At 39.3% G+C, this 144,179-nt stretch overlaps 1 protein-coding gene across 1 annotated transcript; it reads right to left on the bottom strand.

The window, feature by feature from the left end:
- Positions 1–68,958: 68,958 nt before the first annotated feature.
- LOC148035909 (protein CROWDED NUCLEI 4-like) lies at positions 68,959–69,396 on the bottom strand. Its single transcript, XM_087678865.1, has one exon. The coding sequence runs from the start codon at positions 69,394–69,396 to the stop codon at positions 68,959–68,961; it is 438 nt and encodes a 145-aa protein (XP_087534991.1).
- Positions 69,397–144,179: the final 74,783 nt, after the last annotated feature.

Genomic DNA, 144,179 nt, shown 5'->3' with positions numbered 1-144,179 from the left:
TAAGATGGTGTTACTTTATGGCCGGTTGCCAACTCTATCCATTTAATTTAAACTATGCTCAAATTAATCTATGTAATAAGCAAATTTTTTTAAGAAAATTAATTTTTATTAAATATTTGATGATCCAAGTTGTCAATCTACTCGCGCAAATATAGGTGAAATCAACCCTCAAGCAACTCTCTGTGGTGGTGCACAGATCAAGGTTAATATCTGGTTGACAATGCCCCGAGCTCTTGCCAGCTATGTGATGTCACTACAATACTTTTTGCCAAAGAAAATTGGCCTTCTTTCCCTCCATTGACACAAATTCATTCATTTATCCATAGCCATAAAGAAACATGACATTATCCATATTGCAAAAATGGCATTTGTAGGTATTGCAAAATGACCATTATCTTGCAAAAAATCCATGCTACCTATTGCAATGCCAAGACTATTGCTTGAATTGGTGTCACAATATTGGCTATACTAACCAAAATTGCTATTAAATTAATTAAAAGAGAAAGTGATAAAATTAAAAGAAACCATCTTTTAAGAGCCGAGTCATATGCACCTAGGATCATGATTCAAATTGCTAGATATTCAAAACCACAACCAAATGGAAAAGTGGAGGGTAGAGAGGGGACCATCATTAGAGGAGATTTGGAAAAAGAGATATGAAAGTATGGATAAAAAAGTCATTGCTTGAATTTATATCCTACATGGCATTGTTGCGAGAACACCTCATTTATATCTCTACACAATGAGCATGCCAAGGATGTCAAAAAAATTGATCAAGTATGAATCAAGTCCATATGCATTTTCATTTGAGCTATTGGGGCTATGGTTTATTATCCATCAAGGCTTCAATCAAGTTGGATGTTGAATGTGATGTATACTTGTGACAACTGTGTATTGTGAATGTCATAGAAACTCTAGAAATATATAGCTTTGACTTGTTGTTTTGGAGGATTGAATGTGATGAATATAGAACTCAAGTCTAACAAAATATAAATTCTTCAATTTATGAAGTTAATCTAGAGAAGTTGTGTTGTCTCTTTATCACACAGATATGTTGTCTCTCATCAAAACCTTACATTTCCTCCTCCTCGTCACTTTTCCAATGTAGTACTACTAAAACTAATGTCATATTGCTAATGGTGATACAACTTCCACTTGTTGAGTTCTTGTTTTGCAACAAAGGGAACCATCCAAAGCTTGATTTCCTTTCACTTATGTAAAGGCAAAAGTTCCAGATACTGACATACATACAAGAAATGAATCACATCAACACATATTGCTAGCATGGGATCAAGTGATTGCTTATTTTAAGGTCTCCCATTATAAGACATTGTGTCCACTTTACACACCTAGGAAATTCATACATATATACCTAGAATTTCCTACTCAGATATGTTGGGAATAGAATTCCCTAGATGTATGTGTTAGGGGTAAAGGCGCCTCTGCCTAACTGCCCGTGTATTACTACACTAACAGTCATCACCACTATACACTGTAGGTGGCGGGCGCTTGTCACCGACACTTTATTCTTTATTCTTTTAGTGATAGTTTGAATAAAGGAAGGCCCAGTCACACATTGTGACTATTGGAGTTCCCATTTCCAGTCTCTCCCTTTCTTGCTCTTGCTCTCCTGCCATAACTCTCGAGTCCAACCTTCGATCCATCACTCCCTTTCAACTAGTATCAGAGCTTCGCTTTCCAACTCTTGAGCTTGGTTTGCGGCATTCTCAGCATCCTATCGACTCCCTACTTGCATTGGGTCTCCTTCCCGGTAGCCATATCCGACACTTCGAGCTCCCGTTACTCCTCGGCTTCCCGAGCACCTTCCCGACATTGTTGGGCACCTTTAGGGCATTACATCAGAGGTATTTGATCGTTTTCTTTAGGGTTTTACTTCAGTTCTCAAGTCTCACAGGCTATAAACAAGTTGTGGGTAGCCATAGCTCACACCTCTTGGAGCTTCCTTCACCTGGATGTTGCTTCCAGCCTATCAAGGCTTGCTGAGGCTTGGTGTAGGCCTTCTTTGGCCCTCATTTGTGCCCACTTTTGGCCCCATTGTTGACACGTGGGACAGAAGACCCCCCCCAGCTAGGTCACGTTTTTTTTGCGCCTGTGTCAAAATCTGGCCCAAAAATCACTCTTTTTGTCATATCTTGGGCATTCGGAACCCGATTCAGGCAAGGTAAGAATCTAACTTGGGATTTTGGCATGCTCTGGATGCGATGGTGATGTCATATTTGCTAAATTTTGATGAAATAATCTTTTGCAATAGATTTCAGCTCTGAGACAGCATGTATTTGTATTCCTGTGCTTGTTTGGGCATGACTACATAACTGGTTTGATGCCTATTGCATCCCGATTGATTGGGGGATTGAAGCTACATGTAATGCTATGATTTTGGCTTGATTTTGGGGACTGGAAATACATAGTTTATAATAGTAAATTCATGTTGAATACTCTTGGGCTGAAGCTATCTTTCATGCTTTGACATATGCCTATTGGTTCTGGATGTATGTCTTGGGTTATGCTATGATATATTGATCATTGAGGGGAAACTTTGAGCTTGTCATTGAATCGGATGCTTTTGGAAGCTTGAGCTTATTTCATCTTGCACTTATTGACATTGGTATATGCTTTGACAGTGATGCTTCTTGGGTTTATGCATACCCATTGCCTACGGCTTGATGCTCATGTCACGATTGATTACCCTATGCATACGTTGAGCTTGAGTGCTCATTGAAGCTTCACCTTGGATGCATTTTGGATTATCTGGAGTATTCTTGGATGTTAATTCGCTTGTTAGAGTTTGGATTGGAAGGTATTTGATGTACTACATGCTTATGTATGCTACATACAGATGCTCTACCGCCTACATGTTCGGGATGTACTATTGATGTATTGTCTTGGACTTATGTCATTGGCACTGTGTCTTGCCTTGGCTTGAGCTCCTGAGCTCATACATATGACTTTTGTGCCAGTGGGACCATTCTTGAATGCTTATCAGACATTGAGCAGGCGGTACTTTTATGCATTGAGTCGTTACATGCCATTGAGCAGTTACAGACACTTGAGACTTTGGGACTTCTTACCTTTTGGGATGATACATCATATGTCTTGGTTCAATGTATGCTTATGAGATAAGTCTCAGTTTTGGATCTGTATCTTTGTGAACTGGCACCTACTTGTGTCAAGTTTTGGTAGTGGCAGGAACACTTTGCCCCGTTGACTGGGGGGTGTGTCTACTCATGGGCAGATGTTTGTATAGCATACTTGGGTGTTGGATTCATGCTAAGTCAACCATCATATGCTTATGCTATGCTCGCATGATGCCAGATTTGGTCTTGGCAATATCTAATTGCCTTGGGATCCGATTTTGGCACCGTTAGCTCTCTTTTACTGAAATTTGAAATTTATTACAGCAAGCATATATGTATGGAATGACATGGATTTTTCATGCTGAAACACTCTAAAATGATGTACTTTCACTAGTACTTGGTGGGTACTAGCTTTGGTTTCACTTTTCTTACCATTTTTCCTCGATTTTGGTGATTTTTTGGTCATTTTCTATAGTAAATAGCAAGCAGTTTTGAATTGTCTACAGTCTTCGAGCCTGCATTATGACGAGTTCGTGCACTGATCATGCTATTTTCAACATCACTAAGCTTGATGGTACGAATTACTCTTATTGGAAGAGCCAAATTTGGCAGGTGTTGGTGCAAAAATCACAGATCAAACCTTTGAGGTTAAGCGAGCATCCGCCTGCATTTATGCCAGATGAGGAATGGCTTGAGCTTGATGAGTTATGTAAGTCCACCATTGTATTGTCTCTCACAGAACAGGTTCAACTACAATGTATTTGAGGAAAAACAGAGTGCATGGCAATTGTGGGATAAAATCAAGAATCTCTATGACAAGAAAAGTCCAGCAAGTCAAATGTATTGGGTTGAAGCAGCTTATGGATCTGTGCATGAAGGAGAATGTGACTATGTTTGCTCACTTGAGCCAGTTCTATGCTATACTCATGAACTTGACTTTGTTGGACATCACTTTTGTAGAGGATGTCACTCCTCTTTTCTTGCTTGGTACTCTTAATGAGTCATGGGATGTATTCCGCATTGCATTATGTACCTCTACTACTACCTTGAAATTATTTGATGTTGAGAGTACTCTTTTGCAAGAAGAGGTTAACCGTAAGAATTTGGATGCCTCTCATGTGTCGCATGCTATGACAGTTAGAGGCAGGAATGATGGATATGGAAAGCATGGCAGTGGCAGTGGGGCCATGGATGGGATTCTCAAAAATCTCCATCCAAGTCTCGTGGGAAGTCAGGTAGCAAATCCCGTGGCAGGAATGTAGATATTACTTGTCACCATTGTGGGAAAAAGGGCCATATTAGGCCACAATGCCATGAATTGTGCAATGAAAGGCGCAAAGATAAGGGGAAAGACAAAGTGCAGGATAAGTCTTTTGATCGTAGCATAGTGCCTACAAAGTCCAGTGTTAAAATTGAAGAGATCAATGTTATGCAACTTGAGGATGTTGATGATGATGATTATATCCTTGCAGCTTCTTCTAGTGCTTCGCAGATGACAGAGATACACTCTATGTATGCACAGTATTAGCTCTTGGACTCAAGTGCATCCTTTCATGTGACACCTTGCCGAGAGTGGTTTCATTCATATCGTACTGTTTTGGGTACTGTGCGCTTGGGTGATGAGACCTCTCTTGATATTGTGGGCATTGGTGATGTTAGGATGCAATTTCCTTCTGGCATCAGTTTTGTTATGCAAGATGTACGTCATGTACCTGCTTTGACATGCAGTCTCATGTCAGCTCTGGATAGCTTGATGATGCAAGATATCATGTATATTTTGGAGACTCTGCATGGAAGATCACTCGTAGCAGACTTGTGATTGCGAGACATGCCAAGGCTGGCAGTCTCTACCCCTTGATTGTATCAGCTTCTTCCCTTCATCATGTTTTGTCTGTGGATTCTATTCCACATGTATCTCTTTAGCATGCGTGTTTGGGCCATATGTCTTTGAAGGGAATGAAAATGCTTTCTAGTTTAAAGTACTTATCACCCCTTGATTATGCATGTTTTGATTCATGTGAGCATTGTCTTTATGGCAGGTAGACTAGGTCTACGCATAAGAAGTTTGGTAGGCCACGTATGAGTGAGCCCTTTGCACTGGTACATTTGGATGTCTATGGGACCATGCCTTGTCAGTCTATGGGTGGTGCAAAGTATTTTGTTACATTCATAGATGATTTTTCACGAAAAGTTTGGGCTTATCCCATTAAGCTGAAATCCGATGTCTTGGCTATGTTTCAGAGATGGCTTGCATTGGTTGAGAACCAATCTGGGTATAGGCTAAAATGCCTAAGGACAGATAATGGGGGTGAGTATGTCTCACGTGCTTTTGAGCAGTTATATGATGAGGGGGGTATTAAGCGTCAGTTGATCGCCCCCTTCACCCCCCCTAGAATGGTTTGGTTGAGCAGATGAATAGAGCCATCCAGGAGCATGTACGTAGTATTCTTAGTCATGCAGGCCTACCACAGAGCTTTTGGGCTGAGGCAGTTAGTACAGTTGTGCATATGGCAGCCAGGATAGAGGAGTCGTGGGGTACACTAACTCTGATTATGCAAGATATGCAGATAGTAGGAAGTCCACTTCCGGCTACGTATTCACCTATGCTGGAGGTGCTGTTGCTTGGATGTCCAGGGTGCAGAAATGCACGGCCCTTTCTACTACAGAGGCCGAGTATGTTGCAGCCATTGAGGCTTGCAAGGAGGCCATTTGGTTGGGTCGTTTAGTTACTCACCTTGGTATTGATGTTATCCCTACACTACATTCGGATTCTATGAGTGCTATTCAGTTAGCCCAGAATCCGGTCTTCCATGTGAAGACAAAACACATTGAGGTGAGTTATCACTTCATATGTGGGGTTGTTAAGGACAAGTCTATTGATCTTGTCAAGATCTCAACTTATCAGAATCTTGCAAATTTTCTCAGAAAGCCTCTCTACAGAGTGCTTTGCCTTGCTCAAGAGGTTGATGGGCGTGGGATGAGATGACGTCTTTTCTCATCCTGTTGTACATGTGTACATGTTGTACTGTCTTTTTTTCTTTTTCTTTTCACTCCTCATTGGGGCAGATTCGCCTTTACGTGGGAGGTTGTTGGGGGTAAAGGCGCCTCTACCTAGCCGCCCATGTATTACTACACTAACAGTCACCGCCACTGCACACTGCTAGGACAAAACACATTGAGGTACACTACCACTTCATCAGAGAGATGGTTCTTGTAGGGAGAGTTGATCTTATGCATGTGAAGATTGATGAACAGGTTGCGGATATCTTTACTAAGTCACTGGGTAAAGATAAGTTCGGTGTTTTTAGACAGCTACTTGGTGTACATATGTTGTCATGAGCTTGAGGGGGAGTGTTAGACTTTAACGTCTACTTAGCTGCCTTTGGTAAGAGTGGTCCTTGTGTGACCTTAGGTTGTACTATTTTGAATGATGATTGAGAATAATGATAGTGTGTGTCTGTGTGAGCTCTCTGCTCTACACTGTTAAAGCTCCAACCCTTCTTTGACTTCAAGCACATCTTTGGCACACCTTGATGAGATTTGGTTGCATGCTTTGCTGTATCAAGAAGTAAGAAAGAGCATAATGAAAGCCCTTCATGATCTTCCAGCTAAGAAGTACAAATTTATGAAAGGTGAGTTAGTGTTGTATTCTGATGCTTGTTGGGAAATCTTTCTAGGAAAATTAGAACCCAAATGGGATGGACCATACAAGATTGTACATTTAGGAAGGAATGGCTTTACGGCCCTTTTAGGAGATTTGCAGAGGGTAGAGTTTAAGACCAAAGTCAACTTTAATAAGTTGAAGACTTAATATATGTAAGGGCTGACGTTAGGCTTGGTGCCTGTGTAGATCCTTTGGGATGAAGCTTTAACGTGCAATAGGTGCCAAGAAGAGTGGGTGGGATGCATCATTTCCTCTTTGGAGCATCCATACCTTGAGAGCAATGTTACCACCAAGGTTGAGTGATCGGGTGCAGCAAAGGGTATTAGGTTACTGAGTGGTAAAAATTGATCCTTTATGTGGGAAATTAAGGTCTACTACCACCATTGCCAACAAATTCTAACTAGCATTCCTATCAAGTTCAACAAGAAAGGAGGGATTGTGCCTATTATACATCCTCTCTCTCGGCTTGATTTTGATTATCATAAGTATGAGTACGTTGATTACTATGGCATGGCCTATCAATTTAGCCTGGGTTTATACTTTGTATTTTGATGGAGCTTCTAGAGGGCTCGCTAAACATACGATCATTCATGTGGTTATTAAGGTTCCCCGATGTAGGGTTATCATGAAGATGGGAGTCTATTTAGGACCCTCTTTTACTAATAATATGGTAGAATACAAGGCCTTGATCATGGGGTGAATGTAGCCCAATGTGGTGGTATCCACCGATTAAGGTTTCGGAATATCCATCAAGCAAAGTTTGGATGCCTTCTCTGCCTTTCAGCATTGGCTTATTCTTATTGAGAACTAGCTTGGGTTATGCTAAAATGCCTAAGGTCTAACAATGAAAATGAGTAAGATCCTAAAGCATTTGAGTAGTTTTGTGATGAAAGGGATATTAAGCATCAATGGACTACCCCATACCCCCTTATCCTAGAATGGTGTTGTAGAACACATGAATAAGAACATTCAAGAAAGAGTTCACAATATACTTAGTTAGGTAGGCTTACCATAGCATTTTTGGGCTGAGGTAGTTACTACTATTGTACATTTAGTAAATAGATCCCCATGCACTGCTTGGTTGTGAGATTGAAAAGGAGGTATGGTTTAGAAAACCTCCCTCATATTCTCATCTTAGAGTCTTTGGATGTGAGGCTTTCTACCATGTACTAAAGGGCAAACGTAATAAGATGGATCTTAAGTCAGTAAAATGCATCTTTCTTGGTTTTGGGGATGCAATTGAGATAGGTTATCACCTATGGGATCCATAGTCTCAAAAGGTTACTAACTTGCAATTAGAAATCAATAAGCTAAATTAAACTTATAGTGAACTTACAGTCTGTGGGATCCCATCTTATGGATGTACCATCATGCAGCCTTCGATATGTTGCATATCTTTGAGATGGTGATTAGTCAGTTAGCTCCTTGACAATGGAATTGCTTTGTCGATTCCTTGGCTAACTATGCTTTCATGGAGGATGTCTTTTTCAATTGTGGTGCAGGGGAGCCCTTACAATTACCTCCCAACCTTAGCCCTAGACTACTTTGGGGTCTTCTTGCTGACAATGCATATTTTGGCCACGGATGGCTAGTTTGGGTTATGAGTCACATAGCAAGTGAACACCTTTCTACTCTGTCATGGAAGCATAGGATTGTGTATTGTCATATTCATTGGACACCCCTTGCCATTTATGCATGTGCTTTAGTTGAGTAATGTTAGGACCAAGGGATTGTTCTAGTAGTATGTTGTGATGAATGGTAGTAAAATGTTTGATTTCATAAGGCCAAGAGGGTTGTCGTTGTCAAGTTCTCACATTTTATTTCATTAGGCCGGGCCAGTTCTATTGGCTGCAAAATGTTATATCTCTTTAGGCCAAGAGGGCCATACCTATGTTTGGTGCAGGTACGCTTAAGAGTTTTTTGTTATAGTGATTGCATCACACAAGTTGGATGAAGTGCCTAGAGGAAGCCTTTGTTGTGGAGGAGCTTCTTGTGGCCATTCCAGGTGGTATCGTCACACCTTTCCAAGCTTTCCCTTAAGCTAATAATGTTATAATTGATTGTGGGGTTATTTTCTTTTTGGTTGTGGGCATTGGCAACTAATGTATGAAGTCCTAGGGTTTGGTTAGGTATATCTAGGGGAGATTTGAGTATTTGTCTACCTCGTGTTAGAACATTGTCAGGCATTAAAGACCTGTGATAGAGGGTAGTCCTTTTGACCTTGTCCTTCGTGCTTGCCAAGCAGCTATCCTAGGAGTACCTACTAGTGTGAGGCAGTTAGATAAGCCTATGAAAGTGTAAAGAAAAGGACATTTTGAATATATCTAAAGGAAAAATTACAAAGGTGTGTAAAAAGGGATTCTAACCCCTCAATTGAAAAGAAAAAGGAAGAAAATTCCTACAAGCAGTTGATTATTGCCTTGCAGAGGCCTAGCAGATTCTTGGGATTGAGAGTCTGGGGCCGATGCCTTGTCTTCCTATGAGTAGCTTCTAGCTAAAATAAAGAAAATAAAAAGTGAGAAAATGATTAAGTGGCGCCTTGCGAGAGTTTGGTAGGTTCTTGGGTATGAGTCATGATGACCTGAGACGGATGCCCTATTCTCCTTGGGTCACTCTATGCTCAACTCCCTCCTTTTTACATATCCAAGTATGAAACCTTGAAAGGAAATGTATTACAAGAAAAATACGATGGCCAGGCTATAGGAGTCCTAGCCTAGTAGGAGGTCTTGGTCCAATTATCCTAAGTTAGGTAGGTAGTTCAGACCACTACTAGGATGACCACTTTGATAGGCTTTTTAGCTATTCCGAGTAGGTAGTTAGTGACTCGCTCTGGATTTCTGTCAAATTATGATGGGCCTATCCCTTATGGATTTTCATGCCTTGATTCTATCAGGGGGTAGGGTGAGAGTTGTTCTTGAGCTTTGTTGAGCATTTTTTTGTGGCAGCTTGATACTTTCTTAGGTTGTTTGTGTAGATCAGTTCATGGGACTCGATGAGCTGAGTCACCCTATCCCATGGTTGCTAATGAGAGCACTTTTTTGAGACCTGTCAAGCGCAGAAAAGAAGTAGATTAGTACAAATTTTAGGCAGGAATTTAAAGTCGACAGAGGTGGAACTTGAAGATCTGACAATATTAGAGACTAAGGAAGATGGAAATGTAAAACTTCAGTCCATTAGGAAAAAAATGAACTCACAAATGGGCCCTTAAAAATAATATAGTTTAAGATGTGGGCCTTTTGGATTGTCCAAAAGGAAGGCTAGATGTTGACAGCCATGGAGGGTGAATCTTCTCTGTCAAAATCTTGGGTTTTTTTTTAAAAAAAAGGGGTAGTGGGAGATTAGAAAAAAGGGAGAATGAATAGTACACAAAATTTGAGTTTCTCTCACCTCTTATTTCTCTCCCTTTTTTGGAGAATTTTCAATTTCGGTTTTTTTTCCTCTCACGAAATCAGTTTGATCCAAAAGTTGAGCAACATACCACTTTCCCTCTCTTCTCTATACTCGTAAATTTTCATCTCCATTGAAGCTCTCTGTTGAGAGTAATTAGGGACAATTGCTCCTTTTAGTAAAGTATTGATTACTATTTGGATAGGTAAAACTCCTGTTTCATTTTTTTGAACCTTTGGATGTATTGCTTATATTCATATACCCAAAGAGACTTGCATAAAGCTTGATCCACCTAGTTTGAAAGTTATTTTCATTGCAACTTATGGGCAACACATGCTCTTAGGAGGATGCTAGGAGGATGTGGTCAGTATAAGACATTGATGATACAAAGTCATTACTCAGTGCTTTTCCTTTTCTATATGATGATGAAACTCCTTCACAGGATAATATTGACTTTTCAAATTAAGATTCACAACATGCACCTATTATTGATGATGATGACCTTGGTGTAGATTTTATATTGATCTTCCATTTGATAATGAGCATGGTACCTACCATGTTTATGATGCTGATATTCTTGAGAATGCTCTCAATATTTGTGAAGACCTCATCTCTTATAGCAATGCCATTTCATCCCCACAAAAGAAACAATGGCAAGAGGCTATGTAAGTTGAGTATGAATCTCTTCTCTCTAAAGGTACATGGGTTCAAATTGAGTTACCACCTAGGCGTACTGCTATTAAGTTCAAGCTGATTTATAAGACTAAAACAAAAGCAAATGGAATATTTGACAAATTCAAAGCAATGCTAGTTGCCTAAGATTTCTCACAAACTTTAAGAATTGATTATCAAGAAACTTTCTCACATGTTGTTTGTAGTACTAGTATTTGTGTCTTGTTAGTTTTTGCTGCTATTGAGATTGGTTTGGAGGTTCACCAAATGGATGTGAGAACTACTTTTCTTAATGGTGATTTAAAGGAAGAGGTATACATGGATAAACCATAGAGAGTTCATTAAGCACTCTATGGTCTCAAACAATCTTCATGATCTTGGTATCAAAAGATTGATCTCTTCCTTACAAAATAAGGTGTTATCTCTTGTTCTACAGATCCTAACTTATATGTCAAGCACTGCAATGGTAGTTTTGTTATTCTTGCTCTATATGTGGATGATACCATACTTATTTCTAAAAATCTTAACTTCCTTCAACAAGTAAAGAAGATTTTTTCTTTTGCATTTGACATGGTGGATCTTGGAGAGGTACACTCATGTCTTGGTATTCAGACTCAATGCTATTGAGAAATAGGTGTTTTATTATTGCGTTAAAAAAAGTTAATTGAAGATATTATTCAAAAGCTTGGTTTGGGTTTTGCACATCCTACTACTAATCCCCGTCTTGTGCAGATTCTGTAAGCTCTCACTTATCTATGTTTTCTACAAGTGGAAATTGATTCTTTATAAATGGTTGTCTTATTTCATGGACTCGCAAGAAACAACCTTGTGTTGCTATTCCACTATAGAGGCTCAATATGTAGCTGTATATTTAACAACTCAAGAGCTAATATGGCTTCGGCAGGTTTTATCAAATATTGGCCATCCTCCTCTCTCTAGCACACCACTTCGATGTGATAACCAAAGTGCTATTAGTCGTGCTAAAGACTATGTTCAACATAACAAGTCTAAATATATTGCAATGCCTTATCATTATGTTTAATATGAAATAAAGAAATGCATGATCATGATTGAAAATTGTCCAAGTGATTAGATGACTACATATATATTCACCAAAGGACTCAATGAGGCATGGTTCACTTTGCTACACTAGGAACTTGGAGTTGTCTCAATTTCAATCTTTGGGGATTAATCTACTATAAGATTGTAGTGCCATTGTACATACTCCTTGTAAGCACCATACACTTCACACATGCATATACATGTTAGTCCTCTTGGTCATCTTTGTACATGCATATTTAGTTTTACTTGACATGCACGGATTCACTTTACATGAATACAATAATCCTTCTTGATCATGCTTTTACATTTGTATATAGGAGCTCAGGTATTTCCCTTGTGCTCCTCAATCTTTTTTTCATCCACAGTTAGAGACCTTTGCTTGAGTAGGGGTGTTGGAGCTTTATATAACTCACCCTATCTAGACCAGGTCTAACCTATATATATGTAGATTGTGATCAATATGAAATAGTCTTTGGGAGTGTACATGATAATGTGTCTATTCTCTCTTTCTCACATCTCTAAACATCTTCTCTCTCTATATCTAAACGCTCCTAAGATGTAACCATGACCTTCTCAATGTTTGCTTTGACATTTGCACCTACCTCTTGATCCTTATTTGGCAATTCAAGAATACATGGAAGTCACATCTTAATAAATGTCACTTGAAGGTCATTCTTCCCCATAGCAATACGATGTCTTCCTTTTTTAATAATGTACATAATTATTATTCACATTGATAATGTAATTTAAAAATATTATATATTTATCATGGAATATATATATATATATATATATATATATATATTAGATTATTTAAATTTTGTTTCTTAGCTAAAAAATTATATACACATATGTATCTAAAAATAAATCAAGTAACCCAATCATATTCTATTGAAAATTAGTCAAAACAATTTATTAATCAATCTTTGTGGATTTTGATAAGAGTTCACCATAGAATTGTTGCTATCCATGTGATTTACTTTTCTTATGATAGTTAGATACTTGAAGATATTCCATGTATTTGTTCTTGTTGCATATGCTTTGACTCTTCTCTACTTCATCCTAGTATCCTATAATGATTCTCTCAAAGCAACTCTTGAATCAGAACTAAGATGTGTGATTAATATTATTATTCTATGTGCATAAAAAGATACGTATCTTTAGTGTATAAAAAACCATCAACACATACAAGACTATCAAGTATATCAAATAGAGAGCAAAGCAAGTATACTAAATGAAAGATTCTCCTCCATGTAGTTCATTTTTAAAGACAAGTATCATGCTATTAGCTTGGTATATGCTATGGAAGATAACAAATCCATAATTATTGGTTAATTTTTCAAATTATTATTTATCTATTTTTAAATTGATAAATAATTATTTTATATTAAACAAATAATTTAAAAAGTATCTCGCACACATATCCAAATATACTTGAAAAAGAGATCAATGTAATGACAAAGTTAATTGAACTACAATGAGCTTAACCATGATTATACTCTCTATATGTCTACATTTATATAATTTTCATATGTTTAAATATTTTTTAAAATTTTCTAATATTTTTATATTCTTCTCTCTTTAAATATTCTCTCTCTCGTATTTTGATCCTGTATTTTCTCCCTTAACCATGATGCTATGAAAATTGCTATAAGAATAAGATTATTTATTCGTTTATTATTTATTTATTTATTTATGTTTTTGTTAAATCTATTTGTTGCATAATCTTGACTTGTTACACATAAGCATTGTTTGATTCTAGTTGCATTGTGCTTGGTAGATAGATGGTTGGAAACCAATCTCTTCCATAAATTATTTCTTATTTTTAGAGCACATTTGAGATCATTAAAAAATCTTAAAGTTTTAATTAATGTATAATAGTTGAATTGTTAATGAGTTTGAAAATATATTTTTATCCCAAGATGTTCTAACTCAAATTTGACTTTAGTAAGATATAGCTATTATTTAGTTGAGTACTTTAAATTTTACCTTAGCTTCATTAAAAAGTAAATCCTCTTGATATTCTTACCTAATAACAACATAGATTTGCTATATGAGACAGTATTTTGTGAAAACTTATGGATGTCTTATTTTCATGGGATATGTATAGATTTTTTATATGACATAGTACAAATATATTTTAATTTTTCTCATTGATATAGTATAAAGTTGTTGCATAAGATAGCCTTAGCACCATGTGGATAATTAGATGTATAGTTTTGTTATCAACTAACAATAGTTGCTTTTCAATCCCTTAATAATATTATGAAATTTTCTATAAAAACAAGATGATCCAGTATTCATTTGTGGATTTTCATTGTTTGTTTGTCGCATAATTGTGCCTTGTTATAGGTAATCATTATATGTGACCCCAGTTGCATTGCACTTGGTAGATAGATGGCAGGAAACTCATATATTTTGTGTTGTAGTAAGTAGATTATTAGGAAATGGTGAATTGATGTTTTTTTTAATTATTGAGTATAAATAACCTAAGATTGAATTATTTATTTTATTTAATATCTTTAATATAATTAATACTAAAATATTAGATATTTAATTAAAATAAGATTTCTTTATGGAAGGCTTCATCAACAAGATTGCTCATAAAGAAGGAGAATAGAGTAAGAACTTAGTTTTATTGTTTCTCCCTCATCCCAAAGTTGGAATTCAGAGCTCTCGAAGTTGTTTTAGAGATTTTGACACATTCCAAATGCAATGATAATGTCAAAATGTCATGGTTTGATACATAGAATTTTATGTAGTATATATAGCAAGCTATAAGAACCCTCTTGATGTACAAAACTTTTAATTGATATTTATATTTTTAAAAAATTGATATATGGTATGTGTGTAAATCAATATTTCATAATAGTCACTAATTTTTCTATTATTCTTTGTGAACTTGTCAACTTATTAAAATTACTTTATATTTAATAAAGTTTTTGTATCTATGAATTTAGATGCTAGATTTGCTACATGATTGGTTTTGCAATACATGATCTCTTTTCTCTTCCTCTTTACTATCTCTTTGATCTCTCTAAATGTTTATCTTCTCCCTATCTCTCCTCTCTCCCATATTCTCTCTCTCTCTCTCTCTCTCTCTCTCAGCAAAGAGGACAAACTACCTATTTAGGATGAAAATTTTATAAACAATGTTCAACGTAGAGAGGAAGAAATTAAGAATACATAGTCAAATGATACGCCAGGGTGACCATTGTGCATTTATGTCACCGACTTGTTAGCTGCAGATGCGGTTGGTACACCGCCCATGAATCTAATGTAGCAAGCACACACATTTCTCCACCACACGTTTGGTCAAACAAGTAAAGAAGCTTTGACCGCTTGATTTACACCACCTTCTCCAAGCTAGATGTCACAATTATCGCTCCAAAAGGTCCAAAATTGGTCAAAGCTCGAATTTTCATGATTATTTCTTGCCCTTGTGGTGAGCAGTTCTTATGGAAGACCACCAAGTCTGCAACAAGGTTGCCAATTTACTCCTTCAGAACTGAATCCTTCCATCAATTCGCATGCTGAGCTCCTCCTTGCCTTGATGCAAACTCATCTATATACCGTATGTCCTAAATGACAAAGTAAAATCAAACAATACATTTAGCAACTAACCTAGAGTTATTAGAAAGTGATGACACTTGATGGTAGGGTGCGTCGAGTCTCCCAAAAGTCCACTGGTGAAATCTTGGCAAACAATGATGCCTGCAGCTGCCTTGTCCAAAGTGCAAGCATCATTTTTTACCAAGATTCTAGAAAGTGATCCCATACGTCAGACTTCAGATAGGGCAGCTGCATGCATCATTTTTTGCCAAGATCTCATTGGTGGACCGCCGAGACCCGACACACCCTACCGTCAAGTTTCATCGCATAAAAATATATGGTAGTTAGAAATCTCTTCTCCATATCATCTTGTATCTTCATTTTCTCATATGTTAGTGATGCACCTCTTTGGGCAAAGGGATCTACAAACTCCTTAGTAGGAAGCTAGGGCCTTGGTCCGAGAAGATCATGTTATAGTGCTTCAAATTCAACATCCAACACAAGGTAATATTCTTCAACTGAGGTAATATGCTCTTGTGGTGCTATGATGGCACTCAGTGTATTTAAGCTTGTGTCATCATATCTTCCAATCTCTGCCATCGTTGATGCACATCCATGTAATCATAATCGATCAAGTCTTCTATCGAATCCCCTGACTAGGAAGGAAAACAACTCTTCTTCCTTCATTTCCAAGTATTGTAGCATATCTGATAGAAGCAAGTATTGTATACTATCTACTTTAATGGGCGTCAAGGAGGCAAGGTTGGGTTTGTCGACTTGTGGCTGTTCTGAAGAAGATGGCACTATGAGAGCCGACCCTTGCTCTACCACCACCCGATATTCCTCTTCAACATTTATGAGCTCTTCAATCAGTTCTTCTTCCGTGTATATTCTAGCAACAACCTATGGAGTTGTATCTTCATCGCTTTCCTCCTCTAGGATTGTATCCAATGCAAGGAGGTAAATTTCCAATGCACAATCACACTCCACGAGATCCAAAGGTGTTGTACATGGTGCACTGCCCATGGGAATAGCCCATACTCTGTGCGAAGGAGCCACGTGGGCCAGACACCTATTCACCACTTTTTGGTGATTCTTCCTTGCTTGAAATACCATGAGTTGTTCCAGAGGCACCCAAGTCATGTCAAATCTCTCATGGTATATGTGTAGATAGAAATGGTGCTCACAAAGTCTTCCAAAACCTAAAAGAGGGGATCTAGCGATGAGAGCATGCTTTCAAGATTGAAGTTCTTAGAGAAAACCTTAAATATCTCATCACCCTGGCTTGCAAAGATAGTCTCGTGGATCCACTCATCAAAGTGTGTGTGAGCATCCATCATAGCAAGTAGGAGGGATATGGTGAATATAAAGAGATGAAGAGAGAAAGTGTGAAATGAAACAATGAAACAAGAGCTAAAATAGTTCTAACTTAAAAATCTTAATTTTTAAACCATTAAGGGCTGTTTGCATATGATATTTAGTTATGGCCTTACTTACGTCTTTGTAAAGTTTACATACATATGTAAATGTGTTGATGTGAAAAGTGTATAACAAATGTATAATGTTGTATAAATACCATCATTTTTAAATCTTTCAAGTTTACAAGTGACAATATTCTATTGGAAAAAAAAATCCGAAAATTTATAGGTGTTGGATATTACAACTTGTGATGTTGGGGTTTTTAGGGAGACTCTACAATTTCTAAAATATGTGGAGCCACACACTTTCCACTAGTAATAGTATCCTAAGCTCAGCTTCGAATTTTCCTATCGTCTAGTTTAAAATAGAAGCTAATAGGTGGATTCTTCATTAATATTGTAATTTCTTGGCGCATTATACTCAAGGGCCAATCATCCTCCATTTGCAACACTTGGGGCTCGCGGCCCTCACAAATGATAGTAACATCCATAGTTGCACTTTCACGCATGCCTTGATCAAGGCACAACCATACCCTTGAGCATCATCCATCTACGATACTTGAACACTAGGCATAAAGTATGCGTGTGACAAAGTACTTGTAATTGGAAAGGAAAGTTAGCCGATTCATCCCAAAGTAAGATAATAGTCAACTAAGAGAGAAATTTTTTACCTGAAAGCCATGTCCCTTGTTATGACTCGACACTCTACTTTGTCAAGACTTTGACTTATTTTTTATGTCCAAGTTTTTCCTAGAATCCTTATTACGTAATCCTCTGATGCACTTTTTATGACAAACATGCTTTTGGTATGTCTCAAACCCTCACATTCCTCGAACATGTGTGCAGAAATTGCAATCGGTATGGACTAGCTTAGATGTACACTCTTTGAGCCGGTTCTTGGCTTCATAGAATTCAATATATCTATTGGCTTCATAGAATTCAATATATCTATTGAAATTTTTGTGCTACACATGTGCAAAATGTCGCTACTACACAATGGCCATTCTATGCTATTGAGATTCGATATGTGCACAGACTCAAGGATTTCATATTCTTAATCCCCCTTCGGCAATATGTACTTGGAGTCATAGAAAAAAACAAGGTCCTCTACGAGCTGCTTAGCTATACGTCCCTTAAAGAGTAATCTACCAATTTCGATGTAGTAACACTTAAAACAACCTGTGAAACTCTTAACATTTTTCCACTCATAACAATCTGAAGGATATACTTTTGAAAATACGAGACAAGTAGTTACATAGATATCATGAAATTTCTCATTCTCAATGAGTTGCAAATACTTAATGTTTGTAATATTTTGTTGAAAGGGCATAGTGGGCACAATGTGTATTTACTTTTGCATGAATACATGTTGTACAAATGCCTTTGTTACAAGGTGAGAATCAACATTCCTTTGTCTGAGAGCTAAAATTTTACCCTTCCAGTACTTTGATACATCTGTAATTGCAGATGCCTTCACCCTGAAAGCTCCCTTTATACTTGGATGCATACGTACCCAAGATGAGCAATGATACGTATCAGTGATCCAATTCCCTTCTTCATCTTTTCTGTTATGTAGTTCTATCTAGAGAATTCTTGTTCTTCTCTCAAGAGTTATAACTTATGCATTAGATGTAAAGAAGTATGTATTAACCCCTAAATACATTTTAAGTCTATCTAGTAATCACCAATATGCCATACAAATCAAAATGGCATTAAGAGATGTTTACACTTTTGTAAACAAACACAAAAACATCGATATTGAAATGCATGTGGATATGTACATCGACACAAAGTATAGATTCAATTTCAAGGCATCACTTTAATCATACATGAAATATAATGAAAAGAATAGCACAAGAATACTCAGAGAATTCTATCAAAATAAATTTTATTATAATGAATAGAAGTCTGATTTGACTCAATAAATTGTATGAAACGTGGTATTATAGAGTAATTGTTACAAGGATATCAACCACATGGCATGCAAATCCTGATAGGCACATTAGATTGACACTTGACATATTCTAAGACTCAACACATTGTGCGTTATATGGATGATATGATACAAGAGTTTCATGGATCATTACCAATTGGCATGGAGATTAGAATGGACACACAAGACCAATAAAGTAGAGGATTTTTGAACCATCGACTTGGAGTAGATCCATAACATTCAGCACAAAGGAATCACTCATCGAATCAAAATAGTCGATCGAGAACTATGTGCTTCACCTAAACCTTCTACAGTACCTGCATGTACAAAAAATAACCTACATGAATCCCTTTTTAAAAAAATACTTGCATGAATCCCTTTTAACAAAAAATACCTAGATAACTACATGAATAGAAGCAATACAAAATACAGCCAATTTACCTATAAGCTGATCTGCTGAAGATAAGATTGAATCATTACTTATCAAAACCCATTGCAAATGATGGACATAAGAAATCATCAATCCCATCAAACATAAAAGTCACTAATTAAATGAATAAATTTTGGCACCACAAAATATGGAAGATTTACCAATAAATTGAGATACAAGATCTCTGATCTACCTTGTTAGAACTAGCATCAAACCCTATTGTAAAGATAGTAGAAAAGGGATTGATGCCAAAATTTTAACAATTGATCCTTAAGCTAGAACTAGCATCAAACCCTATTGTAAAGATAGTAGAAAAGGGATAATGTAGAGAGGAAGAAAGAGAGAGTGTGTGAGTACGTGGGAGAGAGAAAGAAATGAGCACCTATCCAATCTTGCCCAAATTGATCTTTGCAAAAGACAATAGTAAGAGTTAGGATTTACATGAAGGTATCTTGAAAAAATAGTAGAAAAGAGGAAATATAGAGAGAGAAAGAGAGAGGAAGAGAGAGATGAGCACTTATGCAATGTCACCCAAAATGATCTTTGCAATAAAACAACAACAAGGGTTAGAACTAGCATCATGTAGTATTGAAAAGATAGTAGAAAAAAAACCAAACAAAGAGAGAGATAAACACCTTTGTCTCTTGCTCCAAATAAAATCTGCAAGAAAATAACAATCAGGACTAACATAAAATTCTATTGAAAACACAACATAAAAGAGAAACGACACATAGAGAGAGGGGGAAAAGAAAGGAGAGAGAGAGAGAGAGACAGAGAGAGAGAGAGAGAGAGAGAGAGAGAGAGAGAGATGAGCACCTCTGCCTCTTGTCCAAAACAATCTCTACAATAAAAAAACAATAACAATAACAAATGATATCAAACCCTATTGAAAAAATAGCAAACAAGAGAAAATGAAAAGAGAGATGAGCATCTATGTTTTTCCCAAAATCTCGAGCTGCATGGAGAAGAAAGTGTAGAGGTAAGCTGAACACTCAAAACCCTAATTACTCTCAACAGGGAGCTTCAATGGAGATGAAAATTCACGAGTATAGAGAAGAGAGGGAAAGTGGTATGTTGCTCAACTTTTGGATCAAACTAATTTTGTGAGAGGAAAAAAATCTGAAATTGAAAATTCTCCAAAAAAGGGGGAGAAATACGAGGTTAGAGAAACTCAAATTTTGTGTACTATTCATTATCCCTTTTTTCTAATCTCCCACTATCCCTTTTTTTAATAAAAAACCCAAGATTTGGACAGAGAAGATTCACCCTCCATGGATGTCAACATCTAGCCTTCCTATTAGACAATCCAAAAGGCCCACATCTTAAACTATATTATTTTTAAGGGCCCATTTGTGAGTTCATTTTTTTCCTAATGGGCCGAAGTTTTACATTTCCATATTACTTAGTCTCTAATATTGTCAGATCTTTAGGTTCCACCTCTGTCGGCTTTAAATTTCCACCTAAAATTTGCACTAATCTACTTCTTTTCTGCACTTGATAGGTCTCAAAAAAGTGCTCTCATTGATGACCATGGCATAAGGCAACTAGCCCATCGACTCCCATGAGCTGATCTGCACAAACAACCTAAGAAAGTATCAAGCTGCCACAAAAAAGTACTCAACAAAACTCAAGAACAACTCTCACACTACCCCTAATAGAATCAAGGCATGAAAATCCATAAGGAATAGGCCCATCATAATTTGACAAAAATCCAGAGCGAGTCACTAACCACCTACTCGGACTGGCTAAAAATCCTATCAAAGTGGTCATCCTAGTGGTCATCTGAACTACCTACCTAACTTAGGATAACTGGACCAAGACCTCCTACTAGGTGAGGACTCCTATAGCATGGTCATCATATTTTTCTTGTAACACATTTCCTTTCAAGGTTTCATATTTGGGTATGTAAAAAGGAGGGAGTTGAGTGTAGAGTGACCCAAGGAGAATAGGGCATCCGTCTCAGGTCATCGTGACTCATACCCAAGAACCTACCAAACTCTCGCAAGGCGCCACTTAATCCTTTTCTTAACTCCCACTTTTATTTTCGCTCCAACCTTACTTTTATTTTCTTTATTTTAGCTAGATGCTACTCATGGGAAGACAAGGCATCGGCCTTGGGACTCTCATCCCCAAGAATCTACTAGGCCTCTGCAAGGTGATAATCAACTGCTTGTAGTAATTTTCTTCCTTTTTCTTTTTAATTGAGGGGTTAGAATCCCTTTTTACACACCTTTGTAATTTTCCTTCAGATATATTAAAAACACTCTTTTCTTTACACTTTGATAGGCTTATCTAACTGTCTCACACTAGTAGGGACTCCTAGGACAGCTGCCTAGCAAGCACGAAGGACAAGGTCAAAAGGACTACCCTCTATCACAAGTCTTTAATGCCTAACAATGTTCTAACACGAGGTAGACAAATACTCAAATCTCCCCTAAATATATCTAACCAAACCCTAGGACTTCATATATTGGTTGCCAATGCCCACAACCAAAAAGAAAATAACCCCCACAACAAATATAACATTATTAGCTTAAGGGAAAGCTTGGAAAGGTGTGATGATACCACCTGGAATGGCCACAAGAAGCTCCTCCACAACAAAGGCTTCCTCTAGGCACTTCATCCAACCTATATGATTCAATCACTATAACAAAAAAACTATTAAACATACCTACACTAAACAGAGGTATGGCCCTCTTGGCCTAAAGAGCTATGACATTTTGCAGCCAACAGAACTGGCCCACTTGGCCTAATGAAATAAAATGTGAGAACTTGACAGTGATAATCCTCTTGGCCTTATGAAATCAAACATTTTACTACCATTCATCACAACATACTACTAGAACAATCCCTTGGTCCTAACATTACTCAACTAAAGCACATGCATAAATGGCAAGGAGTGTCCAATGAATATGACAATACACAATCTTATGCGTCCATGACAGAGTAGAAAGGTGTTCACTTGCTACGTGACTCATAACCCAAACTAGCCATCCGTGGTGGCCAAAATATGATATGTCAACAAGAAGACCCCAAAGTAGTCTAGGGCTAAGGTTGGAAGGTAATTGTAAGGGCTCCCTTGGACCACAATTGAAAAAGACATCCTTCATGAAAGCATAGTTAGCCAAGGAATCGGCAAATCAATTCCATTGTCGAGGAACTAACTAACTAATCACCATCTCAAAGATATGCAACATATCCAAGGCTGCATGATGGTACATCCGTAAGATGGGATCCCACACACTATAAGTTCACTGTAAGTTCCATTTAGCTTATTGATTGCTAACTACAAGTTAATAACCCTTTGAGCCTACGGATCCCATAGGTGATAACATATCTCAATTGCATCCCCAAAACCAAGAAAGATGCATTTTACTGACTTAAGATCCAGCTTATTACGTTTGCCCTTAAGTACATGGTAGAAAGCCTCACCTCCTTTGCAATCAAGCAACCAAGCAGTGCATGGGGATCTATTTACTAAATGTACAATAGTAGTAAGTGCCTCAGCCCAAAAATGCTATGGTAAGCCTACCTAACTAAGTATATTGTGAACTATTTCTTGAATGTTCATGTCCATGTGTTCTACAACACCATTTTAGGATAGGGGGTATGGGGCAGTCCATTGATGTTTAATATCCCTTTCATCACAAAACTACTCAAATGCTTTAGGATCTTACTCACTTTCATTGTTAGACCTTAGGCATTTTAGCCTAACCCAAGCTAGTTCTCAATAAGAATAAGCCAATGCTGAAAGGCAGAGAAGGCATCCAAATTTTTCTTAATGGATATTCCAAAACCTTAATCGGTGGATTTCACCACATTGGGCTACATTCAGCCCCATGATCAAGGCCTTGTATTCTACCATATTATTAGTAAAAGAGGGTCCTAAATAGACTACCATCTTCATGATAACTCTACATTGGGGAACCTTAATGACCACATGAATGCTCGTATGTTTAGCAAGCCCTCTAGAAACTCCATCAAAATATAGAGTATAAACCTACGCTAAATTGATAGGCCATGCCATAGTAATCAAGCTACTCGTACTTATGATAATCAAAAGCAAGCCGAGAGAGAGGATGTATAATAGGCACAATCCCTCCTTTCTTGTTGAACTTGATAGGAATGCTAGTTAGAATTTGTTGACAATGGTGGCAGTAGACCTTAATTTCCCACATAAAGGATCAGTTTTTACCACTCAGTAACCTAATACCCTTTGCTGCACCAGATCACTTAACCTTGGTGGTAACATTGCTCTCAAGATATGGATGCTCCAAATAGGGAATGATGCATCCCATCCACTCATCTTGGTACCTACTACACATTAAAGCTTCATCCCAAAGGACCTGCACACGCACTAAGCCTAACGTTAGCCCTTACATATATTAAGGCTTCAACTTATTAAAGTTGACTTTGGTCTTAAGCTCTACCCCCTACAAATCTCCTAAAAGGGCCATAGAGCCATTTCTACCTAAATGTACAATCTTGTATGATCCATCCCATTTGGATTCTAGTTTTCTTGGAAAGATCTCCCAACCGGCATCATAATACAACACTAGCTAACTTTTCATAAATTTGTACTTCTTAGCCACAAGATCATGAAGGGATTTCATTATGTTCTTTCTTACTTCTTGATACAGCAAAGCGTGCAACCAAATCTCATCAAGATGTGCCAAAGATGTGTTTGAAGTCAAAGAAGGGTTGGAGCTTTAACAGTGTAGAGTAGAGAGCTCACACAGATACACACTATCATTATTCACAATCATCACTCAAAAGAGTATACGCTAAGGTCACACAAGGACCATTCACCCTAAAGACAGCTAAGTAGACCTTGAAGTCTAACACTCCCCCTCAAGCTCACGACAGCAAATGTACACCAAGCAGCTGTTTGAAAACACTAAACTTATCTTTACCCAATGACTTGGTAAAGATATTCGCAACCTATTCATCAGTCTTCACATGCATAAGATGATTTCTCCCTACAAGAACCATCTCTCTAATGAAGTAGTAGTGTATCTCAATGTGTTTTGTCCTGGCATGGTATATTGGATTCATGGCCAGAAGTACACTACTAAGAGTGTCACAAAGTAGAGTCAGTGGAGCATCTACCTGTATGTCCAAATCAGCCATAAGCTTGAGCAACCATGCAATCTCACATGCTGCCGATGTAGCACCCCTGTACTCTAGCTCACTACTACTCGATAAAGCAACCGTAGGCTGTTTCTTGCTGCTCCAACCGATTATTTTGCTTCTAAACCTGAAAGCATAGCAACTTGTAGATCTACAATCATATGAGCATCCTTCCCAATCTGCATTGAAGGATGGATTTTAGGCCCCGGAACATGCCTAAAAATAGGGGAAAAATATGGAAATGCGGGGGAAAATGCTCAACCACGAAGGCGGCAGCTCGACCTAGGACGATTTTAAGCATTAAGTGCTTGACGGGCGCCCGTGCGACACTCCGTGAATTTTCATAATTTTTCCGTGCGCCTGTGCCAGTCAGTGAAGCTGCAGGCCTGTCCGGGATGTTGAGACGAGCTCATAGGAATTTTCAGATCGAAGTTCCGAGTCCGGGTGCGGAAGATGGCCCGAAACCGGCCGGGGTGCCCAAGAGGGGGTCCAAAATGGAAATTTGAAAAGGTGTGAAGGAGGGGGGGTGACCTTTGGCACCCCCCCCTCAAAAAATCGTGGATATGGAGGGGGGGCGGCGGCTGAAAACAGCCGCCGAAAAAAACGCGACCCCCCCCCCCCACAATCGATTGCTGGCTCACAAAGAAGCCATGGTTATGGACCTCCAGGCCTGATGAAGATGATGTGCCGATCAATTCGCCGGTCTCCGCTCCCGCAATGGTGGACTGGTTGAAGAGAGAGAAAACCAGTCTTTCTCTCTCCTCTCTCTCTCTCCTCTTAGCCCCCGTTCGTGCTTGAAGGAATAGGATGAAGATGGACGGCCGGATGGATGCCGATTCTTGACGGGATGAAAGAGCAATGCAAAACCATTGTAGATTGCTGATTCCAAGCAGAATTCATGGCTGGAAATCAATCGTGGGACGTGCCAAATTTAATGAAAAAACCCGCAAGACACGGTAATAATTGTTTTTTCAAGAAAATGGTCTTTTGATGCAAATTTGGTTGATAAAAATGTGTTCATATGGATTGAGTTTTGAGTATGTCGTGCTTTGAGTTGGTTTCTAGCTGTTCATCATTTAAAAATCAGGAAAACATGTGTGGGATAGCAGAAAATAGGGAACCGAGACACGAAAAACCATAAAAATGAAGGAAAACAAGGGTTTTGGGCATATAAATGGGGAAAACCGTCGATACACATCAACTAATCTTTCAATTTTGTTGCAAATGAACTAAGGGCCACAGCCCACAAACTGGTTTTCATTTTCAGCAATTTAAAAAATACAAGAAAATGAAGAAAATGGGGAAAAATGATAAAAACACCATGGAAAATAGGGGAAAAATACATTTGGGGCTACGAAAAATACAGAAAAATAGGATTTATGTTTGTTGATGTATAGCAAGGTTGGGGCATGAAGTTATGCTTCAGTTCAGCCTTGTTTATATGTTTTGGTGCGTGTTTCATTCCTTTCTCCACATAAAATGACAAGGAAACCCTAAAAGAAATGAATATAATGATGTACTATCAACGGGGAAGGGTAGAGTTGTGGAAAAAATGGTTAAATGACGCTGAGCATGATGAATAATTTGCTGATTTTATATGCATTGCATCTAGGACGGAATAATAATGATAAGAATTAAAACCTAGTAGCACGAAGATCACTTCGGTGCTAGGTGTTGCAACGAAGCACAAAGCGGTTAGAAAGAAAAGCATGAAAGAGATGATTTGCACTTGCACGCTGCTGATTTTTAAGATGTTTGAGCACTAGGCATCCACCTCTTTGCATGATCATTTAGAGGAAATTAAAAGTATCAGAGTTAGCTCCTGGATATGCATTGCAATTGTTTTTGGGATATGACCTACGTTGAGAGGCAGTGAGGTTCCTATGTCGTAGGCTAGTCGTGGGATCATAAAGGGGAAGTCAAGTGAGGAAATGGTACATTCCTGGATACGTTTATTTGGTACCTTGAGTGACGTTTGTGCGAAATGTCTAAATGTTGAGCGGCGCATCGAGGGGCCAATCCCCAAGGTGTAGGAGAGTCGCAGAGGGTTGACGGCATTCAGCCGTAGGAGGAACCCCATGTGTATGTGATTCGAGCCTTTTGGCTATGTGAAAGGGACTCCCTTTGAGGAGCAATATTGGGTTAGGATCAGTTGGACTACAACGTATTACAAACGCAATGTTTAGGAAGGCAGAGATTTTGATAGACGCTCCTGGCCGCGAGGCCGAGGGGTTGTCTTGTGCATAGTGACGAGGTCCGGCTAGTGCATGAGCCAGTGCCGGCCCGTTTTTAGGTCCATCAGTGGTGCGTCTGCCGGGAGCTGCTTAAAAGTGGCGGTTCTCGAATCCTGGTTGTTTAGGGACCAACTAGTAGTTTATGCCAAAGGATACTGAGATTGATCCGTTATTTAGTGATAAGCATCGTCTAGCAGAAATCCAAAAGCAAGAAAGAGACGAGAGAGCTAGGCGACGTGCTGAAATCTTTAGGAGATATTCCCCTAAGCGGAGCGGTGCTGAACCCTTACGAGGGAGTGGATCTAGTGGTCTTAGGACCCCAAGCAGTAAGTTAGGAGAAGGTGGAAGCTCTAGTGCTCCCCTTCTTTCCTTAAGCCAGTCCACGTCAATTGCGGGAGGTGTAACCCCACCGTTCCCTATTCCTCGTGCAAACCCAATCCTCGTCATGGCGCAGCCTATTGCAATTCCAGCAGGAACGACGGATTTGCCGGCTCTAGGCTACCCGCTACCCATTTTTAATGGGTTAGTTGAGGAAGATGCGAAACTCCACATTAGGGAGTTTCAAAAGCTGATGTTTAACTGTCGCATTCAAGAAGAAGGGCATTTAATGATGTTCTTCAACATGACTCTCAAAGGAAGAGCCGCTATATGGTATCATGGTTTAGAAGCCGGAACCATATTGAACATTGATGCATTTTATGGAGCTTTTCGAAGGGAGTTTGCCCCTGAAAGGGGTGGGCAATATTGGTTGCGTGTACTCAACGTGACCCGCCAAGATCCACACGAGGATATTCGTGCTTATGCGAAGAAGATAAAAGAGGTCTTCCGTAAGTTGGACACCTCTATTCCTATCCCCGCAGCTGCCCAATTGCAATATTTCCTACATGGTTTGGACTTTAATATCCAATTGCAGTTGAGTAGTGTTCCCTTGGGGGATATAGATACTGCCATTACACGAGCACAAGAGGTGGAATCCCGACTACAAGCAGCCTATGCTTCTAGAGGCAATTCGAACATGGGTCTAGTATTGGGAAACAATATGGCAATAGCCAATGGCAGTAGTGGCCAAGGGATAGCGATGGCTAACCCTAATGGGAGAGGGAACATGATGCAGAATGTGCCTTTATTACCAGCTCCCCCTAGCATGTCGATGCCTACGGGCAGTCAAATGGCTCCAAGTGGTGGAGGCCAGGCGGTCAATTCTAATCCCATGCCTGTGGTTCAACAACCAGTGCCTAATCGAATTGTTAGGCCGATGGAGCGACATGGTAATGACCAAGGCTATGAGTCGAGTTCTTCCAATGTTCTTGGCGAGGTTAAGGACATGATGAAGCATTATACCGACATGATTACGGAGCAGTATCGACAAATAGCTGTTGATGTCAACTTCCTTAAAAAACAACAAAATTTGATAGGAAGTAGATACCCGGAGGAGGGTGCACCGTCGAGGTTTAGTTGCAAATGGTGTGGCGGGCAGCACTATCCAAGAAATTGCCCAAATGTTAAGTGCGACATTTGTGGAAAATCCGGCCATCTAGCAGCTACTTGCTGGAGTAAGATCAGTTCCCTCCAGCGGGGTAGTCGGCAACCAGGGCCTGTTAATCATCGTGCCCAAGGAAATGATTCCCAGCGAGAGGATGGGCCTAAACAAATACTTCAACGACCAAAGACTACAGTGGAAGAGCTACCAAGTGGAAGTGGGGTTAGTTTGATTGAGGCTGTACGCGTTAATGATACTGAAACCTCTAATCTACGAGCTGTCCTTACAAGAGGTAAAAAGGGTAGAGAAGCCGACATGGATAAGCCTGTCGACGGAAACCCTAAACAAGGCGACAAAGGAACGCAAGTTTTGGATCCTGCCCTAGAAGGGGGACCTTTGAAGCCCGTAGAGAGTAAAGCCGATAAGGAAGCACCAAAGAAGAAGGTGAAAGTTAGGAAAGAGGCAATGAAGCCAGTTCAGCGACCTAAAGAGCGGATGGTTTGGCGTGAAAAGCGAGCCCTATCGAACTATCATGAATTCGATTTGGCGGGCTCTCTTTGCGAAGTCAAGCCGGATGTGAACCTTTTGCAGCTTATTAAGCTTTCCCCAGGAGTACGTAAGGAATTTAGAAAGATCCTACGTACCGGGTATATTGTAGAACCTTTGGGTATTGCGCGAGTTGGTGATGACTGGTTCGAGCATGCTGAGAAGCATTGCCCAAGGGTTGCAGCCTATGTCGATGGGATATTAGTAGATTATGCCATTGTCGACACGGGATCATCTGTTAACATTATGAGTTCTGAACTGATGGAAAGGTTGGGTCTTGCGATTCAGAAAGATACTTCCACAATTCTCAGAATGGCAGATGACAGTTTGAGACAGCCGGAAGGCTGCATTACTAAGGTCCATGTCACTGTTGCAAATGTAGAATGCCTGTTGGACTTTAGGGTGATTCGTTTTGCAGGGCGGCCAAGTTACCAAGTATTACTTGGACGACCTTGGATCTTGCAAGCGGATTGCCAAGTGGATATACCCGCCGGTCGATTGTTATTCGGCAGAGGTGCCCAGCGTGTGGTGGTTGATGCTTATCCTGAGTCCCCGCAGAGTGAGAGAGCTCCTCTATCTTCTACAGAATTGGAGACATTAGAAGATTTATCTGCTAGTGAGACATCATCGAGTGATGAGTCCAAAGAGGGATCCACCACGGAGGACATCTATCAGATCACTTTGAACGAGCCGATAGAGGCCCAAGATCGTATAAGAGATGCAGATGTTATCGAGCTAGACCTTGGTACGCTTGATGATTCGCGGCCAATCAAATTAGGCTCTATGCTCAGCTCAGCAGAAAGGGAGGACTATGTGGCCTTGATCCAGGAATTCCGTGATATCTTTGCCTGGAGTTATGATGAGTTGAGAGGCATCCCTCCCAGTCTTGCTGTTCATACAATTCCGTTGAAAGAGGGTAGTCGTCCTGTACGGCAGAAAGTCAGGCGTATGCCTTTCGAATTAAGGGACGGGTTGTTTGAAGAGTTACAGAAGCTTCGAAAAGCGGGTTTGATTTTCCCTGTACAACACACGGAATGGTGTTCGCCAGTTGTGATTAGAAAGAAGAAGAATAATCAGATCCGTTTATGTGTAGACTTTAGAGAGCTGAATAAGCAGACAGTTAAGGACTACTACCCATTGCCATTTATTGACCAGATTTTGGATCAATTAGCGGGTAGGGAGATATATTCGTTTATGGATTGCTTTGCAGGATACAACCAAATGGCAATTGCAGAAGAGGACAAGTTGAAAACAACTTTCATTACCGTATTTGGTACTTTTGCGTACCATGTGATGGCCTTTGGTTTATGCAATGCGCCTGGTTCGTGGCAACGAACAGCAGATAAGACATTCGGTGACATATCCCCTGAAGAGTTGAGGGTGTTTATTGATGACTTAGGGGCCGCCACCGTGAGAGAAAGGCAGTTGATCATTTTGAGAAAATGCTTTGAGCGCTGTAGACAATTTTGCATCGCCCTAAACCCATGGAAGTGTGCTTTTGGAGTACCTTATGGGCTATTGCTGGGCCATGTGGTCAGTTCGGTAGGAATTGCGACAGACCCCGAGAAGGTGAAAGTCATAGTTGCCATGGGTCCACCACGCACTCCGAAAGAGGTTCATAGCTTTCTGTCTTCGGTTGGTTACTACCGTAGATTCATTAACGCCTTAGCAGAAAGGACATTGCCACTTACAAATTTATTGTCCTTTAGCTGTTCATTTGTATGGGGTGACCCTTGTAAGGTAGCATTCGAGGATGTGAAACAAGAGCTAGCAAGAGCGCCCGTTTTAAAAGCACCTAAAAGAGGTGAGGTGTTCTATATATTTTCGGCAGCCACCATGTATAGTATCAGCTGCTGTTTAGCCCAAATTTGGGAAGAGAAGTGGTACCACCCGATTGCTTTTGCTAGTCGGAAGCTGGGGGTATCCGAAATCAATTACACCTACATGGAGAAGCTGTGTCTAGCGATGGTCTTTGGGACCAAGAAGTTCAGGCATTACATTCTCTATGAGAAAGTCGTGCTTTATACGAAGGCGGAGGGACTTCGACTATTGATGAATAAGTTACAGCCGCCTGATCGTTTAGCGAAGTGGTTGATCACTTTGCAGGAATTTGATTATGAAATCAAGAGTAAGCCACCAAGGTTGCAAGGCATCGTGGAATGTCTAGTGGACTTTGGGGAGCCGAAAGAATTTGTGGCTGAAGGTAGTGACATGGAGATGATATTTAAAATAGATACGGCATCTATTCCCTCCTGGTATGCTGCAATAACGCATTATTTATCAACAGGAGAGGCGGGATCCGAATTATCTAAGGCTGAGAAAAGGAAAATTAAGCAGCAAGCGTTAAAGTTTGCTTTGATCGCAGGTACATTATATCGGCAAGGGGTTGATGATATCTATCGCCGATGTGTGATGCCTGACGAGGTGCCATTCATTTTGGAGGAGTGCCATGATTCTGCTTGCGGTGGCCATTTTGCTGGACGGCTTACAGCACAAAAGGCTTTAAGAGCAGGTTATTGGTGGCCTGCCATCTTCCAGGATTCGTTTGCGTATGTTAAGCGATGCGATATTTGCCAACGACATGATAATCGAGAGAATAGGAAACGACCACTCACCCCTATTATGGCGATACTTCCATTTGAGAAGTGGGGAATAGACTTTGTGGGTCCTATTACTCCGTCATCGACTACGCAAAAACGGTACATCATTGTAGCAACTGACTACTTCACAAAGTGGTCAGAAGCACGTGCAACAAGGAAAGATGATGCTAAAGAAACTGCTAGTTTCCTTTTAGAGCAGATAATATGCCGGTTTGGTCCACCGAAAGAATTAGTGTCGGACCGCGGAACTCATTTCCTGAATAAGGTGATCAAAGGTTTGACAGAGTTGTGGAACATCAAGCATAACAAGACAACCCCATATAATCCGCAAGCCAATGGTCAGGTTGAAAGCACCAACAAGCAGCTTGTGGGCATCCTGTCCAAAACTGTGTCGGAAAAGAAACGGGATTGGGATAAAAAGTTATACGTGGCAGTGTGGGCCTATAATACGACTTTCAAACGAGCCACTGGCCATACCCCGTTCAAGTTAGTATATGGGGAGGAGTGTGTCTTGCCTTTAGAGATTGAGCTGCCGACTATTCGGTTTGCCATCAATCATTCTTTGAGCGATGAAGACGCTCTTTTTGAGCGCTTGACGACATTGGCACATTTAGATGAGCTTAAGTTGCAGAGCTTGTTGCACCAAGAAGTGGCGAAGCGCCGAATGAAGCAGCTACACGACCTCAAAGCCAAGAAATACACCTTCAAGAAAGGACAGCTTGTTCTGTATTATGACGCACGACGAGAATTATTTCCAGGCAAGTTAGAGCCCAAATGGGATGGGCCCTATAGGATCGTTAGGATAGGAAAGAATAAATCTACAGTATTGTTAGCTGACCTTGAGGGGATAGAATTTAAAAATAAGGTTAATCTTAATAAGATTAAACCTTATTACTTCTGATTACACTAATGCTATGACTGCCTTGCAGGTCTAGGCAAGATCGATCAAACATCTGCAAGGAAATCGTGATAGAGGTTGATGGGTCGTCTGATCCCTTATTTAGAACACCCATATTTGGAACAAAGATATCATCAGGGAAAGCTCATTTGGTGGAGCAAAGGATACAAGGTGATTGAGCAAGAAGGCGGGACATTCATTTGGGAAATCAAGGTCTTCTGCCATCACTGCCTACAACTTTTGACGAGCATCCCTGTTGAATTCAATGATGATGGAGGGATGGAGCCTACAGTCCACCCGTTGAAAATGCTGAATTTCGATTACCATAATTACAAGTAGAGTCCAGGATGGCAGGATATGTAAACCCTTTATGGACGTACACCTTGTACTTTGATGGGGCGTCCAGGGGTGCATGCAGAAAAGGAAGTGTAGGAGTTGTCATCCGAGACCCCCGACGACGCATTGTCATGAAGTTAGCTGCTTATCTCGGGGCGAATTTTACCAATAATATGGCAGAATACAAAGCCCTGATCATGGGTTTGAATATTGCAAAAAAGGGTGGTATCCGCCAGTTGTTGGTGAAAGGGGACTCTCAGTTGGTTTTAAATCAACTCAATGGGACGTACATGGTGCGGAACCCGATCCTTTGTATGTACCATCACACTGCCATAGCCCTGCTAGACGAATTCGATCGAGTGTCTTTTCAGCTGATTCCACGGAATTGGAATCAGTTTGCCGATTCATTGGCTAATCTTGCGTATGAAGAGGACCTCTTCTTTAATTGTGGCCCTTGTCCCGATATATCTATTGATGGTGAGACAGGACCTGGTCGTTTGTGGGGTATGCTTTCTGAACATGCCCTCTTTGGCAGACGATGGTTGATTTGGGTGATGCAGAGGGTAAGCGAGACTCATCTACCTTTATTATCGGGGACCCATAGACTGATTCGACGCCATGTGATGCGAACACCTCTTGCGATATACGCAGGAGGGATAGGTCATAATTTAATGCACCTAGTTTAGGGCTACGAGCCTTTGTTTCCCTGGGAATGGTATGCTTTGATGTCTATCATGGTTGTTTCCAGGTGGATGTTCTGCATAATATTGGTTTATTTCATTAGGCCAAGAGGGCCGATTCAGTTTTGTAGCAAAGTCATGTCTGATTTCATTAGGCCAAGAGGGCCATTTTCCTGTCTAGTGCGGGTGCGTTTAATTGGGTTTTTGTTGAGTGTTGTGCTGGACAGGTTTCGTGGTTCGTGGAATTTGGTGGAGCCTGGAGGAGCCTTTGCTGCGATGGAAGCTTCTTGTGGCCACTCCAGGTGATATTTCTCCTTTACAAGTACCTTTCTTTCCTGTTATATGTGTATTTGTACTTGTTGAGGGGATACTTTTTGTTGGGGACCGGCGACCAAGGCATAAAGTCCCAAGTTTAGGCTAAGTATGTTTGAGGGAGGTTGGAGTAGTCATTACCTCCTGTAAAGACATTGTTAGACATTAAAAGACCTGTTTGAGAAAGAAGTCCTAGTGACCCTGTTCTGCCAGCCTGCTAGGCAGCCGTTCTAGGCGTTCTTGTTAGTAGTGAGGCAGTTAGAGAAGCCTGCTAGAAGATAATAATAATGATGCCAAGAAATCCTGAACATCCCAAAAGATGAATATCAATACGAAGGTGTGTAAAAAGGGGTTCTAACCCCTATCACAGAAAAGCAAAGAAATAAAAATATATAAGCAGTTGATCATCGCCTTGCGAAGGCCTGGTAGGTTCCTGGGGACGAGTCAGACCCGGGGCCGATACCTTGTCTTCCTAGGGGTGGCTTCTTGCTGGAAAAATAATATCAAAACAAGGAAGGTTGGAGCGAAAATAAAAGTGAGCGTTAGAAAAGGATTAAGTGTCGCCTTGCGAGGGCTTGGTAGGTTCTTGGGTGCCGAGACAGGTCCTGAGACCGATGCCCTGTTCTCCTTGGGTCACTACGCTCAGCTCCCTCCTTTTTACATGCCAAGTATGTTCATCCAATCAAAACCCTCAAAGAAGAGATATACTGAAAGAAAATATCCTTTGCTCAGGCTATAGGAGTCCTCGCCTTGTAGGAGCTCCTAGTTGCGTTGTCTTTAGTTGGTAAGTAGTTCAGACTACCATTTAGGGCAACCTCTTTGACAGTTCTTTTTAGTTTGGCTGTGTTGGAGCAGCTGGTTCGTGACTCACTTCGGATCTTCTATTAGATGATGCTAGGCCTACTCCTTGTGGATGTTATGCCTTGGTTCTGTCAGGGGTAGAGGGAGCATTGTGCTGAGTTTTATGATGATAATTGTTTTGTATCAGTTTGATGCTTCTTTGGTTGTTTATGTGCAGATATGTTCGTGGGTTCGACGGACTGAGTCGTCCTATCCCGTGGTCGCCAATGAAGGATGGATTTTAGGCCCCGGAACATGCCTAAAAATAGGGGAAAAATATGGAAATGCGGGGGAAAATGCTCAACCACGAAGGCGGCAGCTCGACCTAGGACGATTTTAAGCATTAAGTGCTTGACGGGCGCCCGTGCGACACTCCGTGAATTTTCATAATTTTTCCGTGCGCCTGTGCCAGTCAGTGAAGCTGCAGGCCTGTCCGGGATGTTGAGACGAGCTCATAGGAATTTTCAGATCGAAGTTCCGAGTCCGGGTGCGGAAGATGGCCCGAAACCGGCCGGGGTGCCCAAGAGGGGGTCCAAAATGGAAATTTGAAAAGGTGTGAAGGAGGGGGGGTGACCTTTGGCACCCCCCCCTCAAAAAATCGTGGATATGGAGGGGGGGCGGCGGCTGAAAACAGCCGCCGAAAAAAACGCGACCCCCCCCCCCCACAATCGATTGCTGGCTCACAAAGAAGCCATGGTTATGGACCTCCAGGCCTGATGAAGATGATGTGCCGATCAATTCGCCGGTCTCCGCTCCCGCAATGGTGGACTGGTTGAAGAGAGAGAAAACCAGTCTTTCTCTCTCCTCTCTCTCTCTCCTCTTAGCCCCCGTTCGTGCTTGAAGGAATAGGATGAAGATGGACGGCCGGATGGATGCCGATTCTTGACGGGATGAAAGAGCAATGCAAAACCATTGTAGATTGCTGATTCCAAGCAGAATTCATGGCTGGAAATCAATCGTGGGACGTGCCAAATTTAATGAAAAAACCCGCAAGACACGGTAATAATTGTTTTTTCAAGAAAATGGTCTTTTGATGCAAATTTGGTTGATAAAAATGTGTTCATATGGATTGAGTTTTGAGTATGTCGTGCTTTGAGTTGGTTTCTAGCTGTTCATCATTTAAAAATCAGGAAAACATGTGTGGGATAGCAGAAAATAGGGAACCGAGACACGAAAAACCATAAAAATGAAGGAAAACAAGGGTTTTGGGCATATAAATGGGGAAAACCGTCGATACACATCAACTAATCTTTCAATTTTGTTGCAAATGAACTAAGGGCCACAGCCCACAAACTGGTTTTCATTTTCAGCAATTTAAAAAATACAAGAAAATGAAGAAAATGGGGAAAAATGATAAAAACACCATGGAAAATAGGGGAAAAATACATTTGGGGCTACGAAAAATACAGAAAAATAGGATTTATGTTTGTTGATGTATAGCAAGGTTGGGGCATGAAGTTATGCTTCAGTTCAGCCTTGTTTATATGTTTTGGTGCGTGTTTCATTCCTTTCTCCACATAAAATGACAAGGAAACCCTAAAAGAAATGAATATAATGATGTACTATCAACGGGGAAGGGTAGAGTTGTGGAAAAAATGGTTAAATGACGCTGAGCATGATGAATAATTTGCTGATTTTATATGCATTGCATCTAGGACGGAATAATAATGATAAGAATTAAAACCTAGTAGCACGAAGATCACTTCGGTGCTAGGTGTTGCAACGAAGCACAAAGCGGTTAGAAAGAAAAGCATGAAAGAGATGATTTGCACTTGCACGCTGCTGATTTTTAAGATGTTTGAGCACTAGGCATCCACCTCTTTGCATGATCATTTAGAGGAAATTAAAAGTATCAGAGTTAGCTCCTGGATATGCATTGCAATTGTTTTTGGGATATGACCTACGTTGAGAGGCAGTGAGGTTCCTATGTCGTAGGCTAGTCGTGGGATCATAAAGGGGAAGTCAAGTGAGGAAATGGTACATTCCTGGATACGTTTATTTGGTACCTTGAGTGACGTTTGTGCGAAATGTCTAAATGTTGAGCGGCGCATCGAGGGGCCAATCCCCAAGGTGTAGGAGAGTCGCAGAGGGTTGACGGCATTCAGCCGTAGGAGGAACCCCATGTGTATGTGATTCGAGCCTTTTGGCTATGTGAAAGGGACTCCCTTTGAGGAGCAATATTGGGTTAGGATCAGTTGGACTACAACGTATTACAAACGCAATGTTTAGGAAGGCAGAGATTTTGATAGACGCTCCTGGCCGCGAGGCCGAGGGGTTGTCTTGTGCATAGTGACGAGGTCCGGCTAGTGCATGAGCCAGTGCCGGCCCGTTTTTAGGTCCATCATGCATCTGTGTATCCAATTAGTTTCAAGGGTTTATCTCTCACATAAAACAACCCATAATCTATAGTGGACTTAACATATTTCATAATGCATCTAACTGCATCCAAGTGCAGCTTTTTGGGCTTTTACATAAACTGGCTTATGAGCCCTACAACATAGATCAAGGGCCTAGTGATGGTCAAATAAATCAGACTACCAACCATCTGCATGTACATAGTCACATCCTCAATTTTAGCCCTAGTGCTCATGTCTAGCTTTACATGTTGATCAAGAGGTCTATCCACTGGTCTGCATTCAGCCATGCCATACTTTTTCAGCATTTTCATGGCATAGTGCTTCTGCATCAACCGTAAACCATTTTCAACTGTAACCACCTCAATGCCCAAGAAATACTTCAAATCACCTAAGTCTTTCATGTCAAATTCATTTTTTAGCATCTTCATTACATGTTGTATGCCCAAGTCATCATCACCAGTGATTATCAAATCATCAACTTATATGACCAGCACTACCAAGCCACTATCAGTCTTTTTCATAAATAGGCTATGATCAGCCCTGCCAACAGCAAATCCCAAACTCTGCAAGTAGTTATTGATCCCTGCATGCCAGGCTCTCAGAGCCTACTTCAGCCTGTACAATGCTTTTTTTAGCCTACATACATAGTGTTGAAAACTAGGGTGTACATACCCCTCCGGCTGATCCATATAGACATCCTTTGTCAAGTCACCATTGAGGAATTCATTCTTCATGCCCATCTGCTGCAATTTCCAGCCTCTAGCAACAGCCAAAGAAATCACAGTGCATATGGTTGCCATCTTGGCAATAGGGATGAATGTTTCCTCATAATCAAGCTCGAGGGATCCACTAAGGTTTACCATATGGTACCACATGAGTGTAAGGGAGGGGGGTTATTTAAGGGAAGGATATAAGGTAAGATCCCATAAATAGGGGTTAGATAAGCGGTATTTTCATATATTTCTTGCACACAGGCGACGTCTCCTTATTACTACTAGTGAATCCCCTGTGTAATCAAGTCTATACTATTGTGCATACCTCATAGCAACCATCCTTGCTTTGTACCTTTCCACACTGCCATCCGACTTGTATTTGATTTTGTAGACCCATTTTCAACCAATGGTATTTTTCCCTTCAAGTAGTGGCACAAGATCCCATGTTTTATTTTCAGCCAAGGCACTAATTTCTTCATCCATAGTTGCACACCAGTTCTCATCCTTTATTGCTTTAGCATATGTACCTAGTTCTTTGATCTCCATCACTTTTATCATATAAGCATAGTGCTTTGCAAAGTAGTTGTTGTACATCAACCTGTCAACTGGATATTTGACCCTGTGCGAGCATCTAGGCTCTGGTGTACTGCTTGATTCCCCTCTCTCATGAGTAAAAATGTATATGCTCTGCCTTGTGCCAGGCGTATGGACAGTCAGAATACCAAACTCACTATCTAAAGTATTAGTAGACTCATATTCAGAAGTTATCCTACCAGGTATCATCATACCAAATGCATCCACAATAGCCTTCTCTTTTTCTTTGTTGTCCAAGATATCATATCTCCCCCTAATTGACATACCGGTGTCAGTGGATGGTGAGCCAGAGCTTCTCAATCTACCTGTCCAAGGAGATACTGTCTGACCACTAGGACCTTTCATAGCAATACTCTGTTACAAAGCAATTGTAGATACATGAGTAGGAGGTGTATCCGATGCCATTGCAATTGGTGATACATACCAAGAGGCCATCTCATCAAAGATAACATCCCTGCTCACCAAGGTCTACCTGGTAGAGGGATCATAGCATTTGTATGCCTTCTTCTCCTACGAATATCCAATGAAAACACACTTATGTACTTTTGGATCCAACTTCTTCATTTTCTCATCTGGGATGTGCACATAAGCAAGACATCCAAAGACTTTCGTGTGACTTACATCCCACTTATAGCCATACAGCTTCTCAAACGGTGTCATCTCATGAATACCTATAGTAGTGAGAATTCAATTCAAGATATAGATGGCTGTCATAATAGCCTCAGCCCAATAATAGAGCAACATCTTCTTCTCATTCATCATGTCACGAGTAGCTTCCATCAATACCATGTTCTTACACTTAGCCACTCCATTCTATTGGCGGAGTATAGGTGTAGGTAAGCTTCCTACATATGCCATTTTCATCCAGAAAATTGTCTGACTCTTTTGACACATACTCCCCACCATTGTCTGATCTCAAGCAAGAGATATAGCAGTCAAATTCCTTTTCAACTTGCTTTTTAAACTAGTGAAAAACAACAAACACCTCATCCTTTGTCTGCAGAATATACGCCCAAGTATAGCGACTATAATCATCAATGAATGTCATATAGTACTTCAGCCTCCCATGGATGCATTATGGGCTGGACCCCCAGACATCTGAGTGCACTAACTACAGTGGACATATACTTTTCCCTACATGCCTTGCAAATGGCAACCTCGATTGCTTACCAAACTCGCAAGCATCGCATACATGACCAATATATGTGTATTGAAACTTGGGTAAACTTGTAAAAAGCTATTTTTTCTACATAATTTTCAGCCTTTGCAAATTCACATGTCCCACTCCCTTATGCCAAATTTCCAAATCTCCAACAGTGCCAAAACCATGGGCAAACATAGCTGAATTTAGCTTTGGCAAAGTGGCATCAAGAGTAAACATTTTTCCATTTCTATGACCGTGGCAATCAACTTGCATCCATTTCCAAACTCTTCAATAAAGAATCCATGTTTATTGAACCTAACCTGCAAGTTTTGCTCCAACAGATAGTAAGTTCTTCATTATGGATGGGACATGCAGTACAACATGCAAATTTTTCTTTCTGCCATCATGAACGACAAGAGGCACTTTTCCTTTATGCTCAATACTATGTTGTGTGTCATTACCTGTGCATACATAGCCATGTCTTTCAACTACCATGTCAGTGAACCAATCACCATGAGAGGCCATCTGGTTCAATGCCCCTAAATCAATGTACCATACTACATGATCAGTGGATTTTTTAGTAGCCCTATCTTTCACATACTGCATGGCAAATAGTCTATCTCTTGAAGCATCACCTGCCTGACTGGACAAAGCAAATTGTCCATGTTGTTTGCCCTTCTAATTCCCCTACTTGTTCTAGCAGTTCTTTGCAATATGACCATACTTTCCGTAGTAATGATAATCCTTATCCTTATTCGGATTTTTAGGTGGGCATTGCTGATGCCAAGAGCCTCTACCATGAGAGCTAGATCTCCCCCTACCTTTGAAGTTTCCACTTCCTCTTGCATTTGATCCCTGCTAGTTATTATTGCCATAGGATGCATATTGTTGGCCTCCTCTACTAGAACTATAGCCTCTACCATGGCTTCCACAGCCCCTTGATTGGAATAAAAAATTGCATCCTTGCTTTTTGTACTAGTAGATCCTGTATTCAAGACAAGTTTAACCTCCTCATGGATAAGCAATGTAGCCAGCTCATTGAAATCAAGCATTTCATCTCGCACAGACACAGAAGTATCAAAAGAATTATACTTTGGACCCAATCCATTCAAAGTCACAACAACCATATCTTCATCTTCAACTTGAGTACCAATAGATGCCATATGATCTACAATGGTCTTGATCTCCATGACATTATCCTATATGGACCTACCCTTTCTCTCCATTTTGTTAAATTTATACTTTAAATGTATCTTCCTGGCACTTGTAGTGGTGCCATAGTACTTGATCAAAATGTCCCATGCATCCTTAGGAGAGCTGCAATTCATTATCTGCATTACCATGTCATTTGATATACATAGAGATAGCCAGTGCAACACCCTGCAAGCTCTTTCTTTCCAAGCTTGGTATAGTCATATTTGATCAGTAGTAGGTCTCTCTAGGAGCTTAGGTTCGGCTTCTACTCTAGTCATCAACTCCCAATATCCTTTCTTGATTAAGAAGTTCTCCATGCGGAACTTCCATATGGCATAATTATAGATGTCCAATTTTCCCCCCACAATCTGGGTAATATTTTTTGTCCTGTCAGCTTTGCCATGTCGTATGTGTTGCCTAACTACCTATAAGCCAGAAATCTTCTTGACAATTCAGTTCCAGCCCTTGCAATTGTTTATGGCAGTTTTCAACACTCTATGTGCTTAGACAATCTATATTTCAGCTTGAAAAATAATGGTAGATACATTTGGCAATCACCTAGGTATTGCAGCTTGCATGTATGGACTGCATTCAATGCAAAACTAGCATGTATTTGGGCACCCTATTCATGTATAGACAAGCAGTCTCTAGGTTGAAAAATAACAATAATAAACAATCGCTCCTCTTTGAGCTCAACACAGAGGGTACGTGCCCCAAGAATACTTACAGCAGTTCAGAGATCTATCTCTGCATATGGGGTTTTAGACATGTCAATCTGACACTAAGTACTTCATGTACTGCAAGTACAAATGCAGAATATTCTACTTGCAAATTTCAATAAGCCAATCACAATGTATTTGAGTCCACAAGACTCCTCACTATGCTACATACATATGCCATCACATTTGAAGATTAATACATGATCATTTCAGCTTGTGAAAACTTTCCAGATCTGGGTATTTGGATTACAAAGTCTCAGCTCAAAGGCATGATAGTTATGCATATGTCTTCCAGGATTTATGTATGCTTTAATGGAGCCAAGAATGCATGTCATACACCTTTAATGCTTCAAGCATGTCCAAGTACATGCTGCCATGCCAATATTAACAGCAAATCTGACCTTATTTCAATTCTATACAACTGTCCCACAATTCATAACTAAGCTCCCATGCAAGCATTAGAGCTCTAGGGTCTTCAACAACATTCCATGAATGCTTAATCAAACATTAAACCACATAGTATTCATCCATCCCCAAGATTTCAACCAGGCATTCAGCCTATCATTCAAGTGCCATATGCAATTCTCACGTTGTTTGAATAGGCCCACTATGCAGGGTTGATGCTGAAGGTAATGATATAGATGCTTATGTAAATTCAGACGTGGATACTAGTGATTATATGCTTCATCATATGGTATTTTATGAGTAGGACCAATATGCTTCTTATCAAGCATTACAAAGCCTACAAACAGGTGCATTTTAGGTTGTAAACATGTGCATTTGAGCTAACGTTTTCTTCATGTTAAGCAATATTCTTATTATCAAGCATTACAAAGCTTGTAAACAAGCACATTTTAGGCTGTAAATAGGCGCATTTTAGCTAACATTTTCTTCCTGTCTCACGCTTTTTCTACTGTTGGTCTTCATAGCTCATACATGAGCATTCACTCTAAATGTAAACTCTCCCAATGAGCTTAAAACATAGCTCATGAAAATCACCATTCTTCCCTCATTGTCAATAGTAGGAAACATGCGTAATCCATCTTCCAGCACATCTTCAAGTAGCTCACTTTTTTGTCAATGCTTCAACCTTAGAAGCTTGTTTATATGCTAAATAAACCAAGGACCAAGTCTCAATAGGCTCAACAATCTGCAGAGACAAAAAATGAAGAGCTGTGACTTCACTTGCAGGTCATCATCATCTTCTTCAGGTCATGATTTTTCCTTTTCATAGTGCATAATAGTTATTCTCCATCTCCCATAGCCTCATGGATGAAGCTTTGATACCATGTTTGAATTTAAAGAAGGGTTGGAGCTTTAACAATGTAGAGTAGAGAGCTCACACAGACACACACTATCATTATTCTCAATCATTACTAAAAAGAGTACAACCTAAGGTCACACAAAGACCATTCACACTAAAGATAGCTAAGTAGAGATTGAAGTCTAACAAGACGTATACCATTCACACCAAAGACAGCTTGAAGTCTAACAAGACATATACCATTCCTTCAATGCTTCTTCCTCTCCCAATGAAAGATTGAGGGCAAAACTCACAGTGGATAGCTCTATTTCTAATGGCAAAACACACTCCTTCCCATACACTAGTTTGAACAGGGTGTGGCCGATGGCTCTCTTGAATGTTGTGTTGTAAGCCCACAGTGCCACATGTAATTTCTTATCCTAGTTGCACTTGCTTTCCAATACTATCATGGATAAGATTCCCACCAGTTGTTTATTTGTACTCTCAACCTGACCATTCGCTTGAGGATTATCTGGGGTAGTCTTATTGTGCTTAATCTTCAAAGCTTCAATCAGGGCCACTATAACCTTGTTCAAGAAGTGTGTCCCTCGATTAGACATAATCTCCTTCGATGGACCGAAATGGCAAACAATTTGCTTCATAATTAAATTGGCCATCTCCTTAGCATTATCCTTTACCATTGCTCAAGCTTTAGATCACTTTGTAAACTAGTTCATTGCTACAATAGTATACCGCTTTCGTGTAGTTGATGAAGCATATATTGGTCCCACAAAATCAATACACATTTTCAAAGGGTAATGTAACCAAAATGGGATTTAGAGGTCGCCTACGATTTTCCCTTACAACATGTCTTTGACAAACATCACAGTGCTTAGCATAACTGAAAGAATCTTTGAAAATTGATGGCAACCAATATCTAGCACAGAGAGCTTTTTGGGCGGTAAGCTGGCTAGCAAAATGTCCCCCACATGCTAAATCATGGCATGTCTCAAGAATAAATGGTACCTCATCAAGTACTACACAACAATGATAGATATCATCTACTCCTCTCTGATGTAAGACACCCACTATAATTGAAACATGCAATGCTTTTTTCTTGATCTTCCTCTTTTCAGACTTTGATAAAGTAGCCCCAAATCCTCTTGTAGATAAGTTATGCATTATTGCCACATACCAAGAAGGGATGGAAGCTATATTGATTCTAAATAGATCTTCAATATCACTTCCCTTAGCCAAAATTTATTTTGGCTCTCGGAAATCGACAAGATATTTTACAATACCCTACAGCCTCAATGGCTTGCTCCTAATCTCATAATTCAACTCCTACAAAGTGATTAACCACTTTGCTAAATGGTCCAGCGATTGCAACTTGTTCAACAACAATTTGAGTCCTTTCACCTTTGTGAAGAATAGTATGTTCTCATAGAGCATATAATGAGTAACTTTCTTCATCGCAAAGACCATTCCAAGGCACAATTTCTCCATGTACGTATACTTAACTTCATATATCCCCAAGTTCCTACTAGCGAAGGCAATTGGGTGATACCATTTCTCCTCCCAAATTTGAGCTAAACAGTAGCTGATACTATGCATTGTGGCTGCTAAAAATATATAGAAAACTTCACCTCTTCTAGATTCTTTTAGGATTGGTGCTTTTGCTAATTCTTGATTCACATCCTCAAAGGATACTTGACATGCTTCATTCCACTCAGACAGGCAATTAAAAGATAGGAGATTTGCCAATTTCTCCTCCCAAATTTGAGCTAAACAGTAGCTGATACTATGCATTGTGGCTGCTAAAAATATATAGAAAACTTCACCTCTTCTAGATTCTTTTAGGATTGGTGCTTTTGCTAATTCTTGATTCACATCCTCAAAGGATACTTGACATGCTTCATTCCACTCAAACAGGCAATTAAAAGATAGGAGATTTGTCAATGGCAACACTCTTTATGTCAGTGCATTAATAAATCTTTGATAATACCCCATTTATGATAAGAAGTTGTGCACCTCTTTTGGAGTATGTGGCGGGCTCATAGAGACTATAACCCTTATGCATTCAGGGTGAATCACAATACCAAATGAACTAATCACATGGCCAAGTAACAAGCCATAGGGCACTCCAAATACGCATTTTCTAGGGTTCAAAGCAATGCAGAACATTTTCTCAAAATAATCAATTGTCACTCCCTTATGGTGGCTACCCCCAAGTCATCAATAAAGACTTTTAACTCTTCTAGGGAGATATCAACAAAGATCTTATCAGTTGTTCATTGCCAAGACCTAGGCGCATTGCATAAACTAAAGGCCATCACATGATACACAAAGGTACCAAAGACAGTAATAAATGTCGTTTTCAATCTAACACCATATTGGGGAATATGGGAATTTTCCATAAGTTTGGGACACATGGTCAAATATTTGGATTTGTCATAACTTGAACACTATAACTCCAAATTGAGTGCTCTATAGCTCAATAGATTGTGTTTTTCAAGCACTTTTCAATGATAGGTCACATCATATGGTTTTGAGAAACTTATGGGCATGTTATCCCTATGCCAAATATTTAGTATTCAAAAAATGGGAATTGGGAGATTCCCAAACTCCCTAATATTGTGTTATTTGTCTTCCTGCGCAATAGCCATCTAATTATATCCAGCAAAGCAATCCATAAATGAATAGATTTCCCTACCCACTAACTAATCCAAAATTTTGTCAATTAAAGGCAATGAGTAGTAATCCTTATTTGTCTACTTATTAAGCTCTCTAAAATCTACACAAAGCCGAATCCGATTGTTCTTCTTCTTCCTAATAACAACTGGTAAACACCATTTTGTGTATTGAACCGGAAATATCAGGCCAGCCTTTCGTAGCTTTTTCAATTCTTTGAATTAGTCTGTCCCTTAATTCAAAAGGCATATGCCTTTCTTTCTGTCGCACACAAGGCAGCTACCTTGCTTCAAAGAAATCATATGAATAGCCATGCTAGGAGGAATGCCTCTCAGCTCATCATAACTCCCCAAGCAAAAATGTCACGGAATTCCTAAATCAAGGACACATAGTTCTTTCTTTCTTCCAAACTGAGCATGGACCCTAATTTAATTGGTTGTGGATCATTCATCATACCAAGGACAAGCTCAACTACATTAGCATCTCTTATCCTCTCTTGAGCCTCTATTGGCTCATTCAACGTCACTTGATAGATATCTTCTGTAGTGGACTGCTTATTAGATTCATCACTTGATGATGTCTCACTAGTACATGGAGTATCTAGTGTATCAAACTCTGACGAAGATAAATGAACTCTCTCACTCTGAGGATATTCAGGATAGGCATCTACTACTACACGTCTAACACCATGACCAAAGATCAATTGGCTAGCGGTTATATCCACCTAACAATCTACTTGTAAAATCCATGGCCTGCCTAGCAATACTTGATAGCTAGGTTGCCCTACAAACCTAAAGTCTAGAATACATTCTACATTAGCAACGATCACATAGTCATTAGTGATACAACTTTCAAGTTGTCTTGAACTGTCATCAGTCATTTGGAGGATTGTGGAGGCATATTTCTTGATTTCTAATCCTAGTCTCTCCATCAATTCCAAACTCATACTATTGGCAAAGGATCCTGTGTCCACAATAGCATGGTCCACTAATATTCCATCAACATATACTGCTACCCTTAGACAATGCTTTTATGCATGCTCAAACCAATCATCTCCTACTTGCGCTATTCCCAAGGGCTCAACGATATACCCAGTGCATAGAATCTTCTTAAATTACTTGCGCACTCCTCGAGACAACTTAATAAAGTATATAAAAGATTTACATTTGGCTTAACTTTGCAAAGAGAACTTGCTAGATCAAATTCATGATAGCTAGCAAGAGCTCACTTTTCTCGTTAGGCCATTCTCTCTTTTTGTCTTTGAACTACCTTGGTGCTTCTTTCTTGGTTTTTTCCTTCTTCTTTGGGAACTCCTTATCCTTCTTGGGGTCAGCTTTACCATCTATAGCCTTGAGAGGTTGGCCTTCCATATTGGGACTAAGGACTTGCGTCCCCTTATCATCTTCCTTGGGGTCTCCCTTGATAGATTTTGTCTTAGATTTTTCGACCTCTTTACCCTTTTGACCTCTCATAATAACCCATAGATTAGAAGCTTCTATGCCATTGATGCAAACTGCTTCTATAAGGCTAACTCCATTGCCACTAGGTAGCTCCTCTACCATAGCTTTCTCTCTTTGTAATATTTGCTTTGGTCCTTAATTTTACTGGAGATAATTCCCTTTCGCTCGATGATTAATTGGACCTTCCTGTTTACTTCCTTGCTAGAGAGAGCTAATCTTACTCCAACAGGTACTAGCTAAATGGCCGAACTTCCCACATATGTCGCATTTGATGTTTGGATAATTCCTAGGGAAATGTTGGCCACCACACCATTTACAACTCAATCTTGAGGGGCCACCCTCTTCAAGGCATCAACTCCCTATCAAATTCTGCTGCTTCTTAAGAAAATTAACATCAATGGCTATTTTTCTATATTGTTTCCTAATCATATCAGTATAGTGCTTCATCATATCCTCAACTTTGCAAAGGACATTGGAGGCACTTGACTCATTGCCACGATCTTCTACCTATCATTCCATTGGCGTAACCACTTGATTAGGGATTGGCTGTTGATTCCTTGGAACAATGGTAGGATTTATCATTGGGCTTCCAACAGTCACTGGAGCCATTTGAATCATCATATGCATGGTCACACTAGGAGGAGTTGGCAATATGGGCACATTTGGAGTTATAATTCCTCCCCCATTAAGAGGACTCATGGGCATCCCTTAACCTTCACTTGTTATCGCTAAAGTATTTCCAAACCCTAAACTTGGATTCTAGTTTGACCTACAGGCATTAGCCACTTGTAATTGCAACTCTATCTCTTTTGCTCGTGTAATAACTGTATCAATGTTGGCAAGAGAAACACTGCTCAACTGCACTTGCATTTGAGGTCTAGACCATTCAAAAAATACTACAACTAAGCGGCAACTAGAATAGGGATATAGGTTTGCAACTTACAGAATACCTCCTTTGCTTTCTTGGCATACCCATGGACGTTCTCCTGAGTTTCTTAATGTGTAACATTAAGGACACATAGCCAATAATGCCCTCCCCTTTTAGAGGAAAACTTTCTTTGAAAGGTCACAAGCAATAAGTTGATCATAGTTATGGTTCTAGCTTCTAGGCTATGATACCACACTATAGCTTGTCCTTTCATAGCCACATTGAAGAACATCATCAATTGTTCCTCATCTTGAGAGTTAAACATTAACTTCAAGAATTCATTGATGTGTAGTTTCATAGCGTCTTTTGCTAACCTTAGGGAATTTACTTTATGTATATCCTCTACATCACGTGCATTCAAAGGCCTATTTATAAATATCCTTATCTGAGAGTTTTTCCTGAATAAAATATAACCATTTTCTATTCAATCTATAAATAACCCCTTTATATTACACCCATTTGTATGTAAAAATATGTATAAAATTGGCATTTTTAAAATACCTTATTTTGAGCCCACGTGATGCACATATATATTCATGAGTAACTTACCCGAGCCACTAAACCATTAAAAATGTGTAGAAGGAACCCTAACACTGGAAAATTGGCCATCCCAACAAGAATTGCAATGGGTTATGCCGCCATGGTAACAACTGGATTCGCTAAAGGGGTTTGCACAATTGGAACTATCACTCTACTTGAAGTGGATGGATTGATTAGAAGGGGGAAAGTACTAGAGCTTCATTTCCTTAGCAGACTATGTGTCAAGCTAGGGTTACCAAGACCCCATCCTTGTAAGGATATTGGGCCACTCCTTTGCAAGGAATATCTTCTATTTATTTTGGCCTGCCGTCTAGCTCGTTCAACTATTTGTTGGTGTTGAAGCTCGAGTTGATGGTCTTCTGAGTCTATCTCATTGATTTTTAGCATACACCAATTCATTGGCCCCAATTGACCGAGATTCAAAAACAATCACTTATTAGTGGCTCCCCAAAAATGCACTACCTATCGAGACCTAAAACAGACCCAACACTAGCTACAAGCACTAGCTAGGCCTCTCTATACTAAAAAAACCACACCCCCTTGGCCTCGCGGCCACTAGCGTATAAGGGATACACTGCCCTAACTGCTATCATGAATCTTGTGTTTGTTTCGAATTGTAGCCCAATGATGAAACCCCACACTCCTTAGAGGAAGTCCCTATACATAGATTGGTATACACATACCTTGTAATCACAAACAGAAGGAGGCACCCTTCCAACTCAATGTCCTAGCCCCATTACAGCTCTCCTGGACCGAGGGGATTGGCACCTCAATATGCCACTAACATAAATAACAAAAACATAATAAACTTCACTCTTATTTTAGAACGATCCAAGAGATAAGATATTTCCTCACGTAACAGCTTCTTAAGTAGCCCAAACGCCTAAACCTACAACTTATGTTCCTCACAACTCAGCATGGGTCATATGCATAAGAAACCAATTGCAATGCATCAAGGAGTTACTATGTGATATACCTAATGCAACTATGAATTCCATCATGCTCAAACAATTTATAAATTAGCATTGTGGAGTGCCAGAAACATTTATTTTAATGATTTTAGCCTATACGTCATGCTTCTTTGCTAAGGGTAGCCCCGAGTATCCTCGTGCTACTTAAACCCTTTAGACTTAATTTATAAACCATCCTATATGGTATGTACAAACAAATATATCATAATTTCCAATGTTTTAAGCAACTAATCAACATCAAAACCCCCCTTTCCCCCTATCGTTTAGGTCGTGCATCGTTGATAGGTGTAAAGAGTGGTTTTTAAATGTATTTTCATTATAAGAAGAAATAAAAATGGACTTTAACATGAAGACACAACTGAACTTAGTCTTATCCCTCATGCTACAACTATGCCATACATTCACGGACATAAAATATATTTTTTCTTAATTTTTTGGCACAAACAAAATCTAAAATTTTCCTATTTTACTACTATTTTTTGTCATTTATTTGATTAAAAATTCTGATATTTCTAATTTATAAGTTGAGAGTGATCACAATTACGAAACATTGATTTTATATTCATTTTCACTCCATATGAACCCCAAAATCACAACAAAATTCCCAAATTTTATTTTATTTTTTAAAATTACATAATTACGGGTTTTGCGCATTTTGATATAAATGATCAAATGACTAAATTTAATGGTATTCTTCAAGATTTCTTATAAAGTTCATCATTTCCAATCAAATGAATCCATTTACAAACAATTTCATCAAACATCTTCCATGAAACAAATAAAATGAGTGCTTACGCATAGAAACGTGGGTTTTGGAGGCGCGTATTAAATGGTTGGGAGGCCATTGACGCTTATAAAAAATGTCGATGGTGTTCTCTCCAACTCTAATCTACAATCTACTCCGCCCAAATACACTTATTTCATCAGCATCTTATATCCAACTCCTTCCCTTTCTTATATAGATCCATACATTTGAACAACCCTCAAGAGGAAAGAGGAGGGAGGAGAGAGAAATATTAAAATTACAGCTTTCTCTCAGGCCGCCATTGCATGAATTGAAGGTAGTGTCGAGAAGAAAAAAGTGAAGGAAGTTCATTGCCTTTCTCTGTTACATGGCTTCTTTGCAGTAGCCAGACATGGCCATCTTCCCCAAAATCATCGTGACGAAGGGGGCAACAACATCATGGCATGCCATTTCAAAATAGCCCCTCCCCCCCCCCTTGCCCCACAAAATTTTGATTTTTTAATTGGGACTTTGGCCCACCCACATTACATGCCCAAATTTTAAAATTTCTTGGCCCTTTTGGCCTCTGGCCCATTCAGTTGCCCGTCTACTAGCGAAATTGAGTTGCAAAAAATCTTGCCTGACCAACTTGACATCCTGAATGGCAGGAAATCTCTCTCTCTTCAATCCAAAGGCCAAAAAAATTACTAAAATTTTGCAACCACTACAATAGCCGAAGTTTTACATTTTCATCTTCCTTTGTCTCTAAAATTGTTGGATCTTCAGGTTCTGCCTCTGTCAGCTTTAAATTCCCGCCTAAAATTTGCACTAATCTACTTCTTTTCCACACTTGATAGGTCTCTAAAAACTACTCTCAAAATGCTCTATGTGAAGTGAGTTTGGAAGGTTACCGATGGTGAAGATAGATGACTGGTTGAAGAAGGCCTTTATCAGTGTTGGTTTTCCGCGCAGTCGTATAATGTTCTTAAAAGAAAAAGAGTATATTTTCTAGGGGGGTTGTATCTACCTTACCATGTAGTGCATTGTGTAAGTGATTGTGGAACTAGGAGATGGGTTGGAGCCATAGATAAGCCTAAGATGTTGTTCCACACTTGAGGACCCAGTTTATGTAAATGGAGTTGTTGCGAGTGACTTAGGGAGATAGGTCTACCAATCATATCCTACCCTTGATGTGCCCTTAGTTGTGATGTGGGAGAAGGCTAGGGTGGTCCCTAGGTGCAGTGTTTGTGATGCTCATAGACGATAGATGGGCTGATCTCATTGTTGTGTTTCTTTTCTTTCCATTTCTTTCTCTTCTTGTTATTTTTCTTTTTCTTGTGTTGTCTTTTTCTTTTTCTTGTATCTTTTTTTGTGAATTATAAAGGAAGCACAATAGGTGGCATCTTGTTTACAAGTAGTGACCAAGCTACGTGGAGGCTTAAGGGATTTGCTTAAGAAGGCATTGTTGTGTAGATACCCCTTCAAGTTAGCTCTTACATTGAGTGGTGTAGATGACCATAACCAATGGTTTCACCTAGTGAATCTACTGTCACTCATGTCTTCTAATAGGTTCATAGAAAATGTTGGCAAGAGGGTGGCTCTTATCATGAGGTGAACCATTACACAGCTATCTATTTCAACATTGATATAAAAAAAATAGGGGTGATAAGCGCTCTTCTTCTATAGTAGGTTTTTGTTTTAATAATATTCGCAACAGATGGATATAGTTACAAGTGGTGATGAATGTGAGATCTACACATGAGAAGTCTTTGAGAAAACCTGCTATTGATGGTGGAGGTCCCTTTAATTGAAGATCAAAATTTCTCCAGGGGGGCAAGGCATTTACATTGTAGATCAAAGGAAAGTCATACCTATCATGCACCTCCCGCAACTCCAATCCCCCTCGGGTAGGACATGTAAATAGGATCATTCCTTTAATGCAGTAAGGTTCTACAAAAAGCTATCCAAGACTCTAAGTTAGAGTCATAGATGTTTCTATGCCACTTAGTAGCCTCATGTCCTTCCACTCTCTAATGTATTTCCATCATCTTATCTTTCTAGTAATCTATAGGCGCCTATTGCCATCTTGTGGATTGCCTCATTCTTTCCTCTAGTCATCTCCTTCCTAGCCTCACTAAGAGCTTTATGAAATCATCCATCACCTTTGAGATAGTACCCTATCCAATGTATAAGGAAAGGTGAAGGAGACCTCAAAAGGATACGAGACGCTGCAAGTTCCTGGTCCCCGTTTACAAGGTCACACTCCTCGCTTTGAGAGATGGCCATGTGTGAAACTTGCAATGTCTTAGCTTGGAGTTTTCTGCAAGCAAGATCCACCTATTCCTTGAATTTGTGTCTCATATCCATCATCCTTTCAATTTTCAAGTGGTAGCTTCCTCTCCTTGCTCTTCTAGTGAGGCTTGTGGCTACAGGGGGGATTGGTTTATGCATTTGTTCTTACTCTTCCTAATCTTGTTCAAGAAAGTTGAGTTCTTATGAGGTTAAGCTAGTTGAGATTAGATGGGCTAACTAGTCCTCTACTCCTAAGCTAGTGCTAGGCTTGGGTTCCTTGGCAGCATGGAGTCCATCTTGCATCACTCTCCTAGCCAGTTCTAAATTTTTTTTCACTTCCTCCAACGTTTCTTCTTCTCTTGACTGTGTGGCATTTAGCGCTCTGCTTCAAAAAGATCCTTGTTGCTCCAACATTCCTATCTCGATAGCTGTAATTTTGGTCTTTGCGAGAGACATTCACTCTTGAAATGGGAAAGCCTCTAAGCTAAGTCTTTGACTCTATCCTCATGCCCATTCCTCTACCTTCTCTTTCATTTGCTCTAGCCCTTGATTTCAGTATTAGGATAGAGTGTGTGATCATGTGCTCATGCTCCCACCACAATGTGTGCTTTTGTTGTTGCTCCTAGTTTTTGTGTTTTACTTGTTCCCGTAGTATAGCATGCTTGTGAAGTTTGTTGTGTAGCTCTGCCAATTTCTTTGTGGTCTCCTCATCTCTTTGAGTCTTTTCCTCATGCACCTCTTTCCTTGCCTCCTCTCTTTGCCTCTTCAACTCCTCCCTTTCCAATTTGAGGCATCGATTTTGCCGTGGAGTTGAAGATGCACATTTATTCTAGGGCTATGCAATTGTCTCTTTCCTCATCATACAAATCTTTCAAGCTTTCTTCTCCCAATCTTGCCTTTAAGGCCTCTTTCAATGTAATTGTCTCCTTATTAATGTGACTCACCCTCATTTTTTCCACCTTGTAGGTTGCAAAGGATATCTTCTCTTCTTCTAGCTCTACAAGCATGACCTTTTTCTCCTCAATCATCTTGCTCAATTGGCTTTAAAGCTCTTTTACCAACTCATCATGATCTTCAGTGTTACACATGGCTTAAGGCATTGAAGTAGCTCACACTTTCAAATGTGGTATCTTCGGCCCTTTTCATGATTCTGCATTGACTAGTTATTGGCCTCTTTATTCCTACAAGGGGGGCTTCTTCGCTACTAGGGACGTGCAATTTTTGACTACTACACCCAAGCCATGATGTTTCTTTCATTGACTACCCCTTCAGTAGTTTCTTGTATTGTGGTGATTGTCAGGGTGGCCATGATTGGTGGGATTACATGTAGTGGGGATGTACCCTTGCCTTCTACCACTGGTCTTGGTCTTGCCTCTTTTGCTACTACAGTTGTGCTTGGCATGTCATCTCATACTAGGCTCATCATTGCTAATTCGTTATGGTTGAAGTCTTCTCGATATAGGCATTCTAATTTACCTCATGCAGTGTGTTAACTGCAAGGCTCTCCACCAATGTCACTCCTATTTTATTCATGAGAGCATTATATATCTGGCTTGAGAAGAGGGTATGTACCATTTTTACTTGCAGTCGGATGGTAGGGTTAGGAATGTCAACCACACTAATCCAATCGTTTGTGGAGACTTTCTTTTTTTCCATTGTCAGTATCTAGTAGACATCATTCTTTGGCCTCTTCTCTAGCTTATCTACTAGTCCCAAGGCCTTCTCCACAATTTATGGACCAAGGGAAACTTCCACCCTTCTAGAGATCTCTCCTTGCCTAATGGTTAGTGTGTTGATATTCCTTTAGGCATAAAAATTCTTAGAAACTCTGTGTATTTCTTGTGGTCAATGTCTTGCCCCACTTTCTCCACATACTTGGAAAGATTATATCGTTCTATCGTCTATCCAATGGCCTCTTCAGACGCCACCACTCCTTCTAGATTGTGGATACTACGGTATTTTAATTGAAGGTGCATATCTCCATGTCTAAGCCATATCTTCCATGCTCCTCCTAGAAGGGGATCCTATTGGATTTATCTTGATGACTTGCCATTGGGTCCTGTTGCCACACAATAGCCCACAATTAGGTATCTTTAAAGCACATCTCTTGCACATAAGGTAAAGTGACTAGAAAGATTGGTGTTTGATGATGAAGGGTATAAAATACAAAATGAGAACTCTCACATCAATCAATACATGCATTTTTACATATTCATTCCTCCGTTGAATTCAATTCATGCTTTAATTTTTCATCCATTTTCCACTTTACCCCCTCTCCCTTGGAAAGGATGATGATTGTGGAACACAAGGTGGATGGGCATTCAATGAGCCCGTGGTATACCTTACTTTTCGAAGAACTAGTTGTAAAACTTGGGGATATACTCTAGGATCACATAATAGTCCATATCCTATGGAGGAATGCCCACTTGCATGATATAAGTTAGTACATCAATCAAGAGGTCTCCAGAGATGATTTGGCATGCAATGTGGAGTTCCTCCTTTGTTTTTAGGATCCTATCCAAGTATGGGTGGAGCATGATGTTGTCTTTTAACGAACAATTCCTTGTCATGGCTAACAGTCTAAAGGAGGTTGAGGCCACATAGGTCTAGTCATACTCAAAAGTCTTGATGGTATGTCATTTCTCTACATTGGTAATGATTTGGTACCCCTCTTCAGCCCATGAAATGTGCAAAGTATACCACTTGTGTAAGAAATTGGACTCCGACTCGATTAATCAATGGAGCTTAGTAAGTTCATGTGGTGGCATCGAAACTTTGCTCTTTTTGTAGGAGGTGATTAAGCATTGTGTTAAGGCCTCTTCTCTTGAAATTTCATTGCTAATCATTTCATCTGCAATAGTAGGGGTCTTAGTGAAAATTAATTTTTATTATTTCCAAGAACATGACAATTAATGTACCTTATTTGCTATAGGTTTGTCAAGTAAGCCTAGATCCAAACCTTCATAACTTCTAGCAAAAAACAGGGACATTGACTCCAGTCCTCAGATACACATTAAAAAGTCATCCCTATGTCCATGGCCATGTTGGAAGCCACTTCAAGAATGGATCTTCTTGTCTACGATGACCCAAGGCATGCTCGTGGTTTGGGTTTAGTTGAACTAGACAAGTTAATGCACGGTACTTCTAGTTTGGGATTCTTAGTGGGTGTGGTGAGCTTGGTTTGAGAAGGTTCGACTTTGATGGAGGCTTTGTCCTCAAGTTTTGTAGTGGTGATCATCTTAGAGTCATTAGGTAGGAGCTCATGCATAAGTGGTTGCTCATATACACTTGGTTGAGCTTTGGGTCATTAGACCATGGGAGTCCTCATGGGTTGAGCGCCCTTCCTTTTAGTTTTTCTCCTCACCTATTTTGGTTGACCTTTCTAGGGCTTGGTTTTTGGGGCATGAGATTGAGGATCAAACATGGCACTTGAGAGTTTAGGTAGCCACATCAAGGTGTTACCTTCATAGTAGCCTTGAGCTCACAACAAGGCTTTTTGAACCTAGTGATGTCCATTCACATGTGAACTATAGGAGTGCCAACTCCACCATTTAGAATTAGAATTTAGGGCACATAAACTATGAATTTCCAATGATTAATGATTGTAAGGTTGTGATCTATGCTTGGAGATCCAGTTGAGTGTTTGGATGGTAGCTTTGGGTGTGGTTTCTAGAGGGTGGTGGTACTTTACAGTGGGAAAACATTGCGGTGTACTACCCCCTTCCTTGGGGTTGACGCTAGGTTTAGCTACGGGTGGCACTACAATCTTTTGGATGGCTATGGTGTCCTTGCTGAAAGTTGTTACTATTCTAACATTACTGATGGCAAGGTGGATGCATTGTGATGCATATTCCATATTACAATGAATTTTTTTAAAAACACGTGTCCCAATAGTGATTCCTTACCCACACTTTTCTTATTAGGTAGCATGTAAAAGACAATGGGTAGGCTCAGTCTCGATAGAAACCATTAGTTTGCAATTTTCCAAGAGTGGATAGATCTGCCCCCCCCCCCCCCAACAAGCTAATTTTTGCATTAGTTGGTTACAATTGGAGTTGACCCATGGCAGTTCAATGTTCATACGTTAAGATATTTGAGTTGGTGCCCACATCAATTAGTGCATCAAGGGTGTTGCAACCCTCACATTTATCAAAGGATCTATCATCAGAGGTTCATAAAGTAGATGTGATGGAGGATAATACTTTTTTATGTGACTTTTGTTTAAATATCCTATGTCCTCCCCTTCTAGGGTTTCAAGTTCCACATTCCCCATTGCACTGATATTGCAAACCTTGAGAAGTCTGAATCCCCTAAATTGCATTTTGTGCTTGTGTCCCTTGATAGAGTATAGAAAGATGAGGTTTACTTGTTCAAAGTCTCATTGTTTAACATATTTGTCAAACCCAATCTTGCATCATGGCTTTTCATAGATTAGAGCATGGGTTGAAATCACATGAGTCTCTGATAGGCATTCCAGCTATACTAATAGATTTTTCAATGCTTCTTGGCCCTCCCATCCCTCTTGGGCTACTATCCTCAAGCTTTATGAGTGGCTTTTATCCTATGGCTATTTTGTAGGCCATCCTATGTACCCACAAAGCTGCCATGAGATAATTGTCCCAATCACGATGTGAGGTAGAGACTGTTTTCTTAAGGACAATTATGAAGATCTTGCTCCTGGACTACGCTTGAGTGTTTTCTTGAGGATAATACAATCAGAACCTTTTGTGGATTATTAAGCTAGTAGATAATAGAAGATCAATCACTTCATTGATGAAGTGTGTGCCTTAGTCACCAACCAACTCTATGGGACAATCAAATTGTGAGATTACTTGCTCTCAAAGCAACTTGGTCATGGTCCTAGCATCATTTTTGTTGAGAGATAGGCATGTGAACCCTATGTATGCAAGGGTGAATAAGGATAGATGGGTGTGAATGAAATAAAGGGAAGGGAAAAACCCTAGCCATTAGAGGCTATTTAAATGGCCTAAAGGTCACTCTCAAGTAGAGGAGAGTGTACTAGTTGTACTTGTGAACAACTCATTAAGCAAGATCTTCTTCTTATACTTGAGCTCTATCTCTCCCTCTTGTGCACACTCTCTTGCTCTCACTCTGATATTTCAATATGTTATCAGAGCCATCTCTGATCCAACAGGCTTCCCTCAACTCCATGTTTAGTGCACAATAAAAGCCTCATTTTTCCATATTGGTATTTTAATCTGCATAACTAGCCAACACCTACCTCCATTAGAGGCACTAGTGTGAGTAGAGGAGGCCATATCGGCTCCTTATTTCTTTTGGAAACTTCTTCTCCATATCAAGGTGCATTATCACATTGAGTCAAACCTAGACATTCGAGGCATATCAACCAACATTGCAGAAAAGCACACAATAGGTGCAGTATGGGTAGCATGACATTTAGTGGCATGGCACAATCTGGAAGCAGCACAATGATGGTGACTATCGTAGGGCTTTGGTAGTCCCTCAAGAGGGCACTCTAACCCTAAAAGGGTTTGAAATAATTCTATCCCTAGTGCTCACTCAAGGCAAAGCCCTAACTGGTATCCTACTAGTAGCGATAGCTAAAGCTTGAAAGCTTGGTCTTTTGGATTTTTCCACTTAGCAAAATCACCAACAATGATTTTAATTAGTGATTAAAGCCCTGTGGAGTCTCTTGTAGATATGGAAGCTTTATCTCAAGCTCAAAGATGCTTGGTGAACATCATTAAGCTTGCGAGAAAGTCGACTTGCAGATATATACTATGAGATGAGTACTTGTAAGCACTAATGCTACATCTCATAGTCATGATCCTATTTTTAATCATGTGGAAGATGTTTTATCCTAAATCTCAATCTTGAGAACATTAGTCTCTATCTTAAGTATATTCATTAAGTTTCCAATTCTCATTGTAAGGCTATGTGTAGGCTTTAAACACATAGACCATTGTCCTCATCCCTCATCTCATCTTGGAACACATTGCATTTGAGCTTGCTACATATTAGTCATCTTTTTTGCTTCCACACTTGTTGGCTATTGTGTAAAGAACTAGACACTACCATTGCCTAGAGCAATTGGCAAGACCTTCTTATCATGGCCATTATTTATGCTGATGTTAGACCTCAAAACCATAAGTTTTATGGAAAAGGCTTTCATCCATGGCATGTACTAGTGAAGTATAAAATGATGAAATGGGGCTGTTGGCCCTTCATCAAAGGACCAAGGTTATTGATCCATCAAACCCACTTGATTTAGAAGATGATGAAAGAGCCCAAGCCATAATCATCCTTCATCTAGATGAGTCCCTAATCCATCACATTGACCAACTCTCCACTGCCAAGGAGAAATGGGATGACCTTGAAAAGCTTTATGGTGCTAAATGAAAGAACTCTAAAATTTTCCTTAAGATTGAACTTTTTAGCTTGGATTATAAACAAGGAGAAGACCTAGGTAAGTTCATTTCTCACATGAAGGGGCTCATGGGACAACTATCCTTAGTTCAAGTTCTAATTCATGATGAAGATGCCATTACAATTATCTTGAAAGTTGTAAAGAAGGTATTTCCAACCCTTGTAACTACTCTTACAAATATCCCTAATCCAACCTTAGAGAAGACCCTAAAAACTTATTTAGATGAGGAGAAAAGAAATTAGAAAGAAGGCATCGCTAGTCAGGCATCCACTTCAACAACCGGTGACCAACTCTTGGTTCATACTGTATCCACTAAATGCTCCTTTTGCAACAAAAAGGGACATCTTGTCAGAATTGTTGGAAAAAATATATTGACAAAATGAAATGAAAAAAATGTAAGAAGATATGGCATATTAGCTATAAATGTCCTACCATCCCTAAAGTACCAAAAGAATTGGAGGCCAACTTTGTCTCAACCCATTTGGCAGTCAACTTTTCTAAATCTACAAATCCTCTACTTATAAAAGCTCGTGTAGCCTAATTTATAAAGGCATTCCACTTTGTTTGAGGGGGGCATTAACATGTCTTGTAGTTCAATGCCTCTTTGGCATTGAGGGGGGGGTGTTGAGAGATAGGCATGTGAACCCTATATATGAAAGGGTGGATAAGGGTAGCTAGGTGTGAATGAATTGGAGGGCAAGGGAAAACCCTAACCCTAGCCATCCAAAGGCTATATAAATAGCCTAAAGGTCACTCTCAAGTAGAGGAGAGTGTACTAGTTGTACTTGTAAACAACTCATTAAGCAATATCTTCTTCTTATACTTGAGCTCTCTCTCTCTCCCTCTTCTGCATACTCTCTTGCTCTCACTCTAATATTTTAACACTCTCTTGTTCTCACTCTAATATTTCAAAAAAAAAATTGAGCTTCTCAAGCTTCTACCCACTTATTGAGGTAGATTGTGGCAACAATTATGAACTTGGCTTGGGAGTATTGTGTTGTAGGGTTAATTGAACCGATGAAGTCAATTTTCCATTTCTCAAATGGTTGGTGTGCAGTCACAGGGACAACTCCATTTTTTCCTTATGAGTAGGGATTTGGTCTGTTTTGGCACTCATTACAGTGCTTCACAAACCTAGCTGTATCATGGAATAGCATTCACCACCACAATTGAGACTGGAGCACTTTGTGTTATGTGGTGTCTCAATTGAAATGTCCTCTAGCAATCCCACTATGTGCTTCCTTGAACACACCATACATTTTGTATTCGTAGACACATCTCCTTAAGAGTCCATCCTAGCTTAATCGATATAGTTGTGCTACAATCACAGGTTGGACTATCAAGATTAGTCTCCTTAACCTAGCCTTTTCTATGGGTCATTTTGGCAATTTGCTCTCAAGGATGTGGACTATGTCATCTGCCCAATATGGTGTGAGGTTTGCTCTCAACAAATCTTGTTAGTTGAACATCCTAAAAAGATATGCATTTGGTAAGTCATCATTGATTCCTTGTCCAACAATAGGTTCTCCTATCGGTATGCGAGATATGTGATCCACCATATAGTGCTATTTGTTCTTGTGTACAACCATAGAGAAGTCAAATTTCAAAAGTAAAAGTAACCATCGAGCAATGTGTCCTATTGCACAAGGTTTGCTCACAGGATAAAGAAATGCTTGATGATCCACAAAGAAGGTAAAGGGTGTTGCAAGAAAGTGTCTAAACTTCTTTACGGCGAACACCATGGCTAACCCTTCTCTCTGTGTTGTGGAGTAGTTCATTTTCATATGAGTGACTTTGTCTAATAGCAAAGCTCTCTAGATAGTCTAGGTTATTTGTGTTGCTATGCAGACACAATGCAAAAAAACCTAGAGTGCATTATCATCTGGCTTTCTTATGAATCTAGAAAATCAATGTCATCTTAGTCATTAGTACTAGTGTTGTTCCAAACTATAGGATATTTCGACAAGTTTAGCCTATTTCTGATATTTTGAATATTATTTCTTGTAAATATCCTAAAAAGGTGTAGAAAACTTCTAAAATAGAGTAACATGCAAAAAGCAAGTGGATTTTTAACCAATTTTGAGAGATCTCATGTAAAAATAAGGGACTTGCAAATTCATGCTATACAATCGCAATTTACAAGTAGCAAAAACACTCCAAATGGAGAAGGAGTGATGTGGGAGGATTTTGAATAGGTATCATGGAGTTTTATGCTCAATCAGAGCCAACGGAACCATCAAATTTACCATCTGAGCAACATAGAATAAGCTAGTTTTTGCCCCCATTTTTGGTCTGCGAGGGAGATCTAGGAGATCCAATGCTTGGAGATTCCTTCTTATAGTGCCGGACAAGCATTTTTCTTATCTTCTCAGGTTGTGTCAATACATAGTGCTTTTTTATTGAGTTTTGTCTTTATCTTATGTATCTCTTGTTTATTCTTTTTCTTCTCTTCTATCTCCTATTCTCTATGAAAGGTCATCGAAAGAAAAGACAGGATGAGATAACCTAGTTTAAGCAAAATTTCTAGTAATGTTTTGCAGTAGTTAGTGCAGAATATGAACATGCTTATGCAAGTACAACAAGAACATCAAGTGATGCAAGCTTCTACTCAAACATGAATTGTTGTGATTAATTCTCTACAAGTAGTAGATAGTGAGATGAAGTTGTTTAATGGTAGGAATATATCTACATATTTGCATACCTATGCTCAAAAGATGGAGTTCTTTGGAATGGCTCAACTTGCATGGAGCCAGTATTTTGTATGAGTCACTGTACATGAATTGAAAACCCGAGTTAGTGAATTGTATATACAGGATGCTAACTAGGTATCTTTCAAGAAGACACTCACTAGGAAATTTTTTACATAAAAGACAGTAGTTTGATTATCCACAAGACTTTCCATGAGTGGGTTCTAAAACCTAATAAAGGTCTTGTGGCTACAAAGTTATTAAGAGAATTTGAAAGTCAGTTTGAGTAGTTAGATCTTGTAGAATAGGAAGTTTTTGCAAGTCAAAAAATTGAATTGTTTCTACAAGTAGTAGATCCTGAGCTTTAAGAGAATCTTGATGACTTATTATAGGATTAAGCTACAGACACTGGGCTTAAAATGAATGAAGGCATGTTAAGGAAGCTATTACTGCATTGGTGAAAAAGTATAGGAGAGAAAGATTGCATATATCTAGCTTGCCCACTATTACGAGCAAAATAGTTGAAGTATCTAGTAGGCCACCCACTTCTATGGCTAACCCTATGGCAGCTATATGTATTGTTTTCAATGTTACAAAATATGTGTTAGATGAATTGGTTAAAGACATCTAGGATCTTCATTTCAAGGTCACGAAATTAGATGAGAAATGACAAGAGGAAAGGGGATAGGTAGCAAGCCCTAAATCAAGGAAAAGATGTATGTGGTATAATGGTTTCAACATGAAAGGAAGAAATGTGGTGCTTATTAGGAGGCCTTGGAATGACAGCTCATCTTTTGAAAAGATGGCAAGATCCATGCACAAGAAATGGGATTGCCTCTCGCTTTGAATTTTGGAAAGGGAGGTATGAAAAAGTTATTGGAAGACTTGGCGGTCTAAAATGCTTATGCAACTATACATGCTGCTACTGGTCTATAGTTCGATAGAATACCTAGCCAAGTTATGGTTGGTCCAAAGGTTGCAATATGGACACATGCTTTGCATGCAGCTAAAAAGACAAAAGTTATTGAAAGTGGAATGTCTCATGCAGAGAAAGACATTCATGAAATAACTGGATGGGAATCATCGGTAGATGCATATTGAATGGATGCATATTTAGCAAAGGTATAAGACACGAATGTACTTGTGGAAGAGAAATGAAAGAGAGATGAAGATAATGTAAGAACATCTAAGAGAGTGACAAGAAGAAGTGTGGATCATCTTAAAGCCACAAATCAACCGCCTCTCGATCATGTAATGGTGTAAGACAAGAATGTACTTGTAGAAGAGAAATGAAAGAGAGATGAAGATAATGTAAGGACATCTAAGAGAGTGACAAGAAGAAGTGTGGATCAGCTTAAAGCCACAAATCAACGACCTCTCGATCATGTAATGGAAGAGATTGGGTGGGAGTGAAGACAAGATAGAAAACAAGAGGGAAAAAATAAGCGCAAGTAGGCAAGATATAAGCTATAGTCTGATATTGAGATAGTCACGGATCTTAATGTTAAGACTTCAAGATCTTTTATCTTTAGTATGTGTGTAAATGACACTCTGTCTCTTTGTCATATGTCTAGCTGTATCAACAAGTGTGAGACATTAAATAAGTCAGTGAATTTAGATTGTGTGGGAATGGTCTATAGACCTTAGAGTGTTGTATCACTTGGGACATTAAATAAGTCGGTGACTTTAGGCTGTGTGTGAATGGCCTATAGACCTTAGAGTATTGTATTCTCTTCAATTATGTGTGATATGGAATAATAAAGAATATGAGATGATAGCACACTACTCCTCTCTGTTGCTTCAATCATTCTCTCTGTTTCTCTGAAGATGGTATCAGAGCCATGAATGGGCTCTATGGTGGATAGCATTTTGGATGAAGACTTGAAGACTACAGGTCAAGGGTTCTTGTGAATTGCAAGCTGCCTACCATTGTTTTTTTTTCAAGGTATGTATTGATTCATATGACTCCATTGCTTCATGAACTTGGTCAAGGCTTGTCTAGGAGTAGCTAACGGCTCCATTGAGTATATGTAAGCCATCACAAGGGTCTTCTTTATCAACACATGCTGCAACACACTCTTGCCAAGTGTGGGTGATTGCGCATGCTATCAAAATGGATCTCCATGGCTACTAATCAAGACAATAATTAGGGTTCAAGTGATCTACAGCTTGCATACATACTTTGGAAGATACTTTGATGACCTCACATGCCAATGCTTGACTTGGAGATGAGATATGAACTGATCTACAAGTACACATACCTAGAACAGAGCATGAATTGTTGTAAACAGTGAATGTATAGCATACACTGACATTGGAAAGAACTTGGAGTTCTTGGACATGCTTGGAAGGTCTCATTAGAGAATAGATATGCTCAGGAAGACATACATATTTTGTTGTGTGCATTTGAGTTGCAATTTATTGAAGAATATAATTAGATTTTGAAGCATATGACACGTTGAAAACTATCATGAAACTGTCAACAACAAGCACTCATTTGTCGTGAAGCATTGCATAACATCGGTTAACTTCTATCAAATGTATAACATGGCATATGTCTGGAGGACAGAGATGAGCATTGAATGCTCATGAAAGCTGAAGTTCGAAGCTAGAAACAAATGCATTGATATTATCGGTGCGCAAATTGGATGCTAGATGCATGCATAGTGAGCACTAGAAGGTTCCCAAGGACAAAGAACTCTACAAAAGTTCATAAAGCAAGAAGAAAGATTTGCATGACATGAGACAAAAAGACAAATTGGGTACAATCTCTCCCCATGCCTTGTATGACCGCTCCACAGGGCATGTATTTATAAATTTATTCATCTATAAGATCTAAAATAGACTAATTTACAATTACCATGCTTTGGCTTTTGTGTTTGCTTTTTCCCAAATAAAGAATAAAACGATTGGGCATCCCAAAAGTTGGGCTATGCCTAAATCCAATGTCCAATAATGAAATATTTAAACCGACCACCTATGCACATACAAAATAATAATTGTTTGTCAAGCACTTCAATAAATAAGCGTGCCTAAATAAATATTGACGCTATGCCTTTAGTAATAAGATGCGTGCCCATAAAAATAATAATTCTTCTACGTAATTTGAATACATGCCATCGCCCGGTGCTTCCCAATGCCACCGTTGCCTGCTCTACACATCAACTGAAGCATTCACAATTGTTAGAAAATAATAAAATTAAACTCACAAAAGTGAATATCTAGCAGTCTTCAGCTACAAAATGAATAAAAAGGTTGAAAATTAATATGAGTGCACTCTAAACTTATAAAAGTCCCATTAATTTAATGTGTATTTTTCAGAATCACTCACTTTAACCTAACGCCTGAAAAGGATAGGCGTCCCTCTCAACTTCTCATACAAGGAATCCACCTTGTGTATGAGCCCCGGTAAATAAATATAGTTTTACAAAATCCACCGTAAAACCTCATAGAATTTACTATGGAATAAAAACCTCACAAAATCCACTGTGGTCTCATAGAATCCACTGTGGAATATCCTCCTGGCATCATACCCCCAGGGGTGGGATAGCAATTGTCCTCAATTGCTATTAGCTCAATGTGGAGCGAGTAGTGAGGGGTAAGCACTTAGGTCGCCGGAGCACATCCATTGGGCCTCTTAAACTGGCTGATTTTTATATTTAACCAAATATTTAGAATATCTACAGCCAGTTCTAGTGGTCATAAAGTGAATGTCTAGAATAGTTTCAGGTTCAAGGATTTTAGTTTCTTCTTCTAACAAAGGAAAGTTTTCATAGATAGGGTGGACAAGTAATTGGTCTTTAAAAGGTCGTAGTAAAGTGATATGAAAAGTAATATGTATTTTCCAATGTACGGGTAGTTCTAATTTAATTGCATTGTCATTGATCTTGTGAATGATTTTGAATGATTGTGAATGTTTTCTTAACACTTTGCAGTCTTTTCTTTTCAATACGTAACCAAACATAATCATCAACATTGAAACTCATGGATTTTCTTTTCTTATTAGCTTGTTTAGTGTATGATTGTTGGGCTTTTGTAATCACGTCTTTAACTTGAGCAAAAATAGTAGCATGCATATTGGCAATATCATCGGCAGCTTTAATTTTGTTCGACAATGATGTAATAGGTGTAGACAATCTATGTTCGTAAATGATTTCAAAGGGTGCTTTATGTGTAGTTGTGTGTGGTGTATTATTGTATGGAAATTGAAGTAAATGCAAGTGTGTGTCCCATGTTTGTGGTTTTGAAATTGTGTATGCACGCAAAAGTTCTAGAATGGTACTGTTAGTAGCTTCTATTTGCCCATTGGTTTCAGGATGAAATGCATATGAGAAATCAATCTTAGTACCTAAATCAGTAAACAAAGTAGTCCAAAAATTATTGCAAAATCTAGAATCACAATCTGAAATAATAACTTTTGCCAAACCATGGTTAGTGAGAATAGTCTTAAAAAACAATTGTGCAGCTTGAGATGCAGTTAATGTTTATTTGCATGGAAGGAAATATGCTTGTTTACTAAATCGATCTACTAATCATATCATGATTAGCTTGGGTGTTAGGCAAACCAATAATGAAATCCATTGAAATATGCTCTCACGGTGGTCGTTTAGAAATTGGTAAAGGCATTAACAAACCATATTGCTTATCATGGTGTCGCTTGACTCGTTGACAAATTAAACACTCAGAAAAAAAAGTTAGAAATATCAGATTCCATTTGTGGCTAGTAAAAATCTTCGGCCAATGTCCTTATAGTAGAAATAATATCAAAAGAGAATGTAAGAATACATAGGTAAGAGTTTACTATGCAATTACGTAAGCATAAAATATCTTTAAAAATATATATCTAAATCATTTTCTCAATCAATTTATGTAGAATATTTAAAATATCAATTGTGACATTCAATCTAGCTAATTTATCTAATGGTAATTTATGAGCATATTTTTAAATGTATTTGATTACTAACTGTGGTGCTAAAACAAAATCTAATTACATGTCAAGAATAACAAGACTTTAATATAAATATATAGAGCTATTATTATATTACAGATTTAACAAAAACTAGTAAATTTTAGATAATTTTTTATTTTTTTAAAAAATGGAATATAGATTCTTGAACTTAGTATAATATTAGGGCTTAGTAACAGGTAGGCATAAGGTATGAACAATTTTATTTTATATGTATGTATAAGATACTAACTTTTAGAATAAATTTTCGTAAATAAAATTTCATTTAATTTATTAACTAAGATCTCAATGTAAATAATGACATGGTAGTGTAGAATACTAAACAAAAGTTGCATAAAATTGAAGAGCGTAACCTGTATTTGATTAAGGATTCGTCCCTCGTTCTCTAGTTGCGTGTGAATAAGGCCACGACAAACTTGCTTTGTTTATTTTGTAGTGCGAACAAACTGGATCTTCTTGTAGTCCAGGTGTGAAGAGATCATTGAAGATACCGCTCCCAGATGTTCTTTGGCGAGCTCACAATATGCTTTTGCTCTTATGATCTTGCCTTTTTTTCATAGCGATTGATTACCAGGTCTTCTTCCAAGAGAGAATTAGACTAAATATGACAATTGGCTTTCTGAAAATCAACTCTGTCAAGGTATAGGTGTGAATAGTGGCTTGTTGAAGTTTTTGAGATTAATTCGGGAATAGCTCAGTGTGAAAACCCGCTAGGAAGGAGATTAAAGAGTGACATCTTTAGTCTTTAATAAAGCTTAGTAGCTTTAAGCTTTAGGAAATAATAACTAAATGAATCATTGGTAGCATACAGGACAAGAAAATGTCATGGACGACGTCGAAACTAATTAGTTTTTGTGTGGAGTTACTAAATTGACAATTTGTAAAGCTTAAGCTCTTCTTAAGCTTATTAAGCTTTATAATCTCAAACTTAATGAAACGTTTCTTATATGCTTCTTTCAAAATAAATGACTTGCAAAGGAGCTTGGAAAGTTGTCCTTCGCCGCCTAGAAGTGGTTCTTTGCGATCGGACATCACAGTAGGGGGTTCTTTACCGCTAGGAACACGCTGGTATTGACGATTTGTCACGAGACTCCCTGTAGAGCCTGTTTATTCTTGGAGTTTCGCCTTCACGAAAGATGGTAAGGGATTGGAAGCCTTGATCTCAACTTAGCTCTAATACCATTGGTGTGCAAATTGAATGTTGGATGCATACGTAGTGAGCGCCGGAAGGTCCCCAAGAACAAAGAGCTCTACAAAAGCTCATAAAGCAAGAAGAAAGATTTGTATGACATGAGACAAAAATACAAATTGGATACAATCTCCCCCCATGCCTTGTGTGAGCGCTCCACAAGGCATGTATTTATAAATGTATTCATCTTCAAGCTAAAAAATAGCCCAATTTACAATTAGCATGCTTTGGCTTTTGTGTTTGCTTTTGCTCAAATAAAGAATAAAGCGGTTGGGCATCCCAAAAGTCGAGCTATACCCAAATACAATGTCCAATAATGAAATATTTAAGCCGAGCACATATGTGCATACAAAATAATAATTGTTTGTCAAGTGCTTTAATAAATAAGTGCGCCTAAATAAATATTCATGCCACGCCTTTAGTGATAAGACACACGCCCATCAAAAATAATAATTCTTCTAGGTAATCTGAATGCATGCCATCACCCGGTGCTTACCAATGCCACCGTTGCCTACTCTACACATCAACTGAAGCATTTACAATTGTTAGAAAATAATAAAATTAAACTCACAAAAGTGAATATCTAGCAGTCTTCAGCTACAAAATGAATAAAAAGGTTAAAAATTAATATGAGTGTACTCTAAACTTATAAAAGTCCCATTAATTTAATGTGTATTTTTCAGAATCACCCACTTTAACCTAACGCCTGAAGAGGATAGGCGTCCCTCTCAACTTCTCATACAAGGAATCCACCTTGTGTATGAGCCCCGATAAATAAATATATTTTGACAAAATCCACCGCTGTAAGAAGTTGGGAATAGTTAAAAATATTGATAATATGCCATGTCACACTGACGTTGGTATATAAGGAGATAAGTTGTAATTTTTCATATCTTTTGACAAATCAATACATTTACAATCTTTCTCTCCCTTCTTGCTCTAAGCTTCCATGGCTTCTACATCTTTCCTGTATTTCTCTCTCCAATTCTAGTCTTTCTCTCTCCTCGTCACTCTAATTCTCTCTCTTCCTGCAGTCTTTCTCTCTCTCCTCTGCAGTCTTTCTCTCTCCTCTTTCTCTCTCCCTAGTTCTCTCTCTGACAAGTGGTATCAGAGCTTCAGTCTTTGATCCATTATTTTCTTCCATTTTCACTCCTATTTTCCTATTTTAAAACCAATTTCAGACAAAAATGGTACAAGACAATGACTAGTGGAGTGCTGCAGGACAACTACAGTTAGCAATGCCTACATCTGGGGATATTCAAGGTCAGATATGGCGGGTAAAGGCTTAAATGGCTGGACGTCATCAAATTTTATGCTACACAAGTACTGGAGCAGTAGGGGAGTTTACCAAGCATCTCTGGACCACAAGGATTGCATGTAGAAGCATTAATGACAGCTTTTCTTGGGAGTTTACACCTCTAGACCACAAGGACTGCATGCAGAAGCATTAATGATAGCTTTTCTTGGGAGTTTACACCTCCAAACCACAAGGAGTGCATGCAGAAGCATTAATGACAGCTTTTCTTGGGAGTTTACACCTCCAGACCACAAGGACTGCATGCAGTAGCATTAATGGCAGCTTTCATGAAGACCACACAGACCATGGCAGCCTTTCTTGGAGTCTTAAATGAAACTTAGACCAAGTTTAGAGGCTGACAGACCGGATTTGGCAACTAGTTGGTCATTTTAGGCCATTTTTCGAAGACTAGCAGAAGGATCAAATCAAGGAGCTCAAGGCATCCATGCAAGGCGCAGTATTGCTAGGGATGCCTCATAATCTGACATTTTCGACTCTAGCTCTGCTTTTTGAATGTCCAATACTCGCTGAAATTCAATCAACTCCTTTTGTTACTCAGAAATACTAGTATTCAGATCCAGTTTTGATTGTCGTAATGATCTTCACGAGCCTCAGCTTCTTGCAATTTTCTCACTGCAATACCATGTTTGCGAGTGGCATCTGCCTCCAAGGCATCTGCTGCACGCAAATTTGACTCTGCTGCAAGAATCTTTTGTTTAGTTTCGGCGATCATTTCTCTTACTTGAGAGAGCTTGTCTTCTGCAGAGACCTTCATATCAGCAGAGTTTACTCGCATATCCTTTAAAGCCTTTTCCGGATCTTCAACACATTGCTTCTCAATTGACAAAGCTTTCTTCAGATTCTCTTCACGTTGTTGTGCCTGTAGAAGGGCTATAAATTTTGCTGCACGCTCCTTCCTTAAGGTTCTTTCTGTATCTTTTGTTGCAGCCTTCAACTTTTCAGTCACCACTGAGTTCCAATCCTTCCACTCCATAAGTAGTAAGCCCATGTTATGTTGATAATCATAAAGCTCGCATTCCAGGTTGAATACATAAGATCGTTTTGATGACTTCACAGTCTCAAACAATCCCTCCACAAGGCCATTCCTGTGAGAAAGCGAGGAAACGGAAGGCGTGGCTATGGGAGAAAGGGGAAAGCAGAGAACGTTGAAAGCCGGGAAATCCGAGATACACACAGTACCACCTTCAGTGCCTGCAGTATCCTTCTGCTCTTCTTGCTTCAAGCCTTCTGCAGGGAAGAAGTCATGGTGCAGCTGGTCAGAGCGTTTCCAGCCATGGCTGATGCTAGCAGGACTGGCTTGATCACGGCCGGGGGAGAAGAGGCCGAGAGAGTGGGTTAAATGCGGAAGAAGATGATGATGATGTTCTTGTTTCATAGTCATGACTGCATTGGAAGTACAGTCTATTTCAATCTTCACAAGAAGCATCGTCTGAACTCGGAGGAGAGAAGGGCTTTCGTCTGAACCCGGAGGAGAGGCCTTCGTCTGAACTCGGAGGTATTGGAAGTACAGTCTATTTCAAGCTTCACAAGAAGCAGTCTACAGTCTGTTTCAAGCTTCACAAGAAGCAGTCTACAGTCTGTTTCAAGCTTCACAAGAAGCAGTCGGATGCTTCCTCCTCCACATTTGCTACTGAAAGTTTAGTCAGCTGTCAGAATTGTGCGCTGTCCGAATTGTGCAGATCACCAATAAACGTGATGTATCCTCGAAGAAGCTTTAAAGGTTGGGGGCTGTCCATAATATGAAGGTTGGGCCATACTTCATGTTCAATAAGAGCATGGGCTCGTCGGGAATAACAGAGACAGGGCTCCTACTCTGACCATTACCTTTCGCAGCTTGGAATCCTATCACATATATGTTAGCAAGTTCTGTAGAATTAAGCCATTGCTCAAGGTTCATCTTATCTTGTGGAGGTCTTCCACCAACATTCCAAGTCCCGATGAAGACCCTGAAGTGTTGTGTACTGTTGAGATTGGACTTAAGGTCTGTCTGAACTGACAAGGCCAATGAATGTCTTCGGTGCTGTCTTGTACAATTCCAACGGTCATACTCAAGGCCTTGAGCAGAAAAACAGTGTCTTCTAAGGAAGTCGTCTTCGTTTGGCTCGCTTTCTGTTTCAAAGTCTTCATCAGCACCAAAGCCTTCTTCTTTCTTGTGCCTTTGCTTTAGCAAACTCTTCAAATAAATTTTCAGCCAAAGGAACTTACTGTGCTTACTTCACATCATGTAGCATGAGAGCCTAGAGGCAATGAAAGCTTATCAGCAAGATAACCATTCACAAGCCCCTCACTGAGTGTTGCTCTGAAAGATGGCATTGAGCTTCTTGAGATGAAACATTAGGCTGGATTGAGATCCCTTCAAGTGTACAATAATTGGAATCTTGAAACCTTTTTCTATTGCGCTTCTGTACTCTCTTGCTTCAGTCACTCCAGCCTCCATGCTCAGATAAGTTTTGGGGTTTGGCATCAACTTCATCATGTCACTGTAGCCAAATGATGAGGTGCTGACATTTTGAGGCCCAAGTTGTATTCCACTTAACCAAAACGATGAGTTGCTAGATTGTTGAGATTCCAAGGCTTCCCTTCTCAGCTCAGACAAGGGAAAGTTAAGTTTGTCAAACCTTTTATAAGCTAGAGAAGCATTTGGCTCATGCCATGAGGTTTTTGGTGGCTGTTTTTGTGGCATTGGAACATAAAGTTCTTGGGTTTGTCTCATTCTTCTTGCTACATTCCCTATCATGACTTTGGGATATGGGATATAGATATTTTGGCCCCTTGCTTTACTGGCTGTGTTAGCATCCAGTAGAGTGATAGACCCATGATCATCTTCATCATCCATTTCATAATTCCTTGAACCACTCACAAGATTCGTGTGCAGGTACTCCTTGAAAGTAGGAGCAGAGTTGAAGCTGTATTCATTGACATGTAGAACTTGAACCTTAAAATGTTCAAGTGCCAGTATCTCAATAACCAGTACATCCCCAAGTTTGAGACTTTGATGCAAAGCAAATTCATGGCATCATGTTCATTATTCTCATGATTCAAGTGTACAATAACTGGAATCTTGAAAATGAAGCATTCTCAAGGGTATGATGCTTTGGGGATGCAATCTTGTAATGCCATATTCATGGAATGCTCTCTCCTACTCATTTGAGTGTATAGGTACTGGGTATTGACTCAAGTTGGATAATAAGTACTCAAAACACTTGGAACAGGGCCAAAACATGGTGCAGTCCAAACAGGGACATATTTGGAAAAGTTGCTACAGAAATTATTAGCATTATTCTAAAGACAAAGGAACAATTGGAAGTGATACTAGATATCATAAGCTTCGAGTGGAGCCATCAAACGTCTCTTTTGGACACATATTTCTCGAACTAGAGCCTATTTGGTACGGGCAGTTCACTAGCAGTTTATTGTGGACAGTTTTGGAAATTCTTAAACAGAGAGGGGTATTGCTACTCCTAAATTCAAACCAGGATTTCTACTTGATACTAGACATCCTAACCTTTGAGTCAAGCTATCATACACCTTATTTGGACTTCTATTTTTCAAGGAACAGCATATCTCTTCAACTTGACTGCAATGGCAACACCTAAGAACAATAGCTCCAGCTCTAGTGAACAACGTTGGCTTCAAATACAGGCTAAAATGGACAAACTTGGACAAGGTTGGCTTCAAACACAGGCTAAAATGGACAAACTTGGACAAGATCAGCTTCAAACAAAAGCTAATATTGACAAACTTGTAGTTTCGATTCAACAGTGTATTGCTCTTATGGAAAAAATAGCAGGACCTGAATCAAATGCTTATGCTCATGGCCAGCATCTATATGCTAATGGTACACTTGGATCAAATGCTTATGCTTATGGACAACATGTATATGCTGATGGTACACGCTATGATCCACATGCATCTTATGAATATGAACAGCAACAATATGCAAATGAATATGAGCAGTATGCAAGTACATCTGGACAGCATGTTAATGCTTATAAATATGATGTACCATATCATAATGCAGAGTATCATTCCATTGAACCTTGGCAGCAGAATGGTTATTATGGTCAACATGCTTATGCTTATAAGCATCCATCTCTTCAGCAAAATAGTTCTTATGGATGTAACAGAAATGGTTATGCTTATCAGTACACTTCTAGCTTTGATCAACAGCAAGCAAGTGATTATGACCAATACAGTGGGATCAATGATCAAAGGCAACATGCTTATGAATGTGAGCAGCAAACTGCAGTGGAAACAACTGCATATGCTCAACCTAACTGTCCCTCTCATGTGCAGCAGGGCTATTATCACCATATGCAGTATGGACAGCCATCTGTTGTACATGATGAGCATGAACAGTCATCTGTTGTACATGATGAGCATGAACAGCCATCTGTTGTACATGATGAGCATGGACAGCGATCTGTTATACATGAGCAGCAAGATGACTATGAGCAGCATGTCAAAACTATCATAGAGCTGACCAATGGTGATGAACAGGTGTGTAAATTGCTATCTAAAGCTAAACGTGTTAGACACCTTACTAGTGATACAATACGGGAACTGCATGCTGCGGGCTTATGCTATCGTTGTGCTAAGCCACTATCTTGTAATCACCAAGCCACATGTAGGGAAAAGTCTGCCAAAATAATCTTGCTATTTGAATATTATGATGTAAATGATGGAGAACATCTTGTTGAAGACCATTCTGGTATGAGTCCACAACAAGAAGTTCAACAACAAGAAGTTCAGTTTAAGAAGGAAGATTATGGACAGCATGTGGACTTGGAAGACCATCGTGCAATGGAGACTTTGTTAGTGAGTACTATCATGATGATCATATTTCCAGCGGTATTTGATTTCGATCTTATGAATCTCCTCTTTAGCTTGTTTCTAGGTTTGTTTTTGAGGACAAAAACTTTTGGGAAGGGATGGATTGTAAGAAGTTGGGAATAGTTAAAAATGTTGATAATATGCCATGTCACACTGACATTGGTATATAAGGAGATAAGTTGTAATTTTTCATATCTTTTGACAAATCAATACATTTACAATCTTTCTCTCCCTTCTTGCTCTAAGCTTCCATGGCTTCTACATCTTTCATGTCTTTCTCTCTCCAATTCTAGTCTTTCTCTCTCCTCGTCACTCTAATTCTCTCTCTTCCTGCAGTCTATCTCTCTCCTCTGCAGTCTTTCTCTCTCCTCTTTCTCTCTCCCTAGTTCTCTCTCTGACAACCGCAAAACCTCATAGAATTCACTATGGAATAAAAACCTCACGAAATCCACTGTGGTCTCACGGAATCCACTGTGGAATATCCTCCTGGCATCATACCCCCAGGGGTGGGATAGCAATTGTCCTCAATTGCTATTAGCTCAATGTGGAGCGAGTAGTGAGGGGTAAGCACTTAGGTCGCTGGAGCACATCCATTGGGCCTCTTAAATTGACTGATTTTTATATTTAACCAAATATTTAGAATATCTACAGCCAGTTCTAGTGGTCATAAAGTGAATGTCTAGAATAGTTTCAGGTTCAATGATTTTAGTTTCTTCTTCTAACAAAGGAAAGTTTTCATAGATAGGGTGGACAAGTAATTGGTCTTTAAACGGTCGTAGTAAAGTGATATGAAAAGTAATATGTATTTTCCAATGTACGGGTAGTTCTAGTTTAACTGCATTGTCATTGATCTTGTGAATGATTTTGAATGATTGTGAATGTTTTCTTAACACTTTGCAGTCTTCTCTTTTCAATACGTAACCAAATATAATCATCAACATTGAAACTCATGGATTTTCTTTTCTTATTAGCTTGTCTAGTGTATGATTGTTGGGCTTTTGTAATCACGTCTTTAACTTGAGCAAAAATAGTAGCATGTGTATTGGCAATATCATCGGCAGCTTTAATTTTGTTCGACAATGATGTAATAGGTGTAGGCAATCTATGTTCGTAAATGATTTCAAAGGGTGCTTTATGTGTAGTTGTGTGTGGTGTATTATTGTATGCAAATTGAAGTAAATGCAAGTGTGTATCCCATGTTTGTGGTTTTGAAATTGTGTATGCACGCAAAAGATCTAGAATGATACTGTTAGTAGCTTCTATTTGCCTATTGGTTTCAGGATGAAATGCATATGAGAAATCAATCTTAGTACCTAAATTAGCAAACAAAGTAGTCCAAAAATTATTGCAAAATCTAGAATCACAATTTGAAATAATAACTTTTGCCAAACCATGGTTAGTGAGAATAGTCTTAAAAAACAATTGTGTAGCTTGAGATGCAGTTAATTTTTATTTGCATGGAAGGAAATATGCTTGTTTACTAAATCGATCTACTATAGTCCAAATCATATCATGATTAGCTTGGGTGTTAGGCAAACCAATAATGAAATCCATTGAAATATGCTCTCACGGTGGTGGTTTAGAAATTGGTAAAGGCATTAACAAACCATATTGCTTATCATGGTGTCGTTTGACTCGTTGACAAATTAAACACTCAGAAAAAAAAGTTAGAAATATCAGATTCCATTTGTGGCTAGTAAAAATCTTCAACCAATGTCCTTATAGTAGAAATAATACCAAAAGAGAATGTAAGAATACCTAGGTAAGAGTTTACTATGCAATTACGTAAGCATAAAATATCTTTAAAAATATATATCTAAATCATTTTCTCAATCAATTTATGTAGAATATTTAAAATATCAATTGTGACATTCAATCTAGCTAATTTATCTAATGGTAATTTATGAGCATATTTTTAAATATATTTGATTACTAACTGTGGTGCTAAAACAAAATCTAATTACATGTCAAGAATAACAAGACTTTAATATAAATATATAGAGCTGTTATTATATTACAGATTTAACAAAAACTAGTAAATTTTAGATAAATTTTTAATTGTTTTTAAAATGGAATATAGATTCTTGAACTTAGTATAATATTAGGGCTTAGTAACACGTAGGCATAAGGTATGGACAATTTTATTTTATATGTATGTATAAGATACTAACTTTTAGAATAAATTTTCGTAAATAAAATTTCATTTAATTTATTAACTAAGATCTCAATGTAAATAATGACATGGCAGTGTAGAATACTAAACAATAGTTGCATAAAATTGAAGAGCATAACCTGTATTTGATTAAGGATTCGTCCCTCGTTCTCTGGTTGCGTGTGAATAAGGCCACGACAAACTTGCTTTGTTTGTTTTGTAGTGCGAACAATATCTTACAAACAAACTGGATCTTCTTGTAGTCCAGGTGTGAAGAGATCATTGAAGATACCGCTCCCAGATGTTCTTTGGCGAGCTCACAATATGCTTTTGCTCTTATGATCTTGCCTTTTTTTCATAGCGATTGATTACCAGGTCTTCTTCCAAGAGAGAAATAGACTAAATATGACAATTGGCTTTCTGAAAATCAACTCTGTGAAGGTATAGGTGTGAATAGTGGCTTGTTGAAGTTTTTGAGATTCATTCGGGAATAGCTCAGTGTGAAAACCCGCTAGGAAGGAGATTAAAGAGTGACATCTTTAGTCTTTAATAAAGCTTAGTAGCTTTAAGCTTTAGGAAATAATAACTAAATGAATCATTGGCAGCATACAGGACAAGAGGATGCCATGGACGACGTCGAAACTAATTAGTTTTCGTGTGGAGTTACTAAATTGACAATTTGTAAAGCTTAAGCTCTTCTTAAGCTTATTAAGCTTTATAATCTCAAACTTAATGAAAAGTTTCTTATATGCTTCTTTCAAAATAAATGACTTGTAAAGGAGCTTGGGAAGTTGTCCTTCACCGCCTAGAAGTGGTCCTTTGCGATCGGACATCACAGTAGGGGGTTCTTCACCGCTAGGAACACGCTGGTATTGACGATTTGTCACGAGACTCCCTGTAGAGCCTGTTTATTCTTGGAGTTTTGCCTTCACAAAAGATGGCAAGGGATTGGAAGCCTTGATCTCAACTTAGCTCTAATACCATTGGTGTGCAAATTGAATGTTGGATGCATAGATAGTGAGCGCCGGAAGGTCCCCAAGAACAAAGAGCTCTACAAAAGCTCATAAAGCAAGAAGAAAGATTTGTATGACATGAGACAAAAATACAAATTGGATATAATCTCCCCCCATGCCTTGTGTGAGCGCTCCACAAGGCATGTATTTATAAATGTATTCATCTTCAAGCTCAAAAATAGCCCAATTTACAATTAGCATGCTTTGGCTTTTGTGTTTGCTTTTGCTCAAATAAAGAATAAAGCGGTTGGGCGTCCCAAAAGTCGAGCTATACCCAAATACAATGTCCAATAATGAAATATTTAAGCCGAGCACATATGTGCATACAAAATAATAATTGTTTGTCAAGTGCTTTAATAAATAAGTGCGCCTAAATAAATATTGATGCCACACCTTTAGTGATAAGACACACGCCCATAAAAAATAATAATTCTTCTAGGTAATCTGAATACATGCCATCACCCGGTGCTTCCCAATGCCACCGTTGCCTGCTCTACACATCAACTGAAGCATTCACAATTGTTAGAAAATAATAAAATTAAACTCACAAAAGTGAATATCTAGCAGTCTTCAGCTACAAAATGAATAAAAAGGTTGAAAATTAATATGAGTGCACTCTAAACTTATAAAAGTCCCATTAATTTAATGTGTATTTTTCAGAATCACCCACTTTAACCTAACGCCTGAAAAGGATAGGCGTCCCTCTCAACTTCTCATACAAGGAATCCACCTTGTATATGAGCCCCGGTAAATAAATATAGTTTTACAGAATCCACCGCAAAACCTCATAGAATTCACTATGGAATAAAAACCTCACGAAATCTAGTGTGGTCTCACGGAATCCACTGTGGAATATCCTCTTGGCATCATACCCCCAGGGGTGGGATAGCAATTGTCCTCAATTGCTATTAGCTCAATGTGGAGCGAGTAGTGAGGGGTAAGCACTTAGGTCGCTGGAGCACATCCATTGGGCCTCTTAAACTGGCTGATTTTTATATTTAACCAAATATTTAGAATATCTACAGCCAGTTCTAGTGGTCATAAAGTGAATATCTAGAATAGTTTCAAGTTCAAGGATTTTAGTTTCTTCTTCTAACAAAGGAAAGTTTTCATAGATAGGGTGGACAAGTAATTGGTCTTTAAACGGTCGTAGTAAAGTGATATGAAAAGTAATATGTATTTTCCAATGTACGGGTAGTTCTAATTTAATTGCATTGTCATTGATCTTGTGAATTATTTTGAATGATTGTGAATGTTTTCTTAACACTTTGCAGTCTTCTCTTTTCAATACGTAACCAAACATAATCATCAACATTGAAACTCATGGATTTTCTTTTCTTATTAGCTTGTCTAGTGTATGATTGTTGGGCTTTTTTAATCATGTCTTTAACTTGAGCAAAAATAGTAGCATGCGTATTGGCAATATCATCGGCAACTTTAATTTTGTTCGACAATGATGTAATAGGTGTAGGCAATCTATGTTCGTAAATGATTTCAAAGGGTGCTTTATGTGTAGTTGTGTGTGGTGTATTATTGTATGCAAATTGAAGTAAATGCAAGTGTGTGTCCCATGTTTGTGGTTTTGAAATTGTGTATGCACGCAAAAGATCTAGAATGGTACTGTTAGTAGCTTCTATTTGCCCATTGGTTTCATGATGAAATGCATATGAGAAATCAATCTTAGTATCTAAATTAGCAAACAAAGTAGTCCAAAAATTATTGGAAAATCTAGAATCACAATCTGAAATAATAACTTTTGCCAAACCATGGTTAGTGAGAATAGTCTTAAAAAACAATTGTGCAGCTTGAGATGCAGTTAATGTTTATTTGCATGGAAGGAAATATGCTTGTTTACTAAATCGATCTACTATAGTCCAAATCATATCATGATTAGATTGGGTGTTAGGCAAACCAATAATGAAATCCATTGAAATATGCTCTCACGGTGGTGGTTTAGAAATTGGTAAAGGCATTAACAAACCATATTGCTTATCATGGTGTCGCTTGACTCGTTGACAAATTAAACACTCAGAAAAAAATTTAGAAATATTAGATTCCATTTGTGGCTAGTAAAAATCTTCAGCCAATGTCCTTATAGTAGAAATAATACCAAAAGAGAATGTAAGAATACCTAGGTAAGAGTTTACTATGCAATTACGTAAGCATAAAATATCTTTAAAAATATATATCTAAATCATTTTCTCAATCAATTTATGTAGAATATTTAAAATATCAATTGTGACATTCAATGTAGCTAATTTATCTAATGGTAATTTATGAGCATATTTTTAAATATATTTGATTACTAACTATGGTGCTAAAACAAAATCTAATTACATGTCAAGAATAACAAGACTTTAATATAAATATATAGAGCTATTATTATATTACAGATTTAACAAAAACTAGTAAATTTTAGATAATTTTTTAATTTTTTTAAAAAATGGAATATAGATTCTTGAACTTAGTATAATATTAGGGCTTAGTAACAGGTAGGCATAAGGTATGAACAATTTTATTTTATATGTATGTATAAGATACTAACTTTTAGAATAAATTTTTGTAAATAAAATTTCATTTAATTTATTAACTAAGATCTCAATGTAAATAATGATATGGTAGTGTAGAATACTAAACAAAAGTTGCATAAAATTGAAGAGCGTAACCTGTATTTGATTAAGGATTCGTCCCTCGTTCTCTAGTTGCGTGTGAATAAGGCCACGACAAACTTGCTTTGTTTATTTTGTAGTGCGAACAATATCTTACAAACAAACTGGATCTTCTTGTAGTCCACGTGTGAAGAGATCATTGAAGTTACCACTCCCTGATGTTCTTTGGCGAGCTCACAATATGCTTTTGCTGTTATGATCTTGCCTTTCTTCATAGCGATTGATTACCAGGTCTTCTTCCAAGAGAGAAATAGACTAAGTATGACAATTGGCTTTCTGAAAATCAATTCTGTGAAGGTATAGGTGTGAATAGTGGCTCGTTGAAGTTTTTGAGATTATTTCGGGAATAGCTGAGTGTGAAAACCCGCCAGGAATGAGATTAAAGAGTGACATCTTTAGTCTTTAATAAAGCTTAGTATCTTTAAGCTTTAGGAAATAATAACTAAATGAATCATTGGCAGCATACAGGACAAGAGGATGTCGTGGACGACGTCGAAACTAATTAGTTTTCGTGTGGAGTTTCTAAATTGACAATTTGTAAAGCTTAAGCTCTTCTTAAGCTTATTAAGCTTTATAATCTCAAACTTAATGAAAAGTTTCTTATATGCTTCTTTCAAAATAAATGACTTGCAAAGGAGCTTGGGAAGTTGTCCTTCGCCGCCAAGAAGTGGCCCTTTGCGATCGGACATCACAGTAGGGGGTTCTTCACCGCTAGGAACACGCTGGTATTGACGATTTGTCACGAGACTCCCCGTAGAGCCTGTTTCTTCTTGGAGTTTCGCCTTCACGAAAGATAGTAAGGGATTGGAAACCTTGATCTTAACTTAGCTCTAATACCATTGGTGTGCAAATTGAATGTTGGATGCATACGTAGTGAACGCCGGAAGGTCCCCAAGAACAAAGAGCTCTACAAAAGCTCATAAAGCAAGAAGAAAGATTTGTATGACATGAGACAAAAATACAAATTGGATACAATCTCCCCCCATGCCTTGTGTGAGCACTCCACAAGGCATGTATTTATAAATGTATTCATCTTCAAGCTCAAAAATAGCCCAATTTACAATTAGCATGCTTTGGCTTTTATGTTTGCTTTTGCTCAAATAAAGAATAAAGCGGTTGCGCGTCCCAAAAGTCGAGCTATACCCAAATACAATGTCCAATAATGAGATATTTAAGCCGAGCACATATGTGCATACAAAATAATAATTGTTTGTCAAGTGCTTTAATAAATAAGTGCGCCTAAATAAATATTGATGCCACGCCTTTAGTGATAAGACACACGCCCATCAAAAATAATAATTCTTCTAGGTAATCTGAATACATGCCATCACCCGGTGCTTCCCAATGCCACCGTTGCCTGCTCTACACATCAACTAAAGCATTCACAATTGTTAGAAAATAATAAAATTAAACTCACAAAAGTGAATATCTAGCAGTCTTCAGTTACAAAATGAATAAAAAGGTTGAAAATTAATATGAGTGCACTCTAAACTTATAAAAGTCCCATTAATTTAATGTGTATTTTTCAGAATCACCCACTTTAACCTAACGCCTGAAAAGGATAGGCGTCCCTCTCAACTTCTCATACAAGGAATCCACCTTGTGTATGAGCCCCGGTAAATAAATATAGTTTTACAGAATCCACCACAAAACCTCATAGAATTCACTATGGAATAAAAACCTCACGAAATCCACTGTGGTCTCACAGAATCCACTGTGGAATATCCTCCTGGCACCATACCCCCAGGGGTGGGATAGCAATTGTCCTAAATTGCTTTTAGCTCAATGTGGAGTGAGTAGTGAGGGGTAAGCACTTAGGTCACTGGAGCACATCCATTGGGCCTCTTAAACTGGCTGATTTTTATATTTAACCAAATATTTAGAATATCTACAGCCAGTTCTAGTGGTCATAAATTGAATGTCTAGAATAGTTTCAGGTTCAAGGATTTTAGTTTCTTCTTCTAACAAAGGAAAGTTTTCATAGATAGGGTGGACAAGTAATTGGTCTTTAAATGGTCGTAGTAAAGTGATATGAAAAGTAATATGTATTTTCCAATCTACGGGTAGTTCTAATTTAACTGCATTGTCATTGATCTTGTGAATGATTTTGAATGATTGTGAATGTTTTCTTAACACTTTGTAGACTTCTCTTTTCAATACGTAAGCAAACATAATCATCAACATTGGAACTCATGGATTTTCTTGTCTGATTAGCTTGTTTAGTGTATGATTGTTGGGCTTTTGTAATCACGTCTTTAACTTAGCAAAAATAGTAGCATGCGTATTGGCAATATCATCGGCAGCTTTGATTTTGTTAAACAATGATGTAATAGGTGTAGGCAATCTATGTTCGTAAATGATTTCAAAGGGTGCTTTATGTGTAGTTGTGTGTGGTGTATTATTGTATGCAAATTGAAGTAAATGCAAGTGTGTGTCCCATGTTTGTGGTTCACATGTATGAAGTAATTTGAGGATATTTTGGAGTTGGATAAATCTAGTTTGACAAAGTATTAGCTGAATACAACCTGCAAGCAAGGTATTTGACACGTGTACTTGATGTATATGCATTAAACTGTGCCGCATGATCATGTATGAACTCCTACATGCACTAACAGATGTTTGAGAGTTTTTTGGAGCATGTATGACATGTATACATCTCAATTTTGGCCTTGAAAGAGATGCTGGTCATTGACAGTCTGCAGATTTCAGACTACATGTTTCGTTGACTGCAATAAGGTTGCATGATATAGAGTTATAACAACTGCATGGTCTATGTGTTGACTAATGTATCTACAAGTTATGCCACATGTTTTTGGATGGTTTTGAGATGTTAATGGGTTGAAATAACCTGATTAAAGAAAATAATTAATTGCAAAAAACTGTCATAAATAGTCAAAGATAGTCAAAGACTATAGTAGGTCAATTAGACTTGTTGGCTTGTAGGAAGTCACTCACTGACTAGCCATTGTCTGTTACAATATGGCAAATGCAGAGAGGACCAACAACATAACCCAGATAGTGGGGGAAAATCTTGATAGCAATAATCATGCCATATGGAAGTTCCGCATGGAGAAAATCCTGATAGGTAAAGGATACTGGGGCTTGGTGATGCAGGTGTTGAAGCTAAACTTGAAATCCCAGAGAGGAATCCTACAATTGATCAAAGACGAGTGCACCGAGATTAGTTCAAAAGAGCTTGCAGGGTGCTACATTGGTTATCTTTGTGTATCTCAGATGCTATGGTAATGCAAATCATGAACTGCAAGTCACTAATTGATGCATGGAACATATTGATCAGGAATTATTACACAACTCACCGATTTTAACAACAGTTTCAGTAGTCGCCCTTGCCCAATGGGTACAGGAATAGTGACTACTTGGAATAAAGTGAGTTTCACTTTCTTCTTGCATGTTGTGAAGAAGAGTCTCTTTCTTAAGCATGGGCTGCACTTTAGATTGAGAAGTTTCCACCATTATGGCTTCTTCAGCTTCTGCTTCATAAATGTCTTCTTCTTTGGCTTCTATGGCTACAATCAATTCTTTGATTTCCTCCAGTCGAATCCCTTGGTTTTCAGCTTCTCTTCATCCTGCAAATACACATGAAGTACTTGCAAAAAAGCATGTACAGATTCTTCAGTTTCCTCACCAACATATTGTCTTTTTCGTTTAATTACATCAATTATTACATCATGAAATCCTCATTTTGCAATACCAAGAATTTCACCTAATGTAAATTCAATTCTGCTTCCAAGAATCCTTTCTTCTAGGATCCGTTTAAGATCCGTTGCGGTCTCTATGTCAGACTGCAACTTGTAACTAGGATGTTTACTTTTTCTTTTTCCTTCTGTTTTCTTTGCTTGAGGGGCTTCTCCCATGTCAAATTCTGGTGCTGGCGGATTTTCAATAGCCTTCCGTTGGTCTGGTTTGCTTCTTGTTATGCGTTTAACCGATCCTGAAGAGGAAGGACCGGCAACATCTTCTTCTCTTCTTCTCTTTTCTTCTATCATGGCTTCTTGATTATTAATTTCAGCTAACCGAGCAAAAGCTGAAAATGAATCCACAGGCTTGGACCATCCGGTTCTTCCTCGAATACATTGGCTGGCAGTGGTTAAATCATCCTTAATTGCCTTGCCTTGCTCCATGCGTTCCAAGGCCTGCGTCCACACTTTAGATTTTGCATTAGTTTTACATGTTTTAACAATTTCATTAGTTGGCTCAATTTGCAACCCATAAGTTGCAACATCAACAGCTGCATAGGCTGTTCTTGTTGCCAAATCCTCCAATCTTTTCTTCATGCCACCGTTGCCGAAGTTTGGCTCAAGAGGAATCCCGATTTTGGTTGCATGAATTTTTCCATCCTTCCAAAAGAATAATTTTTGTGCTTCAGCTTCATGGAATGCACCTCACTTCCTCTTGTTATGCTGAAGGCTATCACACCAAATGCAATGTCTTTTGAAGCCTTCTTGTGCAGGTCTTTGGGTGGTTGACCGACCCCTTTCTTCTACTTTAACATCAAGCCTTTCTACTTTAGAATTAATTTATGTTAAATTAAGATGGAGATCCCGCATGCTTTTAATTAACTCGTCCATGACATCCTTCTTTGGAGAAGGAACAACAGAATTTCTTGATTGCTCGGCCATAGAGACAGGAGTTCGAGAAACTGGAACAGGCTCCTTCATAGATTCAGTTGTTACGGGGGTTGATCCCCATCTTAGGCGCAATCCCTCTCTTCGAGCAATCATATTAACTGCTTCAGTGACATCACTCCAAGCAGTCTTCAATCCCGACTCAGAGTCAGGGTCTTCAATTCGGTCAGTCAATTTCTCCTGAAGACAAGAATCTGCAGCTTTTAAAAATAATTAAATCTTTTGACTTTACATACCTTGTTGGTCATCGGGATCTAGTTGGGCAAATTTGCTTTCAAACTCTCGATGAAGAGCAGTAGTAGTTAGACCCTTATTGGGCCTTTCGACCCATTCGGTGAAGATTTTCTTTGTCATAAGGCCAGAATCTTTAAGGAAAATTTCTTCTCGAAGAGCCTTCTTGAACACAATCCATCCTGCATCTTTTTGGGAAAGACCATGAATTCGGTCTTGGAAACCATGCACAGCCAAGTGGGCAAAGTAACGGCTCTAGGCATGTTGAGAAACTCCAAAGAAGACCATCTTGTCGGTGTAGAGGCGGATAAAAGAGGACTCATTTTTCCCATTAAATTGCTTGAGCTCATGTCCAACTGCTTCTAAGGCCTTAATGGCAGCAACATCAATCCGCTCTTCTTCTTGTCTCCATTGTTATTGCAATTGCAACTGCTGTTGAAATTGCAGCTGTTGTTGTTGGCTCTCTTGCATTAGATGAACCAACTGTTGCAAAGCATCTCCTCCCGAACTTGATGATTCTCCCATTGGACTTCTTCTTCCGCAGCGGACCTTCACGTCGGGTTCACCACTGTCGTCGCGTTAAGAGTTGAAGGTCTACCATCGAGGCTTTTAGTGTAGAAGAAGAGTTTAGGATTCAAGATTTGGAAAAGAGAAAATGGATTGAGGTTTATTAAGATCCGGGATTTAGAAATGATTTAGGTACGGAAGTAGAGTTCAAGCCTTCTCACTATGTACTTAGCATACATGAACAGAAGGAATAAGACTGTTCCCTCCATTATAACCATAAAAAATGCATGTTTGCTCATAAAAATGGATCATAACAGTGGGCTGCCCTGTGATTGGTTATTACAGCCCATAACAGTCCATAAGTCTTCGATATCCTCACCCTTTGCTTGCCCCAAAGTCACTCAAGTACTTGGGTACAAATCGGGCTTCATTGGACCAAGAATAAGGTAAACAAGATGAAAGAAGACGTGCATAAGAGTAGGCTGAATACTCTTCTCTCATATTTACCTCTTTTATAGACTGTTTTAGGATGCATTTTCGTCAGACCAAAGAGGCAAAGAAGTGAAGCTCTCACCATATTTACATCTTCAGTAGTTGGGCCTGTTAATCTTCAGTTTGTATGCTCCATTTCATGCACCATAGCTCCAGCTCACTCCAGTTTGCCTCAGACAGTGCAGCCTACATTTTGTGCCAAAAAAGGCGGGCTGCTCTCTCCTCAGTCCCTGGTCACTTTTTGACCAGCCTAGGTCACTTGCTGGTCACTTAAGCCAGTTACTTCTGGTCCCATGTGGACTTGGTGGACTTTTGACAGTTTTTGGCATCATTCTTGGGTTCTAACCATAATTTTGTACCTGAATTAATGTGATTTATCCTGCAGACTATTAATTTCTTCCAGATGTCCAAGTTGTAGGTTCCCATAGACTTATTTTTCATAAATGTACATGGTATAACTGAAAATTATATGCTAAATACAAAATAACTTGTATAACTAAGGTGGTTATTGGATAACAATGCCTCAATTTTGTATGCAAATATCTCATATAACTTCCAGTGAAACTCTTCTGTGTTCATAAGAATCCCATGATTTATATCATGAACAGTAAACTCTTTGACAACGTAGCATAGCATTGAACATAAAGGCAAAGTGCCTTTGGTAATCCATGATAGCAAGAAGAAGAACTTACATGATATACTACATATCCCATCAATTACAAAAAATCTACTGTGTGTGGGGTAGATTACTAAGCATAATTTGCAGGTTAGGCTTAATAAGCATGGTCTCTTCATTGAGGAGTTTAGTAATGGCTGAAATTGATTGCTTGCAGTCATAGGAATGATAGGATGTTTACTCTTGATGCCACTTTGCCACAACTGAAATCAACCATGTTTGCCCATGGCTCTAGCACAGTTAGAGATTTAGAAATATGGCATAAATTAGTGGGGCATGTTAATCTTCAGCAGCTATAAATGATGGAGAAAAAATAGCTTGTTACATGTCTACCCAAGTTTGCTTATACGAATATTTGGTGACATTCATTGATGACCTTAGTCGCTATACTTGGGTTTATATACTGAAAGCAAAGGATGAGGTGTCTGATATTTTTCAGTAATTTAAGCAACATGTTGAAAATGAATTTAATTGCTATATCTCTTGTTTGATATCTAGCACTGGTGGGGAGTATGTGCCAAACGAGTTTAATAGATTTTTGGCCAAAAATGGCATACATAAGCAGCTTACATGTAGCTACACTCCACACTAGAATGGGGTAGCTGAACAGAAGAACATGTTCTTAATGGAAGCTGCGCATGCAATGATGAATGAGAAGAAGATGACACTCTAATATTGGGCTGAGGCTATTATGACAACCATGTATATCTTGAACAGGACTCCCACTACAAGTATTCATGATATGACACCCTTTGAGAAGCTGTATGACTACAAGCTTGATATCAGTCACATGAAAGCATTTGACTACCTTGCTTATGTACATATCCCTGATGAGAAGAGGAAGAAGTTGGACCCAAAAGCACATACGTGTGTCTTTATTGGTTATTCACAAGAGAAGAAGGCATATAAATGCTATGATCCCTCTACTCCGGAGACACTAGTTAGCAAAGATATTATGTGTGATGAGATAGCCTCTTGGTATGCATCATTGGCTACAGTCCCATCGGATATGTCTTCTACACAGGCTTCTACAGTTGATTCGCAGCAACAAAGTACTACATTGACAGGTCCTAGTGGTATGCCAATATCTCCTTAGACAAGGAGGTTACATAGCTCTAGCTCACTATCCACTGACACCAGTATGTCAATGAGGGGGAGATATGTGGTGAATAGTAAAGGAAAAGAACAAGCTTCTGATGATACATTTGGTGTGATGACACTTGGCAAGATGACTTCAAGCTCTAACTCAGCTGATAGTCTAGACAATGAGCTTGGTATTCCGACTATGTATATTCCAGGCACTAGGCAAAACGGGTATATTCTGCCTCATGAGAGAGGAGAATCGAGTAGTACACAATAGCTTAGACACTCCTAGAGAGTCAGGTATCTTCTGAATAGGATGAATTATAGTGGTTATTCTATGAAGCATTATGCTTATCTGACAAAGGTGATGGAGGTTAAAGAACTTGCTACATATGCTGAAGCACTGATAGATAAAAATTGGTGCACAGCGATGGATGAGGAAATAACTGCCTTAGCTGAAAATAGAACACGGGATCTTGTGCCACTACCAGAAGGAAAAAATACCATTGACTAAAAATGGCTCTACAAGATTAAATGCAAGTCAGATGGCACTGTAGAGAGGTGCAAAGCCACGCTAGTTGCTAAGGGTTATGCCTAGAAGTATGGACTAGACTATGAGGAAACATTCAGCCCTATTGCCAAGATGGAAACCATATGAACAATGATCACATTGGCTACTACTAAAGGCTAGAAATTGTAGCAAATGGATGTTAAGAATTTGTTTCTCAATGGTGATTTAGTAGAGGATATTTATATGGATCATCCTGAAGGGTATGTATACCCTGATTTTCAGCATTCTGTATGCAAGCTGAAAAGGCCGCTGTATGGGCTAAACTAGGCTCCAAGAGCCTAGCATGCAAGGATCAGTAATTAGTTGTAGAGTTTGGGATTCCCTATTGGCAAGGCTGATCATAGTTTGTTTACAAAAAAGACATGGTAGTACTGGTTATCTATGTTGATGATTTGATGATCATAAGTGATGATGACTTGGGGATACAGCATGTTATGCGGATGCTGAAATCTGAATTTGATATGAAAGAATTAGGTGAACTAAAGTATTTCTTGGGTATTGAGGTGATCAAGGCTCAAAATTATTTATGGTGGATGCAAAAACACTATGCCATGGAAATGCTAAAGAAATATGGCATGGCTGAATGTAAACCAGTGGATACACCTCTTGGTCAAAATGCCAAGTTAGACATTAGACCTGGAGTAGAAATTGATGATGTGACTATGTACATGCAGATGGTTGGAAGTCTAATATACTTGCCCATCACCAGGCTTGACTTGAGTTATGTTGTTGGCCTCATAACTCAGTTCATGTAGAAGCCTAGAAAGCCACACTTGGATGTTGTTAGGCAGATTATGAGATATGTAAAGTCCACTATAGATTATTGGTTTTTTATGTGAAAGATAAGCCCTTGACATTGGTTAGATACACCGATGCAAATTGTACAGGATGCTCAGATGATCGTAGGTCTATGAATGGTTATGCATTCTGGTTATGCATTCAACTTTGGAAGTGGACGGATCAGCTAGAGCAACAAGAAGCAACCAATAGTCACATTGTCTAGCATTGAGGCAGAGTAGAGGGATGCTACATTGGCAACATGTGAGATTGCATGGCTGCTCAACCTTGGGGCTTATTTGGACATATAGGTGGATGCTCTAGTGACTTTGTTATGCAACAATCTCAGTAGTGTACTCCTAGCAATGAATCTAGTATACTATGCCACAACTAAACACATTGAGGTACACTACCATTTTATCATAGAGATGATTCTTACAAGGAGATTAGATCTTATGCATGTGACGGACTGATAAAGAGGTTGTAGAAATTCTTATCAAGTATTTAGGTAAAGATAAGTTCAGTGTTTTCCAACAGCTACTTAGTGTACACATAGGCTGTCTTGAGCTTGAGGGGGAGTGTTAAGACTTCAAATTCTTTTATCTTTAGTATGTGTGTAATCGACACTCTGTCTCTCTATCATATTTCTAGCTGTATCAGCAAGTGTGGGACATTAAATAAGTTAGTGACTTTAGGCTATGTGTGAATGGTCTGTAGACCTTAGAGTGTTGTATTCAATTCAATGAAGTATGTGTGATATGGAATAATAAAGAATAAAAGATGAGAGCACACTGCTCCTCTATGTTACTCCAACCCTTCTCTTTGTTTCTCTCAACACTTAAGAAGGTTCTTGAATAATGGATTTTAGACAATTGGGTGAAGTTCACCTTGGAAGAGGTGCTGGCATTGCCAAGCGGAAATTTCATGACAAAATCATTAACATAATTAAGAGGAACCGTCAATTTCTTGGTGATACCAATAGTGCATTGCTACAATTTGAAGAGAAAAGGGGTTTGTTGGGCATTCAGACTAAATATGAGCATGATGTAAGTACTGGTTTATTTATGCACGATGCAGCTAATCAGTGGATAACATGTGGAAAAGAGAAGACAATGGTTGAAAATGCATTGTCTTGTAGTAATATCCATGGTGGAGTAAGGTAAATGCAACAATATGGAAAAGAGAATCTAGGATTTATTCCTCTGAGTCATTACAAAAGAAATAATTGGGAAAGGGCTACCACTGAAATGGTAGTGACAATTGGCTTTTTGAAAATCAACTCTGTCAAGGTATAGGTGTGAATAGTGGCTTGTTGAAGTTTTCGTGATTAATTCGGGAAGAGCTCAGTGTGAAAACCCGCTAGGAAGGAGATTAAAGAGTGACATCTTTAGTGTTTAATAAAGCTTAGTAGCTCTAAGCTTTAGGAAATAATAACTAAATGAATCATTGGCAGCACACAGGACAAGAGGATGTCGTGGACGACGTCGACACTAATTAGTTTTCATGTCGAGTTACTAAATTGACAAATTGTAAAGCTTAAGCTCTTCTTAAGCTTATTAAGCTTTATAATCTCAAACTTAATGAAAAGTTTCTTATATGCTTCTTTCAAAATAAACGACTTGCAAAGGAGCTTGGGAAGTTGTCCTTCGACGCCTAGAAGTGGTCCTTTGCAATCGGACATCACAGCAGGGGGTTCTTCACCGCTAGGAACACACTGGTATTGACGATTCGTCGCTAGACTCCCTGTAGAGCCTGTTTATTCTTGGAGTTTTGCCTTCACAAAAGATGGTAATGGATTGGAAGCCTTGATCTCAACTTAGCTCTAATACCATTGGTGTGCAAATTGAATGTTGGATGCATACGTAGTGAGCGCAGGAAGGTCCCCAAGAACAAAGAGCTCTACAAAATCTCATAAAGCAAGAAGAAAGATTTGTATGACATGAGACAAAAATACAAATTGGATATAATCTCCCCCCATGCCTTGTGTGAGCGCTCCACAAGGCATGTATTTATAAATTTATTCATCTTCAAGCTCAAAAATAGCCCAATTTACAATTAGCATGCTTTGGCTTTTGTGTTTGCTTTTGCCCAAATAAAGAATAGAGCGGTTGGGCATCTCAAAAGTCGAGCTATACCCAAATACAATGTCCAATAATGAAATATTTAAGCCGAGCACCTATGTGCATACAAAATAATAATTGTTTGTCAAGTGCTTTAATAAATAAGTGCGCCTAAATAAATATTGACGCCACGCCTTTAGTGATAAGACACACGCCCATCAAAAATAATAATTCTTCTAGGTAATCTGAATACACACCATTTCTCGGTGCTTCCCAACGCCACCGTTGCCTGCTCTACACATCAATTAAAGCATTCACAATTATTAGAAAATAAAAAAATTAAATCAACAAAAGTGAATAGCTAACACTCTTGAGCTACAAAAAAAAAAAAGGTTGGAACTCTGTCTTAACCTTAATTTAATACAAGTGCACTCTAAGCTCATAAATGTCCCATTAATTTAATATGTATTTTGAGGAATCACCTGCACTGTGGAATCACCCACATGCACATTAAATTAATCCGACACCCAAAAAGGGCAGGTGTCCCCGTCAACTTCTCACACAAGGAATCCACCTTGTGTACGAGCCCGGCAAATAAATATAGTTTTACGAAATCTACCGCAAAACCTCACGGAATCCACTATGGAATAAAATCCTCACGAAATCCACCGTGGTCTCATGGAATCCACCATGGAATATGCCTCTTGGCATCATATCCCGGGGTGGGATAGCAATTGTCCTCAATTGCTCTTAGCTCAATGTGGAGCAAGCAGTGAGGGGTAAGCACTTAGGTCATTGGAGCACATCCATTGGGCCTCTTAAACTGGTTGATTTTTAAATTTAACCAAATATCTAGAATATCTACAACCAGTTCTAGTGGTCATAAAATGAATGTCTAGAATAGTTTCAGGTTCAAGGATTTCAATTTCTTCTTCTAACAAAGGAGGGTTTTCAGAGATAGGGTGGATAGATAATTGGCCTTTAAAAGGTCGTAGTAAACTGATATGAAAAGTAATATGTGTTTTCCAATGTGTGGGTAGTTCTAATTTAACTGCATTGTCATTGATCTTATGAATGATTTTGAAAGGTCCATAAAATCTAGGGGCTAACTGAACAATAGGAAATTTTCTTAATACTTTGCAGTCTTCTCTTTTCAATACGTAACCAAACATAATCATCAACATTGAAACTCATGGATTTTATTTTCTTATTAGCTTGTTTAGTGTATGATTGTTGGGCTTTTGCAATCACGTCTTTAACTTGAGAAAAAATAGTAGTATGCGTATTGGCAATATCATCGGCAGCTTTAATTTTGTTCGACAATGATGTAATAGGTGTAGGCAATCTATGTCCGTAAATGATTTTAAAGGGTGCTTTATGTGTAGTTGTGTGCGGTGTATTATTGTATGCAAATTGAAGTAAATGCAAGTGTGTGTCCCATGTTTGTGGTTTTGAAATTGTGTATGCACGCAAAAGATCTAGAATGGTACTATTAGTAGCTTCTATTTGCCCATTGGTTTTAGGATGAAATGCATATGAGAAATCAATCTTAGTACCTAAATCAGTAAACAAAGTAGTCCAAAAATTATTGCAAAATCTAGAATCACAATCTGAAATAATAACTTTTGCCAAACCATGGTTAGTGAGAATAGTCTTAAAAAACAATTGTGCAGCTTGAGATGCAGTTAATGTTTATTTGCATGGAAGGAAATATGCTTGTTTACTAAATCGATCTACTATAGTCTAAAAAATATCATGATTAGCTTGGGTGTTAGGTAAACTAGTAATGAAATCCATTGAAATATGTTTCCATGGTTGTTTAGGAATTGGTAAAGGCATTAACAAACCATATTGCTTACCATGGTGTCGCTTGACTTCTTGACAAATTAAAGACTCAGAAACAAAGTTAGAAACATCTGATTCCATTTGTGGCTAGTAAAAATCTTCAACCAATATTCTTATAGTAGAAATAATACCAAAAGAAAATGTAAGAATACTTAGGTAAGGGTTTACTACACAATTACATAAGCATCAAATATCTTTAAAATATTTATATCTAAATCATTTCTCAACCAATTTATGTAGAATGTTTAAAATATCAATTGTGACATTTAATCTAACTAATTTATCTAATGGTAATTTATGAGCATATTTTTAAATATATTTGACTACTAACTGTGGTGCTAAAACAAAATCTAATTATATGTCAAGAATAATAGGACTTTATTATAAATATATAAATCTATTATTCTATTAAATATTAAAAAAAACTAGTAAATTTTATACAATTGTTTTTATTTTTAAAAAAATAGAATATAGATTCTCGAACTTAGTATAATATTAGGGCTTAGTAAGAAGTAGGCATAAGGTGTCAACAATTTTATTTTATATGTATATATAATATACTAACTTGTAGAATAAATTGTCGTAAATAAAATTTCATCTAATTTATTAACTAAGATCTCAATGTAAATAATGACATGGTAGTATAGAATACTAAACAAAAGTTGCGTGAAATTGAAAAGTGTAACCTGTATTTGTTGAGGATCTTTCGGTCGTCCTCTAGTCATGTGTGAATAAGACCACCACAAACTTGCTTTCTTTATTTTGTAGTGCAAACAATCTCTTACAAACAAACAAGTTCTTCTTGTAATCAGGGTGTGAAGAGATCATTGAAGATATTGCTCCAATACGTTCTTTGGCGAGCTCACAATATGTTTTTTCTCTTACGATCTTGCTTTTTTTTCATAGCAATTGATGATGGGGTCTTCTTCCAAGCGAGAAATAGACTGCGTATGATAATTTTCTTACTAAAAATCAACTTTGTAAAGGTGTAGGTGTGAATAGTGGCTTGTTGAAGTTTTCGGAATGAATTCGGCAAGACCTCAATGTGAACACCCACTGAGAAGGAGATTCAAGAGTGAAATCTTTAAGCTTTAATAAATCTTGGTAGCTTTAAGCTTTAGGAAATAATAACTAAACGAATCGTTGGCAGTGTGCAGGACAAGAGGATGTCATGGACGACATTGACACTAATCAAATCGTGTCGAGTTACTAAATTGACAAATTGTAAAGCTTAAGTTCTTCATAAGCTTATTAAGCTTTATAATCTCAAACTTAATGAACAGTTTCTTATATGGTTCTTTGAGAAAAAACGACTTGCAAAGGAGCTTGGGAAGTGGTCCTCCGCCGCTTGCAAGTGGTCCTTCGGGATCGGACATCATAGCAGGGGGTTCTTCACAACCACGAACGCACTAGTATTGACGATTTGTCACGAGACTTCCTGTACTTTCCATGAGCTTTGCCTTCACATGAGATGGTAAAGCGATTAGAAGCCCTTGATCTCAGCTTCACTCTGATACCACTGGTGTGCAAATGGGATGCTGGCTGCGTGCGTAGTGAGTGCCCGAATGTCCCCAAGAACAAAGAACTCTACAAAAGCTCATAAAGCAAGAAGAAAGATTTGCACGACATGAGAGAAAAATACAAATTGGGTACAATCTCCCCCCATGCCTTGTGTGAGCGCTCCAAAAGATATGTATTTATCAAGTTATTCATCTCCAAGCTTAAAAATAGCCCAATTTACAATTAGCATGTTTACGCTTTTGTGTTTGCTTTTGCCCAAATAAATAATAAAGCCGTTGGGCACCCCAAAAGTTGAGCTATGCCCAAATACAATGTCCAATAATGAAATATTTAAACCAAGTGCCTCTGCGCATACAAAATAATAATTATTTGTCAAGCATTTTAATCAATAAGCTTGCCTAAATAAATATTGACACCACGCCTTTAGTGATAAGATGCATGGCCATCAAAAATAAAAATTCTTTTAGGTAATCTGAATACATACCATCACCCCATGCTTTCCAATGCCACCGCTAGCTGCTCTAATGGTTTTGAGATGTTAATGGGTTGAAATAACCTGATTAAAGAAAATAATTAATTGCAAAAAATTGTCATAAATAGTCAAAGATGGTCAAAGACTATAGTAGGTCAATTAGACTTGTTGGCTTGTAGGAAGTCAGTCACTGACTAGCCATTGTCTGTTACAATATGGCAAATGCAGAGAGGACCAACAACATAACCCAGATAGTGGGGGAAAATCTTGATAGAAATAATCATGCCATATGGAAGTTCCGCATGGAGAAATTCTTGATAGGTAAAGGATACTGGGGCTTGGTGATGCAGGTGTTGAAGCTAAACTTGAAATCCCAGAGAGGAATCCTACAATTGATCAAAGATGAGTGCACCGAGCTTAGTTTGAAAGAGCTTGCAAGGTGCTATATTGTTTATCTTTGTGTATTTTAGATGCTATGGTAATGCAAATCATGAACTGCAAGTCACTAACTGATGCATGGAACATATTGATCAGGAATTATTACACAACTACCAGTGCCAAGAGATACAATTAAAGAAAAAATTCAACAACATGGAGAGAAAAGGAAAATCTATGCATGATTATGTCATAGAGATTAATACTATTGCAGATCACATGGCATCCATTGGCACACACGTTAAGGATGAAGACATGGTTGGAGTGACATTAAATGGTTTGGGATCTGAATATAAGTCATTTGATACTTCCATCTCTATGCAAGCTAAAATGCGGGATTTCAATGAGCTTGTTGCATTGCTCATTCATGAAAAGCTTAAACTAGGATTGGCTACAGGCTTTACCAATTCCAAGAGCAAGGATACTATCGTCTATTCAAATCAATGTGGCCATGGCAGTCATGGTAGAAATTATGGTTCTCGCATAGGAGGCTAGCAAAATGTATCTTATGGTCATAATAACCAACAGGGTTTAAATGCACGAGGAGGTGGAAATTTCAGAGGCAAGGGGAGATCTAGCTTTAGAGACAGAGGATCCTGGAAACAACAACATCCATCTGATAACCCTAATAAGGATAAGGATTTTCACTACTGCGGAAAGTACAATCATATTGCCAAGGACTACTAGAAGAAGCAGGGAAATCAAAAGGGCAAGCAACATGGACATTATCCTTCTTCTAGTCAGATAGATGATGCTTCTAGGGATAGACTCTTTGCCATGACAAATGTGAAAGACAGGGCTGCTGAGAAGTCTACTAAGGATGCTATTTTGTATATTAATTTGGGGGCATCAAATCATATGATGCCTCATGGTGATTGGTTTATTAACATGGTGCCTAAGAGGAATGGCTATGTGTGCACAGGGAATGACACGTAGCATAGCATTGAACATAAAGGCAAAGTGCCTTTGGTAACCCATGATAGCAAGAAGAAGAACTTACATGATATATTGCATATCCCATCAATTACTAAAAATCTACTGTGTGTGGGGTAGATGACTAAGCATAATTTGCAGGTTAGGTTTAATAAGCATGGTCTCTTCATTGAGGAGTTTAGTAATGGCTGAAATTGATTGCTTGCAGTCATAGGAATGATAGGATGTTTACTCTTGATGCCACTTTGCCACAACTGAAATCAACCATGTTTGCCCATGGCTCTGGCACAGTTAGAGATTTAGAAATATGGCATAAAAGAGTGGGGCATGTTAATCTTCAGCAGCTATAAATGATGGAGAAAAAATATCTTGTTACATGTCTACCCAAGTTTGCTTATACGAATATTGGTCACGTCTGTGATGCTTGTCAGTTTGGTAAACAGTCCAGGTTGCCATTTGTCAAGCTTGCAGTTGGTTTACTCTAATGTGTGGAGGCCAGCCCCTCCCATAATGCATCTATGGGAGGCTCTAAGTATTATGTGACATTCATTGATGACCTTAGTCGCTATACTTGGGTATATATACTGAAAGCAAAGGATGAGGTGTCTGCTATTTTTCAGTAATTTAAGCAACATGTTGAAAATGAATTTAATTGATATATCTCTTGTTTGAGATCTAGCACTGGTGGGGAGTATGTGCCAAATGAGTTTAATAGTTTTTTGGCCAAAAATGGCATACATAAGCAACTTACATGCAGCTACACTCCACACTAGAATGGGGTAGCTGAACAGAAGAACATGTTCTTAATGGAAGCTGCGCATGCAATGATGAATGAGAAGAAGATGACACTCTGGGCTGAGGCTATTATGACAACCATGTATATCTTGAACATGACTCCCACTACAAGTATTCATGATATGACACCCTTTGAGAAGCTGTATGACTACAAGCTTGATATCACTCACATGAAAGCATTTGACTACCTTGCTTATGTACATATCCCTGATGAGAAGAGGAAGAAGTTGGATCCAAAAGCACATAAGTGTGTCTTTATTGGTTATTCACAAGAGAAGAAGGCATATAAATGCTATGATCCCTCTACTCAGGAGACACTAGTTAGCAAATATATTATGTGTGATGAGATAGCCTCTTGGTATGCATCATTGGCTATAGTGCCATCGGATATGTCTTCTACACAGGCTTCTACAGTTGATTCGCAGCAACAAAGTACTACATTGATAGGTTCTAGTGGTATGCCAATATCTCCTTAGACAAGGAGGTTACATAGCTCTAGCTCACCATCCACTGACACCAGTATGTCAGTGAGGGGGAGATATGTGGTGAATAGTAAAGGAAAAGAACAAGCTTCTGATGATACATTTGGTGTGATGACACTTGGCAAGATGACTTCAAGCTCTAACTCAGCTGATAGTCTAGACAGTGAGCTTGGTATTCCGACTATGTATATTCCAGCACTAGGCAAAACGGGTATATTCTGCCTCATGAGAGAGGAGAATCGAGTAGTACACAATAGCTTAGACACTCCTAGAGAGTCATGTATCTTCTGAATAGGCTGAGTTATAAAGGTTATTCTATGAATCATTATGCTTATCTAACAAAGGTGATGGAGGTTAAAGAACTTGCAACATATGCTGAAGCACTGATAGATAAAAATTGGTGCACAACGATGGATGAGGAAATAACTGCCTTAGCTGAAAATAGAACACGGGATCTTGTGCCACTGCTAGAAGGAAAAAATACCATTGACTACAAATGGCTCTACAAGATTAAATGCAAGTTAGATGGCACTGTAGAGAGGTGCAAAGCCATGCTAGTTGCTAAGGGTTATGCCTAGAAGTATGGACTAGACTATGAGGAAACATTCAACCCTATTGCCAAGATGGAAACCATATGAACAATGATCACATTGGCTACTACTAAAGGCTAGAAATTGTCGCAAATGGATGTTAAGAATTTGTTTCTCAATGGTGATTTAGTAGAGGATATTTATATGGATCATCCTGAAGGGTATGTACACCCTGATTTTCAGCATTCTGTATGCAAGCTGAAAAGGCCGCTGTATGGGCTAAACTAGGCTCCAAGAGCCTGGCATGCAAGGATCAGTAATTAGTTGTAGAGTTTGGGATTCACTATTGGCAAGGTTGATCATAGTTTGTTTACAAAAAAGACATGGTAGTACTGGTTATCTATGTTGATGATTTGATGATCATAAGTGATGATGACTTGGAGATACAACATGTTATGCGGATGCTGAAATCTGAATTTGATATGAAAGACTTAGGTGAACTAAAGTATTTCTTGGGTATTGAGGTGATCAAGGCTCAAAATTATTTATGGTGGATGCAAAAACACTATGCCATGGAAATGCTAAAGAAATATGGCATGGCTGAATGTAAACCAGTGGATACACCTCTTGGTCAAAATGTCAAGTTAGACATTAGCACTGGAGTTGAAATTGATGATGTGACTATGTACATGTAGATGGTTGGAAGTCTAATATACTTGCCCATCACCAGGCTTGACTTGAGTTATGTTGTTGGGCTGAGAAGTCAACTCATGTAGAAGCCTAGAAAGCCACACCTGGATGTTGTTAGGCGGATTATGAGATATGTAAAGTCCACTATAGATTATGGGTTTTTTATGTGAAAGATAAGCCCTTGACATTGGTTAGATACACCGATGCAAATTGTACAGGATGCTCATATGATCGCAGGTCTATGAATGGTTATGCATTCAACTTTGGAAGTGGACTAATCAGCTGGAGCAGCAAGAAGCAACCAATAGTCACATTGTCTAGCATTGAGGCAGAGTAGAGGGGTGCTACATTGGCAACATGTGAGATTGCATGGCTGCTCAACCTTAGGGCTTATTTGGACATATAGGTGGATGCTCTAGTGACTTTGTTATGCAACAATCTCAGTAGTGTACTCCTAGCAATGAATCTAGTATACTATGCCATGACTAAGCACATTGAGGTACACTACCATTTTATGATAGAGATGATTCTTACAAGGAGATTAGATCTTATGCATGTGACGGACTGATAAAGAGGTTGTAGAAATTCTTATCAAGTATTTAGGTAAAGATAAGTTCAGTGTTTTCCAACAGCTACTTAGTGTACACATAGGCTATCTTGAGCTTGAGGGGGAGTGTTAAGACTTCAAATTCTTTTATCTTTAGTATGTGTGTAATCGACACTTTGTCTCTCTATCATATTTCTAGCTGTATCAGCAAGTGTGAGACATTAAATAAGTTAGTGACTTTAGGCTATGTGTGAATGGTCTGTAGACCTTAGAGTGTTGTATTCAATTCAATTAAGTATGTGTGATATGGAATAATAAAGAATAAAAGATGAGAGCACACTGCTCCTCTATGTTACTCCAACCCTTCTCTTTGTTTCTCTCAACACTTAAGAAGGTTCTTGAATAATGGATTTTAAACAATTGGGTGAAATTCACCTTGGAAGAGATGCTTGGCATTGCCAAGTGGAAATTCCATGACAAAATCATTAACATAATTAAGAGGAACCGTCAATTTCTTGGTGATACCAATAGTGCATTGCTACAATTTGAAGAGAAAAGGGGTTTGTTGGGCATTCAGACTAGATATGAGCATGATGTAAGTACTGGTTTATTTATGCATGATGCAGCTAATCAATGGATAACATGTGGAAAAGAGAAGAAAGTGGTTGAAAATGCATTGTCTTGTAGCAATATCCATGGTGGAGTAAGGTAAATGCAACAATATGGAAAAGAGAATCTAGGATTTATTCCTCTGAGTCATTACAAAAGAAATAATTGGGAAAGGGCTACCACTGAAACGGTAGTGAAAATAGGGGAGCATAAGACTCCTTGTGTTGCTTTGCTTGACCACGGGTCCGAGATTAATGTCATTAAGCATGGATTATATGAGAATGGTACATGGCTTGTGGGCACTAATCATGGTTGGTATATGAGGGCTACAAATAATTCTTCAGGGAAGCTCTATGCTACATGTTCTAATGTAAAAGTGATGATTGGTGATGCACAAGAAGAGCATCACTTCTTTGTGCAAGATAGTTCCTCATATGCAATGATTTTGGGACAACCCTATATTACAGGAATGTGTATGGAAACAAAGGTTCTTGATGATGGTTCTGCTGCTTATGCAAGAGTTAGAAGTAAGGATGGGAGGAAAGTTGTCCAATTTTTTACCATTTACATTAATTATCCTAGGAATCGGGATACACTTCGAGAGTCTCCTTTGCCTTCAAATGCAAGGGAATTCAAAGACTTGGATTTTCATTGAGCATTGTTGTAATGAGGGGCTATAAGTTCAGTGTTTTCCAACAGCTACTTAGTGTACACATAGGCTGTCTTGAGCTTGAGGGGGAGTGTTAAGACTTCAAATTCTTTTATCTTTAGTATGTGTGTAATCGACACTCTGTCTCTCTATCATATTTCTAGCTGTATCAGCAAGTGTGAGACATTAAATAAGTTAGTGACTTTAGGCTATGTGTGAATGGTCTGTAGACCTTAGAGTGTTGTATTCAATTCAATTAAGTATGTGTGATATGGAATAATAAAGAATAAAAGATGAGAGCACACTGCTCCTCTATGTTACTCCAACCCTTCTCTTTGTTTCTCTCAACACTTAAGAAGGTTCTTGAATAATGGATTTTAAACAATTGGGTGAAATTCACCTTGGAAGAGATGCTTGGCATTGCCAAGTGGAAATTCCATGACAAAATCATTAATATAATTAAGAGGAACCGTCAATTTCTTGGTGGTACCAAGAGTGCATTGCTACAATTTGAAGAGAAAAGGGGTTTGTTGGGCATTCACGCTAAATATGAGCATGATGTAAGTACTGGTTTATTTATGGATGATGCAGCTAATCAATGGATAACATGTGGAAAAGAGAAGAAAGTGGTTGAAAATGCATTGTCTTGTAGCAATATCCATGGTGGAGTAAGGTAAATGCAACAATATGGAAAAGAGAATCTAGGATTTATTCCTCTGAGTCATTACAAAAGAAATAATTGGGAAAGGGCTACCACTAAAACGGTAGTGAAAATAGGGGAGCATAAGACTCCTTGTGTTGCTTTGCTTGACCACGGGTCCGAGATTAATGTCATTAAGCATGGATTATATGAGAATGGTACATGGCTTGTGGGCACTAATCATGGTTGGTATATGAGGGCTACAAATAATTCTTCAGGGAAGCTCTATGCTACATGTCCTAATGTAAAAGTGATGATTGGTGATGCACAAGAAGAGCATCACTTCTTTGTGCAAGATAGTTCCTCATATGCAATGATTTTGGGACAACCCTATATTACAGGAATGTGTATGGAAACAAAGGTTCTTGACAATGGTTCTGCTGCTTATGCAAGAGTTAGAAGTAAGGATGGGAGGAAAGTTGTCCAATTTTTTACCATTTACATTAATTATCCTAGGAATCGGGATACACTTGGAGAGTCTCCTTTGCCTTCAAATGCAAGGGAATTCAAAGACTTGGATTTTCATTGAGCATTGTTGTAATGAGGGGCTATAATAGTGCTATTAAAAGGATGCACTCGCCTCTTGATGGAATGAAGCATGTATTTACTACTAATTATTCTTAGTTTACAACAAACAGTTCATGTTGATTTAAGCCTATGGAAGCTATGTGCTAGACTGAATGCATATTTAAGGAATGGGCTACTAAGAAACTGAGAGCATTGGGTTTGTTAGCTGAAAATGAAGGCATTTTAGGCCTCTTTTATGGGCTGAATATTACTAAGACTATGGCTAAAATTTCAGCAACCATACATATAGAAAATGAGGCTGAAAATAGAGTGTTGTCAGTATGTTCTTTGGATATGTATAATGTTATAGCATTGTTTTCTCAACAATAAGGATTACAAGGGGCTAAAGCCATTGTGGAGACAAATTATAAGACAATTGAACAAAATGTGCAACCAATAACTTTGCTGCTTGTACAAAATAGTAAGGGTCTATATGAGAAAGCGTCAAGGCAACTAAGTTTATGGGATCCTAAAGATATAGGTCATCAGTTTACAACTAAAACATTACAAGATTTGAAAGTTGATACATAATACTCTCTTTTTGTAATGTTTGTGTAAACATTTTTCTTAAGGATTATATATATATATATATATATATATATATATATCCCCTCCCCAGCCGACTGTTGTGTTGGAAGGGGAGGGGAATAGTAATGAAGCAGAAGCTCCTCAGTGGGAGCTCGCGGGTAGGGGACGGCTATGCATGCCGACACGAGGAGAGGGAGGATTCCCTTCCCTCTCCCTATAAAAACACCACTCAAGGGAGATGGAAGAAGGACGGCTGAAATAGTGACGCTACCCAGAAGACCTGACGCTGTCCGCTGCCGTGAAGGAAGGTAGAAGGTACGAGGGCCAGAAGAAGGCACTGCCAAATGACACCAGCAGAGCTACCATGAAAGGACGAAGGGGAGGGCTAAGCATTGCCCATATCCGTGTGCCACCTCCATTTTTTTCCCCCCGCAATTGACGGCTCATACCCCCCCCCCCACGTAATTCTGGAAGTCAGAAGCTTCCAAAGGGGGGGGCCTCCTTAACCCCCCTTCCTATACCTTAATATTACCCCCCCCCCTGCGTGGTTTTAATCCTCTTAAGGCCCCCCTTCTTGTGGGCTTGGGAATTTGATCACCCCCCTCGTGTTTAAAGGATCATGAGCCCCTTTTTCTCTAATAAAGAGTGGGCTTAGAGGTCCCATTATTACTCCCCCCCGTGCTTTTAAAAGTCACTTAGCCCCTTTCCTTAAGCCCCCTTTTCCTTGGAACCACACCCCCTGTGTATTAACCCTTAAACCCTTTCCTTAGGCATTCTGAAACCACACCCACGTGTTAATCCCTTAAACCCCTATCCTTTGGCTTTGGAGCCACCCCTCTTTCCTCTGTGTTTAAACCTTCCCAAGCCCCTCCCTTTGTAGTGTATTGAAACCCCTTTCCTCCAAGTTTGACCTAAGGGTCCTTTGACCTTACTTATAACCTTTATGGTTACTATATTCCCTTGGAGTTCTCTCCCGCACCTTGTGTATTTTCCATCCCTTCTCATTCCTCGTTTGAACGAGTCATTAAAAGGCCATTAAGCCTTCCCCATGGCTTCAATGGGTCTTAGTCGTAAAAGATTCTAAAACTCCCCTTCGAATTCTCGAATTTAAGGCGGGAGCCTTCCAAAAACTACTTTCGACAGACGGTGCAAGGGAGCAATGGTGGAATTCCAAGGAGGAATTGTAAAGCTGCTTCCATGTCCGAAAAACTACAATTGCGATGCCTCCTAAGAAAGTCCAAGGTGCAACTGTGGGAGGGTCATCGCCCGATATCCATGTGGATATCTCACCCCAAACCCAGGTTTTCCTTCTTAATTTTTATTTGATATTGTTGTAATTCAAACATGCAAGGTTAATAGGATATATTTTTGTCCTAGTTGTTCACGACGAAGGAACTTAGACATTAATACTTTTAAATTAAACATGCAAATTAAGAAAGTATAAACACATTTCTAGCAAATAGCTTATGCATCGAAATGAATTATAAGCTAGATTATTATCCATTAAAATAGTATACTTTGGTTAAGCCTACAAGTATAAGCTGCATCTCGCACTATTAACCAATATCGCAATGAATCATCATGGAAAGTGCAGAGCATGAAACAACTTTTATGATGCATAAACTTTATGAAATTATCATTATCAACTACATAAATTAGCAAGAAAAAGGTTGCTTATTTAGCATGAATTTTTTTCGCAAAGAAAAGGGAAGATTAGTTGAACCTATGCCTGACCTCAAACCAACAAGTTAGGGTTGAAAAATCAATTTACGCATAGCCAACCAATCATGTGGAAGTAATCTCAAAATTATCTTCTAGAGTAACCAAATTGATATAAACTTAAAACACCTATGCTGCGAAATACTTGTTGGGAATGAGTTAAATTCCAAGAAACGCATGTACCTTAAATACTTGTCCACATTCCCTCAATGTAGGGACAATGAATTGTAATCGTAAAAGGAACTAGGGTTTGTCCCTGAGAATCTTACAAAGATGAAGCTTGTAAACCCTAGGTTTAATGACGTCAGCTTAAAGAACCTGAAACAGATTGTTTCGTGACTCCATAGTCTCATAGTTCGATGCAGCACTTGCGCAACAAGTGCGGAGTCATATGATCTTGTGATTGGATCACAAGGAAATGGCCAAATTCTTGCAATAAAGTTGGCATGTCCTTACGCAAGTTATCTTGCGAGAGGATGAATAATCATCCTAATTTAGTATCCTTCTTGATTAAGGAAGATGGTTTGGAAACTAATGACCAACCGATAAACTTAAGGTTTGACCAAGTCGGGTTAATAGGATACGCCCTAACCCACGATATAGGGGATTTTTCCAAGTTGCAAGTTATCCCGGATCGAGTGTTGGATGCGTTCGAAAGGAAGGATTGATTCCTTAGCAGTTTACCAACAAAACTGATCAATGGAAATGTTTGTGCTTGCTACCAATTTTAGAGCACCGTTTGGCTTTGTTTGATCAATGAATTAAAAGATAAATGGATATCTATACTTTAGGTTGAAGGTCTGAAGGGAGAGGCAGCTTCAGTTACCCCCGACTGCCTGCCTGACCCTAACCAAGAGGGTTGTTGATTGCGCCGGGAACGTGGACCGAACCCGCCGCGAGAGGTCTCTCCGTTAAGCACTACTTGGAGCAAGAGGACGCTTGGGTTCCAGGGGGGGCTCTGGCCGTAAATCCCTAACCTTTCGGGTCCTCCACAAGAGGCTAACGTGACTCGGAATTGGATCTCGAGGCCCGCATACTAGTCTACAGGCGAAAACTTGGATTAATGATCCCTGTGGATTGCTGGATAGCCTTCGGGCGGATTATGGATAAGCCTATGGGCTGGACTCTTTGTATTTCAAAGATAAATATGATAACCTGTTAATAAGGAGCTTGTCTGATATTATTTTTCTATGTCAAGTGATAATATTATGTGAAAGAACTAGCGCCTAACGGGCTAATTAAAGAATACATGTCCAACTAATGTGTTAGGTAATTAAATAACTAAAACAACCCAAGGAAAGTGCGGAGGATGGGCCATAGGTCCGTCCTAGGGATGGGTGGTCCCGGTTGGCCGAGAACTTTTCTCAAATCGCGATGGACAGCAGGAGGATTGTTAAAGAACATGAACAACAAAAGTGTTGACCTAGAGTTATGATTAAACTCGATTTACGTTGTTTTAGGGGAACGGAATGGGACGATGCCTTATGGAAGAGAGGTTGAGCTTGCCTCCCTCTCGTTTCCCATTCTCCTTGAACCAAGTGCAGCGTGAATCTGCTTCAAACTTGGCGTTTCTGCGTAAAGTAGTTCGCTTGGGTCTGACGCTAGTTGCTGTTAGGAAATGACCAATCAGGAAAACCCTAATTCAGGTCGATCCTAAGTGGGAACAGCTGTAATACTTCTGCTACGTGGCAGATGCGGAAATCCCTAGATCGCAAACCCCGTAACATTCCATGGGAGTGTCGGGCAGAGCTTTCTTTCTAGACTTCCTTTTCGATGGACTGCTAAGATGTGTCCTGGATGACACTAGTGGACACGTTACACTTTTGCCTACTGAAAGAGATTGTTTTATGCGGATGTTGGCTAGGCATGGAAAAGTATTTGCGCTTCAACCAGCTGAAATAGGTTGTGTGGATCTTAATATTATCTCTTCTATGGTAATATTTAATGTGCTACATGTACCATGGAACTTGAGACCTATTCCAGTGCTGCCTGAAGCTTTCTTGCCAAAGCTAATGGATTTCCTTAATGAAAATATTAACACAAAGGTATCCATAGGTGAAAAGAGAATTATGGGGAATTAGGAAAGCCCTTAAATGTGCGATAAGGAGTATTTAATGGGTGCTTGTCTAGTCATTGAGACTAATTTATTGTTGGTATTGGATATGATTACTAGTTGTGCTACCTCGGACATTGTGTACATCAAATCTTTGAACCCTAAATTTCAACACATTGCAGGAGGAGATAAGCTAGTGGTGGCAGACATGTTATCTCAGGCACGCTCTGAGACTGAAGATGGGATGATGGATGAGGAGGAAGAAGATGACTTTCTTGCAGTCAAAAATGATGTTTTGATTGGTAAAACTGAATTAGCAGTCATTATAACTATAGATACTGTTGAGAGAGAGAGAGAGTATGAGAGAGATACACAAGACATGCTCCCAAAGAATGATTCATATTGATGTAGAGTTAGTATATATAGGTGAGACCCAAGTCAAGTGAGAGATAATATATATAGTTGTAACATCCCCACTCAAACAAAGGTCTCTAGCTGCGTGTGAAAAAACCCTTGGGGAGAACAAGGGAAAAACCCGACCCCTACACATACCTACGATACAAAAATGATTTACTATAAAGTTTTCTTGAATACAATGATAAATGCCTCAATCAATGAGATAAGAACTTGGAACAATACCAAGTGCATGTCTTAATGAACTAAAGAGAGCTTCACTAAGAGCTTTTGTGAAGATGTCTATAACCATTTGATCATTGGGATAATGCTCCACCATAATGGAACTTTTCTTGACTTCATGTCGAACATAATGATAATGAATAGCAATATGCTTTGATTTACTATGTTGTATATAGTCTTTGGTAAGACTAATAGCACTTTGGTTATCACATCGAAGAGGTGTACTAGATGATGAAGGATGTCCCAAATCTGCAAGTAGTTGTCAAAGCCAAACTAGCTCGCGAGCTACTAATGATGGAGCAACATATTCAGCCTTAGTTGTAGAAACCGCAACACATCGTTGTTTCTTGCTGGACCAGGAAACCAAACATCCATTTACAAAGAAAAAATTCCCACTTGTAGATCGCATGGATAAGTGTGAACTTGCCCAATTAGCATCTGTATATCCAATAAGGTCAAGAGAAGTTGAAGAAGATAAAGAAGATTCCTCTCGACGATGATAAATAAGACCAAATTCCTTAGTACCCTTGAGGTACTTAAGAATACGTTTTGCAGCACTCCAATGAATAGTGGAAGGGGAAGAAAGATATTGTCCTGAAAAGTTAGCTACAAATAAAATATTCGGTCTTGTGTTTAAACCAATAAATTGAAGACAACCAACAAGATTAGTAAATGGTTCATGAATGAATGATTCTTCATTGCATGTTGTAGATGTACCCTTGGTAGAGCTCGAAAGAATGGGAGTGTTGGCAGAGTGCGCATTTGTCAACCCAAACTTCTTAACAATATCATTAATAAACTTTTTCTGGCGAAGAAGAAGAATTCCTTGTTGTCGGTGTCGTTGAACTTGAATACCCAAACAAAAATGTATCTCACCAAGATCCACCATTTCAAATGTTGTCGATAAAAGCTTCTTCATAGCATCCAAGAAAGCAATATTATTTGACACAAGAATAATATCATCAACATATAGAGCAAGAATAATGAAACATTTATCCTCCCTTTTGATGTAAATATTTGGGTCAGCAAAACATGCAACAAAACCTTTAGATGTGAGGAACTGATCAATCTTAATATACCAAGCACGAGAGGCTTGCTTCAATCCATATAATGCACGATGAAGCTGGCATACAAGATGCTCCTTTCCTGCAATCATAAAACCTTCAGGTTGCTCCATATAGATTTCTTCTTCAAGATCTCCATTGAGAAAAGCCATTTTAACATCCATTTGGTGAATTTCTAGATCAAATAGTGTTGCAAAAGCCAAAATCATACGAATAGTTGTGGAGCGCACAATGGGAGAAAATGTTTCTTGATAATCTACTCCTGCAATTTGCGAGTAACCTTTTGCAACAAGTCATGCTTTGAACTTATCAAATGAGCCATCAGCTTTGGTCTTGGTTTTATAAACCCATTTACATTTGATAGGAACACGATTTGGGGGAAGTTCAGTAAGAATCCATGTACCTTTGGAGATTAAAGAATCGTACTCAGCTTGCATAGCTTCTTGCCATTGATCCCTTTGAGATGAATTGATAGCTTCCATATATGATATTGAATCCTCTTGGATAGACATAGCATCATCAAAGACATCATATTCAATAGAATAGAATCCATGCTCTATCTGAATAGGAAGATTGACATTGATCTCCAAATTTTCATCAATCTTCTTTGGAGGTGAAGGAGGTTTATGATCATCAGAATTAGTAGACTCACAAAGCAAGTAAGGAAATGCACTAAGCAAAGACTGTGTATCATCTGAAACATCTGACGACCATGTGCCACCCATAGTCTTCTCATCAAATATAGCATCACAACTAATGATAACCTTTTGAGTAGAAGGATCATAAAATTTGTAACCTTTGGAATGATCTGAATAGCCAAGAAAAATAACCTTCAAACCTGGAGGATCCAACTTATGTCGAGCATCCTTGGGCACATGAATATAAGAAATGCAACCAAATATGTGAAAGTGAGAGACTGAAGGCGTCTTTCCTGTCCTGATTGTTATAGGAATTTTACTAGCAGGTGCAGTTGTTGGAAGATGATTTTGAATAAAAACGGCTGTTAGAAGTGCTTCAGTCCAAAACTTTCGAGACAAACCAGAGTATATAAGCATGCAACGTATAGCATTAAGAATAGTGATATTTTTGCGCTCAGCAACACCATTTTGCTGAGGAGAATAAGGAACTGTAAACTCATGATGAATACCTTGATCCTTAGAAAAGTCATCAAATAGATTGGATACATATTCACCGCCATTGTCACTACGAAGCGTCTTTATAGAGAATCCAGTTTGAAGCTCCACACTTATCTTATATTGTTTAAATATAGATAAAGCCTCAAACTTATGTCGAAGAAGATAGACATGTGTGTACCGTGAGAAATCATCAATGAAAGTTATAAAATATTGATATTGAGACTTTGAGGCAGGAAAAGGACCACAAATATCGGTATGAACCAAATCCAAGAGAGCACAGGAATGTGATGAAGTAGAAGTGTGAAAAGGCGAACGATGGTGTTTTCCAAGTGCACAGTACTCACATATTCCCATACGTGGATGAGATTTAAGATCCATACCTTGCACAAGACCATGAAGATGAAGATAAAGCATTTTGGCAAAATCGGAGTGTGAAAATTGTTGATGCCATAATTTGCAATCTTCATCTCCAGGGGCAGTAACAACATTTGCAACTGTATCATTCAATGATAGCTCAAATAGATTACCATGTCGAGGAGCCACTGCTATAGTATGTCCATCTTTCTCTATACGACATTGATTATGATCAAAGCCAACAAACAAACCAAGATCAACTAGACAAGCAACAGAAAGAAGATTTCTTTGCAAATCTGGAACATGAAGAACTCCTCTTAATATTCTAGTGGATGAAACAGTCCCCAAATATAAATCACCCGCCTTTGACTTGACAAGTCGTATCATCCACAAGGTAAACAAACTTCTTGATAGGAAGAGAATGATAATTGTGAAGCCACTGTGATTGGTATGTCATGTTTCCAATGGCACTTGAATCAACGATGAATGAATAGAGAACCATCATGAACATGAAGTACCTTTTCTGGAGAGATATCATGATGGACGAAATTGAGCTCCTGATGAGTATGATCATCATCAGTTGTAGTTTGTTGAACAATATAATCTCGAGAACGTTCTTCATCATATCTGCGTTTATAACGATGACGAGATGGATGATCTGTATGTGCACAACAATCACAAGGAGGAAAACTTTTGGAAGAGCAAGGTTGCTTTGTAGTAACTCCATGCTCTCATCATATTGACATGCCCAGCAATCAGAAGCCACATGGCCTTTCTTATCACAATAAGAACAATGTTTGTTAGGATAAGCAAGATGAGAAGATTTACTACCTTGATTAGGGCGTCCACCCTGCTGAAAACGTGAAGCGGGACACTTGCGAGCAACAAAAGTAGCATCAAAATCCCTTTGTTCGCGAGTAACCAAAACAACATCAGATTTTTCCAAATGATGCTCATGACATTGAGAATATTCAATAAGAGATATACATGCTTTGTCAAAGTGGATATCATCCTTGTTAGACAAAATAGTGATGATATTGTCATATAAAGGATCTTTGATGGTATGAAGAAGTTGAGTAACAATTTGATTTTTAGCAACAGGACCGTCGGCAACACCAAGCTAATTGATAATGTCTTTAAAAGCCTCGATATGAGAGTACATAGAAGTACCAACCTTATATTGAAGATTCTTTAAACAAGTTTGGAGATATAAAATTTCAGTGATGACCAATTTCTTTTCAAACATTGAGATAAGATACTCCCAAATAGCATGAGAGGTTTCCAGATGAAAGACATCCAACATAAGTGAGTCTGGAAGTGCGGACAATATATAACGATGAGCCGCTTTGTCACGACGAATCCAATCAGTATGATCAATTTTCCATTGTTCAAATAATGGGCCATCAGTAATCACAGAATTGTTATTCATCACATCAATAGGTTGAATTGCCTTCAAGAATTAGCATCATCTTTGCTTTCCACCCAGGAAAGGGTCCTTGGAAGAAGGGAACCGAACGTTGGCCAGATGGATATCCGTTAACAATTATGCAATTGGCCATGCCTGTATGTCGAGAGAAAACAAATAAGATGAGATCGCAGAATCTGCAAGCCATGATCAAGACGAGCGTAATTAAGACGCATGACAATCAAAATAGGGAGATGCAGGTAAGAATGACGAAAAGTATTGAGTGACTAAAAAGAAAGCCCAAAATAGAGAGATGTAACGTGCAAGACGAGATGACGCGTATAAGAAAAGTGCTATTTTGGTTGAGCAAAGAACGTGAAGGATAATAAAACATCGCTAAAAATAGCAAGATGTTTGCTTGTTGTAATCAACGTCGTTAACAAAGACGAGCGATTAACGAACTGTAATTAGGGATTAATGAACTACAATTAGAATTATAGTTTTAAATAAAGAATTACAGATTCGAACAGAATTGTTATCTTGAATCCTGAACTGTCATAACTTTTGATCCAGAACTCCGATTGACAAAGCAATTTTGACAGGATTCGAGAGCGCGACGAGAGCTACGTAGCCAGATTATGGTTTGTTTTTTAAAGACAAAATTAACTAATACTTCTAATTTGAACAAGTTCATGTATCAAATCATCACTTGTGCAAAGAATTTAATCGAGTATAAACAATGAAACAACTTATCTTCCTTGTTGTTGCTACGCATCCATATCTTTGATACCATGTTGAGAGAGAGAGAGTACGAGAGAGATACACAAGACATGCTCCCAAAGAATGATTCATATTGATGTAGAGTTAGTATATATAGGTGAGACGCAAGTCAAGTGAGAGATGATATATATAGTTGTAACAATAACAACTAAGACTTTGGCACATATTGGAGGATGTGCAGGTTCAGAGGGGGTGGATGTCATGTCGCTACATGGACATATTATAAAAGAACTTGGCGTGCATCATCATCTAGATTTCTTATATGAATCTAGAGAGTCAATTCTATCTTAGTGCTAGTGTCAATAGTATGGCTAGTTTCAAAATACAAGATTTTTAGACATGTTTAGTTTATCTTTGATATTTTGAATATTATTTCTTAGAAATATCCTAAAAAGATCTAAGAAAACCTCTAGAATAGAGTGACATGCAAAAAGCAAGTGGATTTTTGGCCATTTTTGGGAGATCTCGTGCAAAAAGAAGGGGCTTCCAAATTCACGCGGTGCGCAATCACAGTTTATAGGCAGTAAATAGCACTCTAAAGAATGGGGAGAAGGAGTGATCTGGGAGAATTTTGATCAAGTATCTTGGGGTTTCACCCCCCTTTTGGAGCCAACGGAATCATCAAATTTGTTGTCTGAGAAATAGAGAAGAATAAAGTTTTTAGTCCACTTTTTTGGTCTACCAAGGAGCTCCAGGAGATCTAATGCTTAGAGATCCCTTCTATGGAGTCTTAAACAAAGATTTTTCTTATCTTTGGAGGTTTTATCAATACATAGTGCTTTGATTCATTGAGCTTTCTTTAAATCTTTTGTACCTCTTGTCTATTCTTTTTCTTCTCTTCTATCTCATATTCTCTACTTTCTTCTATCTCTGATCCCCCATGGGTATGACATTTTGACTAAAACCCCTTCGACATTGGTAACCTGGTTGGCACAACACTGCCGCATGGTAAATTTTGATGCATCAATGTGCACATGGAAGGTAATGGATAAATGTTAAGCTCCTAAGATAGGTCATGAAGTTAGAGCATGTTTAAGTCTTTCATAAGCTTGTTGACATTTTTCAATCTAATTGAATACTAATAATAGCTTGTACAAAGGTCAAGCAACCATTGTAAAGTTAAGCAAAATTGCTAGTAGTATCCCATGTGGCCTAAGAAACATTAAACTACCTTGAATTTGGTCAGAGGGGAAAGGTCTATAATCACCTTAACTTTTGAGGAATTTGTGGCTCTTGCATTGCTCGACACAACTATCCTAAAATAGAACCATGCTTCAACCAAAACTGACACCTTAAGGGATTTAGTGAGAAACCGTATTACCGAAACCATTCAAAGACTATTCAAAAAAATTTTGAGTGCTTTTCCTAGTTGGTATGGATAGATATGTCATTGATAAATATTTCCAACCATTCCCTAAGCATGTTTTTGAAGATGGCACAGATGAGGCACTAGAAGGTAGTTAAAGCATTAGTTAGTTCAAATGGTATGACTATGTAGGCAAACAACCCCCACTCTTGGTGGAGAATGATGTGTTGTGTTTATTGTCTGGATGGACTTGCCCTTGGTTATAGCTTAAGAAGCCATCTAAAAAAATGTAGGCTTCCTTTCCTACCACTCTCTCTAGCATGTGCTCAATGTATGGTAAAGACTAGTTATCTCTTAATGGGTAGTTATCTCTCTTTGTTGCATTGACCTTATTATAGTTTATACACACTTGAATCTTTCCATTCTTCTTTATGACGATAACTATGGTGATACCCACTTTGTGTGATTTATCTCATAAATGAATCCTACCTTCAATATCTTATCTATCTCTTCCTTTACTGCATGTGCATGCTTAGGATTCATTGCATATGGTCACTGCTTGATTGTACTGCTTCGGGGGTCATGGGGATATTATGAGTCATGATACTCATATCTATTTTCTTCAGCTCATCTAAGGGTCATGTAAACACATCAGTAAATTCCCTTAAGATATTTATGAGGTCATTCTCCTCCTTCTTAGTTAGGTCATCTGCTATGGACAGGAGTTTAGGCTTGTCCTCCTCTCTTGTCAAGTTGACCTCCTTAACATTGCCTAGTCCTTCAATGGGTCAATCCTTTAGGAATCTGAAAGGTCTACTAACCTTCATCTTGCTAGAGTGACATTGAATCATGCAGTTTTCACTAGTGGGTTTTCCCAAGCTTGCAGGACTTCATGGATAAGTACACTAATCCCTATTCCTATGCCTACTATCTCCCTTCCCATAGTATCACCTAGGAAAATGAGTGATAGGTAAGCCTACATGCATCTAAATGCCTTCCTGAAAGGCATTCACTTGTAAGGACTTAGACGTTGGATTCATTGTTAGGCTTGGTATGTGTGCCACATCTTCATGATCTAGTAAGTCTTGCAGTTCATGTTTATTATTTTGTTCTATCCCTCCCTTCAATTCTTGCCATAGTGTGGGGTACTGCGAAGAAACTCTCACAATGAAAATGTCACCAGAGATGTTATTATGGTGGTTGGAAATTTGCCATCCGTCTTTCCTTTCTTATCTTCATGGGATCCTTGCCAATATCTTGAGTTGTTTTGCTATTCATGGCATCCTCACTTTGTCTATGCCACTATTCATGTGGTGGTGTTACCTCTCCTACTCTCAAGTATATGGGGAAGACTCGTGGGATCTTTGTTGAGAGTTCATTGATCCCATCCTCAATGATAGTTCAATATCTTGCAAGTGATATACTTGTGCTTCCTTTAGCCATTTTTTGACCTTATCCATGGCTATTACCTATTGGCCAGGATCAGTTGGCTAGGGTCAAGTACTCTCCAATCCAAGCACTTCTCTTCTCTCTAATCCTAGGAGTAGATGTTTCTGCTTGTTCATCAACTTCTTTTCATTCTCTTAAAGTGGTCTCACTCTATATCTTGAACGTAATCTTTACCTCAATTCTCTTTTTCCTCCTTTGTAGACTCTTCTTCCCTGTAGATGATGCATCTATGTTGCTAGGTCCAAGTAATGAGATATTGGCGTACTTTTTTAAGCTCGTATCATGATGTTTATAGGGATATTTTTTGCATCATTAATAGATGAATTGATACAAAACAGCTCGAGTTGGCATAGATGGCACAATTTTTGAGCTAGTGGAGGGTTTTCATCTAGGTTGGCAAATAGGTGTGTGACTCTGCATTCGGTTGCCTCTCCCCTTGCCTAAGGCCATGTCTAGCACACACCTATAGTCTATCAATATGGGATTATCCTCTTCATCATAAGATACATAAGGGTTCATGTATGAATCTTCCTCCAATGTTTTCTCAACAAATTGGTCTAGAGCATTGCTTGGTGGATGGGTAATGATAGGTCTTGGCGGTCTCTAGGGATTCCCATTGGGTTGATGTCTACCTTGGAAGCGGTTGGATTTGACTCGTGAGGTGTAGGTAGAGCCAAAGGGGATTCTATTCTGAAGTATGGTGGCCTAACTCGTGGATGGTATAGCAGATTTTAAGGTTGTTGGTAAGGCAACTATCTTGGCAATTAGTAGTGCATGAAGTCATGCCTAAACCGGTTGTGATCTGGGATTGGGATATTCAAATGGTGGGTGGTTCCCTCCACAATGCACACACTACATGTGATATTGTATTGGCCTTTGTATTGACTCCTACAGTCCGGGTCAACTCTCATTTTAGATCAACTATAGCTTGGGTCTGGTCAACACTCTTTCCTTTTTCTTGTTCGCTAGGGAGTGCTCCTTTACTAGTTTCTGTAATCCTCTCAGCATTTCTAAGTGTGTTGCTCCTCTATTGCATAGCCTCCAAGAGCTTCTCTCCTTGAGCAAGTCATCCACTTGTCTGGCTTCCTCAAAGACACATGCAAGCACATTCCTTTACAGGCTGAAGTTGCTCACTAGGGCCTTATAGAGTTCATTGTTGTGGATCCCCTCTTGTAGAGACTCCTCACATGTGTGATGTCATCTTATATGTCCTCTTTGTCTTTTTGGCTAATATTCATCAACTTAAGAATGAGGCTATCAACGTAATATCTAAAATATCTAAAACATGCTAGTTTTGCCAAAAAATCTAATATTTTTGGACCATCCATACTATACACATTAACACTAGTGATTAATATGGCTCATAGCTCTCAATCACGTTGTAACTTCTGTGAAGGGTGCCTACAGTCCTTGTTAATCTAAGAAAAATATCAGATTACGACTCTTAGTTTTTTTATATTTTTAATAAAATAATTTTTTTAAGTTATTAATGTTAGCTAGTTTTTACTTTTGTTATTCTTTAGTTAGTAACCTTACTAACTTATTAATTGTAATTGACTAACTAACTTTCGAACTAACCAACTAATTTTGAATTGCATGGAAGTATTACATCCTCCTCTCCTTAGGGAAATGGAGATTTCCTCATCAAGAGAAACCATGGGTATTGTTGATGAAGATAATTCTCATCTATCCATGTAGCATCTTCTTCAAGATAATCCTTCCACTGGGACAAGGTATTCTCTAAGGGTTCTACTCCTCAATTCTCTCTCCCTAGTATCTAAGATTTTATTTGGCTGCAGCTCAAGAACTCCTTGGCTAGGCATTACAATTTGTTGATCACTCGGTACATGGCTAGGATTAGGCACATATTTCTTTAGTAGACTCACATGAAATACGTTGTGAACTTTTACATTTTTAGGGAGTTGAATTTTGTAAGCATTAGGTCCTAGGATTTTGAGGATCCTGTAAGGCTCGCAATACCTTGGGCTAAGCTTTTTAAACTCTTCCAAGGATAAGGAAATCTTCTTGAGTTGTACACAAATTAAAACCATATTCCCCTCCTTGAAGAGCCACTCTTGCCAATTCAAATCTACATAAGCCTTATGCCTATCCTTGGCGACTTTGATGTCTTGCCTAATGGCCTTAACCTCTTCATCCATTTCTTATAGGATCTTCTTAGAAGCCTCTACCCTTAAAATAGGGTTTGAGAAATTTAATGGAGAACTGCAATCATGCTCATACAATGCTTGGAAAGGTGTCATTTGAATGCTTTGCTAGAATGAAGCATTGTAGGAGAACTCTACCAAAGGTTGATATTGGATCCACTTCTTGGTTTTGTGACAACAATATGCTCTAAGTATATCTTCAATCACTTGATTGGCCCTTTCTATTTGGCCCTTTCTATTTGACCCTTTGTAAGTAACCCCTTTATATGACACCCTTCTGTACATAAGAAATGTATAAAATTGGTGTTTTAAAAACCCCTTATTTTGAACTCACGTTATATATACATATATTCATGAGTGACCCCCCTGAGCCATAGAGCAACACTCCCAAGGGTTCATAAAAATATCTTAGTAGTTCTAGTGACTATGAAAATGTCATTGTAATATATGACATCCAAATGTAGATTTAAAATTTTTGTCAATAAAAGTAAAATTTTAAAATAATTTATAAATAGAGACATTAGGTATATAATGTAATGAAGGAGACCTAGGAGAGAGAAGGAGAGAAGGGAGAGATTGCAAAGAGAGGAGAGAGAAAGAGAAGTGAAGCCATGAAAGCTGGAATGAATGGTAAAAGAGACTTGATTATTGATAATTGATGCCCTAATTGTATCTCCCAACACCTTAAATACCCTGTCAGTATAACTAAGTATTCCCATGCTAACCTGTATCCTACCAATCTATCCCCTCTCTTTTACATTCCATCCTGACCCTAAAGGTTATTGTGCTCAAAAACAAAAAGAGGACTTATTGGTGTGGCTCACAGAAGAAGGGGGGTTGCAAAGTACTACTCTGTTCAGCATTACAAAGGAGAATATATGTATGGGGAAGTACAATATCATGTGGAACTAGGGCATAAAAATGTGTGTATGATGTATACGACATGTGCAAGTTGATAGCATATGAGTTTGGCCACCAATTCTTGAAAAATAGGGGTTCACAAATGGTGGATAACATGCTATCTAGAACATGCCTATTAGAGAAAAATGGTCATATCTTCTTATGGGCAACTTTGATTGAGGCGTATGATATGTCAAAATGAAGCTCATGAAGTGTACTTTCAGTCCGTATAGGTGGCACTTACCTATCATTAATGCAAGGTAAAAACTATTCTAAAATAATGTGTTGTCTGTTGATTATCTATAGTGCACACTAGGGTAAATTTGGCTAATCTGCAATCAAAATTTCACCCTTGAAGTAGGGGGAGAATTACATTGGTGAAATGTTGATTGGGGTAGAGCTTTTCCAAGACCATTCTCTTCCCCAAGATCAAATTGATAACCTACATAATAAGCATCAAGAGCATAAGGGTCATCCATACAAGCATGGGTCACTCCACTACCATGCGGTCAAAACAATACTTGTGATTCAATGCATACAATGTATCATAGAAGTAATTCATGGTGTCATCTTCAAGAATTGATGGTAGCACAAGATCCTCAGTGACCCAAATGATAGCATGCATTGACTTGTCCATAAATTCATTGGGAACTACTGTGCCAAGTAGAATTGGAGTAGAGGAGGCTGCAATCACTACATCATTCACTGCATCAACCCCTAGGTATTTCATGTCCATGAGTCCCACATGCATGGCTACTACTAGGCATTCAAAGTTAAGGGCGTTGGGCTGATGGGGCACCTTATCAAGTAGCTCCAGTGAGATGCTATCATCATGGCATCGTTCGTGTGAAGTATCATGTTGCTCATAAGGATGCTCATGCTACTCATAGTAATGATCAAGTGGCTGATGATATCGATCTCTCCATTGCTGATAATGATGTTGTACATACTCGTATACATTTTCATGATGTTTCCCATGTACATAAGGCTTTCTAGATGGTTTTCCATGTATGTGACCAAAATGTAGCTCATATGAGCATACATAGTCATCAAATGCATGGTGCTGCTCAAAATACTCAGAATCATCATATACATACTGACAACAAGTCTACACATGATGATGTTGCCTTTGCACATCCAAACCATGCCAGTGGTCATGATACTCATAATTTCCATGAGAATGCCCATGTTGCTGCTCATAATCATGCTGATCTTTCCTTTTAATTGTAGCCATTTGAGCAACTTGAGTTGTAAGGGCTGCAAGTTTGTCCTTGATTGCCTTGGTTTGTATGTTGGTGAAACTGAGATGGTTGAGATCACTCGGTCCATCTTAGACATGAATTGATTTTGTTGCTCAATTAGTTGGTTGTGGCTCCAGCTCAAAGAGCTTCTTGTTGCTGTAGAGTAGCATTCAATGCATTTATTTAGGGATGCCAAGAGTGAGAAAAGGAATGTTGAGATGACAAGCTCAACACATGCGGACATTAATGATGGACCGCTTGGTTAGATGGGTCCACACATCTACACTTAGCACGTCGGTGGTCATTATGACTCTCACATGGCCACTGACTCATTAATTATTATATTCAGGTTGTTATACCTATTTACGGTTGGCATAGTTATAGCGCTAATCGACTAGTATAGTCGGTTATGCATTGTTTGACTTAGTAGGCCACTTTCCTTTATTTTGTATCTTATCTATACTTTGTGTACATTGTAAAGTGTGTGCAAGAAGAAGAAGAAACCAGCAAGAAAACGTTTTGGCCTCCATCTCTCTTCTTGTCTCTTGAGTGAGCTTCTCCTTGTGCATTCTGTGTGTGTTCGGCACAACATCTTGAGCAAGTCCACCCACCATGCGATTCTTGACATGGTATCAGAGCCATGCCACTGAGAGAGACTGATTTCAAGGCTGAAGTGAAGGAGAAGAAGCAAGGTTTGACCAAGCAAGCCACAGATAAGAAGCTCTCCCATTCTTCCACTCTTTCTTTTGGGGACAGTGCTTGTGGAGGCACAAGAAGCAGGGCAGAGCAAAAATCTCAGATTGCAGTGAGATTTGGTGTGCGCAAAGAGCGCTGTATATTCTGCAAACAAGCTCTTTAAGGCAATCCCGCTGCTATTTTGGCCATCCGAGGTCATTTCAGGCCCTGTTTTAGAGCCACAAGATTGCGGACAATAGTTCGAGATACCCTGCAATTTTAGTTGTGTCTGTCGTATACAAGTGCACAGGTTGTAGATTTCAGATCTGTAAGTTCAAAGGTTTTTACCAATGAATAAACACAAGGTTTATCTACAAACTAGTTGCAGATTGCATATATTGTTGAGCAGACAGTGAAAAAGGCTGTGTGGTATATTGTTGTGCACTACAGGTCGAGGGTTGCAGAAGATTTGATTGCTGTTTGGCATTAGTTTTGTGATAATGGCAGAGAACAGTGGAAACCCCATCATTGAGAAGCTCGACAAGAACAACTACCCTTCATAGAAGTTCCGTGTTACGAACTTCCTTATTGGAAAAGGCCTCTATGAGTTTGTGTCAGATGAAGAAAAGGAGCCGGAGATGAGTGGTCCTCCAACTGCAGAAGAGACAAAGGCACGGAAGGAATGGAATGCAAAAGACAAAAATGTCATGTATTGGCTGTCTACAGTAATTGACAATAATATGCTGGGACATATCAGAAATGCAAAGAATTTATATGCAACTTGGACCATACTTGAAAGTATGTTTTTTGTAAATACAAAGTCACTAAAGATTCAACTCAAGCAAGAGTTGAATACATTGAAGAAAGGGAAGATGTCTATCAATGAGTATGCACTCAAGGTAAGGAGCATTGCACATGCCTTGGTAGCGATTGATGTAATGACCGATGATGATGATTTGGTGTCGTCTACCTTGGGTGGACTTAACAATGAAAAGGCTTGGAAGTCTTTTGTAACTTCCGTATATGTTAGAAAGCCATTTCCAGATTTTGATGAGTTGGTCTCCCTTATGATTATTGAAGAGATCAACATGCAGAGTGAGACATCTGAAAGAAGTGGTGAACATGTCCAAGCTTTCTATTCCACTTCAGGAAGGGGATGTGGCTGGTTCTCTTCAAGAGGTTATGGTACAGGATGTGGTAGTGACAACCAGCAAAACAAATTGAATTAGCAATTTGGCAATATGCAGGTTTCAGGAGGTCGTGGCAACTTTAGAGGCAGGGGGAGCTTTAGAGGAAGATGTGGGTGGCAGAATAGAGGTTCTAACGACTCTGTTATTGTGTGTCACTACTGTGGCGAAACATGTCATATCCTAGCCCAATGTTATGCTAAGAAAGATGATATTCACAGTGGTAAGTTGCAGCAAGGAAACTATGCATCGTCTTCATGACAGAATGAAGACAAAAATGAATGTCTGTTTATTATGCAGCATATGATGAATGGTGTTACAAGAAAGGAAACACATGATAATGTTTGGTATGTTGATTCAGGTGCATCCAATCATATGACCAGCCATACAGAATGGTTTGGAGAGATGCAGGATTTGCAAAATGCAGGTTATGTGCAAACGGGTGATGATTCATGTCACCCAATTTGACACATTGGAAAATTTCCCTTGTCCTTGCATGATGGTAAGACAAAGAGTCTTTCAGATGTATTACATGTGCCATCTATTACAAAGAACTTGGTGTCAGTCGGTAAGATGGTAGACCAAGGGCTGCAAGTCAGATTTAATGCAAAGGGCTGCTTTGTAGAAGACTTCAATGACAAGTGCAGGTTAGTTGCAAAGGGAAGTAGAGTTGGACGTATGTTTACTTTGGATGTTGGAATCCCTACTATGAATGCTGCTGTGTATGCTAAAGGAAAAGTTATTATTGTAGATATTGAAATTTGGCACAAACGCATTGAATATGCAAATGTACAAAGACTGAAATTAATGTAGTCCAAAGGGTTGGTTACATGTTTGCCTACATTTAGAGTTTCAGAATTTCATAAGGTATGCGAAGCATGTCAGTTTGGTAAGCAAGCAAGAAAACCCTTTTCACATGACAGAGATGTAAGCAGAAATATTTTTTGATGTTTTGCATATAGATATTTGGGGGCCTACACAAAATGTATCTCTTGGAGGCAGTTCATACTTTGTCACATTCATTGATGATTGTTCTAGAAAGCTATGGGTATATTTTATGAAGGAAAAGAGTGAAGCATTTGAGCACTTTAGAACTTTCAAGGCTGCAATTGAAAGAGAAACAAGCTTGAAAGTAAAGTGCTTGAGGTTAGATGGAGGGGGAGAGTACCTCTCGAATGAGTTCAGTGATTTTCTGAGGTCTCATGGGATAAAGAGACAGTTCACATGTAGGTATACCCTACAGCAAAATGGAGTTGCAAAAAGAAAAAACAGGCATATTGCAGAAGTTGCATGTGCCTTGATGGTTGAAAAGAATATGCCTAAGCATTTTTGGTCTGAGGCTCTTCATACTACTGTTTATATTATGAACAGAACTCCCACAGCTGCAGTTCATGGGATGACTCTTGAAGAATGCTTTACTGGCAAGAAGCCTGATGTATCGCACTTGAATGTATTTGATCGTGTTGCATATGTTCATGTGCTAGATGAGCTACGGAAGAAGCTTGATCCAAAGGCAGAAAAATGTGTCTTTATTGGATACTCTTTAGACCAGAAAGGGTATCGTTGTTATAACCCTGTCACATGTAAGTTCAGAATGAGCACAGATGTCATCTTTGATGAAATAAGCAGTTGGTATGCATCTTGTGGTGATGCATTGGATGATGATGATGATCATGACACTCTTAGTGGACCAAAGACATCATTTGGTAGTCCTTGGTCTGGGAGACTAGGGAGTAGCTCTACATCTTCAGGTACATCTAGTAGCACTACAGGTGAAGACAAAGGAAATAATAAAGTGTCAGATGGCCCCCCTCGCACCCAAGCCTCCTCCTGCTCCAAGTAGCGCTCAAAAGAGAGACCTCTCACGGTGGGTTCGGTCCACTTTTTCGGTGCGGTTAACAACCCCCTTGGTTAGGGTCAGGTAGGCAGTTGGGGGTAACTGAAGCTGCCTCTCCCTTCAGGCCTTCAATCTGAAGTATAGATATCCATTTATCTTTTAATTCATTGATCAAAACAAAGCCAAATAGTGCTCTAAAATCTGTAGCAAGCACAAACATTTCCATTGGTCGTTTTTGTTGGCAAACTGCTAAGGAATGAGTCCTTCCTTTCGAATGCGTCCAGAACTCGATGCAGGATGACTTGCGACTTCCCAAGATCCCCTATATCCTGGGTTAGGGCGTACCCTATTAACCTGACTTGGTCAAATCTTAAGTTCATAGATTATTTTAGTTTATCGGCTGGTCTATTACTTCCAAGCAACCTTCTTTACTCAAGAAAGATACTAAATTAGGATGATTATTCATTCTCTTGCAAGATAACTTGCATAAGGTCCTGCCAACCTCATTGCGAGAATTGGCCATTCCCTTCTGATCCAATCACAAGATCATATGACTCCACACTTCTTGCGCAAGTGACGCATCGAACTATGAGACTATTCTACTCATCGAATTGAGTCACGAAACAATCTATTTCTGATCACATTAGGCTGACGTCGTTAGTCCTAGGGTTCCAAGTTCCATCTCATAAGATTCTTAGGGACAAACACTAGTTTACTTCCCAAATATGTTTCACTATCCCTACATTCGGTGAATGTGGCAAGTATTTAAGGTATAGGAGATTCGGTTTTAGCAATACGTACGATTAGGCCACATATTAATTTCCTAGTGAAATTCTTGGAATTTAACTCATTCTAAACAAGTACTCCGTGGTTTAGGTGTTTTAAGTTTATCCCAAATTTTTTAACTCTAGAAGGTAGTTACGTTAGCATTTCATAAACTTATGACTCGTTGTCTATGTGTAAACTCATTTTTCAACCTTAACTTATCGATTAAGGTCAGGCATAGGTTAGGTTAATTCCAACTAATGTTCCTATAACTTACGAACAAAATTCAAGCTAAACAAGCAACCTTTTACTTGATAACTTATGCAGTTGACAAACGGTAATTGCCTAGAGTTATGCATCGTAAGAATCATTTCATGCCTTGCACTTTCCTAAGGATTCCTAGCACTTTCCATGATGATTCATTGTGAAGAGGATATGGGTTAATAATGCGATATGTAGTTTATACTTCCATGTTTAAACGAGGTATACTATTTTAATTCCGTTCTATAATCAATGGAAATTTAATCTAATTTTAATTCATTATACTGCATGAAGCTATTTACTAGAAATGCATTTATGCTCCCTTTATTTTGCCTATTCTATTGAAAATATTAATGACTAAATTCCTCCGTCGTGAGATAATTTATTTAAGACAACAAATGCATCCTATTTCCAACAATTATCCTTTACATGATTGAGTTATAACAATACCAAATAAAAATGAGGAAGGAAAACCTGGACTTGGGGTGAGATGTCCACTTGGATGCCAGGAGATGACCCTCGTGCAATTGCGACTTGGACTTTTTTAGAAGGCATCGCAATTGTAGTCTTTCCGTCGTGGAAGCAGCTTTACAACTCCTTTTTGAAATTCCACCATGGCTTCCTTTGCGATAACTTGCACCATCCGTCGGAAATGGTTTTAGAAGGCTTCCTCCTTGAAGTAGGGACTTCGAAAAAAAAAGGGTGTTTCAAAGTCTTACGCGAATAAGGCCCATTAAAGCCATGGGAGAGGCTTAATGGCCTTTTTAAGACTCACAAGAACGGGAAATAAAAGGTGTAGAATCCCCTTACGAGGGCTTTCGAATGCGAAAGGAAGGTGTCAAAAGACCAACGGGAAATAAAAGGTGTAGAATCCCCTTATGAGGGCTTTCGAATGGGAAAGGAAGGTGTCAAAAGACCCTTAACACTCTCTTTTTCTTTTACGTGTGAGGCAAAAAAACAAGGTATTGAGAGAGATCCAAGGGGTATTTTTTTTACATGGGAAAAGAAAAGGAGTTAAGGGACCCTTGGGGAAGTTTGAGATACGGGGGGGGTAAGGCCCTTTAAGGAAACTTTGGGTAAAAACCCTCTTCTTTCTTCTTTTCTCTTTTTTGGGGAAAAAAAACCTTTATAAAGCCCTAGGGGAGGAAATTCCAGGGGGGGGGAAGGTAGCCTTAGAGGCCATAGGAAAAAGGGGGGGGCCTAAGGGGGCCTTAGGAGAAAATATAAGGGAGGGGGGGGCGAAGGGGTAGCCCTGAAGGCTAAGGGAAAGGAGGCCTAAGGCCCTTAGGGGAAAAATTGGGGGGGAAAGTAATCCCAAGCCCATAGGAAGGGGGGCTTAGGAAGCCCCCTTGGAAGCTTCTAAGCTTCTAAACTTACGGCCACGTTGGGGGGGGGGGGGGGGCATGGGAGATTCAGATCTCCACGTGGGGGGGAATTTTTGGAGGCCGTCTGATGGCGGTGACGACCAGGTGGTTGGGCGGCTCCTCCTTGGCACAAGCAACAATGGCAGTTTGGTGGCTCTCTCCCAGCCCTCACGGACTCAGAACGGCGTCATGGCGGCCTTGTCTCCGTTCTCTTGTACTAGGCAGCAGCACTTCGTCTTTTTTTTCCCCCCATCTCTGGCTGCTTGCCCATGGTTTAAATAGGGGAGGGGAGGGGGATCCTAACTCCCTTGCGTGTCATCGTGCATGACTACAAGCTTTGGCAAGCTCCAGCAAGGAGCTTGCCCACCTTACTAATCCCCTCTTCCTCCAGCTTGACAGTCGGCTGGAGGAGAGGGGAATTTTTTTTTTTTTGCTTTTATCAAAAAAGTATTATCCCTATGAGGCCTTCGTATGAGAATTTCCGATTCCAGAGTTTGTCACATTCTCTCCCCCTTGGAGGAATCGAGATGTCCTCATCTCGAGATAAACTGGGATATTGATGGTTGAGAGTGCCTTTATCTATCCAAGTGGCATCCTCTTCGGGATAATCTTTCCATTGGACGAGGCATTCTCTCAAGGTTCTGGATTTCAATTGTCTCTTCCTAACATCTAAGATCCTGTTAGGCCTTAGTTCAAGGACTCCTTCACTAGGCATTACAACTTGTTGGTCATCAAGTACATGGTTAGGATTAGGTACATACTTCTTCAATAGGATGATATGGAATACATTGTGAAACTTTAGGTTCTCAGGGAGTTGCAATTTATAAGCATTAGGTCCTAGGCATTTGAGGATCTTGTAAGGTCCACAATACCTTGGACTTAGCTTCTTGCAATCTCCTAAGGATAGGGAACTCTTCTTAGGGTGTATGCGAATGAAGACCATGTCTCCTTCTTTGAAGACTCTATCTTGACGTTTCAAATCCGTGTATGCCTTCTATCTATCCTTGGCAGCTTGGATGTCCTATCTTATTGACTGTATTTGGTCATCCATCTCTTCCAACATTTTCCTTGAAGCTTCAACGCTCAAGGTTAGATCTGAGAAGTTTAGGGGGCTTCAACAGTCATGACCATACAGTGCTTGGAAACGGTCATCTGAATGCTTTGTTGGTAAGAAGCATTGTAGGCAAATTCAACCAAAGGCAAGTATTGAATCCACCTCTTTGGCTCACAACAGCAGTATGCCCTAAGCATATCCTCGATGACTTGATTTACTCGCTCTGTTTGGCCATCCGTTTGGGGATGGTAAGCAGTGCTAAAGCAGAGCTGAGTCCCAATGGCTTCAAAGATAGCTATCAGAAGTGTGATGTGAAGAGAGAATCACAATCACTAATGATTCTTCTGGGTAACCCATGTAGCTTGAATATCTTCTTGATAAACAATCTTGCAATGTTTGAGGCTTTATAGTTTGCCTTTACTGGAATAAGGTGTGCAACCTTAGTAAGCATGTCAACCATAACCATGATGGAGTTGTATCCTCCCTGGACTTGGGATAGGCCTACAACAAAATCCATACTGATGAATTCCCATTTCATTTGGGGAATGTCAAGCGATTGCAGCTTCCCTGCCATCTTGACATGTTTAGCTTTGATACGTTGACAAGACAAACACTTGGTGAGATATTTGAGAATGTCACCTTTAAGCCTCTCCCAATGGTAGTTCTTCCTAACTGCATTGAGAGTCCTAGCATAGCTAGGATGTCTTGAGAGTGGGGTATCATGAGCTTCCCACAATATCTTCTGTTTAAGTGACTGACTTGCCGGTATACACAGCCTCGTTCTATAGTAGACAAGTCTACTATTGATAGAGAATTCATGATACTTAGCCTATAGCTTTTGGTCCTGATCCTTGATAGAGATTTCCCTTAGCATGGTTTGGTAGGCTGGGTCATGGCATGCATCCTCTCTAGCTAACTCAAGTATTGGATTGTTTGGCATAGATACTTTTGTAGCTAGAGATCTAGCTGTTGATGGATTTGGCAAGATTAGTGAATTAAGGAATGCCTTGCGACTAAGTGCATCTGCAACTACATTCTCTTTCCCTGGTCGGTACTTGTTTTCAAAGTCATATTCCTCCAATACTTCAATCCACCGACGTTGTCTCATGTTGAGCTCGTTCTAAGTAAAGATCCACTTGAGACTCTTATGATCAGTCACTAGGGTAAACTTGTTACTCAACATGTAGTGTCTCCAAAGCTTTAGAGCATGGATGACAGCTAGCAATTCCAGATCATGCGTAGCATAATTCTTCTCATGACTCTTTGATTTCCTTGAAGAGTATGCTATAGGATGACCTTCTTGCATGAGCACACATCCCAAGGCAAGTGTGCTAGCATCAGTTACTACTTCGAACTCCTTATTGATGCCTGGAAGTTTTAAGATAGGTACTGGTACCAAACTTTGCTTCAATCTATTGAAGCTATTTTGTTCGGGAGTTGACCATGCAATGGTTGTTTGCTTCTTTAGTAAGTCCGTCAGAGGTGTTGCCATCAAAGCATAGTTTTTGATGAAAACCCTATACCATCGTGTCAATCCAAGAAAGCTGAGTATTTCTTTGATAGATGTTGGTATTGGCCATTCTAGCACATCTCTGACCTTGGCTGGGTCTACTGAGGTTCCTTCCGCTAATACAATGAATCCCAGATATTCAATCTGACGCTTGAAGAATGCACACTTCTTCATCTTAGCATATAGCTTATGCGCCCTCATTGTCTCAAGGACAATCCAATGTTGGGATTCATGATCTTCTTCCTATTTGTAATAGACTAAAGTGTCATCGAAGAAGACAAGCATGAAATCATCAAGATATGGCCTAAAGATATCCTGCATTAACCTGTTGAAGGTGGCAGGTGCATTCGTAAGTCCGAATGACATAACTAGGAACTCAAAGTGCCCATATCTTGTATTGAAGGCCGTCTTGGGGATATCTTCTTCCTTGATCCTTATCTGATAGTAACCCGACCTGAGATCAATCTTGGAGAAGATCTTTGCACCCTGAAGACGGTCAAAAAGCTCATCTATTCTAGGAATAGGGTACTTATTCTTGACAGTTGATTGATTCAACCCTCTGTAATCAATACATAGCCGAAGCGTTCCATCTTCCTTTTTCAGGAAAGTACTGGAGCTCCCCATGGTGAACTGCTAGGCCGGATGTAGCCCTGATCTAGTAGTTGCTTGAGTTGTTCCTTTAGCTCAATTTCTTCTGGTATGGACATTCTATAAGATCTCTTTGCAATTGGCACAGCTACTGGTACTAGCTTAATCTCATGATCCACTTCTCTTTGAGGCGGGAGTTCTGTCAACTCTTTAGGGAATACGTCCGCGTATTCCTTTAGCCAAGAAGGTTCTTCACTAGACTCTTGCTTCTAATCTAATCTAACTTGTTGAGCTTAATTAAGTAGACAGGGTAATCCTTTTCTGACTCCTTTTATGATCCGAGATACTTTGGCCAATTGAATTTTTGGCACTCCAGCCTCACCTTGAGTTGTGACTAATTCCCTTTCAAAGTTCTGAAAGGAAACTTGACCCTTTCCACAATGAACATGGGCGTTATTAGGCTTAAGCCAATCCATTCTGAGTAGACACTCATGAATACCTAAATTCATGACTCTGAATTTGACTGAAGTCTTCTTTCCTCCCAAAAAGAATTCCACCTTAGTAGTTTGCCTGGTACAAGTAACCTCACGACCATTTGCCAATTCCAAAAGCAAGATAGGTGCTTCTACTGTGGCTATTCCTATTCTTTTTGCACAAGCTAGCGAGATAAAGGAATGTGTACTACCACAATCAATCAAGGTCTTGAAACTTTTACCTTGATAGTCCGATAGTGTCTAAATCACCAAGAACTGGCGTTTCGGCCCTTGCTTATGTAGAGCAGCATGGACTTTCGCCCTTTCAAACTCTACTTCCATGGTCGGATCTTCTTCTTCTTCTTCTTTGCACATTTGCCTATTGGCAACACAGGCGGTTCTTCCTCTGCCTCGGGTAGCGGCACCTTGACCACGGCCCGTTTCTTGGAAAGGTGCTTGGCGATGTCCTCCTCCAAGTTTGGGACATTGCCTCTTGAAATGACCAGGCTCCTTGTAGTGGTCACAACGGAGGTTTCGGCCATTGCTTTGAGTAGGAACAAAGTTGTTGACGTGATTAGTCCTTGCTTTCTTTCTTTGTCCATGGTTATGACCTTGAAATCTCTTCATTTGAGGTCTGAATGCTCCTCTATTCGGGTCATTATAAGACCAAGTTTCATTACCCCTTGGTCTATCCTGCACCTCCTGAATTATAGGCACACCTCAAATGAGAGCATCCTAAAGATCCAATGGACGCATAGATTCAAGACGGGTATTTACTAGTGGATTTAAACCAACACAAAATTTGGACACTTGTTGTGTACTCATGTCCATCTACAGCGCATACTTAAGAAGTGAGACAAATTTGGAATAGTATGCGTCAAGAGTGAGTCCCAGCTGTTTTAGCTTGTAGAACTCATTCATTTTCTGCGTGCGATATGCAGGTGGTAAGTATCTTCCCTGCATGGCTTTCTTCAGCTTCTCCCAAGTAACGGATCCTTCCGTGATCTCATGATCCCTGCACCATTGCTTCCACCAAAGCCTGGCTTTGTCGGTGAGTTTCAGCTTGGCAAGCATAGCCTGATTGGCGAGCGCAGTACCGACTGCTTTGAAGCAATCCTCCATGGACTCAATCCAAATTTCAGCATCTGCTTGGACGAACTTGCCTCTCCCGTCAAACTCGGGTGGCTTAATCTGCTTGAGAAGAAACTTCTTCTCCTAGATTACAGCAGTACTTGATGTAGGAGGCGAACTAGGAACCTGTACCTAGGGTTGTGCCTGGATAAAGATTTCTTAACGTTATTATTCGATAATCGTTATTGATTTATATTACATCTTCAATTTTGCTATCAACCAAGTAATCTAACCACTTAACTCTTTATCAATTCTCATGCACAATCACACATTGATAAAAAGAGATCTTATTTGTATTTATATGGGCATAGCCCGTTCAGAATACAACATTTCTTGCGATGATAAGCCAACTGTTACGTTTAGTTTGGGGAGAACAACGTTGTATTACATTTATCTACAAGAACTGTATAATAGTATGGTTTCGGATCATGGATATTTAGGAATCGATAAGTCATTGGAAGTTCAGGGTATCCTTTCCTTTGGAACCCATTCTTCTCATGGCACCCCAACAGTTTAATTCTGTCGGTAGGGATTACATGGGTTACTTCCTCATATACATATGAGTTCATCTCAACCCTTCAACCTCAAATATGTAAAATTGAGTTTACGTGAGCTTCCACAAAAATGAACAGCTTCACGACTTTCAAGTCTTCCAACCACTTGATCCTTTTTAGGTTGCTTTGTAGATAAGAAAACTCATGGGTGGCTATATAGTAGATTCTTGAGGTACTCGTCCATCTTCGTTCCATGTACAAAGATGATGGATTATAGATTTTCTCTAAGATGTTCATCATCAAAACCCTTTGTCGATAATGCAGAGAATGCATTGCAGTCATAAACATGACTCGAAATACTAAGGACTTGTTCCATGCTTCATAATTCTGCAAGACAGCATTGAAAGTAAGGAAATGTTTGGAAAGCAACATTTGCTTTACTTTATCTTATTAAGATTTCATAAAAACAATTCCGTTGTTGGTTGGCTCTGATACTAATTGTAACATGTCCACTTTGTATCTTCGGGATACGTCTTAGCAATCCATCGGAAAGGATGTCTAGAAAGCTCTGCTTGACACTCCCATGGAATGTTACGGGGTTTGTGATCTAGGGCTTTCCACGTCTACCACGTAGCAAAAGTATTCCGACCGTTCCCACTTAGGATCGACCTGAATTAGGGTTTTCTTTATTGGCCATTTCCTAACAGCAACTAGCGTCGGACCCAAGCGAACTACTTTACGCAGAAACGCCAGGTCCGAAGCAGATTCACGCTGCACTTGGTTCAAGGAGAATGGGAAACGAGGGGGATGCAAAGCTCAACCTCTCTGCCATAAGGCATAGTCCCATTCCGTTCCCCTAAAACAGCATAAATCGGGTTTAATCATAACTCTAGGTCAATGCTTTGTTGGTCGTGTTCTTCGATGATCTTTTGGCTGTCCATCATGATTTGAGAAAAGTTCGTGGCCAACAGGGACCACCCATCCATAGGACGGACCTATGGCCACATCCACCTCACTTTCCTCGGGTTGTTTTAATTATCTAATTACCTAACACATTTAGTTCAACATGTATCAATCAGCTTCTTTAATTAGCCCGTTAGACACTAGTTCTTTCACGTAATCATATCACTTGACATAGAAAGACAATGTCAAATAAGCTCCTTATTAGCAAGTTATCATATTTATCTTTGAAAGACAAAAAGTCCAGCCCGTAGGCTTATCCACAATCCGCCCGAAGGCTATCCAGCAATCCATAGGGATCACTAATCCAAGATTCTGCCCATAGACTAGTATGCAGGCCTCAGGATCCAATCCTGAGTCACGTTAGTCTCTTGTGTAGGGCTGGGAAGGTGAGGGATTTATGGCCAGAGCCCCCCCTGGCACCCAAGCATCCTCCTGCTCCAAGTAGCACTCAACAGAGAGACATCTCGTGGCAGGTTCGGTCCACTTTCCCGGCGCGGTTAACAACCCCCTTGGTTAGGGTTAGGCAGGCAGTCAGGGGTAACTGAAGCTGCCTCTCCCTTCAGGCCTTCAACCTAAAGTATAGATATCCATTTATCTGTTAATTCATTGATCAAAACAAAGCCAAACACTGCTCTAAAATCTGTAGCAAGCACAAACATTTCCATTGGTCATTTTTGTTGACAAACTGCTAAGGAATGAGTCCTTCCTTTCGAATGCGTCCAGCACTCGATCCGGGATGACTTGCGACTTCGCAAGATCCCCTATATCCTGGGTTAGGGCGTACCCTGTTAACCCGACTTGGTCAAATCTTAAGTTCATACATTATTTTAGTTTATCGCCTGGTCTATTGCTTCCAAGCAACCTTCTTTACTCAAGAAAGATACTAAATTAGGATGATTATTCATCCTCTTGCAAGATAACTTACGTAAGGTCCTGCCAACCTCATTGCGAGATTTGGCCATTCCCTTGTGATCCAATCACAAGATCATATGACTCCACACTTGTGGCGTAAGTGACACATCGAACTATGAGACTATTCTACTCATCGAATGGAGTCACAAAACAATCTGTTTCTGACTACATTAGGCTGACATCATCAGTCCTAGGGTTCCAAGTTCCATCTCGTAAGATTCTTAGGGACAAACCTAGTTCACTTTCCAAATATGTCTCACTGTCCCTACATTCGGTGAATGTGGCAAGTATTTAAGGTAAAGGAGATTCGGTTTTAGTAATACGTACGATTAGGTCACGTATTAATTTCCTCATGAAATTCTTGGAATTTAACTCATTCTAAACGAGTACTCCGCGGTTTAGGTGTTTTAAGTTTATCCCAATTTGTTTAACTCTAGAAGGTAGTTACGTTAGCATTTCATAAACTTATGCCTTGTTGTCTATGCGTAAATTGATTTTTTAACCTTAACTTATCGATTAAGGTCAGGCATAGGGCATAGGTTAGGCTAATTCCAACTAATGTTCCTATAACTTGCGAACAAAATTCAAGCTAAACAAGCAACCTTTTACTTGATAACTTATGCAGTTGACTAACGGTAATTGCCTAGAGTTATGCATCGTAAGAATCATTTCATGCCTTACACTTTCCTAAGGATTCCTAGAACTTTCCATGATGATTCATTGCGAAGAGGATATGGGTTAATAATGCGATATACGGTTCATACTTCCATGTTTAAACGAGGTATACTATTTTAATTCCATTCTATAATCAATGGACATTTAATCTAATTTTAATTCATTACACTGCATAAAGCTATGTACTAGAAATGTATTTATGCTCCCTTTATTTTGCTTGTTCTATTGAAAATATTAATGACTAAATTCCTCCGTCGTGAGATAATTTATTTAAGACAACAAATGCATCCTATTTCCAACAATTATCCTTTACATGATTGAGTTATAACAATACCAAATAAAAATGAGGAAGGAAAACCTGGACTTGGGGTGAGATGTCCACCTGGATGCCAGGAGATGACTCTCCTGCGGTTGCGCCTTGGACTTTTTTAGGAGGCATCACAATTGTAGTCTTTCCGTCGTGGAAGCAGCTTTACAACTCCTTTTTGACATTCCACCATGGCTTCCTTTGCGATAACTTGCATCGTCCATCGGAAACGGTTTTAGAAGGCTTCCTCCTTAAAGTAGGGACTTAAAAAAAAAAGGGTGTTTCAAAGTCTTACGCGAATAAGGCCCATTAAAGCCATGGGAGAGGCTTAATGGCCTTTTTAAGACTCACAAGAACAGAAAATAAAATGTGTAGAATCCCCTTAGGAGGGCTTTCGAATGGGAAAGGAAGGTGTCAAAAGACCCTCAACACTCTCTTTTTCTTTTACGTGTGGGGGGGGGGGGTAAGCCCCTTTAAGGAAACTTTGGGTAAAAACCCTCTTCTTTCTTCTTTTCTTTTTTTTGGGGGAAAAAAAACCTTTATAAAGCCCTATGGAAGGAAATTCCAAGGGGGGGGAGAAAGAAAAAAGGTAGCCTTAGAGGCTATAGGAAAAAGGGGGGGGGCCTAAGGGGGCCTTAGGAGAAAATATAAGGGGGGGTGAAAGGGGTAGCCATGAAGGCTAAGGGAAAGGGGGCCTAAGGCCCTTAGGGGAAAAATTGGGGGGGAAAGTAATCCCAGGCCCACAGGAAGGGGGGATTAGGAAGCCCCCCTTGGAAGCTTCTAAGCTTCCAGACTTACAGCCACGTGGGGGGGGGGGGGGGGGGGGGTGGGAGATTCAGATCTCCACGTGGGGGGAAATTTTTGGAGGCTGTCTAATGGTGGCAACGACCAGGTGGCTGGGAGGCTCCTCCTTAGCAGAGGCAACGATGGCAGTTCGGTGGCTCTCTCCCAGCCCTCACGGACTCAGAACGGCGTCATGGTGGCCTTCTCTCCCTTCTCTTGTACTAGGCGGCAACACTTCGTATTTTTTTTTCCCCCATCTCTGGCTGCTCCCCCATGGTTTAAATAGGGGAGGGGAGGGGGATCCTCCCTCCCTTGCATGTCATCGCACATGGCTATAAGCTTTGGCAAGCTCCAGCAAGGAGCTTGCCCACCTTACTAATCCCCTCTTCCTCCAGCTGGACAGCAGGCTCGAGGAGAGGGGAAATTTAAAAAATTTACTTTTATTGAAAAAGTATTATCCCTATGAGGCCTTCATATGAGAATTTAAGATTCCAGAGTTTGTTACAGAAGGGCAAGAAAGCTATTGGATGTAAGTGGGTTTATAAGATTAAGCACAATGCAGATGGTTCTATTAGTAGGTACAAAGCTAGGCTGGCTGCAAAAGGCTATGCCTAGACATATGGCATAGATTATGAGGAAACCTTCAGTCCAATTGCTAGGATGGCAACTGTCAGATGTGTGATTGCTTTGGCAGCAGCCAAAGGTTGGAGGTTATAGCAAATGGATGTGAAGAATCCCTTCTTGCATGGTGATTTGCAAGAAGAAGTGTATATGGATCAGCCAGCAGGTTATGAAGATTTAGAGCATCCCACGTATGTGTCTAGGTTTAAAAAGGGGCTCTATGGGCTCAAGAAAGCACCTAGAGCATGGTCTGACAAGATTAGAGAGTATCTTGTCAATATTGGCTTTTATGTTTCTGATGTTGATCACTCACTTTATGTGAGAAAGGGAGATGTAAGTTTGGTCATCATAGTCATCTATGTGGATGACTTGATTATTACAAGTGATAGTGATAGTGGGATTGCTGAAGTCAAGGACTTTTTGAAGAAGAAGTTTGAGATGAAGGATTTAGATGAGCTAAGGTACTTCCTTGGCATTGAGGTGATCAGATGTGATGATGGTATATGGCTGTCCCAAAGACAGTATGGCTTGGATATGTTGTCCAAGTATGGTATGACAACATGCAAACCACTTTCAGTCCCGTTGGAGCAGAATGTAAAGTTGAGTATTGATGTTGGGGATGAGATAGAAGAGCCTACTATGTTCAGGAGGATAGTGGGGAGTTTGATCTACATGACCATTACAAGGCCAGACTTGAGGTATGCTATTGGTCTTGTGAGTTAGTTTATGCAAGTACCTAGAAAGCCACATTTGGATGCAGTCAAACACATATTGAGATATGTGAAGTCCACATTACATTATGGAATTTTCTATGAGGCAGGTACAGATATACATGTGTTTGGATACATAGATGCAGATTGGGCTAGTAGTATGTCTATAGAAGATCTACCAGCGGATACATGTTCTCTCTTGGTAGTGCAGTAGTTGCTTGGAGCAGCAAAAAGCAATCTACAATTGCTTTGTCGAGTATAGAGACTGAGTATAGAGGTGCTGCTATTGCAGCATGTGAGGTAGTATGGCTACAAAAGTTATTGGCTGATTTAGATGTGCAGGTGGAAGGTCCGGTTGTCATTTATTGTGACAACATGAGCAGTATACAGTTGGCTAGGAACCCTGTGTTCCATGCCAGGACAAAACATATTAAGGTACACTACCACTTTGTGAGAGAGAAGGTACTAGCAGGTGAGATTAACTTGGTGTATGTCAGCACACAGGATCATATAGCTGAAATATTCATGAAGGCATTGGATACAGAGAAGCTTCAAAGGTTTCAAAGCTTACTTGGAGTTGTAGAGATGCAGTTGAGCTTGAGCGGGAGTGTTGAGATAACAAGCTCAACACATGCGGACATTAATGATGGACCACCTAGTTAGATATGTCCACATGTCTACACTTAGCACGTCGGTGGTCATTATGACTCTCACATGGCCAGTGACTCATTACTTAGTATATTCAGGTTGTTATACCTATTTATAGCTGGCGTAGTTATAGCGCCAGTCAAGTAGTGTAGTCGGTTATGCATTGTTTGACTTAGTAGGCCACTTTCCTTTATGTTGTATCTTATCTATACTTTGTGTACATTGTAAAGTGTGTGGAAGAAGAAGAAGAAACCAGTAGGAAAATGTTTTGGCCTCCATCTCTCTTCTTGTCTCTTGAGTGAGCTTCTCCTTGTGCATTCTATGTGTGTTCGGCGCAGCATCTTGAGCAAGTCCCCCCACCACGCAATTCTTGACAAGGAATTGGAACAATGATCCAGGGATGATTTGTTTTGCAAATATTATTGTCTCTTTGTTGGTGCATTTTATCCATCAAGTCCTTATGCCTTTCTGCATCCCTTTCATGATGCCTCTGCGAAGTGTGGAGCAAAGCTCTACATTCTTGGGTCATTAATGTTTCTTTTATCCTTGTCCCCTACCATTGAAGGTGCAGTCCACACAAACCCCTAGTCACAAAATCTGAGATAACTTTGGCTAGGGAAATCCAATCGGGGAACTTTTTGATTCAAAACAGAGGGGAGAGTGCCCTCTACGATTCTACATAAAAAAATTTATGAGAGAAAATTGGGCCATCACCTAGTCGAAAATGGCAAGTACAAAAATCAAAATGGCTGGTATACAAATCAAGAATTAAAAACACAGGGTAAGATTGGTGGAAGTGACAATAGATACAATGCAAAGGGAAAGGAACACCGGATCGGATGCCATGCATTCATGTCATATTTGCAAATAGTGACCATCTCGCTCATCATATTTTAAGGGCCCCTCTCACAGTAATTGATAGGTAGTTTAGGATCCCAACGATAATGATACATATGGCATGAATGGAGTTGAGTAGCAGATTGAAGGTCATGCCATTGTGCCATATTTGCAAATCCCAAGTGGCAAGACCAATACGACATGAATAGAGGAGAGCACAATATTGATAAGTTGTCCTCATGCTGTATCTACAAATCCCAAGTGGCAAGGCTGACATGACGTGAAGAGAGAAGATCACGATATCAGATAAGATGTTCTCACACCGTATCTGCAAATCCCCAATGGCAAGACCAATAGAGTGTGAAGAGAGGAGAGTAAGATATCCAATAAGACATCCTTGCTGTTGAGATATCGAGCTCCACTCGTGATACGCCAGGGTGACCGTTGTGTATTTATGTCACCGACTTGTCAGTTGCAGATGCAGTTGGTACACTGCCCATGAATAATAGCTACATGATAGCTATCCTTATCTACTCTAGTTCGTGGCTCAGTTAGTATGCCACCTTAGTTAGTTGAGTTTGGTTTGAGACCCATATATAGAGTTCTTTTTGGCTTACACAAACTAAGAAGAGGAAAACTGTTTTTAGCCTCCACCTCTATGTGTATTCCCCCATTGTGCAAGCAAGAAAGCTACAAGTGAGACTCCTTCCTTCTCTCCCACAATTTTGACATGGTATCAGAGCCTTGTTCGTGGTAAGGAGCTCAAGAAAGCAAGCCAAGCTCGCGGTGTTCTGGTAAGAGAAGCAGTGTTGCTTTCATTTTCTGTTTTGGGAGCAGATCTCTGCAGGTAGCACAGCTGGAAATTGCAAGAGTGCATTGTCTCAGGTTGAGACGCCCTTCGCAGTGAAGCAAGAGGGCAGTATTTTTTTGATTTGAGGCCATTTCGGGGCCTATTTTGGAGGAGGAAGTTTTTTGCACGCACTCAGGAAAAGACCCTATTTTATGTTGTGCGACCATTGTTCTACAGGTCGGTGAAAAGTTACTATAGAAATTGCATCGTATGCTTGTGCACAGAGACATTGGGAGTTTCAGAATCATCCTTGGTTCCTGTTTATGCAAAATCGTCACTAGGAAGTCACTGTGTGGTCAAATACCACTTTCGCCAGTTTTGCAGATTTGCCCTTGTGAGGGTGAAGCTGTGTTTTTTGCAGTGACAGAATTTTTTGCAGTGTTTTGTAATGGCGTCTGATTCTCTTTCACAGTTTGTAACTGAAAAGCTTGACAAGAATAACTTCCAGGCATGGAAGTTTAGAATGACTAATTTCCTTATGGAAAAAGGATATTGGGAATTTGTTGCAGGAAATGAAGAAGAACCAGTTCTTCCTGATGTTCCCAATCAACAGCAAATGCAGGCATTTAAAGCATGGCATGAGAGAGCCAGGAAAGTTATGTACTGGCTGTCTATCTGTATTTCAGACTCTATGATTGTGCATATTCAGGATGCAAGTATGCCAAAGGAGGCATGGGATACTTTGTCAAAAATGTATAGCACAAATACGCAAGCCAGGAAAATGTAGCTCAAGCATTAATGTGCAAAGAGAAAGTATGAGCATCAATGACTACCACATGAAAGTGAAGAAGATTGCAGATGCACTTGCTTCCATTGGGTCGCCAGTGGAAGATGATGATTTAGTTTCTGTGACATTGAATGGTCTAGGAAAGGATTATGCACAGTTTCGGACATCCATTTCAGTTCGTGAAAGATTTTCTGATTTTGAGGTATTAATTGCTCTTCTAATTTCTGAGGAGCAGAGAAATGGTGGTGCATCTTCTTCAAGAGGAACTTCAAAAGAAGCTGTCTTCTACTCAAATGCTGGAAGAGGTAGAGGCAGAGGTAGAGGAGGCCGATTTGGAGGCCGTGGTAGAAATCAGAATATGTAGCAAACTCAAGAAAACCAATCCTATGGAGAAGGACGTGGTAACTCTAGAGGCAGGGGGAGCCAAAGAGGTCGTGGTGGATGGCAAAGAGGCCAAAATGCAAACAACAATGTTGAATGCTACTACTATGGTAAAATGGGTCATATGGCTAAAGACTGCTATAAAAAGTAGAATGACAACATGAATGGGAAATTGCAACAAGGAAATTATGCATCTTCTAGTAGACAGGGTGATGACAGAAATGAGCATTTGTTTATGGTGCAGCATATGAATAATTCTGTGACAAGTGCAGAAGAAAGCAATGATGTGTGGTATGTTGACTCAGGTGCATCAAACCACATGACAGGTCATGCAGAATGGATGGAGGATGCAAGGAAAATGGAAAAACCAGGATTTGTGGAGACTGGTGATAATACTGCACATCCTATTGTGCAGATTGGAAAAATTCATTTGTCTATGCAGGATGGGAAAAAGAAATACCTGTCGATGTATTTCATGTCCCGAATATCACCAAGAATCTAGTTTCTGTTGGTCAAATGGTTGAGCAAGGCTTGCAGGTCAGATTTAATCCTCATGGATGCTTTGTTGAGGATATGAAAAATAAAGGTCGCTTGATAGCAAAAGGAAAGAAGAAGGGCAGAATGTTTACGTTGGATGCAGACATGCCTGAATTGAGTGCAGTAATGTTTGCACATGGGACCGGTGTAGTTGCAGATATTGATATCTGGCATAAACGCATTGGTCATGTTAATGTACAGTGACTTAAATCAATATAGGCCCAAAATATTATTGCAGGATTGCCTAAATTCAAGGTTGCAGAAATGCATAAGGTATGTGAAGCCTGTAAGTTTGGAAAATAGGCAAGGAAACCATTTCCTAGACATGTTCAAGAGAGTGAGAAGCCATTGGAATTAATCCACTCTGATGTGTGGACTACTAAATCTGCATCTCTTGGAAGCTGTCATTATTTTGTCACTTTTATTGATGACTATAGCAGAAAAGTTTGGGTGTATTTTATGAAAAAGAAAAGTGAAGTTTTTGGGCATTTCAAAACTCTTAAAGCTATGGCTGAAAAAGAAACAGGTCTACAAATAAAATGCCTAAGGTCAAATGGAGGGGGAGAGTACCTCTCAAATGAGTTTGCAAGGTTCCTGCAGGAGCATGGCATAAAGCAACAATATTCATGCAGTCATACTCCATAACAAAATGGAATTGCAGAAAGGAAAAACATGCATATTGGAGAGGTATCTCGTGCCATGCTCAATGAAAAAGACCTGCCATATTTTTATTAGGTTGAAGCAGTTGCTACAGCAGTCTATATAATGAACAGGACTCCCACCGTAGCAATACATGGGATGACTCCAGAGGAGAGGTATACTGGTAGGAAACCAGATATTTCTCATTTGAAATTTTTTGGTTGCATTTCCTATGTACATGTGCCAGATGAGTTGAGATCCAAGTTGGATCCAAAAGCTAAGAAGTGCATCTTTATTGGTTACTCTCTGCAGCAAAAAGGGTATAGATGCTATAACCCTTCTACTCGTAAGTTTACAGTGAGCAGAGATGTTGTTTTTGATGAGATGAGTAGCTGATATAAACCAGTATATATGATTGATGATGTAGATGCACAAAATGGTAATGTTGCATAGAATTCACAGCAGCAGTCACAAAATATTAGTGGACCTGGAGCGTCCTCTAGCATGGTTCACATTCTTCGCCATGGATAGGCAGATTGAAATCATGAGAATCTTCTCAAAGCAATGCAGATAGTGGTATGCAGGTATCACGAAAAGGAAAAGAGAAGGTTGATCAGCCCATGTTTGATGTGAATGCAGGTCACTCTTATGTGGATGGTGAATCCAGTGGCTCAGAACAGAGCATTGATGATGAGTTGGGTGTTCCTTCTATTGTTACACTTGGAGTAAGGAAGACCAGGGATGTTTTGAGAGCACCTGGGAGTGAACCTATTTTGCGCAGGTCTACGAGAGCTAGGTATCCAGTGGATAGGCTGAAATATGATGGATTTACAGCCATTCACTATACATATATGGTCAAAGTGATACAGGAACCAGAACCCATTTCTTTTGAGCAAGCCATGGGAAAAGAAAAATGGGAGAAAGCCATGGATGAAGAAATGGATGCCTTGGAAGCAAATGCTACATGGGAATTGGTACCTTTGCCTAAAGATAAGAATGCAATTGGTTGTAAGTGGGTTTATAAGGTGAAGCACAATGTAGATGGTTCTGTGAACAGATACAAGGCAAGATTAGTAGTCAAGGGGTATGCACAAACATATGGCATTGACTATGAAGAAACATTCAGTCCGGTTGCAAGGATGGCAACCGTAAGAGCAGTCATTGCTATGGCTGCATCAAAGGGATGGTCTTTACATCAGATGGATGTAAAGAATGCCTTCTTGCATGGTGATTTGCAAGAAGAGGTCTATATGGAGCAGCCACCAGGTTATGTGCATGCTGTTCATCCTGAGTTTGTTTGCAGGTTGAAGAAAGCCTTGTATGGCTTGAAGCAAGCACCTAGAGCATGGTCTGACAAGATAGGATACTATCTTGTCACTATTGGCTTTCAGATTTCCAAGGCAGATTTCTCACTTTATGTGAGAAAAATAGAGAAAGGTATTATGTTACTTGTCATTTATGTTGATGATTTGATTATGACAAGTGACAGTGATGAAGATATCCTTCATGTGAAAATGCTATTGAAGCAGAAGCTTGAAATGAAGGATTTGGGAGAGCTGCGTTATTTCTTGGGCATTGAGGTGATTAGATCACCAAGTGGGATACAGCTCTTGCAGAGGCAGTATGGATTGGACATGCTGTCCAAATATGGGATGACAGGCTATAAGCCTATTTTAGTTCCTTTGGAGCAGAATGTGAAGCTGAGCGCAGATGCAGGTGAGCTTCTAGAAGACCCTACTATGTACAGACGCATAGTAGGAAGCTTGATTTATATGACTATTACCAGGCCAGATTTGAGCTATGTTGTTGGATTGGTAAGTCAGTTTATGCAGGCTCCAAGGAAACCGCATTTGAATGCGGCTAGACGTATACTCAGGTATGTGAAGTCCACATTGCAGTATGGACTATTTTATGAGACTGGGGTTCAGATACAGTTGCATGGATACACTGATGCTGATTGGGCTGGTAGCATTTCTGATAGACGATCTACCAATGGATATGTGTTCTCTTTTGGGAGTGCTGCAGTCACTTGGAGCAGCAAGAAACAGCCTACAGTTGCCTTGTCCAGCACAGAGGCTGAGTACAGGGGTGCAGCAATGGCTGCATGTGAGGTAGCTTGGCTGCATAAGCTACTTTATGATATGCATCAGCCTACAGATGGGCCAGTTGTCATTTATTGTGACAACATGAGTAGTATACACTTGGCAAATAACCCAGTCTATCATGCTAGAACAAAGCACATTGAGGTGCATTATCACTATGTGCGGGAGAGGGTTTTACTAGGTCTTATTGATCTAGTTTATGTCAGCACAGAGGATCAGTTAGCTGACATATTCAAGAAGGCATTGGGCGCAGAGAAGCTGCGCACGTTCAGAGACCTGCTTGGTGTGTAGGAATTGGGATTGAGCTCGAGGGGGAGTGTTGAGATATCGAGCTGCACTCGTGATACGCCAGGGTGACCGTTGTGTATTTATGTCACCGACTTGTCAGTTGCAGATGCGGTTGGTACACCGCCCATGAATAATAGCTACATGATAGCTATCCTTATCTACTCTAGTTCGTGGCTCAGTTAGTATGCCACCTTAGTTAGTTGAGTTTGGTTTGAGACCCATATATAAAGTTCTTTTTGGCTTACACAAACTAAGAAGAGGAAAACTGTTTTCAGCCTCCACCGCTGTGTGTATTCCCCCATTGTGCAAGCAAGAAAGCTAGCAAGCAAGAAAGCTACAAGTGAGACTCCTTCCTTCTCTCCCACAATCTTGACACTTGCATCATATCTTCGAATGCACAAAGGAAGGGTAGATACGCCACGGAAGCAGCAAGGGGCGGGATCACACATGATGTAGTTGCACTATATCTGTGTCTGCATATTGGAGAGAACTTTCAACACTGAGCCAAACTGCCAATATGGTGCGAATAGAGCAAAGTGCAAGATGGTAGATGACCTATTTACACTATACTGTGCAATGCAGATATGATACAAGAGGAGGATACTAAAGTCACACACAGAACCTATTTGCGTCGTATTGTTGGCTTGGATCCTAGAAAGTGCAGCTCTATCCTAGTTATTCTACGTTTGTTATCAATCCTAGCTATATTTGATCCTAGCTATATTTGATCTCCACCTGTTATTCTATGTTTTTTTATCATGTCATATTCCACTCAAGGATATAAAAGAGTGACTATTGTTATCCCATCTTGTTGGCTCTATCGATTCACGCCGTATTATGCACCCTTTGATACAAAGCGAGTGGGCTTTATCCTTATGATAGGAATTATCTTTTCACATCCTATCAAGGATTCTCCGATGGTACCAAGCAAGCTGTCATTTGTTGTGTGGTTATGTGCACCTTTTCGTGCCGTATTGTGCTTCTACTCATGTTCAAACCAAAGGATCTTGTAGGCTCCCAAGAGGTGGCCACCCCTAAGAGGAAAAGAAGAAGATTGTCTTCAGGGTGAAGGGCCTCTAGTTGTCTTGCCTTTTCCCGTAAAATTTCCACTGCTTCTTCCTCGTGTTCAACGAGTGTGGGAATGCCTAGAAAGTCTCCAGTCAAGGGCAAGTCACCATTGAGGGTTTCTAGATTGTCTCATATCATAGAGGTTTCTCCCTTAGAAAAGCTCTTAGAATTTTTTCTTCAGAATGGCATGGAGTTATCTTACTATTGGAACTAGAAATGATATTTTCAACCCTCATTGTGATATTGACCACGACTTGAACTCTTGCAAGAAGTTTTTTGTGGAGGAGTTTGCTGAGTTTGAAGGTCTTGCATCTCCTGTGGTTGAAAAGGATGCAAAGGAATATGTTGGGATACCTATTGGGAGCTCACTTTAAGAGAAAGCTTTGTTTTCAAGGAAGTGTACATCTCATTCTCTTGACAGATTTTGTGCATCAGATTTGTTTTGTTCTGCTCATTCTAGGAAATGCAGGCTTATGCCAAAAGCAATTGGATTCATTGTATATACTCTTATTAAATATATTGTCAAATCTGATGAACAACAATTAAAGTATCCAAATTATTCTACCTTTTTTCTTTTGGATGAGGTGGCAAATGACAAGGATGCAGAGGAATGTTTGGACCATGAGCAAGAAGCATATATTGCTAGCAAACTATATATTGTTGTAACGTGTCCACTAGTATCATCCAGGACACGTCTTAGCAGTCCATTGGAAAGGATGCCTAGAAAGCTCTTCCCGACACTCCCATGGAATGGTACGGGGTTTGCGATCTAGGGCTTTCCACGTTTGCCACGTAGCGGAAGTATTCCGACTGTTCCCACTTAGAATCGACCTGCATTAGGGTTTTCCTGATTGGTCATTTCCTAACAGCAACTAGCGTCGGACCCAAGCGAACTACTTTATGCAGAAATGCCAGGTCCGAAGCGGATTCACACTGCACTTGGTTCAAGGAGAATGGGAAACGAGAGGGATGCAAAGTTTGACCTCTCTTCCATAAGGCATAGACCCATTCCATTCCCCTAAAACAACGTAAATCGAGTTAAAACATAACTCTAGGTCAACGCTTTTGTTATTCGTGTCCTTTGACGATCATCCCGTTGTTCCTCGTGATTTGAGAAAAGTTCCCTGCCAATCGGGACCACCCATCCATAGGAAGGACCCATGGCCCATCCTCCGCACTTTCCTCAGGTTGTTTTAGTTATGTAATTATCTAACACATTAGTTGGACATGTAACAACCAGCTTCTTTAATTAGCCCATTAAGCACTGGTTCCTTCATGTAATCTTATCACTTGACATAGAAAAACAATATCAGACAAGTTCTTTATTAACAGGTCATCATATTTATCTTTGAAATACAAGGAGTTCCGCCTGTAGGCTTATCCACAATCCGCCCGAAGGCTATCTAGCAATCCATAGGGATCACTATTCCAAGTTTTCGCCCGTAGACTAGTTTGCGGGCCTCGAGATCCAATCTCGAGTCATGTTAGCCTCTTGTCCAGGACCCAGAAGGCGAGGGATTTACGGGAAGAGCCCCCCTAGCACCCAAGCGTCCTCTTGCTCCAAGTAGTGCTTAAAGGAGAGACCCCTCGTGGCGGGTTCGGTCTACATTCCCGGTGCGGTCAACAACCCCCTTGGTTAGGGTCAGGCAGCCAATCGGGGATAACTGAAGATGCATCTCCCTTCTGGCCTTCAACTTGAAGTATAAATATTCATTTATTTTGTAACTCATTGGTCAAACAAGTCAAACAGTACTCTAAAATCTCTAGCAAGCACAAACATTTCCATTGATTGTTTTTGTTGTTGGCAAACTGCCAAGGAATGAATCCTTCCTTTCGAATGCATCCAGCACTCGATCCAGGGTGTCTTGCAACTTGGCAAGATCCCTTATATTCTGGGTTAGGGTGTACTCTATTAACCCAACTTGGTCAAACCTTAAAGTTCATTGGATACTTCAGTTTCTGGTTTTTAATCTCCAATTAATCTTCCTTACTCAAAAGGATATCAAAGTATACATCCTCTTGCAAGATAACTTGCATAAGGATTCGCCATCCTTGTTGCGAGAATTTGGCCTTTCTTCTTGTGATTCAATCACAAGACCATATGACTCCGTACTTTCTGCGCAAGTCTCGCATCGTACTATGCGATAATGGAGTCACGAAACA

This window comes from Lygodium microphyllum, chromosome 5, assembly GCF_053477565.2.
Source record: "Lygodium microphyllum isolate KBCC chromosome 5, Lygodium_microphyllum_v1.1.10, whole genome shotgun sequence".
In the NCBI taxonomy this organism is placed as follows: Eukaryota; Viridiplantae; Streptophyta; class Polypodiopsida; order Schizaeales; family Lygodiaceae; genus Lygodium; species Lygodium microphyllum.
This window is presented reverse-complemented; position numbering and strand designations above follow the sequence as displayed.

What these genes read in the sequence shown, in the direction of transcription:
- LOC148035909 (XM_087678865.1), bottom strand. Translation starts at nt 69,396, where the DNA reads ATGGGCTTACTACTTATGGAGTGGAAGGATTGGAACTCAGTGGTGACT.